This window comes from Zingiber officinale, chromosome 10B, assembly GCF_018446385.1.
Source record: "Zingiber officinale cultivar Zhangliang chromosome 10B, Zo_v1.1, whole genome shotgun sequence".
NCBI classification, from domain to species: Eukaryota; Viridiplantae; Streptophyta; class Magnoliopsida; order Zingiberales; family Zingiberaceae; genus Zingiber; species Zingiber officinale.
This window is the reverse complement of record NC_056005.1, coordinates 28,351,513-28,495,691: the sequence shown is the minus strand read 5'-3', so window position 1 is coordinate 28,495,691 and position 144,179 is coordinate 28,351,513. Positions and strand designations below refer to the sequence as shown.

General features: G+C 38.2%; 1 protein-coding gene across 5 annotated transcripts; it reads left to right on the top strand.

Annotated features, from left to right (window-relative positions):
• The first annotated feature begins 50,166 nt into the window (after window positions 1-50,166).
• LOC122029745 (mediator of RNA polymerase II transcription subunit 27-like) lies at window positions 50,167-118,832 on the top strand. 5 transcript variants are annotated; one of them, XR_006125172.1, is made up of 8 exons: window positions 50,167-50,707; window positions 80,869-81,033; window positions 86,832-87,288; window positions 87,800-87,859; window positions 88,043-88,111; window positions 114,878-114,921; window positions 115,001-115,270; window positions 117,857-118,828. XR_006125172.1 is itself a non-coding variant. In XM_042588862.1 (7 exons), exons 2-7 carry the CDS (start codon window positions 80,939-80,941, stop codon window positions 115,047-115,049), a joined length of 774 nt encoding a protein of 257 aa, XP_042444796.1. In that variant the 5' UTR covers window positions 50,167-50,707; window positions 80,873-80,938; the 3' UTR covers window positions 115,050-118,832. The 5 variants fall into 5 exon arrangements, 3 of the variants coding, with proteins under 3 accessions (XP_042444796.1, XP_042444797.1, XP_042444794.1); XR_006125173.1 differs by having other exon boundaries at window positions 118,213-118,827; XM_042588862.1 differs by having other exon boundaries at window positions 80,873-81,033; window positions 115,001-118,832.
• The last annotated feature ends 25,347 nt before the right edge of the window (window positions 118,833-144,179 follow it).

Sequence of the window (144,179 nt, the reverse complement as noted above, 5' to 3'; positions counted from 1 at the left end):
TGAAGTTAAGCAGTTGAAAAGTTTTGGTGAGTGAAGTTGGACAGATGGAAATTCCTAGTGAGTGAAGTCAGACAGTTGGGAATCCCTAGTGAGTGAAGCTAGGCATTGAGGAAATCTTGGTGAGTGAAGATAGGTGGGAAAATTCTTGTGAATGAAGCTAGGTGGTGGAAATCTTGGTGAGTGAAGTTAAGCAGCTAGGAAGCCCTAGTTAGTGAAGTTAGGTTTGAGAAAATTTGGTGAGTGAAATCAGACAGTTGGGAAGTGAAGCTACACATTGAGGAAATCGTTGTGAGTGAAGCTATATGGTGGAAATCCTGATAAGTGAAGCTAGGTGAGAAAGTTTTGGTGAGTGAAGTTGGACAGATGGAAATTCCTAGTGAGTGAAGCTAGGCAACTGGAAAGCCCTAGTGAGTGAACCTAGGCATTGAGAAAATCCTGGTGAGTGAAGTCAGACAATTGGGAATCCCTAGTGAGTGAAGCTAGGCATTGAGGAAATCTTGGTGAGTGAAGATAGGTGGAAAAATTCTTGTGAGTGAAGCTAGGTGGTGGAAATCCTGGTGAGTGAAGTCAAGCAGATAAGAATCCCTAGTGAGTGAAGTTAGGTGTTGAGAAAATCTGGTGAGTGAAATCAGACAGCTGGGAAGTGAAGCTAGGCATTGAGGAAATCCTAGTGAGTGAAGCCAAGTGGGAAAATCCTTGTGAGTGAAGCTATATGGTGGAAATCTTGATAAGTGAAGCTAGTTGGTGAAAAGTCTTTGTGAGTAAAGCCAGACATTGAAAAATTTAGGTGGATCAAAAGTTGACCGGATATCTGGTGTTTGAAAGTCCAAGTGGGTTATAAAGGACCGCATATTGGCAAGGTAAAGTCCTAACTGTGATTAGATAAGAGGAAAATCCAAGTGGGTCAAGAAGGACCACATTTGATGATCGTAAGTCAAACGGGAAGTTGGTAAAGTTCAAGTGGGTCAAAAGGTTGATCGGACACTTGGTGGATAAATTCAAATAGATCATAATTGGCTGGAGGTTGGACAAGGGAACCCTAGACTTGAGTTAAGTAAGTTAGGATTGTGCAATCGATCGACATAGAGAAGTTCCCAATCGATCAAGTGATCGATTAGGCTGTGCCAATCAATCAACTAATCAATTGGGCACATTTTCTTCGCGACACATAGAGGCATTCCCAGTTGATCGGGAGAAAATCATGATGCACAGTGTGTTAGTATTAGCCCTAGTACCAATTATGATATGATTGTAAAGGACTCCTTTTGTATCATATTTCATTATTAATAAAGGTAAAGTTGGTTATTATATTTACTTCATTTCAGTGCCGAATGAATAAATATAATAATACCCTAGAGTAGGAGGTTCTAATCTACAACATATCAATTGGTTGAATTGATAGTGAGATATTGTAGATATACATAGAATACTACTCTTAACTATTCCTAGTCAAGCATTAATATGCAAGGATAATATTAATGTGTTGAGACTAGCATGTAGGTAAACGGATGACTTAATCTCACAAGTTATGAATATGAGATATCAGGTTGACACATGAGTATATATTAGATAATATATACTGAATGACCCGCCATGAGAATGTTTCATGGATCGTTATGTGAGTGTCATAAACATTCTCATGTGACTATTAGTATGAATAGTCCTTAGACCTGAAGTCACTACGATTCCCTACATAAGGAGTTGTATACTTTGGTATCGACAAACGTCACCTGTAACAGGGTGGACCATAAAGTTGATCACTGGGTATGCAATAAGTTATGCGGAGAGATGTGAGTGATGTAGATGGGATCTATCCCTTCCATATGACGGAAGTGGTATCTATGGGCCCCTTGATTAGTAGGACACAAGAATGCATTGTCATGCTTAAATGAGTCAATATGTGATATTGAGCTTATTTAATTGAGTGTGTCTACTTAGAGATCAAGAAACATAAAGATTAATAAGAGGATGACACACATTATGCCTCATTAATCAATCTAGATATCGAGGACAGAAGGATTGAGTCATACAAGATAATAGCCACGGAAAGATTAAGTCGGATCTCGACATTCTCGTCACTTGGATAGTAATGATGTCTTGCTAGATGCCACTCATTGCTTATGTATTTAAATGTTGATTTAGATACATTGCCAACGTTTCAAGAACCTATTAGGTTATACACAAAGAACAAGTCAATGGAGATAGATTTATATGATGGATCATTGGATTTGGATTAAATCTAATTCAAATTAGACTCATTGAGTTAGACTCAATTGAATCCAACTATTAGATTGAGTTCAATTTGAATTAGACTCATTAAGTCAATTAGATTGATGATTAATGAGTTGGACTCATTAAGTGATTTTATGAAGAAAGAGGAGTGAGCAATTTGAATTGCTCATGCATTGCATGCATTGGATGCAGTGGATTCATTGGATGAAGAGTGAATCATTTGAATTGCTCATGCATTGCATACATTGGATGCATTAGATTCATTGGATGAAGAGTGAACCATTTGAATTGCTCATGCATAGGATGCATTGGATTCATTAGATGAAGACAAATATTAATGTCAATTAAGGCAATTGACATTAAGGCATGAAGTAATTTCATGGTGGCAAAAGACGAATACGCTCGCCCCCAGCGCCTCCGCCAACCTGTCCCAGGGCTAACACAGAGGAGGTAAATCACGGGCGGCTACTATCCTTTGGAATAGTGACTAGCACATAAAGGAGGCATTTACCTCAGCTTTGCCGAGATTCAAACCCCAGACCTCATGGTGGCAACACCTCATGCGCTAGCCACTAGACCCATCCGAGGGGATCTATAAAAAGGGGGTTTTGGATTCATTTTCATGATGTGTTTTCTTGCTCTTCTTCCTCCTCCTCTCTTCACTTGGCCGAAACTTCCAAGAAGGGTTGCTAGCACAACCTTTGGTTGTTTTCATTCTCCACTTTGTGAGTTTGTGAGACAAATGAGGCTTGTTCGTGTGGATACTATAGATGCGCGACCACTTGATCGCGCTAAGATTTGCATAGAAAGAAATGTTGCTGTCGGGATTGCAAAGAGCACGTAACAAAGGTATAACTCCTTTTTCATTTAGAAACTTAATACTTAGTATATGGTTTCCTTTCGTATGGATCTTCTGGAAAGGAACTAGATGTTTTTCGCTGCGCTTTCACGTGTTTAGCGCCCTAGTTCCTTACACAGTGTGAGCACAGAGGCAATCTGGATAGATTGGGTGATTGATCCAAAAGCACTTAATCGATCAGGTGATCGATTAGGAGAAAGGAAAAAGAACTGTCGCAAGGTTTAGATGGCTGGATGTGCTTGGATCTGATGTGACAATTGATTGGGGGTAAGGACAATCGATTAGGAGCCCTAATCCACTAGATATAAAGGTGACAATGAGGATTCAAATGTAAGCTCTTCTCTCCTATTTTCATCACTAGTTCTTGGAAGATTTAAGGCAAAGTGTTGTCGCATTTCTAAGTCTACAAGAGGTATTTACAAGGTACAAGAGATCAAGTAAGGTATTTATTGTATTGTTCATTCATTTCCTTGTTGTATTTTTTTGTTGAAAGCTTGTACGAGCTTTCTCCACCTCCGGAGTATTTTCAAGAAGAAGTATTTTCATAGTGAAGAGTGTACTTTGTGTGGATCCTTAGATTAGTCATCTATCGAGGTAGATACCAAGTAAATCCTCATGTTAGCATTAGAGAGTTGTTTGCTTCAAGTATTCCGTTGCAAGATCGTCTTCGTTGAAGCGAGCAGCTATTCCCCCCCCCCCCCCCCCCTCTAGCTCCCCTTGGTCCTAACAAGTGGTATCAAAGTGAGACCGCTCTTCATCGAACTCATACTCGGAAAGGGCAACGAACTAGAGGAAGAAGAAGTAGTTGAAGCCCTAAAGTCAACAAGTCAAAGATTTCATCTAGGGAGCTCAACTTCAAGATGGATTTTTGAAATATACTCAGATATGATACTTGGGCGCCTCCACCATCCATATCAGTAAGCTTCAATCTTTGGAAATCAAAGATTGAAATTTCTTGATAATGAAGATAGAGCAATAGTTTTCTCTAATGGAAAGGTTTCAAGCTCCAATGGATGTCAAAGGGAAAAATCCTTAAGAATAGTAATTGGAACGAGGAACACATTCAAATATACGGGACTAATGACAAAGTGACCAAATTATTGGTCAATCTATTACCAAGCAATATTTTGAGCCAAATTAGAGATTATAAAGATGTCAAGGAGCTATAGAGTAAATTGGTGAAACTCCATGAAGAACCATCCTCAATGGAGTGCAACGACAAACACAAAGAGGAGAACTCTTTGTTTCATGTGCATGAGGATTTGGAGAATGAGATATGCTCAACATCCAAGGATGAAGATGAAGAGATACCCACCTCAAGGATGAAGGGGGAGCGCAATTTATTGATGTCGGATCAAGAAGAAGCCTCAACTTTCGGAAATGATAAGGAGGAAGATTGTGTCATGCCTCCACAAGTTAAGAAGGATCAAATGGAGAATCGTGTGCCACTCCTATAAGTAAAGGTATAACAATTTCAATTGTCAAAAATAAAAATCATATCATATGCTTTGGGTATAGGAAAAATGGGCACTATAAAAGAAAGTATCCAAAGTTAGTCAAGAAGACAAATCAAGTGACACTCAAGGAAAAGGAGAAGTCAAAGAAGACACAAGGCTTAGTACGTAAAGGCAAGGAGTATATTAGATGCTTCTATTACAATCAAAAGGGTTATTACTGGAATCAATGTCCAAGGGGGAGGATTCCAATCAAAAACCAAGAAGGAAGCTCAATTCAAGAGGGAGCTCTTAAGAGCAAACCCAATGTATCATTTATAGATGTAATTCCTTTAAGAAATGATAAAAATCATGCTAGAAATAATGTATATCATTTTAATTCTATTTCCCATGAAAATAGGAAGTATGATAGGATTAAAAAAAATATGTAGTGTATCATGCTAGAACAACTCTTCCTAAGGATAGAAAGTTAGAAAATGACTTAAGCAATAACTCTAAGGATTTTAGGTATATGCCTAAAAATAAAAATTCCCAAGAAAATCAAGAAAAATCCAAATCTAAGGATTTAAGGAGAGAAAATCAAGTCTTGAGGTCAAGACTTGATAAATTGGAAATATCCTTCAAAGAATGGAAAACATTTTTAAGGGGTCAATTGAACAAGATTGAAGGGTCGATAGGGAAGACTCATTCAATAGCAAGAGAGGTTTGGGATATAAACCAAAAGCCAAGGAGAATATGTCCTCATACCATAGAGTTTTATATAGCTGTGAAACTAACCTTAGGTCTATGAGTCAAGTTAAAGTAATAAAGAAAGTTATCCCTAGAAGTAACCTTGAAAATAATAGTGTGACTAAGACTTCTAAGAAGCCTAAAAAAGTCCCTAAGAAGGTTATACGGGAAGTTACCTCTAGAGTTGATCGTGAGGAGTCTAGTGTGACCAAGGCTTCAAAGAAGCTTAGAAAGGTCATTAGAAAGATATTAAGGGAAGTTATCCCTAGTGAATACCTAGAACACCCAAAGAGCACCAATAAGTTTTGAGTTCCTAAAAGTATATTTTCTACACCTTAGATGAGTTTAGAGGATGTCAATCCTAATTGGAAGAGTAGTTAACCTAACCATAAAAAAGTTGTCGTCTTAGAGCATTTTTAAGGTATTGTGACACTTTAAAAATGAAACTTTGATTTTACTCTTGAAAAGTAAATATGTCAATTAAAATATTTGAGGAATTGAGCTTAATTAAATTGACACGACTAGGATAGAAGACAAAATGTGCTAAGTTAGGATTTTGGCACATTTAATGAAAAAGGGAGCTTTTAGGTCAAATTAGGTTCAACTTAGTAAAATAGATTTAGGACAAAACTTAGATCAAAATCTAGATATTCTTATTTATACTAAATCGTCATGCTTTATTTGCCCTATCATATGCCATGCTATAATGACATCATATTTGATATTCATATTTCATTATGAAAAAGATCATGATATTTTTTATACATACCATACATGCATCATCTCATTTATGATATATTTAATTTACATTTTGGAAAGTATGCATGTGATGTATGTCATGATCATTTTCATGCATCATTTTAATTCTTTGAAATTAAGGAAAATGACATAAATTATTAAATGATATCCTAGGTGAATGATCAAAATTTAAAATGCCTAGATAGATATGCATGATCTCTTAGTTTTAGGAAAAATCTATTGTAAATCTCACAATTATTGATGTAGTTTATACTAACGGTCTAACTAAAATTTTGATGAATGACAAAGTAAGTTAAGTTAGGTGTTGTTGTAATCTAACTACTTTACCAAGTGTGCAGGAGTTAACCAGATAGGTGAACGAGCCGATCGAATATCTGGTGCGAAGTCCAGATTGGTCAACGGGCTGACCAAATATTTGACAAGAAGTCTAGATTGGTCAACAGGCTGACTAGATATCTGGCAAGAAGTCCAGATAGGTCGACGAGCAAACCGAATATCTAGCAAGAAATCCAAATAAGTCGACGGGTCGACCGGATATATGACATGAAGTCCAGTTGGGTATGTAGACCAGACAACTACAAACTGGTAAGTAAAGGTAAGTCACTGGAGAAGAGTGACTAAGTGAGGATGTGTCTCGATTGAGGGGATAGTAGGCGTCGATCCAGGTTAGGTCCATTTCAGATCCCTAATTTGAGACCTTGACTAGTTCCGGATCCTGGGAGGACAGGATCTAACTCATAAATCTTTATAAAATATTCATGAATATATTTTCTAACTCTATTGTAAAAAAATGTAGACCTTCGAATTTTACACACGTAGTAACTTACAGAGTTTGATTCTGAGTTCAGAGTCAAAAGTTATGGCCTTCAAAAGATTGTTATGTTAAACCAATAGTTGGGGGTGCCTTCAATCAGCGGAAGGCACCTTGAGCTTGCTGGAAGGCGCCTTGAAGTTCTTCGAAGGCGCCTTCCAAAGGATAAAACCCAAAGTTCATAGATTTTATCATCATCGAAGATAAGGGGATAAGATTTGCCTGTGGAGGTGCCTTGGAGGAGGTTGAAGGCGCCTTCCATAGCCTATATAAGCCCTGTTTGTGCATGATTCAAGACACAACTCATATACAAGCTTCTGCATCCGATTGAGATTCCGATTGCTCCGGCCTACTGCCGTGACTTTGCTACGATGTTGTTGCACCCGACTACTGCCGAGGAACCAACCAACCGGCAGCGAGCCTAATCTGACAATCTTCGAAGTGTTGGGTAACGAACTGTAATTTGCATACTTAATTACTTGCAATAGGACAAGTGCAGGGTGTTGCACTTGTTCTTTCTTTCTGTGTACTCGATTTCCTTTTCTGGTGGTACTAAAAAAGGTATTTTAGTGGATTACCCATCAATAGGTCCGCAGGACCTGGTTCTTGGAGTAGGAGTCACCAAAGACTTCGAACCAAGTAAAATCGAACGCGTGTTCTTTTACTTGCTTTTCTATTTGGGTCTTTTTTTCATAGTTTTCTGTTGTGTATTGAATTCTTAAAAATGAAAAAGATAAGTTTTTTAAAACCACGTGATTCATCCCTCCTCCCACATGTGACTCGATCCAATAAGTGGTATCAAAGCGGGTACCGCTCTGAATTGGTACAACCACCAATCAAGCAAAGGGGGGTCCTTTTTTTTAAAAAAAAAAATTGTATATCGTTTCTATTTAAAAATTATTCTTACACCTTTCATTTTTTCTTCTAATTTTTTTTGAAAAAAATCACTTTTATTTTGCACTATTAGTCAGAATTAGTGAAATAAATCTTTTGACAAAATTTGTCGTAATATTTTTTTATTTGAAATTGGTGAAATACCTTCATTTCTTTATCTCCCACACTACTTACCCAAAAATAAAGTCTTGGAAATTACTTTTTGACTATATTTTTTTACAAGTATACCAATGTCACATCAAGAAGGACGGAGCATTCACGAACCACCACTATATAAGAGGTACGAGAGGCACAAATTCAATTTGTAGAGGATGCAAATGGAAAATTTCGTCCTTATGAATGCCTTCGATGGCGGCATGACACTAAGGCAATCAACCCAAAACACAGAAGCCAAGAAAGATAATAAAATTAATTTCAGACTTATTACCTAACAAAGTTACATGCAGGATAGGAAAGGTTAAATATGCTTACGAGTTTTGGACCCGTCTGACCAAGCTTCATGAGGAGCAGTTGAAGCTAGAGGAGCAAATGAAAAGTGAATCCAGACTTGAGTCCAATCCAACAGAGAAGTCTACTTAATTAGGGGATGCGCTTAAGGTTAGTATCATTTACCAAAATACCTCTGTCAGTAATAGTTTAAATAATCTGCATGATAATTTAGATAAATATGAACTTATCTCAAGTATAGTGCATAATAATTTAGATTCTGATCAACTCAATCAATACTTTGATCAAACTGGCATCAACCATGACTTGGTCAAATAGAACATTGACCAAATCAATTTAGAAATAATTAATTCAAACATTAAAATAAATTTGAATTTAAAAAATGAAAAAATAGATAAACTGAATAAATATCTTAATAAATCATTTAATAATCTAGACAATATCAATCTAGAAAATTCTATCAAAAATAAAAATAATTTAATTAACAAAAAATTTAAATTTAAAGATAACATCTTGAACAAAGATAATACAAAAAAATTCAAAATTAACAATTAATAAAGAGTTAACATTAAAGATAAAGCTTTAAAGAAATGTAATTCAAATAATTAAAAATTAAAAATTAAAAATTTAAAATTTAAAATTTAAAATTAAATATGAAATATAATATTTTAAACAATGATAATAATTTAATAAATTCAAAATTAAAAGAAAACGTAAATCTTAATTACACATCTTAAAAAAAGACAATTTAACCAACTTAATTAATTTAAAATTAAAAACTTGAACTTACATTACAATTAATTAAAACCTTAACTAAAAATTTGATTAACCTTAATTAAACAAAACAAAAGTTCAATAATTTAGGGGGAGATACCAAATTAGTTGACACCTCCAAAATAATAACTTACCCGGCAAGGTAATTACGACTAGTTTAAAAAGGGACAAAATTTTAACTTGACCAATGACACTGGTGAAATTTTGGATGATAGTAAATTAGAGAAACTCTGTCTATACATGTCTAGGAAGATATGGTTTCGACCTGGTGCATTTGGCTTAGTGTAACTAACTAAAACTACCCCTTACGAATCCTAACTAGTTAGACTAAAGTTTTGTACTAAGTTCAGGGGATAGGAATAGTTGGAAAACCTCGAAAGGATGGTTACTCAAATGATGTTCAGGTAACTAACCATAGCCCAAAAGTTTATTCAAAAAATGCCTATTTGTTAAGCCTAAAGTTAAACTTGAATTTAACACAGAGTTAAGCCCGACCCTAAATTTCATTTAACTCATCTAACAAAATTATAGGATTCCCTAATTCAAAATATATATCTGGTGAGATAACTAAGGTGTTAACTTTAAAATTAAATTAAATAACATTAAATAAAATTAAATTTGGTTATGTCAAAATAAATATTAAATTAATTAAATACTAAAATAAAAAATTAAATTAAACGAAGGTTAATTCTCTTAAAAATCTTTTCAAAATTATTTAAAAAAAACTTTTAAAAAATTCCTTTCAAATATTGTTTTAAAAAATTATTAAAAAAAAATCCTTTTAACAATCCTTTCAAAAATTATTTGTAAAAAATCCTTTTAAAAATTAGTTTAAAATACTTTTAAAAATTATTTAAAAAAAATCCTTTTAAAAACAATTTTTAAAATCCTTCAAAAAATTATTTAAAAAAATCCTTTAAAAAATTATTTTTAGATATTTTTTAAATTATTTTAAAAGTTCTTTTAAAATATTTTAAAAATTATTTTAAAACCTTTTACAAATTATTTTAAAACATTTTAAAAATTATTTTAAAAGCCTTTAAAAATTATTTTAAAAATTATTTTAATTTTTTTAAAAAAAATATTTAAAAATTCTTTTAAAACACTTTTAAAAATTATTTTAAAAATATTTTTTAAAAAGTATTTAAAAATTTATTTCAAATATTCTTTTATAAATTCTTTTTAAAAATTCTTTTAGAAAAATTTTTTAAAACCCTTTAAAAAATTCTTTTAAAAATGTTTTAAAAAATCTTTTGAAAATTATTTTATAAATTATTTTTTAAAAAAAATATTTTAAAAATTATTTTAAAACTCTTTTAAAATTCTTTTAAAAATATTTTTTAAAAAATATTTTAAAAATTATTTTAAAAATCTTTTTAAAAAATTATTTTAAAAATTATTTATAAATTCTTTTAAAAATTCTTTAAAAAAATTATTTTAAAAAATTGTTTTAAAATTTTCTTTATAAAAATTATTTTAAAATTCTTTAAAACTTTTTTTACTTAATTTAAACTTAAATTTTAATTTAAATGCAAACATAAATTGTATTTGAAATTCAATAATTGTCCATCGTAATTAATTCAAAATCTCTTAACTTATCTGAATTAAATTAACTAATAATCAATCAACTCAAATTTTAATTAGTTAGTCCTAATTTAATAATTCATTCAAGAATATGAATTTTAATCATTCTCATCAATAAATCAAAACTTAAAATTAAAATTAAAACTAAAACTTTCATTCGTTAGTAAATTAAATCAATCAGTTAATATGACTGTTTTAACTTATTAAATTATTGAATTGAGACAAGTAAAAGTTAATCAAATTATTAATAATGATTAACTATTATTGAATTAATAACAAATTATTTCATTTAACATAAAACTTAATTTTAACTTAATGCACCAAAATCAGGTTATCTTTTTTAATGATTAATTAAACATAAGTGAACAATGATAATAAGCTGTAAATAATATATTTGATGAACATTTGTGTTACGAATAGTAAATTCCCTAGACACTAAGATAGAAATCCTTATTACTAACAGAGATAACTAGAAGGTGTTGGTGCGAGAAGCATCAAACGATTGAACCTGGATTTTAATAATGGAAAAGGGTTCAAAGTTAAGGTTACTTATGGTCTAACAAGTTTGAATGAGTTTGCAGGAAAGTCCTAAGTATTCTTAGGCAAAAGTCCTAGCTGCGGTTAGGCAGGTAAAAAATCCTAGTGGTGGTAACCCTAGGTCCTGGAGGGTGGTAACCCTAGGCAAAAAGTCTTGGAGGGTCGAGCATTTTGGGCAAAACCCTAGAGTCGGAGACTCTAGGTGAAAGTCCTGGTGGTCGCGGACCAGGTGGAAGACTGAACGGGTCATGGAGCGGCCGTTCAGCAGAAAGTCCTGAAGCATCAGACGTTGAGCAAAAGTCTAATCGGTCTAGAGAGTCGGTCTGACAACAGATAACTTCTTCTGAGAGGAGTAGGTGAGAACGCGTTCCCCATTGAGGGAACAGTAGACATTGGTTTGACCTAGGGTTTCCGGAAAAAATCCGAAGTCAGAACTGGACAGTCCGAAGGCTGTCAGATTATTTATTTACATATAAATTGTTATTTGTCTAACTCTGTTTGCAAGAAACTAACAAGCTTTGTAGGGTCGGACTTAGCCTTAATCGATCAACCGAACCCTAGTACAGCAGGATTAGATTTGCATATAGCAGACCAAGTTCGATTGAGGGATCGACTGGCCTAATTTTCCTCATTAGGAGTTCTAAAAGTTCTTAAAAATATTTAGAAATATTTTATAAATATTCTAGAGTTTTTTTAGAAATTTTTAGAGTATTTTTATGTAATTTTTGGAGGTCGTTTGGTATTTTTACTAAACGAAGGAAGTTTCGACAAAAAAAATATCCAAGCCGAGAATTGAACCAACGACGTTTGACTCGGTCAAAACCCGGCTGACCAGGTGGACAAACGGATTTTTCTGTTTAGAAAAGGTAGCGAATTTATTTAAGATAGTTAACAGAATATTGGATTATAAAAGAGATAAGTTGATGTTGGATTTGTCTGTTTAGAAAAGGTAGTGAATTTATTTAAGATAGTTAGCAGAATATTGGATTATAAAAGGGATAAGTTGATATTGGATTTGTCTGTTTAGAAAAGGTAGCGAATTTATTTAAGGAGTTAACAGAAATATTAAGTTATAAAAAGGGATAAGTTGATGCTCTGTTTTCCCGTGACTTAAACCATTCTCTCCTTCTCCTCTGCGTATGATGGCGGAGCTCGGGCAGAAAATGAAAGGGAGTTAGGGCATCATCTTCGGGGTCGACCAAGGTCCTAGAAGCCCTTTTTGTTCGGTTGTGAGTCCAAGAATCAAGGTAAGTGCTTCTCACCTGTAGTAGGAGTAGTTTCGGACCTTTGTTCTTCTTGAATTTGAAGCATAAGAAGCGCTTATAGTGCAGATTTTTAATTAAGCCTATAGTGCAGATTTTAATTAAGCTTATAATGCAGATTTTTATGTAGAGCTTATATTACAGATTTTAATTAAGCGCTTATAGTGCAGATTTTTAATTAAGCCTATAGTAAAGATTTTAATTAAGCTTATAATGCAGATTTTTATGTAGAGCTTATATTGCAGATTTTAATTAAGCTTATAGTGTAGATTTTTAATTAAGCCTATAGTGCAGATTTTAATTAAACTTATAATGCAGATTTTTATGTAAGCTTATAGTGCATATTTTAATTAAGCCTATAGTGCAGATTTTAATTAAGCTTATAGTGTAGATTTTTAATTAAGCTTATAGTGCAGATTTTAATTAAGTTTATAGGTGCAGATTTTAATTAAGCCTATAGTGCAGATTTCAATCAAGCATATAGTGCAGATTTTTATGTAAGCTTATAGTGCAGATTTTAATTAAGCTTGTAGTGCAGATTTCTTAGAGCTTAAAATGCAGATTTCTTTAGAGCGGATTTCTTTAGAGCTTGTAGTGCAGATTTCTTAAGAGTTTATGGTGCAGATTTCTTTAAAGTTTATAGTGCAGATTTTTGGTGGAACTTATAATGCAGTTTTTAAAGAAAAAGATTATAGTGCAGTTTGGTTAAGTATTATAGTGCAGAATTTATGTTTGCATAGTATGCAGAAATAGTGTAGCATAGAATGCAGAATCTTGATTAGAATAGTATGCAGAATTTTGATTAGCATAGTATGCAGATTTTTGTTTATGCATTTCAAAGTTAGAATTTGTTTAAACATTTCAGTTTTTAAAGAAGCATTCTTTTATTAGAAGTATTAACAAGTATAAGAAAGATAAAGAAAAGAAAGAAAAAGGCCAAAGCCTTAAGTAGATCCCAAAGTCAAGACTTCAGGGATTTTGGCACACAAGGTGCTCGTTAAAATGTCGAGACATTATATATTAGAAGTATTAAAAGATATCAAGTATTTTACTTTTATCAGTGACACTGTGCTGGACTCTCAGTTGTCCTTGGGTTGGGCTCCCATAGTCGTCCCTAGGTTTAGATAACCTAGTAGTAACGGCACGACCGATGGTCGACGGTCGACGACCAGAGGGTCGCCAAATGGGCTGCCAAATGGGCCGCCAAATGGGTCGGGTCGTTACAATAGTAAACTCTACTAGATTCGGGACCAGCTATCTCAGGTCTAGTTAGGGATGCGCGCATAGCAAGTACAGTTGTCGGGCCCAAGAAAAAAGTTGATTATTATTTTGAAGTATTAAAGTATAAGTTTTCAAACAAAAGAAATTAGCTTCACATAAGTTTAAAATTCAGCAAGTTTAGCTTTCTTATATACTGACATGTTGTTTAGATTTGCTTACATGTTTAGTATTTCAGTATGCTATGTTTCGTTTGCTATTAGATGAGCATTCAGTTTCTAGATTTCTTCGACTACATGCATACTCGAGTTTTGTGAGTTAGATAGCGCTTACTAAGCAATTTTGCTTATAGATGCATTTCCTCTTACTGCAGATAAAGGAAAGGAAAAGCTATAGTAAAGGAAGGCGACAAGGAGGTGCGGATGGATGCGTGATGTCTGGACTATAGAAGCCTTGGGATTTAGCATAAGAATTTATTAACAAAGAGTTGAGTAAAATGTATTAGATGAGTCATTTAGTCTTCCGCTGCTAGTTAATTATATGTTTTGAGTTCTCCGAGAGTTTTAGGAATTTCTATCAACATGTGAACAAGGATAGTTAAGTAAAGTTAGTAGTCCAGTAGCGCTCCACTCCCTCACGGACTAGTAGTGAGGAGGGTGGGGTGTTACAAGTTGGTATCAGAGCAGTTTCTATTCTCCAACATCACACATCAGCACCAACCTTGCCGTCTTCAAGTAAGAAAGTATTTAATTTTTAGTATGCTTTTCTTTATTCTTTATAGTAAAGAGAAATCCTTAGAAGTATTAGATTATATGTACAGAATAGGGAGATGTTTAGAAGTGCTTATAAAGTTAAGAATTCTGCTTAGTTTCTTTTACATAACAAGATGTGTTCTGGGATGGTGGTATGATCCGGGGACCTAAGCCCGGTGAGCGCGCCAGAATCAAACAAGATGTGTTCTGGGATGGTGGTATGATCCGGGGACCTAAGCCCGGTGAGCGCGCCAGAATCAAACAAGATATGTTCTGAGATGGTGGTATGATCTGGGGACCTAAGCCAGTGAGCGCGCCAGAATCAAACAAGATATGTTCTGGGATGGTGGTATGATCCGGGGACCTAAGCCCGGTGAGCGCGCCAGAATAAAGGGGAACTCCGGTCTTAAGTTCGGACCCCTACCAACCTAGCGCTAGGGTAGTTGTCTGATCAACAACTTATGTTACGGTACTACTAAGTGCAACTAGGCCACAACAATAGTATGTTTATAAGTATGCATGCAAGTATGTTCAAGTCATGTTATATTTATATTTACGTTTATGTTTAGGTCCACGTTATGTTCATGTTATGTTCTTGCCTATGCATATGGACATGCTTGTGATCGAGTCTATCATTATGTTTAGTTCATCTACCATGCTTACGTTTATGTTGTCATGCTTATGTCACTACTTATGCTTATGTTCATTGGAAGTATGTTAGGAGGTCCTAAGATACCTTTGATGTGGTTTTCCTTAGTACATTAGATTATGGACGCTAACTAATGCATGTACAAGGCAGAGAACATGCTATAGAATTATTCTAAGTTCGAGGACGAACTTTTTATAAGGTATGGGGGATTGTAACGACCCAATTTTCCTCATTAGGAGTTCTAAAAGTTCTTAAAAATATTTAGAAATATTTTAGAAATATTCTAGAGATTTTTAGAAATTTTTAGAGTATTTTTATGTAATTTTTGGAGGTCGTTTGGTATTTTTACTAAACGAAGGAAGTTTTGACAAAAAAATGTCCAAGTCGAGAATTGAACCCACGACCTTTGACTCGGTCAAAACCCGGCTGACCAAGTGGGCAAACGGATTTTTCTGTTTAAAAAAGGTAGCGAATTTATTTAAGATAGTTAACAGAATATTGGATTATAAAAGGGATAAGTTGATCTTGGATTTGTCTGTTTAGAAAATGTAGTGAATTTATTTAAGATAGTTAACAGAATATTATAAAAGGGATAAGTTGATGTTGGATTTGTCTGTTTAGAAAAGGTAGCGAATTTATTTAAGATAGTTAGCAGAATATTGGATTATAAAAGGGATAAGTTGATGTTGGATTTGTCTGTTTAGAAAAGGTAGCGAATTTATTTAAGGAGTTAACAGAAATATTAAGTTATAAAAAGGGATAAGTTGATGCTCTGTTTTCCCGTGACTTAAACCATTCTCTCCTTCTCCTCTGTGTACGATGGCGGAGCTCGGGCAAAAAATGAAAGGGAGTTAGGGCATCATCTCCGGCGGTCGACCAAGGTCCTAGAAGCCCTTTTTGTTCGGTTGTGAGTCCAAGAATCAAGGTAAGTGCTTCTCACCTGTAGTAGGAGTAGTTTCGGACCTTTGTTCTTCTTGAATTTGAAGCATAAGAAGCGCTTATAGTGCAGATTTTTAATTAAGCCTATAGTGCAGATTTTAATTAAGCTTATAATGTAGATTTTTATGTAGAGCTTATATTACAGATTTTAATTAAGCGCTTATAGTGCAGATTTTTAATTAAGTCTATAGTAAAGATTTTAATTAAGCTTATAATGCAGATTTTTATGTAGAGCTTATATTGCAGATTTTAATTAAGCTTATAGTGCAGATTTTTAATTAAACCTATAGTGCAGATTTTAATTAAACTTATAATGTAGATTTTTATGTAAGCTTATAGTGCATATTTTAATTAAGCCTATAGTGCAGATTTTAATTAAGCCTATAGTGCAGATTTTAATTAAGCTTATAGTGTAGATTTTTAATTAAGCTTATAGTGCAGATTTTAATTAAGTTTATAGGTGCAGATTTTAATTAAGCTTATAGTGCAGATTTTTATGTAAGCTTATAGTGCAGATTTTAATTAAGCTTGTAGTGCAGATTTCTTAGAGCTTAAAATGCAGATTTCTTTAGAGCAGATTTCTTTAGAGCTTGTAGTGCAGATTTCTTAAGAGCTTATGGTGCAGATTTCTTTAAAGTTTATAGTGCAGTTTTTTGGTGGAACTTATAATGTAGTTTTTAAAGAAAAAGATTATAATGCAGTTTGGTTAAGTATTATAGTGCAGAATTTATGTTTGCATAGTATGTAAAAATAGTGTAGCATAGAATGCAGAATCTTGATTAGAATAGTATGCAAAATTTTGATTAGCATAGTATGCATATTTTTGTTTATGCATTTCAAAGTTAGAATTTATTTAAACATTTCAGTTTTTAAAGAAGCATTCTTTTATTAGAAGTATTAACAAGTATAAGAAAGATAAAGAAAAGAAAGAAAAAGGCCAAGGCCTTAAGTAGATCCCAAAGTCAAGACTTTAGAAATTTTGGCACACAAGTTGCTCGTTAAAATGTCGAGGCATTATATATTAGAATTATTAAAAGATAAGTATTTTACTTTTATCAGTGGCACTGTGCTGGACTCTCAGTTGTCCTTGGGTTGGGCTCCCATAGTCGTCCCTACGTTTAGATAACCTAGTAGTAACGGCACGACCGACGGTCGACGGTCGACGACCAGAGGGTCGCCAAATGGGCCGCCAAATGGGTCGGGTCGTTACAATAGTAAACCCTACTAGATTCAGGACCAGCTATCTCAGGTCTAGTTAGGGATGCGCGCATAGCAAGTACAGTTGCCGGGCCCAAGAAGAAAGTTGATTATTATTTTAAAGTATTAAAGTATAAGTTTTCAAACAAAAGAAATAAGCTTCACATAAGTTTAAAATTCAGCAAGTTTAGCTTTCTTATATACTGACATATTGTTTAGATTTGCTTACATGTTTAGTATTTCAGTATGCTATGTTTCGTTTGCTATTAGATGAGCATTCAGTTTCTAGATTTCTTTCAGCTTACATGCATACTCAAGTTTTGTGAGTTAGATAGCGCTTACTAAGCAATTTTGCTTATAGATGCATTTCCTCTTACTGCAGATAAAGGAAAGGAAAAGCTATAGTAAAGGAAGGCGACAAGGAGGTGCGGATGGATGTGTGATGCCTGGACTATAGAAGCCTTGGGATTTAGCATAAGAATTTATTAACAAAGAGTTGAGTAGAATGTATTAGATGAGTCATTTAGTCTTCCGCTGCTAGTTAATTATATGTTTTGAGTTCTCCGAGAGTTTTAGGAATTTCTATCAACATGTGAACAAGGATAGTTAAGTAAAGTTAAGTAGTCCAGTAGCGCTCCACTCCCTCACGGACTAGTAGTGAGGAGGGTGGGGTGTTACAGGACAACTATGGATGATGCCATAATAGTTGGAAAATTAGTTTTCATATTTATTGCCTTTTATGCTATTTATATGTGTTGTGTGTGTGTGTGCATGTTAAAATTTCTCGCTTTAAATAACTAAGTGGGAGAAGAATTATTTAAATTCTGCAGTCTTCATTACTAGTTTGTAAGTGATGTATTCAAACTTGCGCGTTGCCTTTGAGTGTCTTCCTCCACATCGGATGAGTTTGTTTGCGGATCACTAGATCAAACTTCCTTTATGGATGATTATAGGAAATTATTTAGGTTTGTGTGATCTTCTCTATTTGAAGGGGCACAATCCTATTTAATGGATTAAGTATCAAGTAATGGTATACACTTAGGCACATTTAATAGTATCCTCCCCATCAGAATCACTGCTATTATTTGTGTGACCGAAGAAAAACCAACTATTAATTTTATTTGTCATAAAGTTAGGTTGACAAGATAATAAAATTAACGGGTAAACCCCCCTCTTACAAATGTTTGAATTTGTATACGTCCACACTATCGTGGCATACAAAATTCACGGTATTTTGAGGTGTTGGTGAATTTAAATGATATTGTTTGAGGAATCAATATTATTTTAAATTCTAAAATTTTGACTAAATATTTTGTAATTCCTAGGATTTCAAATGGCTTTCAATCCTCTTGCTGATATATTGAAAGAGAACAAATTTACTGGTCCTAATTACATTGATTGGAAACAAAACTTGGACTGTCCTCGCAAAAGGGAGAACAATAAAGGTGTATCTTATTCATTAGTTGTTGAAACATGTTTAGTGGTGTTATCTACCGGTACTTGGTGTGTAGATACAGGAGCCACTAATTATGTCTGCAATTCATTGCAGGGGTTCCAGGAAACCCGACAACTATATGAAGGGGAAATCACCGTCTACATGGGAAATGCTACAAAAGTGGCAGCTGTTGCAGTGGGAGATGTTTATTTATCCTTTGATAGGAATAAAACATTGATTTTGAGAAATTGTCTTTATTCTCCAAGTTTTAGAAAGAACTTGATTTCAGTTTCCAAACTATTTATGGATGGATATTCTATTTCTTTTGATGACAAAGTAGTTTTCAAGAAAAATAGGGTAGCTATATGTTCTGGTACATTGGTTGACAATTTGTATACTCTAAATCCAATAACTCCCATGATGCAACAAATGGAAATTAATAACACATCTTCTAATTCAAATAAGAGAAAACAGCCTTCGGAAATGAACCAAACATATCTTTGACATCTAAGGCTAGGTCATATTAACTTGAGTATGATTCAAAGGTTAATAGTCGATGGACTTTTGGGTTCATTGGTGGTGGAAAACTTTCCAACTTACGAGTGTTGCTTGGAAGGAAAAATGACCAAGAGACATTTTAAGGCTAAGGGGTATAGAGCCAAAGCTGTGTTGGAATTGGTTCATTCTGATTTGTGTGGACCTATGACTATCTAGGTAAGAGGTAGTTTCGAATATTTTGTCTCTTTTATATACGACTATTCGAGATACGAGTACATTTACTTGATACGCCGCAAGTCTGAGTGCTTTGATAAGTTCAAAGAATACAAATCGTAGTGGCGAGTACCTCTTAGGAGAGTTTAGGAGTTACTTATCAGAGGTCGGGATTCAATCCCAACTGTCTACAACTGGTACACCCCAATAGAATGGTGTGACAGAATGAAGGAATAGATCTCTTATAGAAATGGTTACATCAATGATGAGTTATTTAGAATTACCAAATTCATTTTGGGAATATGCTCTGGAAACGACAGTGTACATTCTGAACTTGGTACCTTCTAAATCAGTACCCTCTACTCCTACAGAATTGTGGAATGGGCGTAAGCCTAGTCTGAAGCATATTTGGATTTGGGGTAGTCCAGCACATGTGCTGAAGGGAGACACTAATAAGTCAAAATCACGTACAGAAGTTTGCTTGTTTGTGGGTTACCCTAAAGGAACAAAAGGTGGTTTATTTTATAGTCCTAAAGATCATAAGGTCATTGTTAGTACCAATGCCCGATTTTTAGAAGAGGACTATGTAATGAACCACAAGCCCATGAGTAAAATTGTTCTTGAAGAAATAAGAGAAGACACGTCTACTTTAGTACCAACGATACAAGATGAGATACCACAAGAAAATGCAACATGTGTCACAAATGATGCACAATTACAAGTAATGTCTCGCCATAGTGGGAGGGTTGTTAAGTAACCTGATAGATTCATGTTTTTGGGAGAATCTTTAGACTTGATCCCTGGTGAATATGAACCTGATCCCTGGACATATAATGAAGCACTCCAAGATAAAGATGCGGCATCAGTCTATCTATGGACTGAAGCAATCTTCGAGATCTTGGATCATCTGGTTTAATGAAGTGATCCAGTTTTATGGATTTATTCAGTGTCCGGATGAGTCTTGTGTATACAAGAAGAGTGACGAAAATGTGGTGGTATTTCTTGTACTATACGTAGATAACATTTTGCTCATTGATAACAATGTCAAAGTGTTGTCAGGCGTAAGGGTACGGTTGTCCAAGAAGTTTGATATGAAGGATTTGGGAGAATGTGGGCATATTCTTGGGATCAAAGCAATAAGCGATCACAAGAAAAGAATGTTGTGCTTATCCCAAGCTTCATACATCTATACTATTCTAGCTCGTTTTAGCATGCAAAACTCCAAGAAAGGTTTTTTACCTTTTCGGCATGGAGTACCTTTATCTAAAGAGATGTGCCCTAAGACATCAAAGGAGATAGAGGACATGAAGGCAGTTCCTTATGTTTCGGCTGTAGGAAGCCTAATGTATGCAATGCTATGTATAAGACCAAATATCTGTTTTACCGTGAGCATGGTTAGCAGATATCAAAGTAACCCAGGATAAAGACATTGGACGGCCGTAAAGCATATATTGAAGTACCTAAAAAGGACTATAGATTATATGCTGGTTTACCAGACAAATGATTTGCTCCCTGTGGGTTACACGGATTCTGATTTTCAATCAGATAGGGATAATAGTAAGTCGACCTCGGGGTATGTGTTTACTTTATGAGGTGGATTCATAGCATGGAGGAGTATTAAGTAGAAATACGTTTCAGACTCTACCATGGAAGCTGAGTATATAGCAGCCTCTGAGGCAGCCAAAGAAGCTGTATGGCTCAGAAACTTCTTGATGGACTTAGATGTGATTCCTGGTTTGCCCAAAATTATCATAATTTATTGTGATAATAGTGGTGTAGCAGCAAACTCTAAGGAACCACGAGCTCATAAGGCAAGTAAACTCATTGAGCGTAAGTACCACCTAATACGAGACATCGTAAAACGAGGAGAAGCTGTTGTCGCTAAGATTGCATCAACAGATAACCTGGATCCTTTCACTTAGGCCCTTCAGGTGAGAGCTTTTGATGGGCATGTTGAGGGGATGAGAATCAAATGTATGACAGCATATATGGTAGCATAGTCTTTTAGTATAAGTGGGAGATTGTTAGGATGTATACTAAAAGCCTATCTTTTTGTATGAACATTTATTTTGAAATGAGAATCACATTGGTCAAACATCTGCATTTAGTTAAATGCAGTTGTCCATTTAATTTATATTGTAGATAACATGATGTGTGGTGTCACACAGAAGATCATGTTATCAATTCCTTATAAATTATAAATAGTAGCTCACAACCAAGATGGATTAGGACAAACCATTGGAATGGTTGTAGTGTAATTTGGTATTAGTTTATCTTGACTATAAAATTACACTAGTACACTATATGTGTATTGAGCAGGACCATTTGAGGTTGTTTCTTTTTATATTGACTGCATAAAAGAACATAACCTCTGTTATTATGGGTGTGCGTATTCTTAATCTCGATATAATAACAAGTATACATACTTAGTATTTATTTCTTTAATTTATCAATGGGTGAGGTTTATTCGTTAAATCAATAGGTCCAATAAGTTGGGAAATAATATTATTTATATGGTGTGTTGTTGATTATAGAAGGAAACTGTGTCCTAGTTATCTAGGTTGATGGTGTCCCCTTGAGGAGCTCATAAGGATTGTCATGTAAACCCTGCAAGTGAATTTAGTCCGACATGACAATGAAGTTGAGTGATACTACTCTTAGAGCTAGATATTAATTAAGTGAGTTATCAGTAACTCATTTAATTAATGGACATTCGATATCTTAAACACAGGGAGATTAATGCACTCATGATAAGAATGAGCTCATAATGTAATCTGGGATTGGTGTGGTAGTTCAATAATAACTCTTTTGTGGTATTAGTTATTATTGATGAACTTGAGTTGGGTGTTCGGGGCGAACATAGGAAGCTCAAGCTCATCAGGAGGCCAAAACCAATTCCTCCTCTCGGGGTCTGCTGTAGCCTCTATAAAGCCTCGTGTTCACCCGTTTTGATTTTGCTTCTTACCCAAATGAGGGGCCGACCACATCCTTGCTAGGTGCCTAAGCAAGGGGCCAACCAAGCCCTCTTGGTGCCCAAGATGTGGGCCGGCCAAGCCATGCTTGGTGCCCAAGCATGGGGCCGGCCATACAAGAAGAGAAAAGGAAGTTTTGTTGAAAATAAATTTTGTTAAAATCTTTCCTTTTATAGCTTTCTCCAATGGATTAAAAGAGAGATTTTAATTTTATTAAAATCTTTCCTTTTTTGTAGTTATCTACAATGGTTAAAAGAGAGATTTTAATTTTGTTAAAATCTTTCCTTTTTTGTAGTTATCTACAATGGTTAAAAGAGAGATTTTAATTTTGTTAAAATCTTTCTTTTTTTTAACCAACCATTATAGGAATAAAAGGAAGATTTTGTTTAAAATAAAATTTTGTTATAATCTTTCCTTTTATAACTATTTATAATGGTTTAAAAGAAATATTTTAATTTTATTAAAGTCTTTCCTTTTTTGTAACCATCTACAATAGCAAATAAAATAGCAAAGATTATAAAAGAGGAGGGGATGCTCTCTAATAACACAACCTAAGGCTCCTCTTTTATTCTCTTGTATGGCCGGCCCTTCATCTATCTTCTTCTATTGTCTTCTTTCCCTAAAGGTCGGCGGCATCCATCCTTTCTTCTTCATTAGGGCCGTCACCCCTTTGGAGAAGACTCTACCTTGGTGGTCGGTTGCTTGGAGGAGAAGAAGAAGGAGGAGGCCTCTTCACTTTGTATTCTTTGGTGGTTGAAAGCTTGGAAAAGAAGAAGAAGGTCAGGTGTCTTTGTCTTGATAGATCATCGTCCACACGTCGTCCAAGAGGAGGAGAGGAATACAGCAGAAGATCAAGAGGTCTTTTGGTTACAAAGAAAGGTATAACTAGTTATTTATTCCGCTGTATACTAGTTTAGTTTTTCTTTGTATAGATCATGAAATACCAACACAAGAGGCTAGCGATTTTGTGTTTCGATTTTGTGCTTTGATCTTGTGCTTCGATTGAGATCTCTTTAGTTAAACCTAGGGTTTACTTTGAGGAGTTTAAATATTCAATTTCTTTGAAAGGCTTTGTCTAGGAAGAGATTAATTCCCGAAAATCCCCTCCCTTCCACTTAAGTCCTCTCTTTTATACCTAGGGTACTTTGTTCTCTGCTATCCCTTAAATTTATTTCGCTATCTATTTGATCAGCACGGCCCTGCAACTTACGACTTTGCTTAGCTAGAGGTCTCGGGTTCGAACCTCGACCCGACCTCTTTTTTGCCTCAACTTCGTTTCTTTCGGTAAAAATGCCAAACGAACTCCGAAAATTGCCTAAAAGTACTCTAAAATTTTCTAAAAATCTCTAGAATATTTCTAAAGTATTTCTAAATATTTATAAGCACTTTTAGAATTCGTAGTAAGGAAATTTTACGTTGTTACAATTCCCCATACCTTATAAAAATTCGTCCTCGAACTTAGAATAATTTTGGATATCTCTGTCTCATACTGTCCTCACACTCCCAAGTAGCTTCCTCATGCTTCTAATTTTGCCAAATGACCTTCACTAGTGGCACTTCTTTGTTTCTGAGTCTCTTAACTCCTCTGTTCACTATCTGTGTAGGTCTGCTCTCATAGCTAAGATCCTCCTGGATTTGCACTGACTGAGGTTGAATCACTTGGCTGGGGTCGTGGACGCACTTCTTTAGCGTGGAGACATGAAATACATTGTGTATTGCTAACATGTCTTGTGGTAAGTCCAGCTTGTAAGCTACTTTCCCAATCCTTCCTGTAATCGAGTAGGGTCCTATGTAGCAAGGACTTAACTTGTCCTTTTTGCCAAATCTCATTACTCCCTTCATAGGCACAACCTTGAGGAATACTGAATCCCCTACTTGGAATTCAAGTGCCTACGGCATGCGTCAGCATAACTTTTCTGCCTACTTTGGGCAGCCTTAATTCTCTGTCTGATCTTCTGGATGACCTGAGTGGTTTCATCTATCATCTTAGTCTGCCTGCCTAGTTCTGATTCCATCTCTTTTCTTTCTCCAGCCTTCATCCAGCATATGGGTGATCTGCACTTTCGGCCATACAGTGCCTCGTAAGGTGCCATCTTGATAGTGGTCTGGTAGCTATTGTTGTAGGCGAATTCAGCTAAGTACAGATACTTGCACCAACTGCCCTTAAAATCTAATGCATAAGCCTTGAGCATGTCTTCTAAAATCTAATTTACTCGTTCTGTCTGTCCATCAGTCTGGAGATGGAAGGCTGTGCTGAACTTGAGTTTGGTGCCTAATGCATTCTGAACACACTCCCAAAAATGAGAGGTGAAGCGCCCATCTCTGTAAGAAATGATAGACTTGGGACTCCATGAAGTCTGATCACTTCCTTAACGTATAGTTGTGCTAACTGCTCTATAGGGTAGGACACCTTGATGGCTAGAAAATGGACAGACTTGGTCAATCTGTCCACTATCACCCCTATCGCATCATATCCATTAGTAGTTCTTGGAAGACCTGTTATAAAGTCCATGGATATTTCTTCCCACTTCCACTTTAGTATTGGGAGAGGTTGTAGGACTCCTCCTGGTCTCTGGTGTTCTGCTTTGACTCTCTGGCATGTCAGGCAGGTGCTGACATATTTTGCAACATCTCTCTTGAGTCCAGACCACCAGAATCTCTGTTTTAAATCTTGATACATCTTAGTGGAACCAGGATTCATGGAATACAGTGTACTATGAGCTTCTTCTAGAATCTTCTTTCTCAATTCCTCATCATTGGGGACACAAAGGCGGCTCCCCTGATAGAGGATTCCACTGTCTGATACTCGAAACTCTGAATTTTCTCCTTTTTGTATCCCTTGCTTGATCTTTTGGATATCTGGATCTTCAATTTGTTTTCTTTGTATATCCTCAAGCAGGGTTGACTCTAAGGTCAATGCAGAGAGTTGTCCGTAAATAATTTCAACTCCAAAGTCTGACAATTTCTTCTGTAGTGGCAGTGCTAATGATGACAAGGGCATCAGGGTTGCACTGGATTTTCAACTTAGTGCATCCGCCACTTTGTTAGCTTTACCTATGTGGCAGAGGATTTCACAGTCATAATCTTTAACCAACTCTAGCCACCTGCGTTGTCTCATGTTTAAGTCTTTCTGAGTAAAGAAATACTTTAAGCTCTGATGGTCTGTGAAAATCCTGCACTGAACTCCATACAAATAATGTTGTCAGAGTTTTAGTACAAAGATCACAGCTGTCAGCTCAAGATCATGAGTGGGGTAGTTCTTCTCATAGTCTTTGAGTTGTCTAGAAGCATAAGCTATAACCTTCCCCTCTTGCATGAGTACATCCCACGGGCCCATCTTGGAAGCATCACTGTATATATCAAAACTCTTGTCACTCTCTGGAACAGTCAGAATGGGGGCATTGGTCAGTCTTTTCTTCAGCTCTAGAAAACTGTGCTCACACTTATCTGACCACTCAAACTTCTTGTTCTTTTTGGTTAGGGCTGTAAGTGGAGAGGCTATCCGAGAAAAATCCTCCACGAACTTTTTGTAATACCCTAACAGACCTAAGAAACTTCTGATTTCTCTGGCGTTTTTGGGTCTACACCAGTTGTTGATTGCCTCTATCTTGGCAGGATCTACCTTGATGCCCTCTTTTGAGATGACATGGCCTAAGAATGCTACTTGGTCTAACCAGAACTCACACTTTGAGAATTTTGCATAGAGCTATTTCTGCTGAAGGATCTGCAGCACTATTCTCAAGTGGGTAGCATGGTCCTCTGGAGTTCGTGAATATATAAGAATATCATCGATGAACACAATCATGAATTTATCTAGATATTCCCTGAAGACATGATTCATTAGTTCCATAAAGACTGCTGGAGCATTGGCCACTCTAAATGGCATCACTACAAATTCATAGTGACCATATCTCATTCTGAATGCTGTTCTGGGTATGTCATTTTCTTTAACCCTCAACTGGTGATATCCCGAGCGCAAATCTATCTTCGAGAAAACTGTGGGCCCTCTTAGCTGATCAAAGAGATCATCTATTCTGGGAAGAGGGTACTTGTTCTTAACTGTTACTTTATTCAGTGCTCTATAATCTATGCACATCCGCATAGAACCATCTTTCTTCTTAACGAACAACACTGGAGCTCCCCATTGTGAATGACTAGGGCGGATGAAACCCTTGTCAAGTAGCTCCTGAAGTTGTCCTTGTAACTCTCTTAGCTCTGCTGGAGACATTCGGTACGGAGCTTTTGAAATTGGACCGGTACCAGGAACCAATTCAATTTCAAACTCCACTTCTCTGTTGGGAGGTAGTCCGGGTAGCTCTTCTGGAAATACTTCTAAATACTCACAGACTACCCGAACATCTTCCTGCTTGAGTCCTTTTTGTTCTCCTGTATCCACTATGTATGCAAGAAAACCAGCACACCCTTTAGCTAACATTTGGTGAGCTGTCAAAGAAGATAGGAACTTCTTAGTCCTCCTCTTTGGGACTCCCGTGAAGTCAAAGGGTGGTTTGCCTTCTGGGCTGAAGATCACTTTCCTTCTGCGGCAGTCCACCGAAGCATTGTACTTGCTGAGGAAATCCATGCCCAGAATGACATCGAAATCTTACATCGCAAGGACTACTAGATCAACATATAGCTCTCGATCTGAAATTCTGACTGGTACAGCCCGGAGCCACTAGTTGGACTCTATGACTTCCCCAGAAGGTAAGGTCATCAAAAACTTAGAGTTGATGCTCTCTGTAGGCACCTGAAATTCTTTGGCAAAGGGCACTGATATAAAAGAATGGGTCGCCCCAGTATCAAATAGTGTAGTAGCTAAATGCTAAAAAATAACTACTTGACCTGTTACGACCGTGGAGGCACTAGCAGCTTCCTCTTTAGTGAGGGAGAATACTCTGGCACTGGCTGGAATTGGTGGGGCTTCCAACCTTCCTTGACTGAGCTGGGGTCCGTCTAGAGTGGCAGGCATGTAGTGTAATTGAGGCTCGTTCCCGTATTGCGCTGCCTGTTGCTGAGGTGCTTTGAGCTTGTTAGGACATGCCTTAGCTAGGTGTCCTTCTTGACCACACGAATAACATCCAGTCATACCAGGCTCCTGGATGTAGTCTCCCATATTTAGGACATGGAGGGAACTTGGCCTGCTTGTTTACTGGACCTCCCTTTTGGCTGCCTCCTGTATTCCATCATTTCCTTTTGTTATCTTTGTCCTTCCAGTTTTGCTTACTTGATTGGGGTTTCTGACTCTCTGCTGTCTTGTCCTCTATCTTAACTAGCTTGAGTTATGTTTGTTGTGCCTTGATGCTGTTCAGATAGTGCTCAGTGACTAATGCCCTGCTGACCAGCTCTTCACCAGTCTATGGTCGGTGAGTTCCACTACTCACGTTAAGTGCTATTTCTGGCCTTAGCATTCGGAGCATCAGTCTGACTCGTTCTTTCTCTGTACTTACTAGCTCTGAGCAGAGACGAGCTAGCCTATTGAACCTTTTGACTGCTTCTTCCACTGGCAGGTAACCTTGTCTGAATTCTATAAACTCCTCATAATGTTTATTGGTAATCCATTGGCGGAAGAATTCTTCGTAAAACTCTGTCTCAAAGTCAGCCCAGCTCATCTGGTTGGCTGCTCTCTTGCTCTTAATTCTCTCTCACCACATGCGAGCATCTCCAGACAGGCAGAAAGAGGCACACTTGACTTTTTCGACTTCTGGCCAATCAAGAAGCTCCATTGTGCTCTCTAGCGTTTTGAACCAAGCCTGGGCATCCCAGGGCTCAGTCGTGCCTGAGAAGCTTTCTGGCTTCAGCTTCAGCCACTGTATCAGATATGCTTCTTGTCTTTTTAGTGCTGTGGTGACTTCCAGGGCAGCTGGTGGAACCTCAGTCACTACTGGGGCCTCTACATTGATAGTTGGGGGAGGGGGAAGAACTGGCTGTTGATTGGCCATCAGGTTGGCAATCACTTGTTGCTGCTCTGCTACTTGTCTCTGAAGTTAAGCAACAACTTCAGAGAGATTAGGCTCAGTTGTTCTGGGCTCTTCGTTCTCCTGAGCTCGGTCCTCAGTACGAGTAGTACGAGGACGTCCTCTTCTTGCCATCTAGTTATGCAGAAAGAAAAAACTAAGCATAATTCTTGACTTTAACATATATGAGCAAGTACTTCTAAACATTTCTCTAGACTGCACATAAGTAATAAAGGAAAACATTTATAGAAAGTATAAATACATTCTTACTTGAAGATGGCAAGGCTGATGCTGATGTGTGTGTGATGCTAGAGAATGGGAACCGCTCTGATACCACCTGTAACAGCCTCCCTCCTCCTTGCTACTCTTTAAGGAGTGATCGTTACTTAACTATAAACTTTATTTAACTAGTGTTGCTCACGCTATTAATATTGATACTTAGAACTTTCAGAAAACTCGAAACATGCGATTAAGTAGCAGCTGAAAACATAAATGGGTCATCTCAACATTCTACTCAAACATTTGTTCGCAACTAAAATATATCAATCTGCACATGCATGCGACGGTGATACAACTCAAATAATGGGACTAATGTGCATAGCAATTGAAACAAAAAAAAACATTCTATGAACAAAACCAGCAAAACGAAAGAACAATTCCAGCAATGCAAGAAGGAAATCAATCCACCTAAGTTTTACTAACAGTCTAAAGACAAAATCTTAATAAACTTTTGGCGAAGTGTCCCCAAGGCTTCCATTTATCAGTCACCACACACCCATCACACATCTCCTTGTCGACTTCCTTTGCTATAGCTTTCATTTTCCTTTATCTGCAGTAAGGGGAAATGCAACTATAAGTGGATGTTTAGTAAGCGTTGTCTAACTCACAAAACTCATAGATGCATATGGATAAGAAAATCCGGAAATATGATAAGAAGCTATTCATGTGACAATTGATTCTAATCAACAAGGAATCTAAACTGCATGCTTGGAATAAGAAGGCAGTTCGAGTTTAGTATAGTAGTAAAAAGGGGACTTGAATCTGAATCTGCATTTGCTAAAACTGCATGCTCAAAGTAAAACCCTTTCTATACATTGAAGCGGTAAAGAAAACTAAAGATTGCCTGATTGAACTAAAGCCATTCCTACACATTGAAGTAGTGAGAGGACTAATTCTGCATTCCTATCTTAAAGGTCGTTCCTATCCATTGTCTAGCAAGAGGGTTCTAGCTGCAATGCTTAAGGGAAGAGGGATGTTCTGTTCATGCTTGAAAAAAAAACAAGGGAGCATCAAACCTGCAATGCTAAAAGGGCCAGCTATTCGTGCCCATTTCATAGCACAAAAACAAACTAAGACTTTGCTGGAATTTAAATTTCTCTAACACTTGCTTTACTGATCCAGATACATATAGTTTATTACTTCAAAATAATAATAAATTCTCTCTTGGGCCCAGGAGTAGTACCAAAGCGCGCTCCCTAATAGAGGCCGGGGTAGCGAGCCACCGGTCCTACGAGGGTAAAGACCTTGGTCTTACCAGGGTCAAGACCTCGAACTTGGTCACCTGGATTTATTTTTATGACAACCTTGGAAGTCGGGTACTAGCCTCTTAAAATAAAATACTTATTATCTGTTTAGTACTCCTAACACAAAATGCCTCGGCATTTCTTCAAGCACTTGGCGTGCTGCTGATCCCAATTCTGAAATTTGGGGGATCCCATCAAGACCTTGGCCTCTCTTTATTTCAGCTACTCATAAACCTCTAAAGAATTTAATAGAACACCTATTTCCCCACATACAAGCAGATCCTAGGGTTTTTTTTTCATAGAGCAACAGAATCCTTTAAGCATGCTACATCAGAAATGGAAAGGAGAAGGCAAATCTCGGGACTACTCTTAAACCCCTAACAACCTCAATTATGTACAGCATATTCTGAAAGTAAAGAAAAGGAAATCGAAGCTCGAAACTACCCTTACTGCAAGTGAGTAATACTTACCTTTGTTCTTGGACTTACAACCGAAAAAGAGGCTTCTAGGTTTTCGGAGACTTGCAAATTTCGGCAACTTCTTCACGTCTATGCGTTCTCCTTGACGAGGTGATCGCGATGGTGTGGAAGGCTCCCAAAAATCACCCTCGGCCGATCGCCGGAGAGGAGCCCTAGGTCCTTCTTCGTTTTCGCCCAAGAGGAGCCGACGCCGTGCGCGAGAGGAGGAGAAGAGATTAATTCCCGAAAATCCCCTCCCTTCCACTTAAGTCCTCTCTTTTATACCTAGGGTACTTTGTTCTCTGCTATCCCTTAAACTTATTTCGCTATCTATTTGATCAGCACGGCCCTGCTGGGTTCTTGGTCATCCGAAAAACAACTTACGGCTTTGCTTAGCTAGATGTCTCGGGTTCCAACCTCGGCCCGACCTCTTTTTTGCCTCAACTTCATTTCTTTCGGTAAAAATGTCAAACGAACTCCGAAAATTACCTAAAAGTACTCTAAAAATCTCTAGAATATTTCTAAAGTATTTCTAAATATTTATAAGTACTTTTAGAATTCGTAGTAAGGAAATTTTGGGTTGTTATATTGCCCAACATAAGAGATCAACGATCGCGGGCCTTGGAGTAGGAGTCGTCACAGGCTCCAAACCAAGTAAAAGAAACTTGTTAGCGATTGTGTTTGTTTCTTTTCTTTATTCAGCTGCGTATTCTGTTTGTTTTACGAAATGAGTGAAAAAGTCATGAGTATTATTCACCCCCCTCCTCCAAGCACGTCTTCGATCCTACAGAAGGTACTAAGTTAAGGGGGAGCGAGGGCCTTGAATGTTCAAATCCTAGTACAATTTAAGGGGAAGTGTTAACTTAAGGGGGAGAAAGAGTTTAATTATTTTGAAAATATGTTGAAACATTGTTGTAAAAAAATTATTTACTTTAAGAAAATGTTTGAAAAATCAAATCATTTTTTAGAAAATTTTTCTTCAAAATCATTTTAAAAAATATTTTTACTTTATTCTAAAATACATTTTGACAATATTTTTAAAATTAATTTGCTGAATTTTTTTAAAACATCGATTTGAAAAAACTCTTCTAAAATTTGTCTAAAAATATATAACATTTTCTAGATGATTAGATTACTTTTAAATATCAGGTTCAGGGGGAGAAAATGATTCTAAGTTAGAAACTTTTTGAAAATAGACTATTTTTGAAATTTTAAAAGTATGTTTTCTTAAAGTTTAATGTTAAAGTTGTTTCATAAAATATTTCATTAAATATTCATTTTGAGAATCAATTTAAATACAGTTTCAAATTATATGTGTTGAAAAATTAATTTGAAAAATATTTTAATTTTTGAAAACTACTTTAAACCAACTTTGAAAGATGTTTTTGACCACCTTGGAAAAGTTTCATTCTTGCAAAACTTATTTTCAATTTTCCTTAAACCTTCTCAAGTTTAAAGCATCTTACAAACATTTTCAAAGTTCAAATTCCTATCTAAAATATTTTGAACAATTAATACTAGAATATTCTTTAAACTCCCTTGATAATTCTGAAATTTCTTTGTTGCCAAATATTGATACTTAAACCGCGAAACTTTAGTTTTTGGGTTTCCTAAAGATTTAGGGATTCCAAATCATTGTTGGTGCAATGACAGAAATTTAGAGCATGATTTTAGGGGGAGTTACTCTTTAATGACATGAAAATTAATTTTTCATATACCTTGGAAGGTGGTTAACCTTCGTTTAGAGTAAATGTTCAAGGTTGAGCATTGAAAAATAATGGAGAGTGGATATCTTCATTGTTGAGTTGTGAATGATCCATGATGAGCATTGTGAAGAGGTTTAATGCTCAAGGGTAAGCATTAGATACAATGAAGGGTATGAGACCATCATTGTGGTATTGTGCATGATGAGTGAGGTTGCGAACAACGTTGAGTAACTCTTTAGGGGGAGAGTTTTTGATGTGTGCCACTAGGGGGAGAATGTAGGGTTTAAGTTAGGTCTTCATTGCTTCTCTAGGAATATTTAGAGGAGAATGTAGGGTCTAAATTATTCCTTCATTACCTAAAGAGGGAGTTTGCCCTCTAGAAAGAGAGAGAATGAAGGAAATCCTCATTCATGCATTGGCATGAAGAAAAAGTTGAGGCTATGAGATTAGCCTAACTTAAAGGTATTGTCAAACATCAAAAAAGGAAAGATTGTTGGTGCAATATTCCATAGGTCAGGTTGACCAGTTTAACTAAGCTTGAGTTGGCTCAAGCTTGAGTCTTGATGTTTGAGTTTTGATGTTTGACAATACATGGAGATTGCAGGTGCAATTGTCCGACTGACGAGATTGTTGGATTGATTCCCCTCTGGTCAAGATTTGACCAGTTTGATGTAAAGAAGAGTTAAATAGGTCAAAGGGATTGACCAGATACTTGATTGGGAAAGTCCTAACTAGAAGTTAGGCAAGGGAAAATTCTAGTGAGTAAAGCCAGGTGAAAGACCTAGTGAGTGAAGCTAGGCAGTTGGGAAATCCTGTGAGTGAAGCCAGGTGAAAGACCCAGTGAGTGAAGCTAGGCAGGTGAAAGTCCCAGTGAGTAAAGCCTGACAGTGGGAAGTCCTGGTGAGTGAAGCCAGGTGAAAGACCTAGTGAGTGAAGCTAGGTGAAAGTCTTGGTGAGTGAAGCCAGGCAGATGGAAAGTTCTGGTGAGTGAAGTCAGGTATATGGAAAGCTCTAGTGAGTGAAGCTAGGCAGAAAAAAAGACCTGGTGAGTGAAGCCAGGCATGTGAAAATTCAGGTGGTTCAAGATTGACTGGACATCTGGTGTTAGGAAGCCCAAGTAGGTCAAAGGATAGACCGGACACTTGGCATGAGGAGAAAAGTCCAAGTGAGTCAAAGGATTGACCAGACAGTTGGTAAAAAAGTCTCAGCAGGTCAAGGTTGATCAGATGCTAGGTAGAAGGAGTCCCAACAGGTCATGGTTGACCATATATTGGGTTTGTGAACCTTGGACTTGAGTTTAGGTAAGTCAAGGTTGGGGCAATCAATTAGCAGATCAATTGACCTAAGCCCAATCAATCAACCGATCAATTGGGAGAGTGCTGCAACAAGCAGCGACCCAATCGATCGGCCGATCAATTGGGAGCAAATATCGCGAGCACAGAGAGCTACCCAATCGATTGGGCACTGCCAATCGATTGGGCAATCAATTGGGCACCATCAATCGATCGACCGATCGATTGGGGGGCTGAAAACATGCGAAGTCACGATAAATGCTGAATCGATCGATCAATGGATTCAGGTTTCTCCAGTAGAGCACAGAGGTGCTCTTAATCGATCAACCGATCGATTCAAGCCTCCCCAATCGATTGGTCAATCGATTGGGATGTGACTGTTGTGAAGGAAGCGTCGGGATTAAAACATTCTTCCTCACAGCGACTCGTAGATGACTCTCCACTGTTTTTCTCTCACGATTCTTACAGGTTCACACCAATTTTTTGAAGCTTCTTGGAGTAAAGTGTTGCTGCACTTCCAAGGTCAAGATGCGTTCCACACAAGGAGAAGCAAGTTAGGGTTTTGTAAATCTTGTAAGATTTGTATTGTATAAGTTTATTTTTCTTTCTTCTTGTATTGAGAGTTTGTATAAGGCTTCTCCGCCTTCGGTAGTTACTTTAAAGGAGTGTTTTCATAGTGGATGAGTGAGTGAGGGTCGGATCCTTAGATTAGTCACCTCTTCTTGAGGTGGATACCAAGTAAATCCTTCGTGTTAGCGTTGTAAGAGTATCTTTTGTTTCATTCCACTGCATATCATCATCATGAAGTAAGACAACGAACGTGACGAGCTATTTACCCCCCCCCCCCCCAGTTACAAATGGACCATAACAAGTGGTATCAGAGCAAGACCGCTCTTCACCAAAATCATCGTCGGAAAGGCCAACAAGCTAGAGGGAGAAGAAGTTAAAGCAAGTTCATCAAAGTAAAAGACTTCAAAAGGCTCAACTTCAAGATAGAATTCCGAGATGGATTTGGATTTGACACAAGAGGTGTCTCCACCATTCATATCAATGAGCTTCGATTCTTGGAAATCAAGGGTCGAAAATTTTCTTATAATGGACATAGAATAATAGTTTACTCTAATGGAAGGTTTTCAAGCTCCAACAAATAACAAAGGAAAATTTCTCAATAAGAGTAAGTGGAGCCAAGAGCAAATCCAAAGATGTGAGGCCAACGGTAAAGTAACCAAGCTATTGGTTAATTTATTACCGAGCAATATTTTAAAATAAATTGGAGAATTTGAAGACGCCAAAGAGCTATGGAGCAAATTGGCTAAAGTTCATGAGGAATCCTCCACTGTACCAATTCAAGAAAAATACAAAGAGGGCAACTCATTAGATCAAGAAGGAGAGGAGCCCGAGGTTGAGAGATACTCAACATCGGAAGAAGAAGAACAAGAAATTTCATCCTCAACAGAATGCAATGAAAAGGGCAAAGAGGGAGCATACTCTTTGTTTCATGTACAAGATGAAGATGAAGAAGTCTCCACCTCTAATATTGAGGGGGAGCGACATTTGGTGACTCCGAACCAAGAAGAAGGAGAAGTTTCTACTTCCGGGTCAAGTGAAGAAGAAGAAGAAGATGAGACATCCTCCAAAAATCAAGAGACGTCAAATTGAGGATCAAGTGACATCCATACACGTGAAGGTATAAGTAGTTCAATTAATAATAAAAATCATATTATTTGCTTTGAGTGTAGGGAAAGAGGGCACTATAAGAGCAAGTGTCCAAAATTGGCCAAGAAGAATGGCCAAGTGGCGCCTAAGGGCAAGGAGAAGCTCAAAGAGACCACCCCCATGAAAAAGAAGAGCAAAGAGCACATAGTGTGTTTCTTGTGCAATCAAAGAGGACATTACCAGAGTCAATGTCATAAGGGGAAGAAATCAGTCAAAATCAAAGGAGGAAGCTCAAGTCAAGGGGGAGCTTCCAAGGTAAAACCCAAAGTATCATTTATTAAATAAATTCCTTTGGCACATGATAAAATTCATGCTAGAAATAATTTATATCATTTTAATGCTATTTATTATGAAAATAGAAGGCATGATAGAATTAAAGAAAAACATGTGACTTATCATACTAAAACAACTCAACCTAGGGCTAGGAAGGTAGAAAACAAATTAGGCAATTACTCTAAATATTTTAGTTATAGGCCTAAAAATAGAATTGCTCATAGAAATCAAGAAAAATCAAAATCTAAGGATTTAAGGTTGGAAAACCAAGCCTTGATATCAAGGCTTGATAAATTAGAAAAGACCCTAAAGAAAATAAAAAATATTATTAAGGGTCAAAATGAGCATAACCTAGGTTTGGATAAACAAGAGTCATTCTATGACCATAGAGGCTTGAGATACAAACTTAAGGCCAAGAAGAATGTGACTTTTTATCATAGGGTTCTATATAGTTATGGAACCAACCCTAGGTCTAGCGATCAAGTCAAAAATCAGGGAAAGTTATCTTTAGGAGTATTTTTGTCAAGACCAACGTGACTAAGACTTCTAAGAAGTCAAAGAAAGTCACCAAGAATGTCACAAGGGAACTTATCCCCAGAGTTGACATAGAGAAAGTGACCAGGACTTCTAAGAAGCCTAAAAAGGTCATTAAGAAGGTATTTAGGGAAGTTATCCCTAGTAAATACCTAGAGCATCCAAGGAGCACCAATAGGTTTTGAGTTCTAAGGAGCATATTCTCTACACCCTAGATGAGTTTAGAGAGTGTCAACTCAAAATGGAAAGGGTGATTAACCCAACCTTGATAAAGTTGACACTTGGAGGCATTTCCAAGGTTATTGTTAACTTTTGAAAATGAAATAGATTATTGTTTACTCTTTGGAAGAGTAAAATGTGTCAAAATTTGAGAAATTAAACTTAATTTAAATTGACACACTTGAGAAAAGTAAAAAAAATGTCAAGTTAGAGTTTGATATTTTCTTGAGAAAATGAGGGCAAATCTAGGATCAATTTTAGGTTTAGCTAAGGATTAAAGATACTTAGATAGAATATCTAGGTATATTTTATTTATGCTAAATTGTCATTCTTTGTTTGCCTATCATATGCTATGACATCATTTTTTGCATTCATGTTTATTATGAAAAATATAACAAAAATACCATGTCATGTCATACATACATCATGTAGCTATAATTTATTTTCTTTTGAAAATTATTCTTTTTGATGTATGCCATAAATCATCATACATTATTTTAATTTCCTTGTAATTAAGGATAATGACATTTACTAACAAGTGACATCCTAGGTGGATGTTCAAAATTCCTAAAATGTCTAGATAGATATGCATGATCCTTAGTTTAGGGCAAAACCAAAATCTACATCTTACAAAGACCATAAGGTGACTTGTATGTGTTTTAGTATACATTAAATACAAGTAAGATGCTAGGATAATGATCAAGACTTAAGATGTTGATTTAATGCATCTATTTGAGTTTTGATTTCATCCAAACACATAGTTATGTGTACTCCAATCATTAAGAAAGCTAATGTACAAGTCATATGCATTGAGTCCTAAGAACATGGTTGGAAATTAGTTTTGAAAAACGTTTTAAATATACTATGAAAAACCTTGGGAAAGACTATCTTGTAATACTAATCATCATTGAAAAGTTAGATACAAACTTGGAAGAAACATTGAAGTTTTTATAAAATTTCAAGTTTGTGTCAATTTTTGAAAATAAGGTGTATTTTCTTAGAAAACTATTTTTCCATGATAGTATATATCCTAAATAATGTTTATAAGAGTTTTCATGATTTTTAGAATTTTGTAGAATTTTTGGAGTATTTCTGAATTTCGCTGAATTTTACTTTCAAGAAATCAGAGCTTCAATCGATCACCTGATTGATTAGTGGATCGATTAAGCCAGCGGTAATCAATTAAGTCCCAACCTAATCGATTGAAAAGGCTGATTTTGGCGGGGAAAGTCTAATTTTAGCATGTTAAGTCATTTTTAGCCTCTTTAACCACTCCTAAACTCTTGGAATATATTTGTATACATTTAAGGGTAGTTTTTATGATGAAAACAAGGATAAATGGTTAAGGAACACTAGGTTGAAGTTAGATTGAGGTTTGCATTCAAATATTGATACTTAAACCTCAAAACTTCAGTTTTTGGGTTTCCTAAAGATTTAGGGATTCCAAGTTATTACTGGTGTAATGACAAAAGTTTGGAGCATGTCTTAAGGGGGAGTTGCTCTTTAAGGACATGAAAATTAATTTTTCATATACCTTGGAAAGTGGTTAACCTTCGTTTAGAGTAAATGCTCAAGGTTGAGCATTGAAAAATAATGGAGAGTGGATATCTTTATTGTTGAGTTGTAAATGATCTAGGATGAGCATTGTGAAGAGGTTTAATGCTCAAGGGTGAACATTAGATACAATAAAGGGTATGAAACCTTCATTGTGGTGTCGTACACGATGAGTGAGGTTGTGAACAACGTTGGGTACCTCTTTAGGGGGGAGTTTTTGATGTATGCCAATAGGGAGAGAATATAGGGTTTAAGTTAGGCCTTCATTGCTTCTCTAGGAAACTTTGGGGGGGAATGTAGGGCCTAAATTATTCCTTCATTACCTAAAGAGGGAGTTTGCCCTCTAAGAAGGGAGAGAATGAAGGAAACTCTCATTCATGCATTGGTATGAAGAAAAAGTTGAGACTATGAGATTAGTCTAAGTTAAAGGCATTGCCAAACATCAAAAAAAGGGAGATTATTGATGCAATATTCCCTAGGTCAGATTGACCAAGTTGACTAAGCTTGAGTTGACTCAAGCTTGAGTCTTGATGCTTGGATTTTAATATTTGACAATATATGGAGATTGCATGTGCAATCGTCCGATTGAGGAGATTATTAGATCAATTCCTCTCTGGTCAAGGTTTGACTAGTTTGATGTGAAGAAGAGTCAAGTAGGTCAAGGGAGTTGACTGAATACTTGATTGAGAAAGTCCTAACTGAATGTTAGGTAAGGGAAAATCCTAGTGAGTGAAGTCAGGTGAAAGATATAGTAAGTGAAGCTAGGCAGTTGGGAAATCCTGGTGAATGAAACCAGGTGAAAGACCTAGTGAGTGAAGCTAGGAAGGTGAAAGTCCCAGTGAGTAAAGCTGGGCAGTGGGAAAGTCCTGGTGAGTGAAACCAGGTGAAAGACCTAGTGAGTAAAGCTAGGTGAAAGTCCTAGTGAGTGAATCTAAGCAGATGGAAAGTCCTGGTGAGTGAAGTCAGGCAGATGGAAAGTCCTAGTGAGTGAAGCTAGGCAGAAGAAAAGACCTGGTGAGTGAAGCCAGGCATGTGGAAATCTAGGTGGGTCAAGGTTGACCGAACACCTGGTGTTGGGAAGCCCAAGTAGGTCAAAGGATTGACTGGACACTTGGTACGAGGAGAAAAGTTCAAGCAGGTCAAATAATTGACCGGACACTTGGTAAAGAAGTCCCAGCAGGTCAAGATTGACCGAATGCTAGGCAGAAGGAGTCCCAACAGGTCACGGTTGACCAGATGTTGGATTTGTGAACCTTGGACTTGAGTTTAGGCAAGTCAAGGTTAGGGCAATCGATCAGCGGATTGATTGACCTAAGCCCAATCGATCGATTGGGAGAGTATTGCGAAAAGCAGTGGCCTAATCAATCGGCCGATTAATTAGGACCAAATGTCACGAGCATAGAGAGCTGCCTAATCGATCAACCGATTGATTGGGCACCGTCAATCGATCGGTCGATCGATTGGGGGGTTGGAAATCATGCGAAGTTGTGATAAACATTGAATCGATCGGTCGATTGATTCAAGTTTCTCTAGCAGAGCACAGAGGTGCTTTGAATTGATCTGCCAATCGATTCAAGCCTCCCCAATAGATTGGTCAATCGATTGGGATGTGACCGTTGCGAAGGAAGTGTCGGGATTAAAGCCTTCTTCCTTACAACGACTCCTAGATGACTCTCCACTGTTTTTCTCTCACGATTCCCACAGGCTCACGTCAGTTTCGAGTAGCTTCTTAGAACAAAGTGTTGCTACACTTCCAAGGTCAAGAGGCATTCCGCACAAGGAGAAGGAAGCTAGGGTTTTGTAAATCTTGTAAAATTTATATTATATAAGTTTGTTTTTCTTTCTTCTTATATTGAGAGTTTTTATAAGACTTCTCCGCCTTTGGTAATTACCGTAAAGGAGTGTTTTCATAGTGAATGTGTGAGTGATGGTCGGATCCTTGGATTAGTCATCTCTTCTTGATATGGATACCAAGTAAATCCTTCGTGTTAGCGTTGTAAGAGTGTTTCGTGTTTCGTTCCACTACATATCATCATCACAAAGCAAGACAACGAACGCGACGAGCTATTCACCCCCCTCTAGTTACAAATCGATCCTAACAGAGGAGAGTGACTAAGTGATGACACGTCTCGATTGAGGAGACAATAGGCGTCGGTCCAGGTTAGATCCATTTCGGATCGCTAATTTGAGACCTTGACTAGTTCCGGGTCCTGGGAGGACAAGATCTAACTCATAAATCTTTATAAAATATTCATGAATATATTTTTCTAACTCTATGTTGTAGAGAAAATGGTAGACTTTCGAATTTTGCATGCGGAGTAACTGACAGAGCTTGATTCCAAGTTCGGAGTCAAAAGTTATGACTTTCGAAAGATTGCTATGTCAAACTAGTAGTTGGAGGTGCCTTCAATCAGTGAAAGGCACCTTGAGCTTGTTGGAAGGCACCTTGAAGTGCTTTGGAGCCGCTTTCCAAAGAATAAAACCCAAAGTTGGCAGATTTTATCATCATTAAAGATAGGGGATAAGATTTTCTGATGGAGGTGCCTTGGAGGAGGTTGGAGGCGCCTTCTATAGCCTATATAAGCCCTGTTTGTGCATGATTTAAGTCACAACTCATATACAAGCTTCTGTGCGTCCGATTGAGGTTTCGAGTGCTCCGGCCTATTGCTGTTACTTTGCTACGATGCTGTTGCACCCGACTGCTGCCAAGGAACCAACCAGCAGCGAGCCTAATCTAACAATCTTCAAAGGTGTAAGGACCACCCTTCTTACTACTACTACTACTCTCTAAGAGTGACCGTTACTTATCTACTAACTCTACTTAACCGGTTTATTAAAAATTTCTAGGAAAACCCTACCGAAAAATTTCGGCAGAATCTCCCCTGTACCGGTGACCAAATCAACAATACAAATAGTGTATACTCAGCCACAGGCGGCTGGAACATATAATCACACAACCACGCAGTATAATAACTCAATAAGAAAAAGAAAACTATTCTAGCAATAGTATACAGATAGAACTCCAACGATAAGACATAACAAGCTACAAGTGCGGAATAGACTCAATTACAATCTCAACTTCATCATAGCATTAAGGAGAAAAGAAAAGGAAACTCTAAACAGGTAAGTTTTGACAACTCCTTAGCAAACTCTTGATCTCTCCATAGTCCAGCCATCACACACCTTCATCACCACCACCTTGTCGCCTTCCTTGCTAAATCTTTTCCTTTCCTTTATCTGCAGTAGGAGGAAGTGCAGTCTATAAGCATAAAGCTTAGTGAGCGCTATCTACTCACAAAAACTCGATATGCATGTATATAAATAAAAACATGCTAAAACTGAATGCCAACATATAAAATTACTCATGCTCGTAAATAGCAAAGGAAATCATGCTAACTGAAATGCTAATCATTGTATAGCTAATTATGCTCATAAACCAATAAGGGAAGCATACTAAACATGTAAAGCTACTAAACATGTAAAGCTACTAAACATGTAAAACTACTAAACATGTAAAGCTAAACATGCTCATAAGAATAAAACTATAACAGCATGCTGAAAAGCAAATAAAGCTAATCATGCTAAATAATCTAATAGCAAGAAATCAACTAAATGATAAGACATATAGTCATGCTAAAATAAACTCATAAGGAAGCAAATGAAAACTGATACTGCATGCTTCAAATAACAAGAAGCTAAACTTTCTAATTCTAAACATATTTGATGTTTGTTTCATTTGTTTCCAAAAACTTTTACTTTTATACTTCAAAATAATAATCAACTTCTCTTGGGCCCGGCATTGTACCACTTTGCGCGCATTCTTAATAAGAATCGAGGTAGCTAATCCCGAAACTACTAAGATACTTCTAGGCCTTGTGCCTAGGGGCAACTTGGAGCCCATCCCTTGGACCTCGTGCCCGGTACATGCCCTTTAAAAGTAAAATACTTTTTATCTTTAAATACTTCTTATAATAAAATGCCTTGACATTTATTTAAGCACCTTGTGTGCCAAAATCCCTAAAATCTCGACTTTAGGATCTACTTAAGGCCTTGACCTTTTCTTTCTTTTCTTTAGCTTTCTTATACTTGTTAATACTTCTAAAAGAATACTTCTTTTAAAAGAAACTGAAATGTTTAAGCAAATTTTATCTTTGAAATGCTTAAACAAAAAAAAACTGCCTACTATGCTAATAAAATTCTGCATATTAAGCTTAATAAAAATCTGTCCTAAAATTGAAGTTCTGCATGCAATACTTATCAAAATCTACAAGCAATGCTTATGAAAATCTGCTTGTTAAAAATCTGCATACTATACTTATAAAAATCTGCATGCTATACTTATAAAAATCTGCTTATTAAAAGTCTGCATACTATACTCAACAAATCTGCTCATGCACATCTATTAGCAAAGGAAAAGAAATCTGCTCATGCTCGAATATTAGCAAAATGGTAAACTGATCATGCTTAGTTATTAGCAAATGGATAATTGCTCATGCTTTACTATCAGCAAGTGAAAACTAACTACATGCTCAAAAATTTAATCAAGCTATCTTATGTTCATGGCTTATAAAAGTAGCAAATGAACCTAAGGATAAATCTACTCATGCTTCAACCAAAACCTGTTCAAAAACCCAACAGCAGTAACGTTAGCAAGAAAGAAGGAAATCCAATTGAAATTATTCTTAAGCCTGATCAATTGTATAACAACAGTAACCTACAAAATGGCAAACATGCTCAAAGTCCAGCCACCTCATGCTCACTGTAAGCAACAGTGAGCAACAACCCGAACTGAAACCAAGCAAAGACAATGAACCAAACTACATGCTTAAAAGAAATTTATCTAACCCATTCTATGTTCATTGCTTAGCACAAAAATCCGAACTTGCAGGGCACTGTATAAACCGAACATGCCAAACAAGGTGACAAACAGGAATTTTAGTCAAGAAAAATTGAATTACTACTTTCTTCCCTTGTTATTCATGGTAGCTAATTCAAAACACAAAATCCTTGCTCCGTTTGAAACTAAAGAGATCTAAACCACATACTTAACCCATTCTATATTTTTTTCTTCCCTTCTTTGAAGTACACGGCAGCAAGTAAAATCCCTAAACATGCTTCACAGTAAAACCCGAACAAACAAGGGAACACCAAACAAATCGCAAATCAAAACTCGCGGAACAACTCCTACTGCAGGTGAGAAGCAACTCACCGACGATTCTTGGACTTACAACCGGAGAAGGAGGGATCTAGGGTTCGGGTAACTCAAATTCTAGCGGCTCCTTGCATCCTCCGTGCTCCCTTCGACGAGGGTTCGTGAAGACGGGAAGAACCTCTTGGATCAAACCCTTGACCGGCCACCGAGACGAATCCCTAGCTTCGTTCTTCAATTTCGCCCGAGAGGAGTCGGCGCCGCGCAGCGTGAGGAAGAGAAAGGATTTTGAGAGAAATTGTTGATTTTCTGAAAATCCAAAACCTAATCCCCTTTCTTATATTCGGGTTTAATCAAAACTATACCTTAAATATAATCCGTTCTTTCCTTAATTAACAAAACTCACCGGCACAGTTGGTTAACCGATTTTTAACCGAAATAAGAGGTCTCGGCTTCAATCCCTCAGCCGCGCATTTTTTTCCAATTTATTTTAAACGTTCCAACTATAGCTTAAATATATTCTGCTACATACTTGGTTAATAAATCACGCGCAACCCAGTTGGTCAGCCGGCTTTTAACCGAAGCCACAGATCGCAGCTTCGATCCCTCAGCCGCGCACTTTTATTTCCAATTTATTTTACTGTTCCTAACTACTACTTAAATATATATCGCTCCATATATAATTAACAAATCGAGCGCAGCTTGGTTGGTTGGGCTGGTTTTGCTTGGGTCCGGGGTGCTGGGTTCGAAACCCAGCTTCTACAACCTTTTTTTTTTTTTTAAACTTATTCTCCTTGGTAAAAATACCAAACGAACTCCAAAAATTACATAAAAATACTCTAAAAATTTCTAAAAATCTCTAGAATATTTTAAAAGTATTTCCAAATATTTTTATGGACTTTTAGAACTTGAAATAGGGAAAATTGGGTCGTTACAAAAGGTACTGGGTAACGAACTGTAATTTGCATACTTAATTACTTGTAATAGGACAAGTGCAGGGTATTACACTTGATCCTTCTTTCTATGTACTTAATTTCCTTTTCCGGAGGTATCAAAAAAGGTATTTTAGTGGACCACCCATTGATAGGTCTGCGAGACCTAGGTCTTAGAGTATGAGTCGCCAAAGGCTCTGAACAAAGTAAAACCGAATGCATGTTCTTTTACTCGCTTTTCTATTTCAGTTATTTTTCATAGTTTTCCGTTGCGTACTGAGTTCTTAAAACCGAAAAGACAATTTTTTAAAATCATGTGATTCATCCCCCTCTTACATGCGACTTAATCCAACAATAATAACCATAGGCTTGACTTGTATGCGTTTGTGAGACATGTTAGATACAAGTGAGATATTAAGAGGATGAACAAAACTCAAGGTGTTGATTTAGCGCATCTTTTTGAGTTTAAGTTTTATCTTAATAATAGATTATGAGAACTCCAATCATTGAGAAAACTAGTGTACAAGTTATGCGCATTTAGCCCAAGGAACATGATTGAAAATTATGTTTTAAAATCATTTCAAAATTACTTTGGAAAACCTTGGTGAAGTCTATCTTTTGATAGGAGTCACTATTGATTAGTTATACACAAAGTAGAGTGAAACACTGAAGTTTTTAATGATTTTTAATTTTATGTCAATCTTTGAAAATAAGGGTTATTTTCATAAAAAAACTTTCCATGATAGTATATGACGTAAATAATGTCTATGTAAAATTTTATGATTTTTCGATAATCATAGAATTATTTAGGGATTTCTGAATTTTGATCTAAAAATGAAATTAGAAAATTCAGAAATTCTAATCGATTAAGTAATCGATACATAGGCGTGAATTGATTCATAGGCGTGAATCGATTAAAGGGTCATTTTCATGAGCAGAGACTCGTGGAATAAATCAATTGATAGATTAGGGCATGACTTAATCGATCAGTTGATCTATTAAGGTTATTTCTGCGAGCACAAAAGCTCATGGAATCAATCAGCCGATCAATTAAAATGATTTTAATTGATTGACACCCTACTTTAATTGATTAAGAGACGGTTGAATTGATTGGTAGATAAAATCAATCGATTAGGAAGTTTGATTTTGGTGTAATTAGTCTAATTTTAATCCATTAAGCCATATTTAGTTAGTTAACCATCCCTAATTCTAAAAAATACATTCGTAAGCATTTAAGGGTAGTTTTTTTTTTTTATGAAAACAGGAACAGAATGGTTAAAGAAGACTAGCTTGAAGTTTAAGAGGAGATTTAGTTTCAAAGTTGAATTTTGAACCTCAAACTTTAAATTTTGGATTTTCTAAAGACTTAGGAACTCTAAGTTATTGTTGATGCAATGATAAAAGTTTGGTACATGTTTTGATGGGGGTTTCTCCTTAAAAGCATGATTTAAAATTTTATTTTTGGGATAAGGAAATAATGGAAGGTTGAAAACCTTTATTGTTACGAGTGCTCAAGGATGAGTATTGAAGGACAATGAAAGGTATAAGACCTTTATTGTGATATTGTGAACAACAAATGAGGTTGTGAACTTGAGAAAAGATTTTTGATATATGTCAAAGAGGGAGTATGTAAGGTTTAACTTAGGAAATTCTTCATATTAAAAGAGAAAGAATATGAAATCCTCATGTTAAGGGGGAAATGTAGAAAACTTTCATTCATGCTTTGGCATGAAGAAGTTGGGGCTATTGGATGAGCTTAACTTAAATGTATTGTCAAACATCAAAAGGGAGAGACTATGGGTGCAATTGTCCCTGGGTGACTCAAGTTTGAGTTTTGATGTTTGACAATATATGAAAATTGTGAGTGCAATTGTTTATTAGGGAGAATGTTAGTGCAAGTCTCCTTGGTCGAAGGTTGATTAGTTTGAAGTGAGTAGTCAAGTATGTCATAGTTGACCTAATACTTGACTGGGAAATTGCTAACTAGAAGTTAGGCAAAGACAAGATCAACGGAATGGTTGGCAGAAGAAGAAAAACTAAGTGGATCAATGTTGATCAGATACTTAGTGTGAAAAATCTCGGTGAGTGAAGCTGGCAGGAGAGAAAGTTCTGGTGAGTGAAGCCAGGTAGTTGAAAAGTCCCAATGAGTTAAGCTAGGTAAATGGAAAGTCCAAGTGAGTGAATCCAAGGAGTTGGAAAGTCCCGGTGAGTGAAGTCGAGCAGATAAAAAGTCTTAGTGAGTAAAGCTAGGCAATTGGAAAGACTCGGTGAGTAAAGTCCTGATAAGTGAAGTTAGGCAGTTGGAAATTTCTAGTGAGTGAAGATGGGTAGATGGAAAATCTTGGTGAGTGAAGCCAGGCAGCTAGGAAGCCCTAGTGAGTGAAGCTAGAAGTTGAGGAAATCTTGGTGAGTGAAATTAGGTGGGAAAATTCTAGTGAGTGAAGCTAGGAGATGGAAATCATGGTAAGTGAAATTAGGTGGGAAAATTCTAGTGAGTAAAGCTAGGCGGTGAAAAGTCTTAGTGAGTGAAGCCAGACATTGGAAAATTTAGATGGGTCAAAGGTTGATTAGACACTTAGTGTTTGAAAATCCAAGTGGGTTATGAAGGATCGCACGTTGGCAAGGTAAAATCTTAACTACAGTTAGGCAAGAGGAAAATCCAAGTGGGTCAAGGAGGACCACATTTAGTAATTAAAAGTTCAATGGAAAGTTGGCAAAGTCTAAGTGGGTCAAAAGTTTGATCGGACATTTGGTGGAGAAGTTCAAATAGGTCATGGTTGATCGAAGGTTAGACAAGGGAACCCTAGACTTGGGTTAAACAAGTTAGGGTTGGGCAATCGATCAAGTGATGTGTCAATCAATCAGATGATCGATTGACCGCATTTCTCCATGACGCAGAGAGGTTCCCAATCGATGGGCGCATTTTCTTCACGACGTGTAGAGTTGTTTCTAATCGATCAATTTATCAATTGGGTTGCGCCAACTGATCGATTGGGAGGAGAAAATTGTGATGCACAATAAGAGCACAGAGGTGATCCGGATCGATTGGGTGATCAATCTAAAAGTGCTTAATCAATCAAGTGATCGATTGGGAGAAAGCAAAAAAGAACCGTTGTGAGGTTTGGATGGTTGGATGCGCTCGGATCTAAAGTGGCAATCGATTGGATGTAAGGCCAATCTATTGGGAGACCTAATCAATAGGATATAAAGGTGACAATGAGGATTCAAACGTAAGTTCTCTCCGATTATCACCTCCGATTCTTGGAAGATTCAAGGCAAAGCACTATTGCATTTCTAAGTCTATAAGAGACATCTATAAACTACAAAAGATCAAGCAAGGTGTTTATTATATTGTTTATTCATTTCCTTATTGCATTTTCTTGTTGAGAACTTGTACGAGGTTTCTACGCCTCTAGAGTATTTTCGAGAATAAGTATTTTCATAGTGGAGAGTGTACTCTATGTGGATCCTTAGATTAGTCACTTCGTTGAGGTGGATACCGAATAAATCCTCGTGTTAGAATTAGAGAGTTGTTCGCTTTGAGTATTCTGCTGCAAGATTATCTTCGTCGAAGTGAGCTAGCTATTCACCTCCCTCTAGCTCGCCTTGGTCCTAACATGCCGAAATTAACTCCAAACACAATTGTTTTCTACTTTAAATCCATCAGCATTGTGTCTCTCATTAGCTAAAGCATTCCTCGAATCAGATCCTATTAATCTTGTGTTTTCTTTATCCAATTGAGAAGTAACATTTTTTACCATCAAATCAACATTATCATCAAAGTTAGCAGTTGACCTAAGGCTCCCACATTCAACTCAAACAACCCAGTAAGTGTATTCTCACCACTGACTTCAACATCAATATTCTTATTCTCTTTAAAAATAAAATTATCTTTCTCATCATCTAAATCTTTACTAACTTTTTCCCCCTCCTCATCATTACTTTTATCTATACCACTTGGTTTAGTCATCATCTTCATATTAGCAAATCCACATCATTTCACACAACATGCCACCTGAAAAATAAGAGTAATGTAGTAAAAAATATCTTATCATTATTATTTAACATAATAATTTCATTATTTCTATATTTACTGAAGAACTTCCTTGCTTGCCACTTAATAGTATTTTCTTATCCGAAAATGGTATTATATCCAATACCTTTTCGCAATTATAAATAAAACATCACTTCTATAATCACATTTACAAAACACATACTAAAAATATAGTAAATTACCCTACTGAAATCAATGTCTATAAATAATCTCTTAGCAACATCACATTTGATCAAAATCTTACTCCATTCCCAATGAAACAACTGGGGAAAGCAACATACAGAACATGCATGTTCAAATGAATGGATTCTTTCATATAACCATGCTTGAATACATAAAGGGATTAATATAATAATATGAAACATATCAAATCACACTTCAAAAATTAAAAACTCACCATTAAGTCGGCAATACAACCATCTATATACATTTTACTTCCAACCTTTCCTTTGCCATTACCTATATGTAAGATAATTTGGTGACAAAAAAATCTGTATGTTGCATGTCCCCATGAGTAATTAAAGAACTTCGTTAGGTTATCAATGCAAGACAGAATAAATTAAGGAGTGGAATAGTTACTAATAGGAAAAACAACACAGTTAACTAGAAGACATAAATAGCCTAACAAATGATCCATTTTAGAATCCTTCTATGATCTAGCTAATAAACACATATTATCATGAATCATGGTCTTATTTACGTTGACAACTTTTCCTCCAAATAGTCGAGCAATAAATTTAAACTCCATGCTCACATCCAGATCAACCAGTTGCCCCCACATGGGCCAAACTAAGGACGATGCTAAACTCAGTTGATGTGAATGAAACTATAATGTTGTTACTAAACAAGAAAGAATGAGAATGCAACTGTTGGAATCTCTTTAAAACTAAATTAATTCTAGTACTACTAATGAGTATCTCAGGCATCTCAAGTCATGGATCAAGTGGAGTGATTTTAATCCTTTCTTTTTGCTTATTACTCAAATTTGATAACACTTCATCCAATACATCTCTAAAATACGTTGGTGAACAATGCGAATAAGATTGCTTACTGCTCTTGCTCTTTCTCTCATCTTCCTTTACTTTCTTACCCTCGTCCTTCTCTATGGATTTCCCCTTAACTTTCTCCATGGTGCTCCTCATAACTTTCTTTAATTTTGTAGCATTCTTTCCCATTTATGTATAAAAGCAAATTAACAATTTAGCGAAAATAAATTAATTTATTAGTTATCTAATCAAGTACAAAATCATACAAAATTGGGCATTAAACCACTTAAATTGAGTACATTATTTAATAATCACTATATAACAACCACATATCTCATTCAAACATTCAATTAAAGAAGATAAAATACAAACACATTTATAAAATTGTGATTAGAAATTCATAACTTAATTTTATTCAAACTAATAATATCGATAATATTAAAAAACATGAATAATGTATCCAAAACTAATTTATTTATAATTCATATAATAAAGTATAAAACATAAAATACTTAAATTGAGTATATTATTCAATTTATTGATAATCAATACATAAAAGTAATATATTTCTTTTAATTCTTCAATTGAATTAGATAAAACACAAACACAATCATAAAATTATAATTCGAACACTAAAATTAATTTATTCGAACTAGCATAATTGACACCACCAACAAATAAAACAATTTATCCATTTATACCCTAAAGTACAAACCTTAAAAATTTTGAGCATCAAAGTACTTAAATTAGGTACATTACTCAGTTTATTGATAATCACTATAAAATACCATATATCTCATTTATTCCTTAAATGGAAGAAAATGTAATACAAATTCATTTATAAAATTTTAATTCAAATTTTGAAACCTAATTTTATTCAACCTAACACAATCGATGACATTCATGAACTAAAGCTTCAATTTTCACACCATTTTACAGGATTATACACAAACAATAATCTATATTTTATTTTATAAACAAGAATAACAAATCAGTCAAAATTTATGGCACACAAACATCACTTACCTTGTACTCTAATTATTCTGCTTCTGCCTTCGAAATACAATGCAAACCACTTCTTCAAGTTAGCTGTCCTCTAGTTGTTCTGATTACCACCTTCTTATTTTTTTAGATCTGATGTTCTTCAATAATTCTTGGGTTGTAGGTAAAAGGCTGGTTTTCAAAAGTTCTACACTTCAGATCAATTGAGTTATTTAAGTTCTATATTTGAAGATGGAAGTAAGGTTCTACCGTCTCTCCAATTTTTACCTTCAACATGATAAAATTAGTTTGAACATTCATTGATAGTTTAGGATCGAAGTCGAGGAGTACATTGGAAGTCAGGGAGTATCTTCGGAATGGAGGGGGTATTAGTGAGTTTTAATAAAAAAATGATAACAATTGAGTAAATTGGTATATATTAGGGAGTTAAAGTCCAGAAATATGTTTCGTTAGGAAATAAGAAAGAAAATATAAGAGGGGAGAAAGGAAAGTTGAGTTTGCCATAATGTATTTTTGGACAATTTCTTTAAAAGAAATTAAGCATGAAAAAACTGAATTATTATTATTATTAATTCGGTTTTATTCTGAGAATCGCGTTTGAAAAAACTAGACTATCTCCTCGCCGAGAGTGTCGTCGGCTTGTCGCCGTTGCAGTGAGCATTCCTCCGGGGAGGAGATCGAGGTTTTTTTTTTTTTTTTTTTTTATCGTCGATCTCCCTCTCCCTGTCCATTCCCAACTGCACCCCAAGTTGCCCTTGCGGTTATGGAAGTATCAAGCAGGTTCATCGCCGACCTAACAACGTAAGGTCCCCAACTATCTCCGAAAGGCGCAGAGCGGGATGATACCGTAACCCCAAGAGCAGATCACTGCGGGGGCCGCGACGGAGCAGTCTCAGGATCCGATGGAATCGGGCGGTGAAGCTTCCACGGAGGCTCCTCCGAAGCAGGTGGCTCTGGCCATGGAGCGGCTGGCGTCCGCCGCTCGTAAAATCGCTGATATCCGACTGGGGGCGGACCGCCTCCTCGAAGCGATTTTCTTGGCGACAGAAGGTCCTCAGCAGTCGATCAACAAGACCGTACAGCTCATCCTCAGTGAGGAAACCTCCATGCGCCAGCACTTCCAGGATCTGAGCAGACTGGGTGAGCTCTTCCTTCTTCCCCATACTCTTTTATTTCTCTTCTTCTGGTTATTCGCTTCCAGAGCTTGTTGTGTCTGTTTACAGCTTCCATGGTTCGTCAGTCATTGATTTGCTATTTCCAGTAGGATCAAACAATTCTGTCTAAATTAGCACTCTAATTGTTTGATTTAGCTTCCCTTGTTTTGGGGACTTGTTGTCCAATACCATCTAGGCATGGCAGAAGTGTTTGGCTTTGTTTCTTGGTTGTGATGTTTAACTTGGTCTTTAGAGAGTCAACATAGACATTCCTAGTAGTTTTAACTAGATTTAACATCTCAAGCATGCTTTCTAGTTCTGTCTGTAATAATGCTAGAATTATTATGTAAAGGTCAAAAAAACTGAATGGAAATGAGTAATTAACTCAAATTGTTCTTAATGTAATTCTTAAATCCCTAGGTTCCTTGTAGTTTTTGTTTTTGGATCCCAGGTCCTATATAAGGGAGAATACTAGAAAATGAGAGGGGATGGTCACTTCAATGGGATGGACCTCCATTTGCCAAAAACTATATTGTTTTATTAATTTATCTGACACAAAAAGATGCATATTATCTATAGGAATCCAAGAGGTTGCCTTGTTGATCAATTCTAGTGAAAATAATGCTAGGATCATAATTTTCTATTATCCTGGAACTTTATCTTCAAGATTGGCCAGAATGAACTCTTTTATTTATTTATTTATTTTTGACAATGGCTCAGGTTTGATTTCTTCTTTTTGCGGTTTCTCATGAGAATTCCTTTGTCCATGTCAGTCCAAGAATTCCTTTGTGCCAAATCTTTAGTGAGCGTAGATTTGCACATCATAACTTTCTTTGATTGGATTGGGCCCATTGGATTGGCCCACCCCGCTAAACAATTTAAGCGGGTTGAGTAGAAATTTTATCCACCCATTTTAAGACGGGTTCGGGCGGGCTGACCCACCTAGGCCTGTCGGCCAGTGGTAGGCTTGGGTTGGTTCGCGAGTTAAGGGAAAATTTTTTTGCTAAAATTTAAAACTAAAGTAGAAAACTCAATGGGCTAGCGCCTAATCCACAACCCAAACTTAAAATTTTTCAACCTTTTATATATATATATATATTATTTTTCCGGACTCATGAGCTGACTCGCCTAACCCACAATCCGCCTTGGGTTGGGTTAGGGATTTCCCAACCCTCTAGAATGGCGGGCCGACCCATTCTGTCCCGCCATATGATGGGTTTTTGACTGATTGACCCGCCCCGCCGTGCCAATATGGCACTATTGGAGAGTGCCTCGCTTTGTTTCTTCATGAATCAAATATGGTCATACTAAGAATTCTTATGGGTCGAGTTATGATAAAAAATCAACTTTTGCCAACTTTTCATTAAGCAGAGGTGAGCATCTCAAGAATTCCTTCATATGGAGTGATGGCATAAGGTTGCCTTATATCAAGTCTTCTTTGAGTAGATGTGGGCATATTGAAACTTTCTTTGGATCAAATGAGGACAGGAGAATGTTTTGTATCGAGTTTTCATAGAGTTGTGGCCAAGGCATCGAGACTTTTATTGGTAGAGTTTAGCAACATGAACACCTTGCACTAAATCTTTATTGTAGAAGAGGTGGATGCATGAAGACTTCTTTGGGATCAAGAGAGGAGTTGGGGTATTCCTTGTGTCTTCCTTGAGGACAAGTGATCTTGGACATGTTGAAACAAGGGAGATACTGAAAGTCATTGACAAGGACCAGGTCTCCATTCTGAAAAAAGTCTAGCCTGTTGTGCAATCAAATAGCTCGTTAACATTGAGGAAGATGTACTCTCATTGGAGAATGACATGCCTCAATACAAGTGATTTTAGAAAGAGATTTTTTTGCTTGATGCTTACATATGCTGGAACATGGAAACGATGAATGTGTGGTATTGCATATGATTGTAGTGATTGGGTGGATGATGGAGACTTGTAGTAAGGCTTAATACAAAAATTTTGTGTGGTATGCCAATTGTCAAGATGACTATAATAAGTGAATCTTTCTAACAAATATTATCATATTTAGATCCGCATGAGGGTAACCTCTATAATCCTGTTCTAATTGTCAATTATTTTGCTCTATCTCTTCTTGTAATGTTCTTACCCATCTGTTGTTCACTCACAACATTTTTATTTCCTCATCCTTCTTTATTGATCTTCTCTTCTTGTTGCTAAACATAGGATGATCATGGTTTACATCTTAACCTTCTGTGGGATGTTAGGATAGTTCTTCAAATGTGTCAAATAATTGTAGTTCCCCCAATCATGATCTTAGTTACAGAGTCTTTGGTACTTCAGTAGTATCATGCTTCATACACGTTTGACCAACCTTTATATATGTTCTAATGCTCTAAAGTCTAAACAATTGAAATGGATAGAAAAACCAACCACAAACTCTTTCTATGATGAATGCCCTCGAGATGACTCAAACTAATTGTTATGACACCACCTTCATAGTTCAAAAGGTATATCTGCACTTTAGTACCATCTCGTATTTGGTGAAAGTGAAAATAAGAACTTTTTAGTTTTTGAAGTTTACTTAGTAGGGTCTTCACTTTTACAATGAGTGAATTCTTACTCCACTCAAGAAGGATAGATTGTCTCAATCTTCCTTAGGGTCGCTTCTATGATTTTGTTGGAATTGTCTAGGTTGATGGGCCATCATCCTAGTCATTATCTTGTTGATTCTTTATTGCTTCTAATATCATAATCTGAAGACTTCTATCCCTATACTCATGGCAATATTCATCACTGCATCATAACCATAGGTAATACTGTAAGGGTGCACAAGGCTGTAAAAAACATGAATACTTAATAATTTATGTAATCATATAGACAAATGTTAACACAATAATGATATAAAGAAATGTTAACACAATGCACAACTCAAAATAGTGGCCTTATTAGACAAATGATGACTTACAAAACTAGACTCATGTTGACAAATAAAAAGAATGCACCAAAGTACTAAAATACCAAAATGCATAAAAGTAACAACCATGCACTAGAAAAAATAACTAAAATAAATGAACGTTAATACAAATTGACTCTAACATTATCATTGAACATCTTTGAGTAAGATCATCCCGTAATACTGTCCAAAACTCAAAGATCGCTCAAGTCTGGGAATTTAGAGGTTAAAGGAAAACAAGGAGCGAGCACATAAGTGGAAAGTGGGGTAAGAAGAGAAGTGCATGAAATGAATCACAAAAGACAATGACATAAGCTATAATTTCTGTTTTCATATCCTTTAACATCATTGCATCATTACTCCTTTCTCATTATTCTTCTTTCATTCCCTTGTTAGTTAGTTTCATCAAATTCTCTTTTATTTCTCCTTTGACAATGTTACATATTTTTTTAATCTTACTTTACACATGAATTAATAATTTGTTAAGAGGTGAACGATCCACAATTCACCCATTAAAGGATGCACTGTATATGTAAAGGTGACTTGCCATTCACTTGATACTTGAACAAATCATACATAAGTATAAATAGGGGTGAATGACCCATAATTCACTCGATAAGAGGATGCATCGTATATAGGAATAAATAGCCTGCAAGCTCTCGCAACAAAATGCATCATGTGTATGTGAATATATATACATATATAGGCTGAATGACCTACAATCCATCCAAAATGTACCTAAGATCGGAATATGATGCGCGACTCGCAATCCACCAAGTGAGTAAAGCATCTCATGTAATAGGGCTGAAATCTATAAATGCGCGAAAAGACTCAAGAGTTTTTTTTTGAGAATGAAGCTAATGATCTATAATATAAGTAATTAATTTGTTTAATTAATTCACTACATGTAGTCACATAACTCTTTCAGAGCACAAACATCAATGTTCTATAATTATAGGAGTTTACTAGATTTTTATTAAGCATAACTAATTTTGCAGCTCTTATAAATTACAAAGCTATGGTACAAGGTTGCATTCATTTCCTTATTAATTTAATTGAGAAATCACATAACTTCTTAACAGGGCAGAGTAGAAACTCTCTCATATTATTCATTTATATGTGATTGGTTTACCATAATTAATTATTTTATTTGATCAATTATGAATCTCATGATGGTTCATTTTTCTTTGGAGAGGCTACTCGAGGTTTTCTTATATTTCTTTTAAATTTCAAGGTGTCTCTTAGTAACTTAATCAATAAATTTCAATAGTGTAACAACAAATAGATAATCGATTAAAACGTAAAAAGGGCAAGCACAAAATAGGGAACATTATCAAGCAATAAAAGTAGATATGAGTTTGTAACTAATTTCCTCCTAATAAAGACATAATTAAATCTTAAGGAATTTATTTTTATCAAATCATGCACTAGGTAAAATTTAGAAACAAGCAGGAAAGCACACTTGAGCACACGGTCCAAGTCACTCCGATTTGCTATAAGACAACCTTAGATTTGGTGGGTCTAAAACTCAAAAAGCTATGATTTTTAGAGAGGACAACGATAACGACAATTAGAGGCAACATCGATAGTTGAGGGGCCCTTGAGGGTCGTTTTGCTGGGAGCTCTAACAGGAAATGACACAGGATGATGGTGTTCCTGAGGTGCTGCATTGTGAGACTAATATGACGACATTAGCGTGCAGTGATGAAACAATGATGATGTGCAACAATGGCGATGTTGATGTCAGCATGTGGTAGTGACAACACATGTAGTGGTCACAATAGTGTTGACGCATAGTAGTGCAATGGGGTCAGTGTGTGTAGCAGTGGCTTTGATGGTGCATGCAACAACAATGGTAGAGATGCAGTGTGGATGTCAACAGCTTGGAGGGAGAGGGCCATGATCGTTGTGGAGCTTTAAAGTTGCTTAAATTTGGTTGTAAACTTAGCTTCTAGTTTTGCAACCTCCTTTGCTTCTAGTTGGAATATGGAGTTTTGAAGTTGCTCAAATTTTATTATAAAATTATTTTCTAGTTTTGTTGTTTACTTTGCTTCTAGTTGGACACCTCCTACCATTATGTTGGGATAATTTTTTTTTTAAGTTAAGACTAAGCACAATTTGTTTGAATAATAGTGTTTACTTTTTTTTTATAATAAAAATAAACAATAAAATGAAGAGTAAGTTTTAGAGAAGAGAATTCATGAGAGAGATTTTAGCTCGAGGCACTGATGCCCTTTGATACTGATGATGGGCTTAGTCAGGCTGCAATAGAATTCAAGCTATGCATCCTAATGTGAAGACAATGCTGAAGGATCATAGAAGCTAGAACAAATTGCATAGTAGTGGGTGCTGCGTAAAAATAGGAGGTAGTGGTGGAACCGTGAGGTGATGATGGTGTTGGAACTTTTAAAGGGATTGTGTCAACAATGGTGTAGATGGATAGTGGTGGAGGAGAGGACAGTATCTGTCTTAGTTGATAAGAATCCGAATCCTATTTGAGGGAGGACACCAAAGAATGGAAGGGGAGAGAGATGATTACTTTGAGGGGATGTGATTGACCTCTATATGTCAAATGTGTTTATTTTTTCTTATTAAAAAAAGATGCATAAGTTGATTAAAGCATTCAAGAGGTCCCTTGTTTGCAATAAAATAATTAATTTTAGAGAAAAATTATGGAAATGACTAATTCTAAGACATAAAGGAATTAACTTAATCTAGAATAAAAGGAGATACTTGTAAATTGAGTTTTTAATTGAAATAGTTTTTTTTATGATCATATCAATTTTACTATCTTCTAAATTAAATTTTTAATTGAAATAATTGTCTTTTTTTTATGAACAAATCAATTTTACTATCTTGGAGCAATTGAGGGTAATGCCAATAGTTGATAAAATGAGAAAAAAGTTTAGATGGTATGGATATATTCAAAGGCGACCAATGAGTATCATAGTTAAATAAATTGAATCGATTAAAATTAAAGTTGTAAGGGCTAGAAGAATAAAGAAAATTCTAGTTAATATAATGAAAATTAATTTAGTTGATTTGAATATTACTAGTGATATAACTTTGCAAAACCAGTTTTCTAAATGGCGACCGAGACGGTCACCTAGGCAGGAGGCAGGTATCCACCGCACTGCCTTTGCTTAAGGCGGTGCTTTAGGCGGTAACTCATCTCCTTCTGCCAAAGCCACATCTAGGACCGTTGTCATCGCTATCGCCGTTTCACCATCACAACATATCTGGACGCTTAGCCTAGCCCCGCAATGAGTTCGAACACGTTATCTGAGCTTGGTGACGAAGACTCGTTAGGACTACGCGATAGTCCTAGATTGATTGCTTGGGCCCAACGACATGTCTGTACTTGTCGCATGATCCTAGCGACACGTTGGATTCGCCACCTGGCCGCCAAAATAGGGTACAAGTTGTAATTTAGGATTTATTTAAATAACTTTAGGTTAATAATTTTAATTATCTCCTAGCTATGATTAAGATAATTTAAATAGATTTAATTAAAGCCTAATAAAATTATCCCTATATATATATACAACAACAACAACCACCAAGCGTTATTAAAGTAGGTGAGGTCGGTTATATGGATCCTTCTATGCCATTGAGTTATATCCCCTACTATATCATTATCTATACTTAAATAAATTTTATCTTGTTTTATTATTACTAACCAAGTTTTTTTTTGATCTTTCTCATTTAATGTGTATATTTGTTCACATCGCCTAACCGGAACATTTATTGATATCTAAGTACATGTCTGTACCATCTTAAACATATTTCTTAGAGTTTTCCCTCAATAGATGTAACTCCAACTTTTTCTCTAATACTTTAATTTCTTATTCTGTCTATTCTTGTATGTTTACACATCTACCTTAACATTCTCATCTCTACAACTTCCATTATCTACTCATGTGCTTGAGTCATAATCCAACATTCAATGCCATATAACATAGCAGGTCTAACCACCATTTGTAGAATTTCCCTTTAAGTTTTATAGGTACTTTATGATCACATAAAAAATCCGACGTCCTCCATTTCAACCATTCTTCTTGTATTTTATGTAAGACCTCTCTTAATTCCGTCATCGTTTTGCAAAAATAATCCTAGATACTTAAAGATTTCATCTCCTTTCTTAACAATTGTCTGATTACATCTAATATTGCTAAACTTAGATTTTATATATCTGGTCTTTACTCTACTAAGCTTAAAATCTTTTACTTCTAGTCTTTCCCGCCAAGATTTTATTTTTGTATTTACTCTTTCACGTATCTAATCTACCAAAATAATATCATCTGCAAATGACATGTATCATAGTACTGTGTTTTGAATGTGTCTAGTGAGTTCGTCTATGATTAGGATAAAAAAATAGGAACTTAGAGTTAGAGTTAATGCTTGATGTAATATATCTTTATTGGAAATGCTTCAGTTAATATGTCTGAAGTCTTTACTTTGTTCATTACATCCTTGTATATATATTTCCTTAATTAGTCTAATATATGCTACTCTAACACTTCTTTTTTTCTAGAATTCTCCATATAATTTCTTTTCGGACTCTATCATAATTTTTTCTAAGTATATGAATACTATGTGTAGATCTTGCTTTTGCTCCCAATACTTTTCAATTAGTTGCCTAAGAATATGTATAGTTTCTGTCGTTGACCTTCCAAGCATGAACTCAAATTGATTTTCTGTCATTGTAGTCTCCTTTCTTAATCTTTTTTTCTATTACTCTTTCCCAAAGTTTCATAGTATGATTCATTAGTTTAATACCTCTAGTTTGCACAATTTTGTATATCTCTTCTTATATAAGAGAAATAGAATACTTACCCTCCCTTGATTAGACATTGTTTTCGTTTTTAATTTTATGTTAAATAATTTTATAAGCCATTCAATACCCTTCCGTACATCTATCGGAATATCATATGGTCCAACGGTTCTTCCATTTTACATCTCATTTAAAGCTTGTTCTACTTTTGAAGTTTGAATTCTTTGATAAAAATTTAAATTTCTATACTCATTTGACCTATTTAAGTTACCTAAGTTAAGTTGGTCACCTAAATATTCATTAAAAAATTGATGAAAATGCCTCTTCCACCGCTCTTTTATTTCTCTATCATTTACTAATATCTTATTGCATTCATCTTTAATACATTGTGTTTAGCTAAGATCTCTTGTCTTCCTCTCGTTCACTTTAGCTATTCTATAAATATCTCTTTCCCCTTCTTTTGTATCCAATTTTCGATATAACCATTCAAAAGTTTTATTCTTTGCTTCATTCACTGCTTTCTTAGCCTTTTTCTTAGTTATTGTATATTTTTTAAATTTTCCTCGGTCTTACAAATATATAATTTTTTATAGGTTGTTTGTTTTTCCTGCACTTTCTCCTATACTTTCTCATTCCACCACCAAGATTCCTTACTTGGTGGTGCATGCCCCTTTGACTCACCGAGACACTCTTGGTTACTATTTTCACTTTGATACCATCTGATGTCATGTCGTATTAGAGTCACCATATATATCACCTAATATTTATACTCCTACCTTTTCTTTAAATATATTTTGTTTCCTATCCTTTAACTTCCACCACTTAATTTTAGGAGTTGTGTATATTTTTCTTCTATTGATACTATGATTGAGGCGTATATCCAACACTACTAACCTATGTCGGGTAGTTAAGCTTTGTTTGGAGATAACCTTGCAATCTTTACAAATCTTTCTATCCCTCTTCCTAATCATAAGAAAGTCAATTTGTGATTTATTATTTTCACTTTTAAACGTGATCGAATATTCCATTTTCTTAAAAAAATGTATTAGTTAGTATAAGGCCATATGTTATCTCAAAATCCAATATAATTTCTTCTTCTTCATTTCTTGTTCCAAACCATACTCCCCACGCTACCTCTTATATTCTTTATTTTTCATTCCGACATGCCTATTTAGATCGCCTCCTATTAAATCATTTCATTTGACAGAATGTTTTGTAATACTTCATCTAAGTCGTTCCAAAACCTTAATTTGATATCTTGATCTAATCCTACTTGAGGTACATTTATGTTAATTACGTTCATAATTTGTTTCGCCACTACTATTTTGAGAGCTATAATTCTAACCCCCTTTCTAACTACTCTTACAACTTTATCCTTTAACGAACTATTTACAAAAAAATATCCACTCTATTTCTTATTTTACTCTTTCTTTATCATAACTTAAAACTTGAGTTCTCTATCATCTTTGCCATTTTATCTTTTGTACACACAAAATACTAATTCTTCTTCTAATCATCGTATCTACTATTTTCATTGCTTTTCCAATGAGGGTTCTTATGTTTTATGTTCCAAATTTTAGACTATTAGTTTTTTTATAATTTTGTTTTTATCTTTATAAGTACTCTTGCATATTTAACACTACACTCAAGTTCTTACGTAGATGTAGTGGTCTTTGCCGATATGTTATAGTCGGACCCTACAATGCGAACTTTTTGCATATTTAACACTAAACCCGAGTTCGGGAGATATAGAGGTCCTTGCCTAGACGTTACTGTTGGTGCGGTTAGCACTAACGATTTAACCTAGGTTTTGATGAATGACAAATCAGGTTAAGTTAGTTTGTTGTTGTCTGACACTTTGATCAAGTGTGCAAGAGAAGCCCAGACAGGTCAACGGGCTGACCGGATGTCTGGCACGAAGCCCAGCTAGGTCGACGGGCTGACTGGATAGCTGACACGAAGTCCAGCTGGTCGATGGACCGACCGGACGTTGGCGCGAAGTCCCGCTAGGTCGACGGGCCGACCGGATAGCCGGCACGAAGTCAGACGGGTCGACGGGCCGACCGGACGTCAGCGTGTAAGTGAGGTAAGTCACCGAGGGGAGCGATCACAGGACGCGCTCCCGGAAGGAACATTAGGCGCCGATCCGCTTAGATCCATTTCGGATATCTAAGTCGAGATCGTGACTAGATTCCGGCCCGAAAGACGAATCTAAGTCATACTCTTCGCTATTACTTTCGAACTTTAATCGTAACAATAACTGCTTTTACAGGATATATATTTGCCTCGGACTAACTCTATTTCGCAGGAGAAGGAGTTCCCGGAGGTCCAGGCGCCCGGTGGTAAGTTTTATCCAAACTCGCGCGTCATCACGTGGAGCTTGCTGGTTGGACCTGCCACGTCCCACCAGGGCGCCCGGAAGGGATCCGGGGTGCCCCGAGCCTCATATAAAAGGAGGGTCAGAGGGGAGCTTCAGAACAACAACGAAAAGAAAGTCTTCCACTGCTTGCTCTACTGCTCTGTGCTCCTGCGACGCTAACAAAGATTCGACAATATGCTCCTTTCCTTTTCTTTAATTCTTGTCGATATTTGCTTTATTTTCATTAGCATTCCTGTACTTTAAATTGAAATAATTTTCGAACTGCTAGTGATTGCCCAACGAAAGTACTCACGGAGTACGGGCTTTCGAGTAGGAGTCGTCACAGGCTCCGAACGAAGTAAAAAACACCGTGTTCATTTGTCTAAGTTTTTTTTATTCCGCTGCGCTTAACACTCGTCTTTTCGAATCGATATTCACCCCCTCTATCAACGCTTTCACGATCCAATAGTGGTATCGAGCACGCATCGCCGATTCGTGCAACCATCAATTGTACGGGTGAAAATATTTTATTTTTATTTTTACGCTTAATTCTAATCTGATATTATTATTATTATTAATTGGGAATTTTTTCGTTGCAATTAAATCTATATTGTGCAACACTAATTTATATACTCCTATTATTTTTTCCTCGCTAATACAAGACCAAGTCTTGGGATATTCTTTTCGTTGTTTACTCGCTGCAGGATGTCTCAACTAGAAGGCTTTAGACAAGACGTCCTCCCTATTCAACGGGGATGACTTCGTACTGGAAGAAAAGAATGGAGGTGTACCTAAAAGCATCACGATCAACGGTTCAACATAAAGGCGCATCAACTCCGTCGACAACTCCGAAATCCACTAGACTCTAACAATGGACTCTGACACGAGGAAAAAGGCATCAACGTAAAACAGGCAATCAACGCGCTTAATCGCTGCCTAACACGAAGAGCCGAATAGGTCGACCGCATCGTAACGCTAAAGAATCGGGACAAACCGATCGAGCTATACGAAGGAACGAGCGATGCAAAGGTAACAAAGAGACCTACTTTTAAATAAAATATTTAATATAAAACGCAGGAAGGGAAACGCAAGTCAATCAGACGCGAATCAAGGACGCCTCAACGACTCCACGCGATAGCCACCGATGGAAAGCGATTTAATAAGGTACGCACTAAACGCCTTTCCTCGTAATAGCTTGTGGGCATCGATCGTAGATGCACAAAATTTCGAAAAATCTATCTAAGTTAAAATTAAGAGCTTTTCGAGTTTGAATTATACGAACAAACTAATGCCGGAGCCGAGAAAGGTATTGCTTTATTTGTAGGCTCATCCAAAGAAAAGAAGAGCAAGTCCGAATCAAGAGGATTCCGGTCAAGATCAGAAGACGAAGAATACCGGTGAAATTGGTAAGAAAAATGTTCACCAGAGAAAAGGAGCTTCAAAAAAGGACCTTCAAAAGATCATCCCGGAACAAGAGAATGTGACTCGCTTGATGCAACAAAAGGGATACTACAAGAATGAATGCCCAAGACTGAAATTCAACAAATCGAGCCGACCAAAGAAGGCCTCAAAGCAACGTGACGACTCCTCCTAACGAATCGGAGGTAAAGAGCGTAGCACCAGAGCCACTCTACCACGGCCCGCAAAACCGAAACGAAGACGAGTCGAGAGACGAAGACGGTCCGAACTCAATCAAGCCACGAGTCAGCACCGCTTCGAATGCCTTGACGAGGTATATTTTAATTTAAACAAAATTTTTTAGAATTATTTCCAATTAGTAAAGTTAATTAAAATAGAAATGAAAACAACTCCTTGAGGAAAATCAAGACCTCAAGGAACAAATAAAAAATTCAAATCCAACTCAAGATCTAATACTTGAAGAGAATTCATTATTAAAATCAGAAATTAATAACTTAAAAGAAATACTAGAAAAATTCACTACAAGATCAAAAAATCTAGACTTAATCCTGAACAATCAAAAAGCATGTTATAATAAAACCGGACTTGGATACAAGTCGAACTCAAATAAAACCTTTAAATAATTAATAACCCAATACAAATCAACTAATCAAGCTTGGGTTCCGAAAGCGTGTTTGACCACGCAAGTAGGAATTAATCAATATTACATACCTAAAGAAAAAATATATTATATAAACTCGAATAAACCAAATCAAAAACCAAAATACAAATCAAAGAAATCAAAATTTAAACATATTAAAACTCAACAAAATATAAATTATCACTAAGTTAATTATAACTATAAAAGAAATCGACACAAACCTAAAACGAAAATTTAAATTAAAGGCCAATAATTCAGGGGGAGGCTCCAGAATAGCTGACACCTCCAAAACTAACTTACCCGACAGGGTAACCTAAACAAACTAATCCGGCAGGGTAATTAGGATTAGTTAAAAAGAGACCAAGTTTAACTTGAATCATGGTACTAGTGAAGTTTTTGGATGATAATACGTTAGGGAAGCTTGGGCATCGCATGTCTAGAAAGATATGGTTTCGATCTGGTGCATTTGGCCAAGTGGAACTGACCAAAGCTACCCTTAAATGGATCCTAACTAGTTAGACCAAGATTTAGTACTAAGCTCCGTGGATAGGACTATTCGGAAAACCTCGAAAGGTTGGTTACTTCTAATGACGTCCAAGTGATTCACCAAGCTTAGAAGTTTATCCGAAGAATGCCTATTTGTAGAGACCAAAGCTAAACCTGAATCTAACACAAGTTAAACCAAACTCTATAATTAAAATTCAACTCATCTCACAAAATTATAGGTGATCCGGCGATAAGAACGGGGGACCCTCGTAAGGGGTCAACGTCATGTGGAAGTCAAAGAGCCGGGCGGTGCATCGAAGAAGGTCGGACTAGCTAGGCCGACCGGGAGAATGGGTCTAACCGACTGGGCGGTCACCCGGTGTTTAGCCGATGGCAAAAGGCGCCCCTATGGAAGTCGGGGTTCCGGCGCTCATTGAGCAAGATCGTAGGGCCGAGCGGACGGCACGCTCGGCCGAAGCCATAAAGTAGCATGCTGTTAATAGTCCTCACAAAGCACGTGATTGAGAATCTCCCCAAGTAAACCACCATATATGTCCGGCCGGATGTCACAGAAGCTGGCCGGTCGGACGCTAGATCGGGAGCAAAGGAGAAAAGGACAAGGTACATCTCTTCCTGACAGCGGGTATGCTCCCCATGTAGGCCATACTTCAAATCTTATGACAGGGGGTTCCGCTGTCCCATCGAGGACATGTCTGGACTGTAGCAGTATGGCGTCAGGTAAGCTTTCTGACAGACACATACCGAGGTATGTGTTGCGGACACGTATGCGCCTCGAAGAACGTGCAGGAGCTCTTTCACCGCTCTATATAAAGAGCCTCATACTTCGCTGGAGGTACGCGATATACAACCTTGGAGTCACTTTTTTCACCACTTGCTTGCCTGACTTGAGCATCGGAGGGTCGCCGTCGGGAACCCCTTCCCGGCCCGACTTCTGTGCAGGTTCGCCGGAGTTTCGTACGACTAGCCGGAGGGCCACGTCATCGACTAGGAGAGCGTCACGTGCCCAGCGTCCGTTGATTCAGCATTCGGACAGGATCAATTTGGCGCCGTCTGTGGGAACGCTCCTGCATCCGAACGGAAACAATGGACGAGGCTGGACGACAACACACGGTGAAGCTTTCTACGGAGGAACTCGACGCTCTGATCGAGTTGAGGGCCGCCAAGCTCATGGAACAAAAACAGAAAGCAACTGCCGAGCGGCTGGAGCAGCAAGCAACGTCAGCATCGGGTGGCCGAGCGGAAGCACCACCAGCGACAGTGCCATTCCATCGGGCTCTCTTCCGCACTCCTCCTGAAGCCGTAGCAACTAATCGAGATCGGGGATCATCTTCGGATGAAATGCCAAGACGAGATAACAGAAAAGGGAAAGCCCCCCGAGCGGACGCATCTCCCGAGCCGATCAATCGCCAATTTTCGGAGGCTATTCTACGAGACCCTCTGCCCAAGCACTACGTGCCTCCGACGATCGGCGAGTACAATGGGACAACCGACCCGGATGATCATCTGGGTAAGTTCGATAACACAGCCACTCTCCATCAATACACAGATGGAGTAAAGTGCCGAGTTTTTCTTACCACTCTCTCGGGATCGGCTCAATGGTGGTTCCGGAGGCTGCCGGACGGATCCATCACAAGCGTCAAGGACTTCCGAACGGCCTTCCTCCATCATTTTGCAAGCAGTCGGCGCTATCAAAAAACCAGCGTTAGCCTATTCGCCATCAAGCAAGAAGCTCGCGAACCGCTCCGAGCTTACATCCAGCGGTTCAACAGAGTGGCCATGGATATTCCAACGGCCACCTCGGAGACCATGATGAATGCCTTCACGCAAGGCCTCGTGGATGGGGACTTCTTCCGGTCACTCATTCGGAAGCCGGCCCGAAACTACGACCACATGCTGCATCGGGCCAACGAATACATCAACGTGGAGGAAGCGCAAGCAGCCCGGAAAAAAGAAACTCCAGCCGAACGGGCTCCTCCTACCGAACGGGCTCCTCCTACCGAACGGAAGCCTCACGCTGCTCACCAGCCACCCAGAGGACCACGGGCCGAAGCGATTCGTGCTCATCCAAGAACCCATGTCCAAGAAGTAGCAGCCGAGCGGCCCAGGACAAAGAAGAGGTGGACCCCGATGTTCTGCTCCTTCCACCGGACGGATACGCACAACACAAGGGATTGTCGAAGTCTCCCCTTCGTGGCTCATCCCGTGCCCCGGAATGGCGGCCGACGGTCTCCCTCAGCCGACAGGCGACAGAGAACTAATGAAGTCGATCGGACGCGAGCTGATAGGCGACAGCAACATACTCCCGATCGACATCGTTCTCCAAGGCAGGAGAATCGCCGAGCGTCAAGAGAACGGTCCCGACCATCCGCTCGGGAAGAAGAAAATCGAAGCAATACTTCCCGAGGCAGATCAACATCATACCGTGGGCCGACCGAGGAGACTCCAACCGAGCGAGAAAGGCGAGCGTCCGGCAGCTCCACGGTTGCAGCAGAGAGCGGCGAGTGGACCCGAAATCAGTTTCCGGGGACTTGGAAGGAGTGGAAGTGCTCCACGACGACGCTCTGCTCATCAAAGCTGTAATAGCCAATTACACTATTCACCGCCTTTTTATTGAAGCTCGGTCAACATCATGTTCAAAAGGCGTTTGATCAACTACAAATCGACCGAGCCGAGCCGCTTCCACGACAACCCCCTACGGGTTTACGGCAACGAAGTCCTGCCGGCTTGACAATCCGGATGGCTATCTCATCGAGAAGAGCCGTATGACGCAGACAAAGAAACTTCGTGGTGGTCGACTCTCCTCATCATACAACGTCATATTGGGACGACCGACGCCAACAGTTCCGGCCGCCTCAACGTTCCACCGAAGATCGTTCCCCGCCAAAGACAGAGTAGGAGGTACGGGAGACCAATGGCGCTCGGCGATGCTACATTGAACGGTCCGAGTAAGCAAGTTCACGGGAAATCGCCACCTGATCGAGGTGAATGCCATAATCGAAAAGCCTTCCTCTTTAGTTTACGAAGAAAAGGAGGAAGTGCAAATACACCCGACCGATCGGAGGCCACGACATTCATCGCGTCCGATCTAGAGGCAAATCGAAAAAGGAGGTGATCCAATGCCTCGGAAGAAACCATGATGTCTTCGTCTGGTCGACACATGAACCGCCGAATTTCACCAAGTATTGCGCAACATGAGCTCCACGTCCAACCGGATGTTCGGCCGGTCAAGCAAAGAAAAGAGATTTCACGAGCGTAACGCCATCATCTAGTGAGGCGGAGAAGCTCAAGCCGCCATATACGCGAGGTGCGCTCCCGAGCCGGTCGAACGTAGTATTAGTCTCCAGCCGCAACAAGTGGAGAGATGACAGATTTTCGGATCTCAACAAAGCCCGCCGGAAGACTTTATCCTCCGCCTTGATAGATCGCTAGTGAACTCTACGACCGGCGGTAATTAATACGTATGCCGACGCTACTAAGGCTATCATCTGCCGTCACCTGAAGATCAAGAAAAGTCACCATGACGGCCGGACTTACCGCTATAATGTGATGCCGTTCGGATCAAGAACACGGAGCCACTTATCAACGCTTGATGAACAAAGTGTTCAGAGAGCGGATCGGACGGGAAGTTTATGTGGACGACATTCTCATCAAGTCCGTCCGAGCGGCCGATCTCTTCAAAGACATGGAAGAAACCTTCCGAACGCGCAAATACGGAGTCAAGCTAAATCCCGTAAGTACCTGTCGAGCAAAAGGAGGGCGTCTGGGTACATATGACCGAAGGGAATCAAACAAATCCGAAGGTGAAAGCTCTACAAGACATGCCGCCCAAGAAATACAAGGAGGTGCTTGTTTGACTTGATAATCGCCTGGCCTGTCATTCATCTCCAAACCGCCACCGAGCTCCTTTTTCAAAATTCATAAGGCCACAAAGTTTCACTGGATGAAGAATGCGATCGGGCATTCAAAGACTCAAGTGCCTGTATTCGCCAAGCCATTATGGGTGAGCCACTTTAGATTTACTTGTCTTCAACCGAGCAAGCAATCGGCTCGGCATTAGTGAGGGCGAGCGGAGAAGAGCCTGTATTTCCTTAGTCACATTTTAAACGATGTCAATCTCGTTACACCGGGCTCGGAAGTCGGCTTTTCGGTCCTCGCCGCCGCCTCCGCCCATACTTCCGGCGCATACTATCATCGCTAAACCAATAGCCCTGCCGTGTATTATCAATCCAAGGCCCAGCTCATCAAACGGACGATGAGTTAAGGGAATTCGACATCCAATACTGCATCTGAATCAAAGCGCAGCCCCGCGATTTTGTGATCAAGTGCGAACTTGAGCCAAGCCATGTGGAAAATATTTGTGGACGGATCGTCCACTCGGCTCGGAAGCGAATTGACTGCTCTCTCCTCAAGAAGAAAGATGCACTTATCCGTCCGGTTGATTATAAAGCCACAAACAACGGCAGTAGTACGAAGCCTCATACCGCTCAGGCACGATGTGGTACGGTAACGCTCATTCGGATTCGCATGGTCAGCAATGCCTCCTCGTACCTTCGAATCAATGGCTCCAAGCTCTACGTCAAGCCTTTGAGAAACTTAAAGCCAATTTTAGAGAAGTCATTGTCCAGAAGATACCCAGAGCCGAGAATCAAGTTAACCAAACTCGCGAGCTCAATAACGCCGATCGCCATTCAGCAGCTAATTGAGTATTATTGGTGGTGCACGTCGACCGTATGGAAGGCCTTACGCTTCCGAGCGACTGGAGGACACCTATCACGGAGTTTCTCTCGGGCGCCACACCGTCCGATCGAAATGAAGCCCAGCTAAGGAGGAGAGCCGGTCGGTTCACACTCATCGGCGATCGCCTTTACAAGAAGGCTTTCTCACGCCCATGTTGAAATGCGTGAGCTCGGAGGACTCGGCTTACATCCTCCAAGAAGTACATCAAGGATCACGGAGGACATCCGGTGACGATCGCCGCTAAGAAGATCCTATCGACCGGGTACTTCCGCCAACCTTACAAGCAGACCGCCGACGTGTCGACGCGTTTTCGCTGGTACCATAACTTCTACCACCGACCGGAGGAAATGAAGGCATCAGCCTTATGTCCGCTCGATCGTGGGAATGGATATCGTTGTCCATTTCTACGGCGACCGTGGAAATTTCGCTAGTGGTCACGATTATTTTTCTGGGGTGGAGGCCAGCCGCCAGCCGGATCACCGAGCGGATGGTCAAAAGTTCATACGGCAAAGACATCATCTGCCGGTTCGGCCCTCGCCGATCGATATCCGACAACGGCAATTCATGGGGAAGTTGCTCGAAGATCGTGCAAAAGCTATGGCATTGAGCAACACTTCACGTCCGTAGCTTATCCCCAAAGTAACGGCCAGGCGAAGTAACCAATCCTGCGCGCTCGGCTCGATCACTTGGGAGGAAGCTGGGTAGATGAAGTGCGTATGGGCCATCCGAACGACTCCAAAGGAAGGAACGGTGTTACGCCTTTCCATCCGTATACGACGGCGGGCAATGATCCCCGTCAAGTCGGGCGCGAGTCCGTCCCGGATCGAGTTACGACGAGGGCAACGCCGAGCGGAGGAACATGGAGTTGGATTTGATTGATGAGGAGCGAGCTAGGCGTCTATTGGCGTATCGCCAATGGATGAAGCAAAACTACAACAGCGTAGAATCCCTGTGTCATTCCGTGGAGACCTCGTCTGAAGAAAGTCGAGCGGTCGGCGATGTTTGAGGGAAGCTCCAGGGGGCCCTTCAAGGTTATCGAAAGCTCCGCCGCGCTACTACTGGAGGACGACGGACGACAGTTGGACCGACCTTGGAGCGCAAATCATCTCCAGCCTTATCGAGCTGGGTGAAAGGTGCATTGATGTAACTCACTTTTGTGTATATTCTAGTCGCCCATGTCCTTGTAATGCAGGAAGCAAAATTAATTCAAAGGATGACCAATGGGTTTGCCGAGCAGCGGTACTAAAGTTAGCCTTAGAAAGGCCGTCGAGCTCTGACGTTAAATATCGAGAGACGAGCCGGCGTCTATAAACGTCCGAGCGGAAGACCGTCGAGCTCCGACGTTAAAATCGAGAGACGAGCCGGCGTCTATAAACGTCCGAGCGGAAGACCGTCGAGCTCCGACGTTAAATATCGAGAGACGAGCCGGCGTCTATAAACGTCCGGGGAAGACCGCCGAAGCCCGACGTTAAATATCGAGATATAAACGTCCGAGCGGAAGACCGTCGAGCTCCGACGTTAAATATCGAGAGATATAAATGTCCGAGCGGAAGACCGTCGAGCTCCGACGTTAAATATCGAGAGATATAAACGTCCGAGCGGAAGACCGTCGAGCTCCGACGTTAAATATCGAGAGATGAGCCGGCGTCTATAAACGTCCGAGCGGAAGACCGTCGAGCTCCGACGTTAAATATCGAGAGACGAGCCGGCGTCTATAAACGTCCGAGCGGAAGACCGTCGAGCTCCGGCATTAAATATCGAGAGACGAGCCGGCGTCTATAAATATTCCGAGCGGAAGAAGGCAATAAAAAAGGACTGCAAGTGTGAAACTCGCTGCCAATATCGTTTGACCGACTCTACGTTCCGCTCGGCTTAGAGCCCAAAAGGTACTTGTTGGTTTCTAGCGAGCGATCTTTGCTATCAAAGCGGGATGCTATACGTTCGAAATATTTAGCCGAGCGGAAGGGCGCTCCATGTACTTCGCAAAAATCCCTTTCGAATGCCAGGGGTATGTAATAGGCGAGCGGACCACACACCTATTAACTAGCAAAAGGACAAAGTGCAAAAGGACAAAGTACGTGAAAGGGAAACATTGCATTAAAAATAAAACTTCAGGCCGGGCGGCCTAAGTACAAAAGGGATCATATCTAGCCGAGTGGCCGAATTACAAAAGTTACTCGATATAATCGTAGAGGGTCTTGGGGATGTTATCCAGAAGCGCCACCTGATCGCCGGCCGGAATATTAGTGGACTCTGGAAGAAGGCCCTTGGACTTCAGATATGTCATGGTAGCGTTCATAGCCAAGTCAAAGGCTGTGTACATCCGCTCGTAAATTTTCTCCGAGAATTCGGGCGAGCGGATGTAGCCCTGTCTCAAGGCAGCGACTCGACTCGGCTCGGCATCTTGATATTCTTTGAAAGCCGCCTAGGAGCCAGTGAGGGCCTCGTTCAGATTTCGAAGCTTTTCCGCGTCGGCCGAGCGGCCCGCCTTCTCTCTGTCGAGCTGCTCCATCAGCTCTTTTACCTTTAGCTCCGAGCCCCGAGCCTCCACGTTCTTTTTCTCCAGATCGGAGATGACCGTATTTTTTCGAGTGGTGGCCAAGGTTATCTTTGCGTCGAGCGACTTGACTTGCCGCTCGGACTCGGCCAGGGCGTGGGCCTGATCGGCTGTCTTCTTCTGCTCGGCCGCCAGCAGATTCTGAGTTTTCTCCAGCTCTTTTTGCAGCTCGGAATATGAAGGGCCATGAGGGCCGGACGGACCAACTGCTGCCTTCAGTTGTCGCAGCTCTTCATCCACCCAGGTTAGGCGGTTGGAGACTGCAATCTCCTCCACCCATCTCTGGCAAAAGAAAATTAGAGTTGTTATCGGCCGATCGGAAAGAATGCATACAAAACTAGATAAGAGAGCGAACTTACCCCCGTGGCCTCCCGCATGTGGCTATCGCTGTTTCGAGAGGGATCAGCATGCGCGTGCGAGCATCGCCCACATCTCGATTAGGCCCTTTCAAGGTAATGGTGTGCTCGGGCGCGGATGGTCGGTCGGCCTCGGCAGCTCTTGACCGGAGATGAAGAGGGACTCAATCGTGGCCACGATCGGGGTCGTCCGATCGAAAGGGATCAAGCCGGTAAAACTGGAATGGTTGGGATCGAGTGACGAGCGGCGAAGGTGCTGATCGGGTAGCCTCAATTGAGCAATGGTTCTCCCATTCGGAAGGCGTCCGTCGGACGAAATGGTTTTGCCTCGGCGCCTTGCCTGCAGACCCGCTCGGATGGTTGGGAGGAGGTAGCCGACCGTAGGGGTCTCCACTCGGTCTTTTGTTGCCTCCTCCCGAGCCTCCTCGGGGCGGTTGGTTCTCCGGGGGGTGGCTCCACGCTTTGTTGAGAAGCTGAGCACCGACTCACCAGTCCCGCCTCTCCTTCGTGGATCCGACTGGATACCCAACGCCCATTTCTCTAGCCGCATGGCTTAATACCGCCGCTCTCTTCAAAACGCCGCCATCACCGAATCCACGACGATATCCGCAAGGAAAGAAAAGAAATCGCTAGCAATTAAAGCAATGCCCAAGCAAAGTTCTTACCGCCGGTTGGAAGAGGAGTCCGATGGGACTCGGGCGAAGATGTACATCACTCCTTCGAAGAAGCTTGTTGATGTCAAGTCGCATCGGATAGTATATTTGCAGCTGGAGATAATTCGGTCGGGTCTCAATTTCTTCACCGGAAGTGGGGTAGACCGCCATCTGGTGAAGTTGTCCCGATCGGGCATACGGATGTAGAAATAATCCTTCCAATGTTTATTGAAGTAGGTAGTGAAGAAGACTAGCCGGCCGAGCTTGAATACGGTGCCCACCGGCTTGCTTGGTAGTAAAATAAAAGAAGACCTCCTACGGAGGGATGTTTCGAACAAAACAACAACACCGCAGAGGAGGCGAAGGTGTTGGGTACTAGATCGCCGAGCGGCACACCGAAATAATTACAAACATCTAGGATGAAGGATGTATGGAACCGCAGACCGTGTAAATTGTCGCGAAGACATGTATTCACAATGGCGGTCGCAAGGCCAAGGACCGGCCAAAAGAAGTTCAAAATCTTCGGGGATTTCGAAATTGTCTGTCAGGATATCAAAATCACGCTGGTCGAATCAGGACTGCATGGTGGTGTACCATGGGCCGAGGGACTGGTCTTCAGGGTGCGAAGAACTAGCCATTGGCCGAGCGAAGGAGGCCAGGAAAGAGGACAGACAGAAACAAGAAGAGATCGCCGGAACAGTATCCGGGAGCAAAAACGGGAGAAAGAAATGTAAAGAAAGCACCGGAAACAAGAAAGGCAGGAGGAGAACCTTACGAAAAAGAAGGAAGATCGAAGGGAGACACCGGAGATCGCTGGAAGCAGGAGAACGCAACCGTCGGAGCTCTAAAACGCTGGGGGGCAAGGGTCGAAATCGCAAAGGCAGATAAGAGAGAGAAGAAACGAAGAATTTATAGGGTGGAGGCCGGGCGACCTCCACCGTCGGATCCAGGTCACGGGAATCAAAGCGTGCATCGGGCCGTCCATTTCGAATCGCTTCGATCACATCAAAGCACCATGCCACCGCCGCCGTACGATGATGGCATTGCGCCACGTGGCATTCGACCATTCGAAGCATTTAATGACGCATCCTTAATGTCGAAGATTGGCGCAGATTACGAGGAGATCCGATGAAGGCCACTGTTGATTCACTCGAGGCCATTTCTGCGATAGGCCGATCGGAGGATACTAACACGGAGACGCCGCTCGGCGACTCACGATCCATCGGTCGGACTAATCGCCTCCTTCGACTAGACTTAAAGGGGAGGCAAGTGATCCGGCGATAAGGACAGGGGACCCTCGTAAGAGGAATTAACGCCACGTGGAAGTCAAAAGTCGGGCAGTATGAAGCTCAGCCGACCGGAGAAGGGTCAGGCCAACCGACCGAACGTGGCAAAAGGCACCCCTATGGAAGTCGGGGTTCCGGCGCTCATTGAGCAAGATCGTAGGGCCGAGCGGACGGCACGCTCGGCCGAAGCCATAAAGTAGCATGCTGCTAATAGTCCTCACAAAGCACGTGATTGAGAATCTCCCCAAGTAAACCACCATATATGTCGGGCCGGATGTCGCGGAGGCTGGCCGGCCGGACGCTAGATCGGGAGCAAAGGAGAAAAGGACAAGGTACATCTCTTCCTGACAACGGGTATGCTCCCCATGTAGGCCATACTTCAAATCTTATGACAGGGGGTTCCGCTGTCCCATCGAGGACATGTCTGGACTGTAGCAGTATGGCGTCAGGTAAGCTTTCTGACAGACACATACCGAGGTATGGGTTGCGGACACATATGCGCCTCGAAGAACGTGTAGGAGCTCTTTCACCGCTCTATATAAAGAGCCTCATACTTCGCCGGAGGTACGCGATATACAACCTTGGAGCCACTTTTTTCACCACTTGCTTGCCTGACTTGAGCGTCCGAGGGTCGCCGCCGGGAACCCCTTCCCGGCCCGACTTCTGTGCAGGTTCGCCGGAGTTTCGTACGACTAGCCGGAGGGCCACGTCATCGACTAGGAGAGCGTCACGTGCCCAGCGTCCGTTGATTCAGCATTCGGACAGGATCAATAGGATTCTCTGATTGAAAACTTAGATCGGGTGAGATGACTAAGGATCAAAATTAAATTTCGAATTTAATTAATTAAATTAAATTTCGAATTAAAATTAATTAAATTAAATTTCGAATTAAATTAATTAAATTAAATTTTGAATTAAATTAATTAAATTAAATTTTGAATTAAATTAATTAAATTAAACTTCAAATTAAATAACTAAAATGAACTACGATTAATTAAAATTTAAATTAAATTAACCTTAAAAATTAACTTTAAAGACTATTTTAAAATTAACTTTAAAAATTATCTTAACTTTAAAAATTACTTTAAAATTGAATTAACGTTAAAAATTATTTTAAATTAACTTTAAATTAACTTAAAAATAAAAGACTAACCTTAATTCCTACTCATTGTAGGAAACCAAGTGGATTTTGGACAGTGGTTGCTCCAAACACATGACTGGAGATCACACCAAGTTCACTCAACTCAATTACAAAAGCTTAGGAACAGTTGCCTTTGGAAACAACGACAAACTCAAGGTAATCGGAATAGGTAATATTGAATTAAAAATAGATTTCATAATTACAAATGTTCTACTTGTCGAGAATTTTAAATATAATCTCCTGAGTATAAGTCAATTGTGTGATACTAGGTATAAGGTTAAATTTCTATCCACAGAGTGTTTAATCAAACATCTAGATAATCCTACTATAAGCCTAAAAGGTTTTAGAAAAGACAACATCTATGCTATCAACTTAACCACCTCTTCAATTAAGTGTTATTTAACACAAAAAGAAAAAACTTGGTTATGGCATAGGAGAATGTCTCACACCAACTTTAGAAATATAAGCAAATTAAATGGATTAGTGAGAGACTTACCGAAATTCCCTAACCTAGATTCAACCATATGTAATGTTTGTCAACAAGGTAAACAAACAAAATCCACTCACAAACCAACCAATCAGCCACAAACCAACTCGATATTAAAACTTCTACATTTAGACCTTTTTGACTCCCATGGAATCAAATCCATAAATGGAAACTTATACTGGTTAGTAATAATAGATGACTATTATAGGTTTACTTGGGTTAAATTCTTAAAACATAAAGACGAAACTTTTGAAATCTTTACAAACTTTTGCAAACAAATTGAAAACGAAAAAGATATTAAAATTAAAAGAATTAGGAGTGACAACGAGGGAGAATTTAAAAATCATAATTTTAACAAGTTTTGTCTTGAGAATGACTACCATCACGAATTTTCGTGTCCTAAAACCCCCCAACAAAATGGAATTGTAGAAAGAAAAAATAGAACTTTACTAGAAGCCTCTAGAACTATGTTAAATGAATATAACTTACCTAAATATTTTTGGGCAGAAGCTGTTAGTACAGCCTGCTATGTGCAAAATAGAACAACATTAAATAAAAGACATAATAAAACTTTCTTTGAAATATTTTATAACAAACAACCCAACATAAAATATTTTAAAGTATTTGGGTGTCCAGCCTACATCTTAAATACTAGAGAATACTTAGGAAAATTTACCTCTAAAGTAGAAAATGGAATTTTTGTAGGATATTCTCTAAACAGTAGGGGTTACAGAATATATAATAAAATTACGTTAAAAATCGAGGAAACCACAAATGTAAAATTTGAAGAAACCCAAGGACAAACTCAACTTCAACCTATTGAAAATAATAATTCTGAAGAAACCAATCAATCCCTAGATCATGAAGAAGATGAACACACTCAAGCAAATCAACCCCCTAGAACTATAAGAATCAACCCTAACCATCCAACTGATCAAATAATTGGTGACCCAGACCTAAGGGTTCAAACCAGATCATCCTTTAGGAACCTAAGTCAAATTTCCGATTTCAAAAATCCCTACTTGATCCAGATTGGATCATTGCTATGCAAGAGGAACTAGCTCAATTTGAGCGTAATGAAGTTTGGGATCTAGTACCACCACCTAAAAATAAGAAAATAATAGAAACAAAATGGGTATTTAGAAACAAATTAAGTGAAACTGGGGAAATTACTAGGAATAAGGCTAGGCTAGTTGCCAAAGGGTTCAGTCAAGTTGAAGGACTTGACTACGATGAAACCTATGCCCCATTAGCCAGATTAGAATCCATTAGAATGTTACTAAGTTATGCAGCCCATAAGGGATTCAAACTATATCAAATGGATGTTAAGTCAGCTTTTCTTAATGGACTGATAAAAGAAGAAGTTTATGTAGGTCAGCCTCCTGGATTTGAAAATTTAGAACATCCTGATTATGTCTTTAAGTTAAAAAAAGCATTATATGGACTTAAACAAGCACCCAGGGCATGGTATGAAAGGCTAACATCTTACTTAACATCCAAAGGATTCAACCAAGGTCAAATTGACCCAACCTTGTTTGTTAAATTACTAAATAACGACATATTTATAGCACAAATATATGTAGATGATATAATATTTGGTTCAACTAACTCAGACTTTTTAGAAGAACTTATCAACCTAATGGAACAAGAATTTGAAATGAGTTTAGTAGGAAAATTGACATATTTTCTAGGATTACAAATTAAACAAACAAATGAAGGAAATTACATTTATCAACATAAATACACTAAAGAATTACTTAAAAAATTCGGAATGGAAAATACAAAAGAAATAAAAATACCCATGGCAGTAAACACAATCTTAGACAATGATCCAAATGGAAAACCAAAGTGATCTAAAGTATTATGTAACAGTAGTGATCATTTTACTTAACCGCAGTCACGATATCTTATTTGGGTTAGTATGTGTAAGATACTAAACACGTGTTAAAGAATCCCATTTGACTCAAGTCGAAAGGATTTTAGATATCTTAAGGGCAACAAACGTAGAATTTGGTATCCGGGACTAGTGACTTTAATTAATAGGATATTACGATTCGATTATCTTGGATCTGAATTAATGGCAGCAAGTAGTGGATGCGATTACTAGGCCCATCACTTATTTGGTTTAAGAAAGCAACATTGTGTTGCACTATATCTGTTGAGTCGAATCATAGCCATAGGAGAATGTGTAGCCCAATTATTATGGATGATGCACACCTTAAAATTTCAACTTAAAATCACAAATGTAAAAGTTTTAATTGATGATATTAGCTCGATAAATTTAACAAAAATCCGATCATTCAAGAACGAACACATTGAAATCGGGCACCATCAGATTGTGGATCGTATTCTTAAGGGTGACGTTGAGCTCGAAATACGTTGAGTCCAAGTCAAACTTAGCCGCATATTCACTAAACCACTCCCTGAAAGTGAATTTAGCAATTTGCGTAGAAAACTAGGAATGTGCCTAATAGATTAGGAGTTTCAAATTTCAAAAATATTTTCAAAAATGATTATTCTCAAATTATAGGTTAAAACATATTTCATTTTCAAAACTTTCCTATTTTTAGATTTTTAAATATATTTTTAGCCTTAGACTAGTTCAAAATCCTTAGAAAGCATGTACCCATAGGACTAGTTTTGAGCATCTCACCAAAACCCTAGGCTTACCTTGCTTGTTTTTGACGAACATAGAAAGGGGTGAGATGTATAGGCCACTTGCCTAAGACTTAAGATGCTTATTTCAGTGCATCGATATAAGTCTGGGTGTTAAATACAAAATATACATTAATCAAGTTAAGGTTGAACTTAACTTGACTAACCAAGTGAAAGCAACTATCTTCTGATAAGTCAGTCAGTAACAAACTGGTTAGACATTTGATTTAATGTCAGGTTCAGGGGGAGAAATAAAACTACTTCAGTTTTTCAAATTGAATTTTAAACTTATTTTTGAAAATCAAAGTTTAAACTCACCTTGGTTAAAAATGTGCAAATTTTTTGAATTTTGAAAATTTGATTCTGAAAAAGAATTTTACAAAATTATTTTGAAAACTCTTTTGGTTTAAAAATTATTCTACTTTGAATATTTTTAGCAAATACTTTCAACATTTTATGTTAGTGTTTGAAAAATGTTTTCTTAAAAATTTCTTAAACCTATTTTTGAAAACTAACTCTTATAAAACTAAGTTGTTTTGGGTTTTACTTTTTGTTGAAAATTGATTTTGAAAATTATATCTAACTTAGTTTTGAAAATTGAATTTTTTTTAAAATTTGATTTCACTTAATTTTGACAATTTGATTTTTTTACAAAAATTAGTTTTAAAAAAAAAGTAGTTTTGTTACTGAAAAATTATGGAAATTAGATTTTTTTTCTTAAGTTTACAAACTAAGCCGCTTCTAAAAATCATTTTCCTTAATTTTAAAAATTTTACAAACTTAGTGTTGAAAAATAAATTTCAATCAGTTTTGAAAAATCGATTTTTTTTGGAATTTTGATCTTGAAAATTTATGTTTGAAAACTTGAATTTTTAACTTTGACCTTAAAACCTATACTTGAAAAATTAGCTATTTTTCAAAGTTACTAAGTTATAAATCAGTTATTTTTCAAGACTTAGTTTTTTAAGAAGTAAAGGTAAAACTATCTTGTAAACTCCCCTAGATTAACTTGACATTTTTTTTACCTTGTCTGTATCTATGATTACTTAACATTAGTTCTTTTGATGAATGACAAAGGGGGAGGGTTAGGTGGTTAAGTTAGCTAAACCAAACTGAAAATACAAACTAACTTAAAAACCACATAAATGCATGTTGTTTCTTGTATAGGTTTTCACTAACTTAACCAGGTTGTCATTCCATCAAAAAGGGGGAGATTGTTGGTGCAGTTAGCACTAACGATTTAACCTAGGTTTTGATGAATGACGGCGTCGCCCGGGCGGAGGTAGTTCTGGACGGCCCACTTGACGGCGTAAGCACTCTCATCGCTCAGGTCGACGGCGATGGCGATCCGGCGGTGTGACCCGGGGCTGGCGGCGGCGGCGGCCGAGAGGAAGAAGCGAGGGGAGCTGGGCCTATGACAGGCGGGAGTGACTGCGAGGATGCGTTCCCGGGAAGGGAACATTAGGCGTCGATCCGGCTTAGATCCATTTCGGATATCTAAGTCGAGATCGTGACTAGATTCCGGTCTCAGAAAGACGGAATCTAAGTCATACTCTTTGCTATTACTTTGTTGAACTTTAATTGTGCTAACAATCTATTTTACAGGATATATATTTGCCTCGGACTAACTCTATTTTGCAGGAGAAGGAGTTCCTGGAAATAGGAGGTCCGGGCGCCTGGAGGTCCAGGCGCTCGGAAGGGATCCGGGCGCCACGTGGAGCTTGCTGGTTGGACCTGCCACGTCCCACCAGGGCGCCCGGAAGGGATCCGGGGCGTCCCGAACCTCATATAAAAGGAGGGTTAGAGGGGAGCTTCAGAACAACAACGAAAAGAAAGTTTTCCATGCTTGCTTTACTGCTCTGCGCTCCTGCGACGCTAACAAAGATCCGAGAATACGCTCCTTTCCTTTTCTTTAATTCTTGTCGGTATTTGCTTTATTTTCATTAGCATTCCTGTACTTTAAATTGTAATAATTTTCGAACTGCTAGTGATTGCCCAACGAAAGTACTCACGGAGTACGGACCTTCGAGTAGGAGTCGTCACAGGCTCCGAACGAAGTAAAAAACACCGTGTTCATTTGTCTAAGTTTTTTTTATTCCGCTGCGCTTAACTCTTTTTAACGCTGTCTTTTCGAATCGATATTCACCCCCCTTCTATCGACGTTTCACGATCCAACAGTTACAGTCATATCCTACAATGCGTTCCTTCCAGGCAACAACTTAGCATTAACTCAATAATTTAATGGATCAATTCATTGGACATTTGCCATAGTTTAACGCTGGCTGACAATCTAACGCAACTCTCCTCCTTTATCTGAGCTTGTGACTGATTCGTCATAGGCGGATTTAATATATATATTAAAAATATATATATATATTTTATGACCAAAAGGGGAGCCTTGGCGCAACGGTAAAATTGTTGTTTTGTGAACAAAAGGTCACGGGTTCGAATCCTAGAAACAGCCTCTTGCAAAAAGTAAGTTAAGACTATGTACGATGGATCCTTCTCCGGGACCCCGCATGGTCGGAGCTTCGTTCACCGGACTATCCTTTTTATATATTAAAAATATATATTTTATTTTTTATTTTTAAATATTTAGATTAATTTTTTAATTTGTAATTTATATATTTTATTAAAAATAAATATTATTTATAATATTATGTATAAAAAATATTCAATCGCCTAGGCACCGCCTATGCGGGCGAGGCTGTAGGCGGTCCCTGACGGTCTCGCTACGCCTACTGCCATTTATAGCACTGCAAAATATTTTATAGAGGTGTAATTTACTTGATTTTCTAGATCACAGATGGTCTAGGTTTATTGGATTATAAGATGTTTACATCAACACTCTATAGTAGTAGTATAACAGTATTGCTGGGTGAATGGCAAAAGAAGAAAACAATAATGTCTCCAAGTGTGTGTTTTCTTGAGAGAGAGAACAAGAGAGATAGAAAAACGTAGAAATAGAAAATGAAGGGAAGTATAAAAAAAGTTAAATTACTCTAGCCATGTTTCCTCAAAGGGATGAAAACAAGGGAAAAACAAAAATCTTATTATAACCTCATCTTCTTCTCAAGGCAGAGAAGTGGTGACATTAGACAGTTTTGTAGTGTAGAAGCAGTGTCAAAGGCAAGCGTACGTAGATGAGGTGATGATAATTTTCTCCGGATTTAAACGAATCAAATTTGAGGAAAAGGAAGACAAGCATTCCTTCCATTTTTTTCCTTCTCTCCACCTTTTCTTTTTTCTCAAAGTAACATAGCCTCAATCCAGATTTTGGCTTATGATTGAAACATTTGTGCAGTTTTATTTTGATTTTGGTAATACTTTCTTTCAAAGGTATAGGATTCTTGTGAAAAAAAGATTTAAAATAGATATTGACAAGTACTTATATACTTAAATTTGATTTCCATTTAGCTCTGTGGAGTGAGTTATTTAGTGACCATAAAAGCTAGAGAAATTCTCATACACAAAACTTCTACCATATGAAAGTATTTAATCAACTGAACTTGCATAATATTTTTCTATCAATCTTACTCTGTTTTTTCTGTTTTATTTGCCTATTACAATGACATTGTCAAAGAAGTATTTCATTTAGCTGCATACTTCAAGAAAATAGCCCATAGCCTATGACTGTTATTATTTTCTCTCTTCTCTTAGGAAGCCAACTGGAAACATCTGGAGTTTGAGTGGTGCTACCAAGCTACGAAGTAATTCTTGGGGGTTGCACATGCCCCTTATTTGTCCAGATGGTGCTGTTGTTGCATATGCTTGGAAACGACAACTTGCAGGTCAAGCTGGCGCATCAGCTGTTGACAGGACTAGGTTGGATTTAATTAATTTTTATAATACATGATCATGATACGGTCTTTCCTTCATAATCATGAGTTTGTAGACAGTAATTTTAACTTTTATTTTGGCTCTTCATCTAGGTTGCCTTTCAAACTCTTAGTCTGATTTTATGCAAGTTAATATTTACTCTTTCAAATGCAAAGACCACTGCCATTTTCCCTTTAAAATGTAGGATCTGTCATTTTAACTACTCATCTTACTTTTGTGGTTTCTTAGCTACTAATATAATAGCCAACAAAATAGCATGTCATTAAAATTGTTGGTCATCTTCTCTGTCATTGTCAATATACACCGGTGACACGGTTTCTATATGTATTTGTCTCTAGGCAATGTTACCTTTCCGATATTTCAACCGTTGGTGTCATAGTTAGTGACACAGTGTGAGCTGATGGCTATATTGATTCCATTGGCTTGAATACGAACGCCGAAAACAATCTTCTAAAACCTATTGATTCGGAAGAATATTAGGAAATAGGAAAAGGGAAATAAACGGTACGACCGAAATAATTATTTAAATAGATTCAAAACCCTAAGACGAAAATAACCCTAATAGAAAAATAGAAATTTTAACAAAAAAGGAAAAAAAATCTTCGGATCCTCTTGCATCAGTTATACAATATAGAACACATTATAGATTTGAACATGTGCTTGCTGGTTTGAAATTCTAGCAGCTTATTATGAATTCATGGTGAAGATGTCAAATAGTTTATTATAATTTATTGTTCTACCTTGTATTCACCCACAATTACTTCTTCATACTTCCAGTATTTTAGTAGTGCAGTGTTGGAAATGGTATTTGCTAATTTTTTTTGTGATTTCATTTTCCATCCCCAAATCATTTCTTCCAAATTTCTGATCTGCATATAGCTAAAACTTAAATCAGTGTTCACCTTTTTTATTTAGTATAACACTATATCATTTGAAAATAAAATCATAAATTTGAACAGAATGCATCCATTTGCTGTTTATCTCAACTTCATTAAATTTCTCTACTGTGGTTCTTTGGCTATGTTTTGAATGGTGATGAGCTTTGGAGATTGATATTGTGAATGGTAATAAGGATATGCTTTATTGTTCTAAGGCTGTTACTTGTCGGCAGTTGGAATGGTACAGAATTGTGAACAAAGGAGAGGAAGAGGAGAGAGTGATGAGAGGGATAGAGGGCAGAGGTAAACAGGAGGGGAGTAAATAAATAAGCCAGTGAAAAAGAGAAGCAAACAGGAAAAGAAAAAAAAATGAAGGGAAAGTAAAGATGAGACTGGCATGCAGCAGCTTTTCTAGTAGAATAAGGTTGAATGGTTGGGACTGGCAAGTAGCAGCTTTATGCAATTTCTAAAACGATTATTTTTATATGCGTGAACTTTTTCATATCAAACTCTTAAGATGGAGTAAGTATAACGAAACATTTCTTCTGACTAATATGCTACTGGTTTCAAAATTAGCCATCAATTTACAATCCTTATTCTACTAGAAAAGTAGGGGCATTGTACAGGGAATCCTCCTTCCCTCGAAGTCACTTTGATCTTTGGACTAGGCAAAACCATAAAAGAAAGATAGAGGTATGGATGAGCAAATTTATCTCTAGACATTCCTGCAGACTTGTTGATCTTAGTTATCGATCCACATAAACCCTGCTGAAAGGAATACAAGTTGGATGAAAGTCACTTTAGTTTCTGAAGATTCCATCTTGTTTCTGTTAATGGAATAACTGTTTCATCCAGACTGCAAGGCCATGTTGGTGTAATTTGTTGTGGATGTTGCAAGGGTTCTAGAAGGTTTGTAGTAGGAGTAAAATGCCTTTTTTTGATTGTCAATTATCTTTGTTAGAATAAAATATTTATAAGGGTATTTTTGACTTTTTGTTATATATCTTCTTTCCTATATAAAGGCCTAACTCGTGGCTCCCAAGATACGAGATTTTAGGTTTTGCTTTGAACATGGTATCAGAGCGAGGTTAAAACCCTAATTTCTTTCCTCTTCCCCCGCGCCGTCTTTCTGCCGCGCCGTCTTTCTCTGCCGCGCCCCCATCTTGCCTCGCGAGTGTCTCCCGCAACTCCTGGCAGCTTCTCGATCGTCGGCGTCATTACGCAGCCAGAGCTCTTCGGCGGCCGCTTCCTATCCCGGGACACGGACGCTCCCGCTCGGTGCCGTCACGTCCCTCGTCGAGCTCGCGCCTCGTCGGCCTTTCTCTTCCGCAAGTTCTCCAGCGGTGACGGGCTGTCGGCTTCTCCAGCGTGAGGGGGGGGGGGGGGTTTCTTCCTCTGCTCTAATCCTTGGTCACGTCGCCGCCAATCATGAGCAAGCCTGCTTGCCGTAGCTTCTATCGTTGTTTTCATTCGCCTACACCACCTTCTCGCTTTGTCACCAAGCAGGCTGACAACAAGCGACCTGGAAAGCAATCTCTTCCATGAAGCAAGCTCGATTATCTATGCGATCCGGTTCACGAGTTACATGCGGCCTTGGCGCTGGAGACATACCTCATTTCCACCGTATATTCGCACCTCTCTCGAATTGGATGGTAAAATTATATCTCTAGGCATCTCACATTGAGCTTTGGCTTGTTGGGCGGTATGAGACATCTCACTCAAAGAAGATGTTCAGTCACTTATCATCCTCCGTGGAAGAAGGTTGGCCTTTCGAGTTGTTGTATTATCCGAGCCACCAGTCCATCCATCTTTACAAACATCTCTACGACTCTATCGAGTTTGAAGATCTCGACCATCCTCACTCGCAGATTAAGGTTGATGTCAACTTATGGGTTCGTCTATAGTCTTTTTGTGACTTGATGAGCTGCTCCACTGCGTGATTTGAAGAGCTTGAAAATCGGAAGAAATTTTTATGTCTCGGCTTTATATGGTGCATGTATTCTCATATCCGTGATCGGATCTGGGTTGCCCGGAAGCTACCATGGAGACAATACGGCGACTCCGTGTCGGAGTCTTGGATACCTTCTTTCGTTCACGTCGACAAGTCGACTTTAGTCTCACACGAAGGACCTCCACCTCAAGGTGGCAAGGGCGTCCTTGGTGTAATCATTGTCATCGGCCAGGAACTGCACGATTGATAAGTCTTTGGAGTCTACGGTCCTCCTTCTCTCGGATCGTTTAGAGTTACATCGCTTCTTGGCTCCACTTCAGCTAACACCGATTCGCACCGATTCGACTCACCTTCCTATCTTGACTTTCTGAAATGGTTTGAGGATCGTCGGGAACCATTCAGTTCAACTTCTTGCCACCATCGTGTTGAGCTTCTCTCTGGCATATCTCGTTCTTGGTCCTTGGATTCTTATGCAGGGCCACCGATCATATCCTGTAATAAATCCTTTTTCTTCTCTCACTACTTTACCAATGGTCACCATGACCAATGGTTCCCAAACTCAATCCCAGGGTATTGACATTATTCATCCTTCTTCATCTCTTTCCATTCATAATGTTCTTTATGTTCCCGGAGCTCCCTTTAATTTATTATCGATAAGTCAACTTACTCGATCTCTTGATTGTGTCATTTCCTTGAGACCACTCGGACTCTACTTCTCCATTCTCATGTCCCTCATCAGTTTTGGGGTGATGTCGTACTTATTGCGTGTTATCTCATCAATCGCATGCCTTCATCCACTCTCCAGGGTAAAATACCTCATCAGGTACTTTATCCACATCAGTCTCTTCATCCTTTCCCACCTCGGGTCTTTGGTTCTATATGTTTTACTCATGCTCTTGATCCGTAAACTCTCTCGCCTCAGTGTGTCTTCCTTGGATATCCACGTCTAGGAAGTGTACAAGTGTTATTCCCTACTCTTAGTTTGCTCTTCTATCTCTCACGATGTCGACTTCTTTGACTGGTTTCTTTTTGGGCCTTCCGCCCGGGCCGGGTTTCTCCCTCTCACTGCATCAACTATCTTTTGTCCTCGGACCTCTATCACCTCGGCTTTCATCTCCTCCTTTGCGGGTTTATCGGCGCTTGCGGCAATATCGACTTCGGTGGGCGTATCTTTGGAGCCAAGTCCTTCGCCATTTCTTCGGTCCCATCTCGACTACGATGTTGTGCACTTGACAAGGGTATGCGCTCGCCCACTCGTAATCCTTCTCCTCACTATGTTTCTTTGAGCTATCATCGTCTTTCTCCATCTATTATTATTGATCTTCCTTGTCGTCTTCTCTTCCAACTCTTCATTCAGGATGAGCTATACTGTGATGAAAAGAGATTTTGATGAACCTCTACCTCCTGGGAAGTCGGTGGTTGGTTGTCGATGGGTGTTTACGGTGAAAGTTGGTGTAGACGGCACTGTTGATCGGCTTAAGGCTCGTTTTATTGCTAAAGGTTATACTCGGGTATTTGGATTATTAGAGACACTTTTCTCCTGTTGCCAGATGTCTACGTCCTTTTCTCTTGTCATTGCTTAACGCCATCGACCCATTCATCAATGGACATCAAAATACATTCTTCGTGGTGACGTGCGGGGAATCTTCCGGGGTAACCTCCGTGTTTTGTTGCTAGAAGTCTTACGGACTTGTATGTCGCCATGGAAATCTTTATATAGTCTCAGCGGTCACCCGGGCATGGTTTAGTAGATTTAGTACCGTAATTCATTCAGCGATTTGACTGACTGAGGCAGGGTGATCATTCTGCCTTTATCGCCACTCGTTCGTCTATGTAGTGGTTTATGTTGATGATATTGTCATTTAATGATCATCTTGGGATTTCACAAATAAAACATCTTTTGAATATTTCCGATGAAAGGATCTCGTGAACTCAAATATTTCCTAGGGATAGAGTGAATACTAAGATGGGATCATTATATCCCGAAGGAGTATGAAATGGATATTTTGGAAGAAACAGGAATGTTAAACTCAAAGACAATCGATAATCCCATGGATCCTAATGTCAACTCCTGCCCAATCGTGGGGCTCTTTCGGATCTGAGCAGTGCAGGCGATTAGTAGGAAACTAAACTACCTTCATCATTAAATGGATATCTCATTTGGAGTAAGTGTAGTAAGTCGGTTTCTCGACTCTTCGTGCGAAAAGAACATTGGGATCTCGTGACTCGCATTATTTGATATATCGAGGGGTGCACGGAAGGGTCTTATATGAAGACAAAGGACATACTCAAATCAGGGTATTCGATGCAGTTGGCGGGATCTCCTTTGATAGAAGATCTACCGGATTTTGTATATTTGTCGAGGTAATCTTGTTTCTTGTAAAAAGCGAATGTTGTGGCAGATCTAGAAGCGGAATATTGAGCTATGACTATAGCCAGTCAAGAACTTATATGGTTAAAACAGTTGCTTCAGGAACTAAGGTTTAGAGAGGTTACACAAATGTCACTCATATGTGACAACCAGGTCGCTATGCATATTGCCTCAAATCCAGTCTTCTATGAGAGGACAAAGTATATTGAAGTTGACTGTCACTTCGTCAGAGAGAAAGTCATATATGGAGAAATATCTACTAGTTTTGTCAACTCACATGATCAGCTAGCAGATATATTCACTAAGTCACTTAGAGGTCCCCGAATTGACTACATATGTAACAAGCTTGGTGCATATGATCTATATTCTCCAGCTTGAGGGGGAGTGTTAGAATAAAATATTATAAGGGTATTTTTGACTTTTTGTTATATATCTTCTTTCCTATATAAAGGCCTAACTCGTGGCTCCAAAGATACGAGTTTTTAGGTTTTGCTTTGAATAATCTTTATGATATAAAAATAGGAAAATATCAACATTATGAGCAAAAAGTCAGTAAAACCTTATGGGTTGTTAATATTCCCAGATTAGCTCTCAAGGCGTTCACTGACCAGAAAAGACGATTTTTCCCTCACCTAGAAGATGAACTATCCGGAGATGGAGATCTTGGAATTGCCAACAAACGGTGGAACTCCCTAGGATCTGTCAGGAATCAAAGAGAAGAATTCAGGGAGAACAAGTCTTTATCTGATGTTCTCAGAAGTTTGGAGCATGAGTTTCCAAATGTAAGAATCTTTACCTATCAGCGTCTAGATTGGTCAAAGAGAGCTTCCTCATTGTCAAGTGAAAATACAATGGATCCATTCAAGGATCAGATTGTGAATCACCCAAGCAATTTAAGCTCTGGTGCAGTGAATGTTGCTGCAGCAGATCAAGCAGCTGTTATTGAGTTGCTGGTTCCTTTTATCTTCAGAGCTGTGGTATCGTTGCATCCAGCAGGATCCATAAACCCTGATGCTGTGGCATTTTTCGCTGCTGCTGAGGTATCAATTCATAGGCTGTTTAATGTTTTTCAATCAGAATTCTTTTCACTTCTCTCTTCTCTCTGAATTTCCTCAATTCCCCTTTTCTGTTCCTTTTTTCTTGCCTCATTGACTTAACTGCCCTTTAAATTGTGGCTTCCTCAAGTGAAACAGATTTTGTTATTTGCGGTAATATACTTAAATTCCAGTTCAAGTTGATATCTCACTGTACATATTCACCAATCTGATGAACAATAAACACTCTGCTAGCCTTAGCTTCTGCTGGTGCAGTTTGTTATTCTGGTAAAAACCAAATCTTCCCCTGGTGTTTCCATTATATACAAAGTAACTCTTTTGGTCCAAAAAAATGCTCCTACTTCCCTTGCTTGTGCATGAATAATTATCAGAAGACTTGGTGCTCCTATTCAATTCAAGTATTCAACTATTGAACATTCATGTGGCTTATGTGCCTAGTAATCATCTTCTATCACTCTTTTTTTAACTGTTAATACTGACTGGGACATGTTGCTAGGGAGGGAACTACATACATGCAAGGGGTATGTCAGTTCATCATGTATTTAGACACATCACTGTAAGTTTTCTTTAGGGTCATATTTTCTACTATGTAATTAACTTTAGTAGACATTGTAGTCAGTTGCTGATATGCTTTCATTTATTTAAATCAAGTTAAAATAAGTTATTGGAGTGAAGCTACTTGCTTCCTAATTTCTGTTAACAGTTGCATCTTGAGCTCAATTTCTTGATTCCTCTGCAGGAGCATGCTGATAGAGCACTGCAACACTTCCTTAGTGTAGGAAATGATCTTTCCCTTGCTCTTCTTCTGGTATGTTTAATTCTCTGGTAGTTCAAAGTGCTATTTTAACAATATGAGTATAACATCAGATTTAATAAGACTCGGGATCTGTGACTATGTCAAGTATTTGTTTTCTTCTTCAAACTAGGCCGAGTTGATTGCCTAGTCGACGTAACCAACATTAGTTGATTGGACTCATCCTTAGTGTCGAACAGAGCCTTTCTATTCCTCGGCCGAATCATTTGAGTCTATCCACTAGTTGACTGGTATGCCGACTATGACTAATCTAATGTTTCAGTACACTTAAGTTGAGAACTATCCTTTCCCTTTCCCTTTCCCTTTCCCGAGTATATGTGATCTCAATTCTCAACTCACCATACAACTATTTCTGCAACAAATCCATCTCTCACTGAGTTAATCGTCCCCTACATGCACCTAAGCCCATGGCTGTGTCCTTATGCAATCTTTTATGCTTTGCTTCCATAGTCAACCTCTCAGCCACAGCTGCATCCTGATGTTTCTCGTCCTGCAATCACTAGGATGTCTTGTGTCACCCTTCTTTAATCTTTACAAACCTCAAGCCATCGAACTATTAAATACCTTAGTCATGCCAAGTTATCATGTGTATAAACTAAGTCATACATGACTTCGTATAAATATTAAATACAACAATGTGTCTAACTTAAAGTTTTTGTCTAAAACATCAAAACCATGATGGATCCTCTCCAAGGGTTAAATGCACCAATAAAAGCTATGAATTTTACTTAGCTGTTTCCACACCTTTGCAAAAAGCTTGAAAATTAAATTTATAATTTTGTGACTGATCATCAATGTGATATAAATTTTTTAACCTTGATTTGATTAAAACATGGGTAAATTTATTGCTGTGTGACCTAGAGGTCATGAGTTCAAGTCTTGGAAACAACCTCTTGTAAAGTCTGCATACAATACAATAGACTCTTTTCCGGGTTCCGCATTGATGGAAGCTCTGTCTTTAACCTTGATTTGATTAAAACATGGATACATTAGTTGATATTTTTCTTTTATGTTTTATGTATAGGCCATTCTTGTAAATGTTTATTTTTTGACTCAATCATTGAAGAAAACTAACTCACATAGGTTAGTGGTGCTAGATACGCCCCTAAAAAATAGTACTAGGAGAAGGAAAGTGTGCATGACTCTTAGGATCGAGTGATGGAAGTTAAAATATGAGAAGCAAAAGTATCTGGAAGGAGAGCGTAGAAATACAAGTAAAAAACAAAAAGGGCGTATGGTGTACGAAGCTCCTGTCAATGTGGAATTCCGGGGATTGTACGTAGCCTTATCTTGTTTTGCAAGAGGCTATTTCCGAGACTTGAATCCATAACCTCTAGGTCACGTGATAATAATTTTACCGTTGTGCTAATCTCCCTTTCTAGAGCATAGAAATATAAAGTATTAGGAGAAATACATGCCGACTCTAATACGATATGGGATAAAGATGACATTAAATTTGAAAATAATAACCCAGAGCATACTTGGTGAGTCAAGAGGACTGACAAACACCACCAATGAAAGCTTTCAAACATATGTATCAACAACTTGATACAAAAGAAAGGGAAAATGACATATATAAAATAACTAAAATGAGAGAGGAAAACAAGAGATCTAACCTAGATAAGATGCATTAAAGATAAATCTAATAGGGTATTAGTGAAGATGTGGAAATAAAGGAGCAATGAAAGAAACATTTTTATGAACTTATTAATGGAGATTTAGGTGACCAATTTACCTTAATAAATTTAATTAGCTTAGAGGAGCATATACATTTAAATTTTTATTGAAAAATTCAAATTTTAGAAGTAGAATAAACATTAAATGGTATGCAAAATAAAAATGTTTGGACTAAATGATATTCCAATAGAGATATGAAAGTGTCTATGCAAGTAGGGTATTAAATGACTTACAAAGTTTTTGAACTTGATATTGAAAACGAGGGTAAGTATTCTAATCCCTGTCTAAAATTGTATGAATTATAGTGACATTAAGCTAATAAGTCATATCTTAAAACCAAGGTCGTCTTAATGATGTGAGGTGATAGGCAAAAATTTTTTTTAGACCTTTTAATATATATATTTTTAAAAAAAATTAAATATTCACCCTCATCCTTTTTCATTCGGACTTGGGGTCAACATTGGTGGATTTATAATTTTTGTTTAAAAATTAATATATATATATTTTAAAAAAATATATTTTTAAATAAAATTTAATTTTCTAGTTTTTAAAGATGCAAAGTTACTAATTAAATTTTTATATTTAAGTTTTGATAATAATTTTTTATCAATTGACGATAACAACCCAGCTTTATCCCATTAGGTGAGATCGACTATATGAATTCTTCTACACCAGTGCACTCTATCCCCTATTATATCATCATTTATATTTAAATAAATTTTATCTTGTTTATTGTTACTAACCAAGTCTTTTTTTTGTCTTCTTCTTCCTTGTTTAAAGTGTGTATTTGTCATAGTTTTATATCACCTAATTGGTACATTTATTGACCGTCTAAATACATGTCTGTACCTCTTAAATGTGTTTCTTGGAGTTTTTTCCTCAATAAATGTAACTTCGGTTTTTTCTCTAATGCTCTTATTTCTTATTTTTTGTTTATCCTCGTATGTCTACACATTTATATTAACATTGTCATCTATGTAACTTTTATCTTTTGCTCATGTGCTCGAGTCATAGCCCAACAGTCAGTGTCATATAACATAGCATGTCTAACCGCAATTTTGTAAAGCTCTCCTTTTAAGTTTTAGAGGTGCTTTATGATCACATAAAATACCCGATGCTAATCTTCATTTCAACCATTTTACTTGTATTATATATAAGACATCTCCCAATCCCTCCATTTTGTAAAAATGATCCTAAATATTTAAAGCTCTCATTTCCAGACAACTCGCCATCTTCTATCTTAACAATTATCTAATTATATCTAATATTACTAAACTTAAATATATATATTTTATCTTGACTCTACTAAGTTTAAAACCTTTCACTTTTAGTATTTCTCACTAAAATTTTAGTTTAGCATTTACTCCTTCACGTGTTTCATCTACCAAAACAAAACAACATGCACGGTACTGGGTCTTGAATGTGTCCTGAGTTCGTCATTATTAGTGTAAAAAGATAGAGACTTAGAGCTAATCCTTGATGTAACCCTATCTCTATTGGAAATGCTTCTGTTAATCCGTCTAAAATCTTCACTTTGATCATTACATACTCATACATATTCTTAATTAGTTCAATATATATTACGCTAACACCTCTCTTTTATAAAATTCTCCATATAATTTATCTTGAGACTATTATAAGCTTTATCTAAGTAATAAATACTATGTGTAGATTTCGCTTTTGCTCCAGATACGTTTTCAATTAGTTGCTTGGGAAGATATATAACTTTTATTGTCGATCTTCCAGACATGAACCTAAATTGATTTTCGATCACCGTGGTTTTCTTCCTTAATTTTTTTCTATTACTCTTTCCTAAAGTTTATAGCATGACTTATTAGTTTAATGCCCTTATAGATTGTACACTTTTGTGCATCTCCCTCGTTCTTATATAAGAGAACTAGAAGACTTATCCTCCATTGATCTAACATTTTTTTTCGTTTTTAATATCATGTTAAATAATTTTGTAAGCAATTAAATACCTTATTTCTCTAAGCACTTCCATACCTTTATCGGAATATCATTTGATCTAATGATTTTTTTTATTTTGTATCTCATTTAAAGTTTGTTTTACTTTTGAAGTTTGAATTTTACGATAAAAATTTAAATTTCTATACTCATTTGACTTACTTAAATTACTTAAGTTAAATTGGTCATCTAAACCTTTATTGAAAAGTTGATAAAAATATATCTTCCACTACTATTTTATTTCTCTATCATATACTAGTATCTTATTGCATTCATCTTTAATATATCTTATTTGGATCAGATCTTCTGTCTTCCTCTCTTTATTGTGTAAATGTCTCTTTTCCCTTCTTTTGTATTCAATTTTTGATATAATTATTTCAATATTTTATTTTTTGCTTCATTCACTGCTTTCTTAGTCTCTTTCTTGGCTATTGTTTATTTTTTAAAAAACTTTTCTCATTCTTATAAATATATAATTTCTTATAGGCTGTTTGTTTTTTCTTCACTTTCTCTCGTACTTGCTTATTCTGCCATTAAGATTCTTTATTTGGTGGTGCATGCCTATTTACCGAGTACACTCTTGCTACTATTTTCAACTTTGATACCATCTTATCTCATGTCATATTAGAGGCACCGTATGTTTCATCTAATGCTTGTACTTTTACCTTCTTAAATATATTTTGCTTTCCATCCTTTAACTTCCACTACTTAATTTTAGGAGTTGTATATATTTTCCTTCTATTTATACTATAATTGAGGCGTATATCTAATACTACTAATCTATACTGGGTAGTTATGCTTTGTTGATGACCTTGCAATTTTTACAAAATTTTCTATTCCTCTTTCTAACTATAAGAAAGTCAATTTGTGATTTATTATTCCTATTTTTGAACGTGACTGAAAGATTTGTAAAGATTACAAGGTCATCCCGGAGAAAGCTTAATTACTCAATATAGGTTAGTAGCGTTGGATATACGCGTCAAACATAGTATCAATAGAAAGAAAATATATACTACTTCTAGAATTAAGTAGTGGAAGTTAAAGGATAGAAAATAAAATATATTTAAAGAGAAGGTAGGAGTACAAGCATTAGGTGAAATATACGGTGATTCTAATATGAGATTGGATAAGATGGTATCAAAGTTGAAAATAGTTGCTATGAGTGTACTCGGTGAGTTAAAGGGACATGGACCACTAAGTAAGGAATCTTGGTGGTGGAATGAGAAAGTATAAGAGAAAGTGAAGGAAAATGAATAGCTTATAAGGAATTATATATTTGTAAGAACGAGAAAATCTTAAAAAAATGTACAATAGCCACGAAAAAAGCTAAGAGAGTAGTGAATGAAGCAAAGAATAAAACTTTTAAACGATTATATCAAAAATTGGATACAAAAGAAGGGGAAAGAGACATTTATAGAATAGCTAAAGTGAGAGAAAGGAAGACAAGAGATCTTATTCAAATAAAATGTATTAAATATGAATATAATATGATATTAGTAAACAATGGAGAAATAAAAGAGCGATGAAAGAGATATTTTTATTAACTTTTTAATAAAGGTTGATGTGACTAACTTAGGTAATTTAAGTAGGTCAAATGAGCATAGAAATTTAAATTTTTATCGTAGAATTTAAATTTCAAAAGTTGAACAAGTTTTAAATGGGATGCACAATAGAAAAGTCGTTGGACTAGATGATATTCCGATTGAGGTATAGAAGTATCTAGGGAAACAATGTATTGAATGACTAACAAAATTATTTAACATGATATTAAAAATGAAAAAAAGGTTTGATCAATGGAGGGTAAATACTCTAGTTCCCTTATCTAAGAACAAGGGAGACATATAAAATTGTGCAAACTATAAGGGTATTTAACAAGTGAGTCATATCATGAAACTTTGGGAAAAAATAATAAAAATAGATTAAAGAAGGAGATAACGGTGGCTGAAAATCAATTTGGGTTCATAGCCGGAAGGTTGACAATAGAAGATATATATCTTAGACAATTAATTGAAAAATATCGGGAGCAAATACAAAATCTACACATGGTATTCATTGATTTAGAAAAAACTTATAATAGAGTTCGAAGAGAAATTATATGAAGAATTCTAGAAAAGAGAGATGTTAGTGTAATATATATTGAACTAATTAAGGATATATACGAGAATGTAACGATGAGAGTAAAGATTTTAGGTAGAGTAACTGAAGCTTTTCCAATAAAGATAGAGTTACATCAAGGATTAGCTATAAGTCCCTATATTTTTACCCTAATTATGAACGAACTCACTGCACACATTTAAGACACAGTACCGTGGTGTATGTTGTTTATAGATGATACTGGTTTTAGTAGATGAAATACGTGAAGGAGTAAATGATAAACTAGAATCTTGGCGAGACACACTAGAAGGGAAAGGTTAGGCTTTGTAGAATAAAGACATAATATATGAAATTTAAGTTTAGCAATATTAGACATAATGAGACAATTGTTAAGATCGGAGATAATGAGTTACTCAGAATCTAGAGTTTTAGATATTTAGGATTATTATTATAAAATGGAAGGATTGAGAGAGATGTCTTATATAGAATATAAGCTGGATGGCTGAAATAGAGGAGAGCGTTAGATGTTTTATGTGATTTTAAAGTATCTCTAAAACTTAAAGGGAATTTCTACAAAACCACAGTTAGACCTGCTATGTTATATGAGTTGAATGTTGGGTTATGATTCGAGCACATGAGCAAAAGATGAGAGTTACAGAGATGAGGATGCTAAGATAGATATGTGAACATACGAGAATGAACATAATAAGAAATGAGAGTATTAGAGAGAAAGTCGGAGATGCATCTTTTGAGAGAAAACTTCGAGAGACACGTCTAACATGGTACAAACATGTACTTAGATGACCAATAAATATTTCAGTTAGGCGATGTGAAACTATGACAAATATACATATTAAACGAGGAAGAGGGAGATCAAAAAAGACTTGGTTAGCAACAATAAAATAAGATAAAATTTATTTAAGTATATATGATGATATAGTAGGAGATAGAGTTCAATGGCGTAAAATGATCCATATAGCCGACCCCACTTAGTGGGATAAAGTTTGGTTGTTGTTATTGTATTTTTGAACGTGGCTCAGTGTTCTTTTTTCTTTAAAAAACGTATTAGTTAGTATAAGGTCATTTAATTTTGCAAAATCTAATATAGTTTTTCCTTCCTCATTTCTTATTCTAAACCTATGACTCCCATACACCTTATCATATTTTTCATTTTTCACACTGACATACCCATTTAGATCGTCTCTTATTAAAATCATTTCATTTGACTGAATATTTTATAATACTTCATGTAGGTTATCCTAAAATCTTAATTTGATATCTTCATCTAAATTCTACTTGACGTGTATATATGTTAATTATGTTCATACTTTCGTTTGTTACTACTATCTTGAGAGCTATAATTCTATTCTCCTTTCTAACTACTACAACAATGCTCACTTCATTTCTTATTTAATGAACCATAACTTAAAACCTGTGTTCTTTATCATCTTTGCCTTCTTGCCTACCCATTTTGTCTCTTGTATACACAAAATACTAATTCTTCTCCTAATCATCGTATTTACTATCTCCATTTACCAATTAGGGTTTCTATATTCCATGTTCCAAATCTTAGACTATTAATTTCCTTATGATGTTTGTTTTTATCCAACCTATAGCGTGAGGGAGATATAGCGGTCCTTGTCGATACGTCACAGTTGGACCTATAATGCGAACTCTTTCATTTTTATTACTCACCTGAGTTTTGGAGATGTAGTGGTCCTTACTGAGACGTTATGGTCGGACCCCAAAATGCTTTGAATAACTTAACATTAACATAATAGTTTAATTGATCCATTCATTGAACATTTGTCATAGTTTAATGTTGTTGACAACCTAATGCAATCCTTCTTTATCCAGGCTTCGCACTTTTTCAATCATTAAATTGCTAAGTTATTTAATCTTTTATTGATATATTGTTGAACGTAAATAGGATTTTATTAATTTTGATTTTGAAAAACTTATTTCTACTAAAGCTATACTAATAAGTATTCTATATGCTATCCATGCATTGGAAAAATAATTTTTTTTATAAAGTTTAATATCACAAGTGCTATTTTTAATTTTGGAATTATTATTTATTTTAAAACTTGTAATTCTAAAAATAAATTTAAACTATTAATATCAGATAACATATGTCATGTGTTAAAAAAATTTCAAGATTCAAACAATTTTCTTTTAAAAAATGTTTAGCAAGCAATTTTAACTTTGTAATGTCATACAAAAAATTAAAAATATTTTCATATATTTTAAATTATTTAAACCTACTTTGAAGTGAAGAATGATCAATAATATACAATAACAATCATGGTTTAAAGTGTCATGCCGAGACGTTCAAAATGGACAAAACATCTCGTTCCGCTCGATGACTGACACCGGCACGACCCCGGCACTAGCCCCGCGACAGGTGCGATGTGTTACGCGATCCCGTGGTCATAGCAGAGGGTCGATCGACCCTGCAACAACAGCGAAGGGGTCGCACGGCCAACGCGGTTGTGCCGAAGGAGTCACGCAATCCCCGCGGCCATGGCTGGTCGCGCAACCCCGCCACAACGCCAAAGTCTTGCGGGCTTGCGAGTGGTGTCGGATTTTATATATTTTTTTAATTAAACTTAGGTTAATTATTTTAATCAGCTCCTAACTATGATGGAGATAATCTAAAGAGACTTTATTAAACCTAATAAAATTATCTAATTAATTTTATATTTCATTTATTTTAATTTAAACATTATAATAAAATTTTTATTTATTTATTTGTCATTTTTCATATCTTTTCCTTTTTTTTAAAGATTATTTTTTATATTATTTATTTTTTAAATATTTATGTTAAATATTTTAGTTTTAATTAATATATTTTATATTTAAAAAATACCGAAGCTATATCAGCACGGCACGATACGGTACCGAAACTGTATCATTCCGATCCAGGACCGAAACCTCGTCATGGGTCGAAATTTTAAACCTTGACAACAACAATAACTAAGCCTTATCTCACTAAGTGGGGTCGGTTATATGAATCTTTCTACGTCATTGCGTTCTATTCCCTATTATATCATCATCTATATTTAAATAAATTTTATCTTCTTTTATCTTCTCTATCCCACTACGTCATTGGCCTTTTCCTCGTTTGATGTTTGTATTTGTCATAGTTTCACATCGCCTAACTGGACATTTATTAGCCGTCTAAGTAAATATCTATATTGATCCTGTCCGGAAGCTGAGTCGGACGAAGGCTGGTCGCGATGGCCTGGTTGTTGATGGAAAGTCGCGGGTGATCCGGCCCCCACGGGCGGCTGACGATGCTGCAGGTCCCTGCACACTCTTAGACAATCTCCCCCCCTCACGTTAGAGACCAGAACCCAGGGAAAAAGTCCTCGGGTCAGGCCCTCCGACGCTCAAGTCAGGTTCTTTTTCTCCAGAAAAACGCAAAGCGAAGGAAAAAAACTGACTCGAGCGTCGACTTTTCCCCGGTGTCTGCGTGGTGGGGAGATCGTCTGAGTGTGCGGGGACTGCGGCATCATCACCGCCGGTGGCGGATCACCCGCGACGTCGCGACCCATCCGACGCCCTACGGATCAGATTTGGCGCCGTCTGTGGAAACACAACGGCTGATCCGGGCGAAGATGGAGGACTCGGTGAAGTTCGGCAGGGGAGGATTAACGTTACCGTGGGGGGGTCGAGCTCTTGAGGAGGTCAGCGAGCGGCACGCAAAAACAAAGGGACGGTTCACGACCTGCTTTGGCGCGGCGTCGAAGAACCGGCTCAGTCTCCGGCGAGGGCTCGAAGAAAGCAACCGAAGAACTCCCGTGCCGTTCAGAGCCTCGCCGCGACTATCGTCACTGGATCTCGGCGTAGTCGAATAAAGAAGAGCGCAGCGTCGGTGGCGAAAGCTCTCACATCCACCGGGATTCGGGAAGGAAAAGCTATAATCTCGCCAAGATGCGCAAGATCCGGATGGGTACCCTTCTCGGCTCGGATCTTGAGGAAAACCTACGAGGGTTATCGAGCCCGACGTTGGAAATACGATGGAAGCAGGATCCGAAGGCGTCTGCGAAAGTTGAACGGTATGTTGTATCAATACGATGTTGTCGAAACGCCGAGTATTCCTACATACCTGTCCGGTTCGGTGCAGAAGTGGTTCGATGGATTGCCCCGAGTCCGTGATCAATTCTTGGATTTAAACGGCCTTCTACGCGTTTCGCGTGATCGTAAGTATCAAAACCGACCATTGCCTTTTTCGCTCTTAAGCGGGGCGACCGAGTCTGCGGCTTCGTGATCATCGGTGTGATAGCGTCCCCTCCGCCACCTCGGAAATCTTGACGCCTTTTCCCATGGATTGCTAGAAGAATTCTTGAGGACCTCGTGAAAACCCGCTCGAAGTTTTGATGATATGGTGGAAAACCTCTTGCTACGTGAAGTGGAGGAAGCTCAGGCAGGGAGGAAGGCGAAAAGGCGGTGGCTCTGGCAACCGACCGAGAGGAGAGCACCGCTCGGCCTCTTGGTAGCGTTGACCACTGCCCGCCGAGTCGAGACCGGCTCATGATTCTTTGCCACACTGCCTTGACACTGGACGAGGGAGTACCATGCATATCATCGGGTCCAGGGCCGATCTCGAATGCCCAGTCGCCGTGACTCAGGCGGCTGCAGGCGAGGCTTGCCTCCCAAGGTCGCGCCCAATCTGAGGATGGAGGAAGAGCGGGCGACGGGACGTGCTCGTCGAGACCCGGCCCGACCTAGCCGGTCCTTAACAGTGGTCCATGGAAGACCAAGAGATGTCGGGCCGGAGGCTACGAGAGATCGACATGATTTTAGGAGGCCTTGGGGACTGGTAGCCCGTAAGTCACGTGGTCGGCGTTATATGTGGGAGCTGTGGGGTGCGACCACGGCGTCGACCTGTCCATTGCTTTGGGCCAGAGACTTGAAGGGTCAGGCTAGCGATGCTCTCATGTCAGGCGATTATTGCTAACGGTAGAGTGGCTCGGGTCTTTGTGGATCTGGGAGCTCGGTCGATATTTTGTTTAGAGCTGCGTTCGAGGAGATGCAGATTGATCTTGTTGAGCTCCAACCCGTAACCACTTTTCTATACGGGTTCACGGCAACGAAGTCGAGCCCATGGGTCGGATCAGTGGCCGTATCCACGGCTGAACCACTGGTGCGCACGGAGGAGCACCTTTATAGTGGTAGACTCTCCTTCCTCCTGATGTCGTCACAGGAAGGCCTCTGCGTGAGTTCGGTAGTGTCTCTCTCATCGAAGATTAAGTTCGGTCCTGAGCGGTCGGAGAATCGAGGAGGCGGAAGGTGTCTCGTGGTTGCTACGTTGATATGGTCAGAGTGGAGGCACGAAAGCGGGAGGACTTAGGACGGTGGTGTGCTTTATCGAGGAGCCTCTGCTATTCTTGAGGAGCTATCCCTTGGGAAGAGATTCAGTTGCATCCTGTGAGTAGAGAACATCACTCGCATTGCTAGTGACTTACCACCGGAGCTTAAGTCGGAGCTGATGTCGATCCGATAGGGACGTTTTGCTTGGTCTAAGAACGCGAATCAAACCAGATGGCGAGCCTGGTGCGTTTAATACACGAAGCGAGCGGTCAGCGAAGAAGAGAAATTTCTCACGGCGAGAATAAAATTATCCATGAAGTGGAGTAGCTCGAGAGGTGGGACGTGTTCGAGAAGTGCAATTCCGTCTGGCTCTCTAACATTGTATTAGTAAAGCTAACAACAGTGGAGGTGTCGTTGACTTCCGACCTCATAAAGCCACCCCAGGATCGTTATCCTCTCCGCGGATAGATCGGATGGTGGACTCATTCCGGTGAGAGGATACGTGATGGGCGCTTATCAGGATATCGTGGATACCCTTAGCTAGGAGGATCGGAGAATCTTAGCCATACCGATGGTACTTTCTGTATCTGATCGTACCGTTTGGGCTTAGGAATCTTGGGGCCACTACGAAGGATGATGGGCAAAATCTTTCGGGAGCAGGCCGGGCGTTGAAGTCTATGTTGATGACATCTTGATCAGTCCCCAGGCGTCGATCCCAATAAAGATGTAGAAGAAACTGCGGGACTACGAGACATATGGTGTAAAGTGAATCCTCACAAATGTCCGTTCGGGGCGAAGGAGGAAGTTTACGATATCGGTGGTGAGCAGGGGATAGAAGCGATCTTGAGAAGGTTGAGCACTCAAACACGGATCCTCGGAATGAAGGAAGCGAAGGTTAGTAGGCGGGCCAGTTCATCTCAGTTGCGGATCGAGCCGCCCTTTTTAAAGTGCTCGAAGCGGCTAAGTTTCGATGGACGGAAGAGTGCAGGCCTTGAGGTGAGCGATACAGGAATCTTTACCATTTGTTGAACTTGTTGTTGGAGAACCCCTTTGGGTCTATTTATCAGCCACCCCCGAGGCCGTGTGTTAAAGAACAGGATAATGTACAATGACCAATGTATTTTTCAGCCATTTATTGAAAGGGGCCGAGTCTCGATATACGACCCTAGAGAAGTTGGTTTATGGACTTGTTCTTATGGCTCGGCGGTTAAGACCATACTTCCAGGCGCACCCTATCACAGTCTTGACTAATAGCACCATAGGAAGAACGCTGACTAATGTAGAAGTAGCAGGCCAGCTTATCAAGTGGGTAACTGAGATAGGAGAATACGACATACAGTACCAGCCACGCACAGCCATTAAAGCGCAGGCCTTGGCAGATTTTTTAACAGAGATTCATCAGACTAACTCTAAGGAAACTTGGAAAATCTATGTAGATGGGTTAGCAACTCACAAAGGAAGTGGGGTCGGGATTCTCTTGATATCTCCTCAAGGGGATATATTGCAGTTGGCTGTCAGGCTTAACTTCAGAGTCACTAATAACGAGGCAGAATATGAAGCTTTATTGGCAGGGTTGCAGGCATCTCGGCACGTAGGGGCCGCCCGGGTCATTATTTACTCAGATTCTCAGTTAGTAACTCAGCAAGTGGCTGGAAATTTTGAGGTAAACAGCGATAAGATGCAAGTTTATCGAGGAAGCTTATGAGAAGATGAGGAAAGATTTTAAAGAGGAAGATTGCAATGAAAATGAGCGGATGAATTGGCGAGATGGCGGCTCACGACCACTTGGGTACTTAGCGGATCTATAGCAAGACACCGCCTTATAGCGAGATAGATCTAAATAACACGGGAGGAGTAATTGATTGGAAGCGCCCGTAATAAATTTCCTCCGAAGAGTGCAGCCAACTTAGAAGAGCGTATGCTCGAGAGCAGGCCCGTTATTATTAGCCATGACGCCCGTTCTTATGTCGTGATTGGAGATGTTGTCTGAGTCTTTCTCGGACCTCCGCTCAAGTGCTTGAGTATGGAAGAAGCGGATCAGCCTTGCGAGATACACTTGGGGTCTTGTGGCATCACGCCGTGAGAACGCAGCTCGGAAAGTCTTCTTGGCCGAGTATTTCGGCTACCTAGAAAGGATGCCTGTGGTGAATACTTGTTTGTCCGTGCAGTATCGAACTTGTTGACCACCCAGGCTACGAGAACTTACATAGTGTCTTGTCCGTTTGACGATGGGGTATGGATATTGTGGGACCTTTCCGGTGGCTCTGGCGAGCGCTTTTTGTTGGTAGCAGTAGACTACTTCTCCAAGTGGGTGGAGGCGGAAGCTCTGGCCAGAATCACTGAAGATGCGGTGATCCAATTCTTGTGGAAGAATATCTTTTGCAGATTCGGTTTGCCTCATAAGTTAGTGTCGGACAATGGCAGACAATTTCAGGGACGCAAGATACAAAACTGGTGCAAGGGGTTCGGCATAACTCAGGCCTTTACTTTGGTGGCTCATCCTCAGAGCAATGGTCAGACAGAGGTGGTCAATCGAGAAATAGTGCGAGGGCTCAAAGTCAAGCTGGATCACACGGGAGGCAATTGGGTGGACGAGCCGGCATTTTGTGGCTTACATGACACCCGGAAAGTCAGTCGACACCTTTCCATTTGGTATATGCGATGAAGCGATGGTACCTCCGAGTCGGGATACCATCCGTCGGAAGAATAATGTATTAAGGGAACACGAGAGGCGGTTGGCGAACTAGATTTCATCAAATTCGGGAGCGAGCAGCGGCGGTATGGGCTTAAGGCGGAGGATGAGAACTATAATAGAAGGGTGATCCCCCGATTCTTCGGAGAAGGAGACCTAGTCTGGAAGCAGGTGAAGCCGTTAGGGAAGTGACAAAGTTGGCGCCGCAATGGGACGGACCATACAAAGTTATCAAGAAATTGGCATCGGGGGCCTATTATTTGCAGGATGCTCAAGGAAGGAAGCTAGACCGACCTTGGAGTGTTAACTACCTACGGCCCTATCGAGTTTGAGGGGTGCCGACTCTATGGGTGTAAGCCAGGTCGACCGAGGGTTCCAGAGACGGTAGGATAGTCAAGTAAAAATTCAAAGATACTCATGTACATGTAAAAATCTCATCAGTTTAAGCAGTTGGAACAAATCATTTGAAAGGAGCAAAGATCTCATCCGGAAAACCTTGGATGATCTTGTCCTGATCCAAGAAGTCTGCGGGAGGGATGGAGTTCAAGAAGTTCTATGCGTAAAGTTGTCGGATAACTCCAGCCGCCGTGTAGGGTACGGTTGCAGAAAAACGTGCCCCGTCCTGGGATAAAAACTCAGGAGAGCTCAGATATGACATTCGACTTTGAAGGCAACGATCACTCTCTCCTTCCCGATAGACTGCCAAGGCAGTAGATACTCCCGTCAGAGCCGCTCGAGACTGGGATAGTTCTGCTTTCAAAGCCCTCAGTTCAGCTGCTTGAGTTTCCGGTTGAGCTGCCTGAACCTCCAATTTCTTGTTCCTCTCCTGCAGAAGGGTATCCTTGGACTGTATTTCCTGAGCCTGGTGGGCTAGTTGTTCTTGATACCACACCTCGGATCGGCTCTCTCCTCCTTCAAAGCTTGGAGCTTATCTTTGACTGCGGGGACCTTTTACGGCGAGTGCGGTTGGTTAAGGCTTGGTTACTTTCATGATCATAACTAGCTTGGGGTGGGTCGTTCGATTCGGCTCTAATTCGGAGACTCTCTCGGGTTCTTTGCTTTCGATGGAGGTTGTGGAAAGATTGGTTCAGAACTAAAGATTCTGCATGAGTCTGGATGGAAGATATAATCTTCAGTTAAGCCAAATTAATAACAAGTGTAAGGTAAGGGGTACTTACTTTAGCCCAGGACTTTAAGAATCTATCCATATGGACTAATGGCAGTGCGCTATCCATTTGACTCATGCTCTCTGCCCACAAGCTGCCAAGATAGCCTTTCATCATTAGAAGGCTCGTGGGGACGTCATGCCGCCGAACTAAAGCAGTTTCAGAAGGGATAGTGGTTTTGTAGCGATAGCGGGTGGAGGAGGAAGGTTGAGAAGGGTCGACGGCAGAACCAGGAGGAGCCGGAGGTGGCCCGGGAATGTGCTCAGTTGGCGCTGTGTCATGACGCTCGCCTGAGCTGGTTTCCTCAGCAGGGGTAGGGGCAGAGCGGAATGCCACGGGTCTTCCCCTGTAGGGGTTGGGAGAGGCTGCCAGATAAATAAAACAAGAATGAAGAGGGGAGTGGTGTTAGGGCCAGTCACGGTGGCAGCGGGGAGCAATATGGTAGTAAAAGGAACAGGATCAAGCGTTTGTGAAGTCAGATCTGGTCTTCGACGCCGTCTGTGAAGCAGGGGCTAGTTGTTAGAGTCAGAATTATCAGAGCAAGGCTGACCCGTGAAAAGGTTGGAGCACCTCCCGGATGAGCCTCGACCCTGACGGGAGCGCGTCTGCAGGCCGGAGGCTCCTCGGAAGGCAGCGTTTGGCGGTGGTGGATCACGACCAGACCTCGGCTCGGGCGGCGGTGATGGAGAAGTGTTGTGTGAGGCGGTGTTGGTAGTATGCTGAGGCGCTTCTCCAAATGATGTGGATCCAAGTGAGGGAGTAGCCTCCTCTCGACCGCGCCGCAGTATTTCCAGATCACTGAGGGGCAAAGGCAGAGCCTCTGATGCGCGATACAAAACCTCAGCTGTGAGCACCAACACGAAAGGTCATTCTAACAGAGAAAATGATCGAAAGGGGGAGCTCAGCACGAACTTACCTAAGGAGTGTGGTGTTTCAGGAGAAGGGGGGCTCAGCCTGAAATAAGACAGTAGGTCGCCGGACAACAGTCTTGTTAGATTCAGGCGCCAATCCTCCATCTGAGTTGCAGCCATAATGAAGGGGAGGTCCATATGGAATTCTTCCAGTGCCGGAGGTAGAGGCAGCTCAGATTGACAATGCATAGGCTAGCTTGTTTCCTCTGGAAATCGGAGAAAAAAGAACTTTTTCCTCCAGTTAGCGCTAGGAGGAGGAAGAGGAGAGAAGAAAGCAGTGTAACTGCGAGCTTGGAAATAAAAAGGACCATCAGCGTGCCGAGCAAGAGCGAAGAAGCAGTGAAAAAGAGGAGCTGACCAAGAAACCTCACAAACTTCGCAGAGTATTACAAAGCCACACAAAATCTTTATGGAATTGGGAGTCAGTTTTTTTCATTCGCTTTGCGTTTTTCTGGGGAAAAAGGACCTGACTTGAGCGTCGGAGGACCTGACCCGGGGACTTTTTCCCTGGGTTCTGGTCTCTAACGTGAGGGGGGGAGATCGTTTGAGTGTGTGCAGGGACCTGCAGCATCGTCAGCCGCCCGTGAGGGCCGGATCACCCGCGACTTTCCGTCAACAACCAGGCCATCGCGACCAGCCTTCGTCCGACTCAGCTTCCGGATAGGATCATATATCATCTTAAACGTGTCTTGAAGTTTTTCCTCAATAGATGTAACTTCGGCTTTCTCTATAATGCTCTCATTTCTTATTCCGTACTTCCTTGTATGCCAACACATTCATCTTGATATCCTCATCTTGCAACTTCCATCTTCTGCTCATGTGCCCGAGTAATAGCCCAACATTTAGAGCCATATAATATAGCAGGTCTAATTGCCATTTTATAAAACTTTTTTTTGAGTTTTAAAGGTATTTTACGATCATATAAAACATCCGACGCTAACCTCCATTTTAATCATCTTGATTTATTCTATGTAAGACATCTCTCTCAATTCGTCCATCGTTTTACAAAAATGATCCTAAATACTTAAAACTCTCAGTTTCAGATAATTCATCATTTCTTATCTTAACAATTATTTCATTACGTACAATATTTTTAAATTTAAATTTCATATATTCTGTTTTTACTCTACTAAGCTTAAAACCTTTCACTTCTAATATTTCCAGCCAAGATTCTAGTTTAACATTTGTTCCTTCACGTATCTTATTTATTAAAACAATATCATCTGTAAACAACTTGCACCTGTATCTTGAATGTGTCTAGTGAGTTTGTCTGTAAAAAGATAGAGATTTAGAGCTTTGATGTAACCCTATTCTTATTGGAAATGCTTTGACGTTTTCACTCTGGTCGTTACATTTTCATACATATCCTTAATTAGCTTAATATATTTGTTACGTTAGTACCTCTCTTTTCTAGAATTCTCCATATAATTTTTCTTGGTACCGTATTATAAGTTTTTTTTGAGTTAATGAATATCATATGTAGATCTTGGTTTTGCTCTTGATACTTTTCAATTTGTTGTCTGAGAAAATATATAACTTTTATTGTTGACCTTTCAGATATGAATCTAAATTGATTTTCAGTCACCGTGATCTCCTTCCTTAATTTTTTTTCTATTACTCTTTCTTAAAGTTTCATGGTATGACTCATTAGTTTAATATCTCTATAGTTTGTACAATTTTATACGTTTCCTTTGTTCTTATATAAGGGAACTAGAGTACTTACCCTTCATTGATTAGACATTTTTTCATTTTCAATATCATATGAAATAATTTTGTAAGCTATTCAATATCATGTTTCTCTAAATACTTCCATACGTGGGATATCATTTGTTCCCACAGTTTTTCCATTTTGCATTCCTTTTAAAGTTTGTTCAACTTTTGAAGTTTGAATTTTACGATAAAAATTTAAATTTCTATACTTATTTGACCTACTTAAATTGCTTAGATTAAGTTGGTTACCTAGATCTTCATTAAAAGTTGATGAAAATATATCTTCCACCGCTCTTTTATTTCTCTATCATTTACTAGTACCCTATTGCATTCATCTTTAATACATCTTATTTGACTAAAATCTCTTGTTTTCCTCTATCTTATTTTAGCTATTTTATAAATGCCTCTTTCCTTTTCTTTTATATTCATGTTTCGTTATAATCGTTCAAAAGTTTCATTTTTTACTTCATTCATTGCTTTCCTCTTTCTTAGCTATTGGGTATTTTTTTAATTTTCCTCATTCTTATAAATATATAATTCCTTATAACTATTTATTTTTTCTTCACTTTCTCTTATACTTTCTCATTCTGCCACCAAGATTACTTACTTGGTAGTATATGCCCCTTTGACTCACTGAGCATACTCTTGATAACTATTTTTAATTTTAATACCATCTTATCCCATGTTATATTAGAGTTACTGTATATTTCATCTAATGTTTGAACTCTTATCTTCTCCTTAAACATGTTTCGCTACCCATCCTTTAACTTCCACCACTTAATTCTAGGAGTCATGTATATTTTCTTTCTATTGATACTATGATTAAGGCGTATATTCAATACTACTAACTTATATTGGGTAGTTAAGTTTTCTTCAGGGATAACCTTACAATCTTTACAAATCTTTTTATCCCTCTTCTTAACCATAAAAAAATAATTTGCGATTTATTATTACCATTTTTGAATGTTGTCAAGCATTTTGTTTTAAAAAAATGTATTAGCTATCACAAAATCCAATATAATTTTCCCTTCTTCATTTCTTGTTCCAAACTCATAACTCGCATGCACCCTATCATATTTCTCATTTTTCACTTTGACATGTTCATTTAGATCGTCTCTTATTAACATCATTTTATTTGACGGAATTGTAATACCTTAACTAAGTCGTCCCAAAATCTTGATTTGATTTAGTTTCTTCATCTAATCTTACTTGAGGTTCATATATTAATTACGTTCACAGCTTTTTTCGCCACTACTATCTTGACAGCTATAACTCTATCCCCTTTCTAACTAGTTGAACAACTTCATCTTTTAATGAACTATTTACAAAAATACCCACTTCATTTTTTGTTTTACTTAAAACCCGAGTTCTCTATTATTTTTGTCTTCTTGTCTATTCTCCTAATTATCATATCTATTACCTCCAATACTTTACTAGTGAGGGTTCTTATGTTCCATGTTCTAAATTTTAGACTATTAGTCTTCCTATAATGTTTGTTCTTATCCCACCTATGGTGTGAGAACTCTTGCTTATTTAACACTATACCCAAGCTCTCATGGAGATATAGCGGTCCTTGCCGATACGTTACAGTCAGACCTTGCAATGCGAACTCTTGCATATTTAGCACTATACCTAAGTTTTGGAGATGTAGCGGTACTTACTGAGACGTTACAGTCGAACCCTGCAACGTGTTTCTTCCGGGAAATAACTTAGCATTAGTATAATAGTTTAATGGATCAATTCATTGAGCATTTTCCATAATTTAATGCTATCTAGTAACTTAACGCAATCCTCCTCTATCTGGATTTAAGACTGGGTCATCGTGGGTAGAATTGATCAATAATATAATTAAAATAATTAATTTTAAAAAATTCGTGAAGTGAAAGTTTCACATCATTAGTTTCATTCTTATTAAATTGTTTTTTCTTCTAATTCTACATTTTTATGAAAATTTGGTTCTATATTCATTTTATTTGTAATTTTTTTTAGAAATCATAGCAGATATGAATTCATTTTCTGTATAAAAAAATAAAATAAGAAAAAATCTCTCACCTTCTAACTACTTAGAGGTCGACTATAAACTGACTCTCCCTTAATATAATCTGAGGACGGACTGTAAGGGGCGCATGGAGTGAATTTAATCACCTTTTGTTATAATTAAAAAAATGAAATAAGACCTTTTAACTAAACTAATACAATAGTAATATTCATATCTTTATATTGTAAAAATTTAGTGACAGTGAATACAAGAAAAAATCTAAACAATAAATTTTTTCCAATCTATGTACTAAAGAAATTGCTTCACCTTTTATTTTAGGATGTTTCTACAAATTTATATAAAGCATCTCTTAATTGTATAGTTTGATATTTTATTGCTTTAGCATTTTTAAGATGGGTTTCCCAATACATTTGTGACAATGGTTTAAGAGTTAAATTAGAAATATGATCTTATAAAATTTTTTATCTTTTTGTATAAGAAGAAATTAATGAGTAAATACGTTATATAACACCAAAAATATTATAGCATTAAGATAAGAATTAGTCATATCACAAATACTAAATTAAGATTATGACAACACATGATGTATAAAAAGCTCTAGAATTTATTTCTAACCATCTCTTTTGTACGCTTTGTTTTTTACCTTTCATATTAGACCCATTATGATATCCTTATCCTCTTATGTCATTTACATCAAGTTCAAAATTTTTTATTATAATAATAAGCGTATCAAAAAGACATTTTTCTAATGTATCATTTACGTTTTAAAATTCTTCTATTCAATTGGACTTGTTGAAATATCTAGACATCTTAATATAAGAGACATTTGTTATTGATGACTTATATCTGGAGTAAAATTAAGTATAATTGAAAAGTATTTTGCTTCTTTATTTTTTTAATTATAATACTTTTTATTTTTAATTCTAACATATTTATTAACTTATTGTATATATTATGATTTAGATAATAATTATGAATTTCAAATAGGTTTAAAATGTTCTTAGATCAAATTTTGTGATCATTTTAATTAAATCTAAAATAAATTCATTGTTATCTTCGTAAATCTTCTCATTTGCATCATGAAATACCAAATTAGTATTTTACAAGATTTTTAACTATAGTAATAATTTTTATTAATAGATTCCTCCCATGCTCTTTTTCCTTATTTATTAAGAAAAAAATTAAAATACTCTTTTCTTTTTTTTAAGATTCCTCCAATGCTTTTTTTCCTTATTTATTTGTTCTTGTAAATTTTGATTGGTTTGATTTTTAAGTAATTTCATTTCAACATCAAACTAAATATTCATGTTTATAATACGTTCATTGCTTGTTTCATGACTTTTAAACTTGATACTAAGATTTTTCCAATCTCGACATCCTTCGTTTCTTAACTGAATTGTAATTGATTTTTATTAAATAATTTATAATAAAATAAAATACTTTATCTAATTTTTTTTTTAGTATATTAGCCATCTCTTATTGAGTTTTTTTCTATTTGGTAATTTTCGAATATAATGAACAGTAAAAAATGTCTTCAATTTTTATTATCTGGAAAACATAATTGGTTTCTCTAATTGAAACTTTTTTCAACTAATAAATCTATTAAATTTATATTTATTATTTTCCATTGTATTGGATCATATATATTTTAAATAATAGTTTTATCAATATTATTAAAAAATTTATTTTCAAACCTATTAATTCATTTGTTTTTGAATTACTTATCTTCTTCATTAATATTAATATTTGATAAATTATATTTGTGATCTTTAGAAAATTTTTGACATAGAGTATTATGTTATAGTGAAAATTCAATTGGTTTTCTATTTAAATTTTCAATTGTATTTTCTGAGTTTTGATTTTTAGTATTAGTAACAGATTTCTGAAGTGTATAAAATTTTCTATTCTTTTTTTTTTCATACGTTTTGTATATCATAAATTATTTTTTTAGTAGATATATTTATATTCAATATAAAAAAAAGTAAGTATAGATTCCTATTATTTTATCAAAATAATTGCTTAAAATAAAGGAACAATGAAACCTAATTTATGCCGTATACTTTCAATTTAATGATATTTTAAAATTCGGTTATAACTTGCACAAATTTAACAAAAGAATAAATATCACGCCTCATAGGAGTCCCTGTCAGGGGTAAATCCGACAACATCTTCCCTGTACCAGTGACAATCTAAATCATATATACATCAATAAACAAAATACATCAGCCCACACAGTTGGAATATATACACAACCACGCAGTTATATATATTAAATAGCCCGCACGGCTGTACTAAAAACACAACCACGCAGTTATATATATTAAACAACCCACACGGCTACACTAAAAAAATAGCAGAAAAACAAACGGGAAGCCATACAACCAAAACAACACAATGCGTGCCGGCACGGCTTAAACACAAATACAATACCAAAAACAATAAAATAGCCATATGGCTAAACATCAATATAAAGCTAAATTAATAAAGAATATATAAAAGAAATCAAGAGCGAGGTAAACCGTCTTCTGATGTGACGTGGGACCGGCAGACAAGATACTCCAAGCGACACGACATATCTATGTGCTAACCTAAAAACAACAGGAAAAATAAGGGGCAGTGAGTTCAACAACTCAGCGGGTATCGAACTAACATGCATAGTAAGATATAGCTATCAGTAATAATCATGGACTATAGTCTCCTGAACAATAACAGGTAATGCAAAACTGAACAACAGAAGAAGAACTGTACTCACCAGGACCTCCTATCCTGACATAAGGGTGGGAACCATACCAATAAATGCAGAGTCATCAAACCAAATATATCATGTCTCCTGTATGCATGCCAATCATATGCAATCACCAAAATGTAACATCCAAAATGCAGTATCCAAAATGCAGCAAGCACAAACAATAAATGCAATCCATGCATATTATGCAAATGACATGGTCACCCCTGACGTCTATCAGCCACCTCACACGCGATGGTGAGGCTGAGTGGGTAGAGCTATGACAACTGTGCACTCTGCCATCACTACTCCTGAGTGACCGAGTGGACAGGTGCTGTCGGAGTACACCTATCCTCCTATCTCAAACAGAGAAGGGGAGCCAAATCTCTCATCTCCCTATGCTATAGTCAAGAAGAGGGATCCCTGCCCACTACCATGCTGCAGTCAATACTACTCATGAGCGGACCAGCGGAGCCTGATATAGCAAAACTGCCACACACCTGCCTGATAAACACTAACCCATGAGTGGTTGTGTGTGCAGATCATGTAACTGGCGATTTGCTCAATAACAATGGAGCCGACAATCGCTCAGCATGCAATCATGCAAAATGATGCATGACACTAAAGCATATAAACCCTGAAAAATACCAGCTTCCTCATAATGTGTACTAGAAAGGAAACTAAGTCCATAACAATGATCTAGGTACACATGCCAGAAAATAAACCTAGATACACATGCCAAGTGGTAAACTAGTAGATAGACCTATATCCGGTATTGCATTGTATGTCACTACTTCTATGAACAAAAGTACACGTGGTAAGAATCAAGAAGACATAAGCAGAAATTCACAACAGATAACACTATAGGCATACTACAGTATCAAGTAGTGACATACCAAAGCAGATAATAACATAACCATTACTACTAGTTATAACCTACTAAGCATATCAGAATGACAGTATCAAAAGAGATAAGTCAAAGGTACCCGCCTTAAAAGAAGGTCGTATCTGATAGATCCCACGTCGAGACGCTTGTCTCGAATCAACGTCCTACAATTCATATAATATATAGTTTAGCTAATCATATAAGCAATAACTAGCTAAACCCAGACCCAAACTAATTAGGGAAACCCTAATCGAATCATCCATGAATCCTTTTATCCTTTCAATCATAATCTACAATCCATTAATCCATTTAATACAACCTAATCAATTTTTTACTGTCCATTATACCATCTACTAAACATCATGAATCAACTCAACATAATTCATCCACTTTAATTAATTCAATCCACAATCACTCACCACTAGTCCAATTTAGAGTATAAATGAACTAAACTTCAAAACTTACCCAAACCTGGATGCTTCGCTGTTGACTCACAGCCGGAAAGTGTGTGCTGCTGGACATTGAAACCGCGCAAGGTGAAGTTGTTGATTTCCCAAATCAATACCCTAGATCAAAATCAATACATCCTCAATTGAGCACAATACCAAATTCTTAATCCACAACGTTTATATTGCCTGCTTACCTAATCAACAGTACCTACCTCTTCCAGCGATGGCTCATGGTGATCGACGAGTCCACTGAGATCTTGATCTGGCTGTCGTAAAGCCACCTATGGTCAATATCTAGCTACGTCCAGTCGTATCTGGCTATAGGGGAGATCAGAGCCAGGGTTCGGGGAGGTGGAACATGCGGCTATCGGCCTCTGGTCAGGGTTGTCGTCGACAGATCGAGGATAGCGGCGTCTACCAATTGGAACTAGGGCTTGGATCCTTGCTCTTGGCTGAAGACCAACCTGTGCAGAGGTGGCGACTCAGATCGGGAAGACGAGAACTCGACCAGTAGTGGATCGGGAGCTAGGGCATAGTCAAAAGGACGTGGATGCTTGGCTTCCGATGAGGGGAGGTTGGGTGGCGCGCAGGTGGCTAGCGACCGGTGTCGGGTCGTGGCGGTGGGCTGCAGCGCGAGAGAAAAGGGAGGATTGGTGAATCCAACTAGGGCAGAGGGGAGACGCTCGGTGGTGAAGATGGGAGAGAGAGCGACGACTGAGCGTCGGCCGTATGCGACGTTATCGAGAAAAAGGCAAGGGCGAAGGAAGAAATCGGGGAAGGAGAATATAAGGAAGAGGGAGGAGTCGGCGTGTCGGTTGGGGAAGATGAAGAGGAGAAGAATCGGGGAGGGGTTCGACGAGATTGAGGGAAGAAGAAAGGATCGGGAGAAAATAAGGAAATAAAAGAAATAAAACCTAGGTTTTCTAATTAAACCTTATGTTAATGGAATTAATCAACTCCTACTTAAATGGTATTCCAAACAACTTTTTCCCAAGCCTATAATTTCATTCCCTTAATCCTGTCATACGAGCTCCGAAAAATTTTCAGAAAATTCTTAAAAATTCCGTTACGGTTATTCGTCCATTAAACCCTATTATTTGGTTACAGTATTTTACAAAATAAATATTAATTTTTATTTTGATTGATTAGGATGAACACCTATGGCGGGAGCTTCCTTAAGAGGCTGCGTATAATGGATTCTTCTCCGGGATCCCGTATCGCGAGAGATTCGTCCACCGGACTGCTATTTTTTTTAGAATGAACACCTAGACGAATAATCAGTCCAAATTTTTTTAAAAAATATATATGAGGGATTATTCTCAAACATTAAAAATAATCTCTAAGTTTCAAATTTTTTAGAATGATAAGTTAAATACTATGATTAATAAAAATCTATGAAAACTGACCTTAAACCCTAAATTTTCCATTAAAAAAATATGAAGAATCTGAAAGTGGTTATTTTTTTATTTATGTAAAAAAAGAGAGGAAAATATCAATTTGATGTTTAAAAAGACTAGCATTCTACTTTGCATCGAATGCATAAGGAATGTCTATTTCTTGTTCTTATTGAGGAAGAAGAAGCAAGAGCGAGAAAAAGAGATTAATGATGAAGGAGGAAAGGATGTCCTTTGAGAGTATCACCGGCGATGGAGTGGAAATGTACAAAATCATTGATGAGAGAGGAGAAGAGTGTGGAGCACCAGCAAGAGAGGGGAAGGGTATGAGATCACCAACGGCTATGAGGGAGCACGTTTTTGAGAGATCAATGCGGAAAAGAAAAAAGTTGATTAGGTTTTAAAAAATAAGGTATATAATTAAAAAAACTACAACAAATAAAATTAATATAATTTAAAAATAAAAATAGATATTTTCTTTAAAAATGAATAAAAATAATATTAAAAAATTAAACATGATGGGCCCCAAAAGATTATGATAGAGGAAAATTATGTGGAGAATTTTATAAATGAAAGGTGTTAGTGTAGCGTATTTTGAAACGATTAAGCATATGTATGAGAATGTAATGATAAAAGTGAAGACTTTAAGCGGATTAACTAAAACATTTTCTATAAAGTTAGGGGTATATCAAGGATCAATTCTAAGTCCATTTTCTTTTTATACTAGTTGTGAATAAATTCATTGGACACATCTAAGACAAGTTACCATGCTATATGTTGATTGCAGATGATATTATTTTAGTCGACACATGAAGGAATAGGTACTAAACTTGAATCTTGGCTGATAATATTAAAAGTAAAAAAATTTAAGCTTAGTAGAGTAAAAATAGAATATATAGAGACCTTTAAGTATCTAGAATTATTTTTTGCAAAAGGATGAAAGTGTTAATAGAGATGCTTTACATGAGATACAAATGAGATGGTTGAAATAAAGGAGAATATCAAGTGTTCTTTGTGATTGTAAACTACCTTTAAAGCATAAAGGGACAGTTAAACATGTATATGAAGTATATGAAATTGAATGTTGAGTTATGAATTGAGCACACGAGCATAAAATGAAAGTTACTGAGATGAGGATGCAAAGATGAATGTGCTGATCTATGAGGAATGACAAAAGATATACGAATATTAGATAGAAAATCTCGGTTGCGCCTATAAGAAAACTGAAAGACCTATTTAAGATGATATGAATATGTTTTTAGGTGATCAATAAATATTTTAGTTAGGCGATGTGAGACCAAAGAAGTCTTGATTTACAATGATAAAATAGGATAAAATTTATTTAAATATTGTTGAGAATATAGTAGGGATCTAGCCAAATGACGTAGGATGATTCATATAGCTAACCCCACGTACTGGGATAAAAGCTTTTGTTATTGTTGGTGACTAAATCCATTAAATTGATTAGTTTTATGAGTTAATTGTCGGCTAAAATGATATCGGCCTAAAATATGCTATATGGTCTACATATCTTTAACATGATTGCATATGGACTCGAATTGCATATTTTTTATACCTCATGGCATCACATTATGCTGAAGTCTATATGCAGTCAACTTAAATATATGCTTATGCATCTCTTTATCTCATGGTACACTTTCTAAAATAATGATTGCATCATACAAATTATGATATTAAGCTCTGCTAGGTTGTTTTTCTGGTGGTATGATATGACAGGTTAACATTTGCTTCATGTTAACATTATATTCTTTGCAGCATTGGATCTGCTGCCATCATACTTTATTTTCAAAAGCATGCAGGTAAAACGATGGCTATTTTGTAATATCAGCTTTAATGCTAGTAGTAGAAATACACTGATAATCCTTTGATTTACTACAGTAAATGTGGCCGTCTCTTAATGATAGACAAATCATTAGCTTTGCTTTAACCTCCTGTTCACCATGCCTATTGGGAAACCACTGTAACCAATTCTAGCTGGACAGAATTGGCTCAAATTATGGCTAACCAACCAGTTTCTGCTTATCATATTGGGTGCTCAGCTGGTAATGCCCGAGAAAATTAACACTGTGCAACAATGTTCATCTTGTTGTGTTCCCATTGTTGATCCACTTTGTCACTTCTGAGATCTGTCCTAATATAATGCTACTGGTAAGCATTCTCAGAGACTTTTCTTTTTACCCTTGGAATGACATTTTTAGGTCTGATTTTTTTTTCAGTTGTGGAAACTTAGTTATGATAATAGATCTGCGTACATTTTCTTTTATTTTCTTCTGTGCCATTGTGTTTCCAGTTATTATATGATCAAGTCACTTGAATGAAATTAGATGCAGGGAACTTGCTATGCTCATCTTTTCATCTTAGCTACTATTTTCCTATTGAAATTTGTACAATTTCTCATTTGTCATGGACCATATCTCTTGGCTGTTTTTGTGATCAAGTGTTTTCTTTTGAAATGTATATTTATTTATTTTATTTATTTTTACATATTCTAATGAATAATATGCTTTGTTTGTTCGGGACCGAAGGACCTGAGAGTAATTTTGTAAATATTCTAGGATTTGATCATCACATGTCCAAAATTTGATGACTATATAGGTATTGGAGACTTAATTAGATGTAAGATTCTCTGTTCATTTAATATGATATCAGAGTCATAAGCTGACACAACACTTGTACATGTTGTGCTAGAGTTCGCAGCTATCTTGGTCTAGGTGGAAGCATTCTAATATAACCCTACATTTAGTGGCGGATCCAGGAATTCAAGTATGGAGTGACAATCATGATAAACAAGGAGCGGTATCCTCCATCTCCACCAGTAAAACCCCATAATACTAGGGGTTCCACCGCCAGCAAGGGGGGGCGACCGCCGATGCCGCCCCCCCGGATCCCCCCTGCCTACATTTGTCTCATCTACTAGTTCTGGGGTTGAGAAAATTGACAAGACACACTTGCACGACACAACTCATCTTGCAATTTGCCAGTTTAGATATGAAGTATAATTAAAAATACAATATAATATTTTATTTAAAAATTCGGTATAAATATAAAGTATATAGCATATATGTTATAACATATAATTAATTACATGGATTATATTTTAAAATTTTCTACATAATTCAAAATATATATCATATTGCTTGAATATAAAATTTACTTTAAGTTTATTAAATGGATCATGCCATTTAATCTATTTATCCTTGATGATAAGGTGGTGGAGAAGTGCCCATGCTAGAACTGCTGTGCTTCTAGATTTACCCGGTGGGTGAACAGGGAGAAGACCGATCACTTCCAGGATTAGCTGGACCCAATACTTGGATTAAAAAAATGTATGTAAGATATAATTTGCTAATTATAGCCATGCCTGGCTCACAAGTAGGGTCTGAGGTGGTAAACTTGTTTGAGGCTTGACCTCACATTTAGGTGTAATAGTCCTATCAAAAGTTCAATTTCTCCGTTGACCGCCTTTTGCCATTGTCCAAGCATGACCTACTCTCAATAGATCCAATCGTCTCAAGCTTGACAATCATAATATATGGTCAGGCCATATGATTTTAAAAGATTTCTCATTATTGAGTCTACATGGGAAAAGTCATTTATCTTATATAGTTACTGGGCGATATTTGTGTTCTGCAGTAAGCTAGCTTATGCAAATGCCTCAGAAGTGTCATTAGGAAGCAATGTTAAGAAGCTTGCAATATATTAAAAAGATCTCAAAGAAAATGTCTACTCTATTGGAAATATGGATATAAAATATTAGAATTTTTTCTTATCCTATTGATTTAAGTCTATATGTATACTGGAGTCAATCTATAAGAAACAAAGCATTGTAGCACAGTCCAATGCTGAAGCAAAATACAGGGTAATAACACAATTTATGACATGCAATGGATCAAGTCTTTATTGATGACCTTAGTCTTACTATTATTGAATTAATAAATATGCACTGCAACAATTAAACCACCTTTCATATTGCAAATAATCCTGTGTTCATTCCATGAACACATTAATTAAATTGAGATTGGCTGCCATTTCGTCTGAGATGTCTTATGTCTTAGAAGTTCATCACGCCATATACTTTTACCTGCTACTTGATTTATGTGTATGTAACAAGTTTAGATATACATGCTTTAGTTTGAGGGAAGTGTTAGATTAATCAAGGAGCTTACTTTTAAGACATAATCTAATATAATGCCTAAATTTTAGATAAAATTAGTTATCCCTCATCATCATCATCAAGCTGTATTTCCCAAAACTATAAAATTAGTCACCGATAAAGGATACAAAGACAAATTGTGACATTATCTTTCAACATAATAATTTTGCACCGGGTTTTGAACTTCTATCATACAGCTTCTGTAGAGCAAGGATTTCAATACCAGAGGTAACTTTGAACACTAGACCAAGCATCAATGTGAGCTATATGCTAGTGTGAATTAATTCATGTGTTGCCTGCAACAGAGGTTTGATTCCATTTCATTGCTTGAATGAACTAACTTGAAATGGAATGCTTGTTTTCTGAGAATGATAATGTCTACCAGTCTTTCTAGAATTGAACATATGGAATGCACATTTAACTTTCGGCACATAGTTGAATTATCTACCTCTAACGTTATGCATAAAATGAAAGGGTATTTTCTAAAGAAACCAAATATCAGAATATAAGTAATTATTTGACTTATCATTCCATTCTATTTCATTTCTGATTCTATTTATGTGCATTGTATTATAACTAAGGTCCTCATGGCATTTTCGCAACTTGGATTGTCATTTGAAGATCATCTAGCAAGGTCTCTGTTTTTGAAATGAGTTGGCAACTTGCAGATTTTAGTGTTTTTCCTCGTCAAGCTAACAAAATGTGGTCCAACAACTATCAACAGAAGTAACATTAAAGCTTGATGGACCTGCTCCTCTTGTTAGTAATTGAATTTCATTATTCTAATTAATGAACAATTTCAGTCATAGAATAATTTCATTATAACAAAGGACCCTTCCATTGACTGTATAATCCCTGTCACTGTTTCTGTTTTGAGCATAAACTTATCAAATGTAGCCAAATCCTTGTGAAGCATAATGCAGGAGTCATCTTTTAGGTTTATTGAAGGTACTTGAAATGGAACCACTCAAGAGGAGGAAGGGGACAATATTGATTGCTGAATTGACTTATGATTCTTGTTTTCGCTAAACTACTTTTTGATTAATTGTTTATTGAGATGACATCACCAAAGTCACTTTCTTCTTTCTTTGGCAATAATTAACAGTTGTTGCAATTTGAAATTTAGTTTGTAACGAAAGAAATGCACACTTAATTGAATAGTTTAGAACCATAATGACAGAAAACAAACATGAACCATGTGGACCCTTGACATGACTACTTTCTTTATGCCTCTACAAAGGAAGTTGATTAGTCCCTCTTGGCTCTTGCTATCGAGAAAGGTAATCTTCTAAAGTTGACTGAATAACCTACATTTTGTTGTATCTGTTGTGTTATCTGTTTTTTTAGGTGGTTAAAAGTTTTACACTTTTTTTCATTACCATTTCAACTTTTATGCTTGTATTGTCTTCCTCCGAGTCCTTGAAAGTATTAAGTTATATGCTTATGGGCTTCTAGATAAGATATATTTGGATATTTTATATATGGTTTACCGAGTTTTGTTCATGGATCTTAATGAGAGGGGAGATTATTATCTTAGATCATAACTTTCAGGAACTAAATATGATTAAAAATTTTAGGTCAATCATCCATTTGTAGAAGAATCATTTAGGAAGAGTATATACAAACTTCTCTTGAGGAATCCTATTTTTCTTAGTACATATATATTATTACATGCTATGTCTGATCCTTTCACAGTCCTGTTATCGTACTAGATTTGTTGCATTATTAAAAATTCTCATGAAATTTTAGTTTGAAGTTCCTCTCAAACTCCCATACAACATAGTATTATTAGTTATTTTGTTCAATCAAGAATTTATTTGATAGTGAGAAGTGAGAAATGATAAGTTCCATAGCTTGAGTGTAGACCCCACACAAATGTCATCAAAATGTCTATCCATAATCCATGTCAATCATTAGCGCCTATCCATCTGTTTAGCATTTAGGAGTCTGAATTATTGAAATGTGCACATAACATACATCAAGTTGACCTATTTCCAATTTGTTTTATCCAAGCGATAGGTTGATATACTTGGAGCACGCTGGGCATTGCTCTGAAAAACCAGTCATTGCTATTGTTTCTTGGTATTTATCACTTTTCCACACAATGAAAAATCAAATATATATTTTTTTCATTTTTCAAGACTATCATATATTATGAGCCCCACTGCCGGGAGGTTTATCTGTCTCTATCTGTGCTACAATCCCTTAAATAGTCTCCTGTGTAGTTTTGTAGCACTGTCAAGTTTCCACTTGCAATGCCTCGTTGAAGTGGGGACAAATAAGTGAACGTCACGCCATTTATTAGACACTGACTAGTAATGAACCTATTTGACATAAGAGTAAATATTAGCACTGCCTTTTCTTCTTATCACTTAAAAGACATGGTTTTGTGATTATAGAATTTGTGCGTTCTGTTTAAATTATATGTTTGCTTACGTATATTTTTGGGTAAACATATACAATATGGTTGCCTAGTATATACGTTTTTTTGAGTAAATGATATGTTTGCATATGTATATTTTTGGGTAAACGATATGTTTGCCTACGTATATGTTTTTTTTCCTCGTCTGGGTAAATTTCGCCAATTTTTGTTTACGAGCATGAACAAACTGTTGTTCTAGTTGTGCACACTTCTGTTGTGTTATGCAAACTTCCATAAAATTTCGATTCAAAGTTGTGCTAAAAGCCCCCCATGCCAAGGTTGGTCTGACATTATATTCGATGACAAAGCTGGTTGACACAGCACCTTGTGATTGGCTTTACGTTGTGACTGACTCTAAAGATAATGTGAAGTTGATAGTAAAAATGATGTGACATTTAAAGTCAGAGTAAGATAATAGTTAAAGTTAAGATAAGGTGGCAGTAGTAATTAAAGTGAGGATATACGCAGCCAAACAAATCACTCTTAGCGGGGTTCAATTCCCTGTTTTTCATGAGCATGACGCTCAACTTAAACTCTGTCAGTTCCAAAGCTGGTCAAACTTATGAGGTTCAGTTTTCTATTTCTCATGGGCATGACCCCCAATTTAAATTTGATCGGCCTCAGAGCCGGTCGGACATTCAAGATTTAGCTCTCCATCTCTCATAGGCATACTCCCCTAGCTTAAATTCAGTCAGCTTTAGAGTCAGTCGGACATTCGGAACTCAGTTCTCCACTTCTCATAAGTAAGGCTCTTAGCATAAACCTGAGCAGCCTTAGAGTTGATCGGACCTATGAGGTTTAGTTCCTTGCTTCTCATAGGCATGATTCTAACTTAAATCTGGTTAGACATTTGAGGCTCAACTCTTCACTTTTCATGGGCAAAACTCTCAGCATAAACCCCGAGCGGCCCCAGAGCCATCCGGTCGGACATTCGGAACTCAGCTCTCCATTTCTCATAAGGCTCCTAGCATAAACCTGAGTAGCTTCAGAGTTGATCAGACCTATGAGGTTCAGTTCTTTGCTTCTCACAGGCATGATCCTAGCTTAAATCCGGTTAGACATCCTGGGCTCAACTCCTCACTTCTCATGGGCAAAGTTCTCTGCATAAACCCGAGCGGCCCCAGAGCCAATCGGAGTTATGGGGTTTAATTCCCCTCTTCTCATAGGCATGCCCCTAGCTTAAATTCGGTCATCCCTAGAGCCGGTCAAACATTTGGGGTTTATTTCCTCAGTTCTTATAAGCATGACTCCCAGTTTAAATATGGTCAGTCCCAAAGTCGGTCAGACATCCGGAGCTTAGTTCCTCGCTTCTCATGGACATGATCCCCAGCTTAAATCCGATTGGCTTAAGAGTTGGTCGGACATTCGGGCTCAGCTCCCCGTTCCTCATGGACATAACTTCCAACATAAACCTAATAGACTCATATCGATTAGACCTAAACGAGGCTTAACTCCCCATCCTACACGGGCATGACTTCTAACATAAAGTCAATTGGCTCCAAGCTGATCGGAGTCAATCGGCTCCAAGCTGATCGGACTTCCTCTAGGAGACATCATTGTCGGATAATCATAACAATTTGTCAGAGAATAACGACTACTCACCAAAGAATATTCCACTACTCTGACATATACTCGTAATGGAACCTTCCTCTGCCTTAAGAGAAAGTTGTTGTACATCCTCTAACCCTCGACATATGTTGACATCAAACATTTTTTGACATTTCATTATTGGGGAGGTTATGAGAAGCGGTATAGAAAGGGGTCTTCTCCATCGGTTAGGTACACACATGCATGCATACACCCACATTACTATTCTACTGTTCATTTTCTTCTCTATTCTCTTTCGGTTACCATTTTGACTTGAGCGTCGGAGTGCCTGTGCTAAGGATTTCCTCCTTGGCTCGGTGACAACGTTTTCTTCTCCTAGTTCCTATTTTTACCATGCAAGTTTGTTTGCGTCATCAAGGTTTTCGTCTTCTTAGGGTCAACATTAGAGTTGCTTAGCTAGCGCATCATCTTCCTCGCTTTTAGATAGAATTAAATTTGATGCCATCTGTGGGAATTTCAACTGAATTTGAAATAAGAAGATGGACGACAATAGTCACTTTATCTCAAGAGGACTTGGAGTTGTTCATAGTTGCCCGATCAAAGAGATTGGTACAATTGCAAGCAGCAACAAAACATCCTTTGTCAAACGACCTGGCTTTATTAGTGATAAGCCTACATATTGGACAGGTTTGTCTGCGTCATCAAAGTCTTCGTCTTCTCGAGGTCAACATCGGAGCTACCTAGCTAGTGCACCATCTTCCTTGCTTTCAAACAGGATTAAATTTAATGTCATCTGTGGGAACTTCACCTGAATCTGAAACAAGAAGATGGACAAGGCTGGATATATAACAACAGTCACTTTTTCTCAAGAGGATTTAGAGTTGTTCATAGCCACTCGAGGACAAAGATTGGTACAACAAGCAGCAGCAGAACATCTTTTACCGAACGACTTGGCCTTATCGGTGATAAGCCCACATACCGGTCGAAGGACAAGGGTGGAAGGGTCAACGGGGTTGCCATCGACTCCTCTAGCCAGCTTCGTGCAAGCGCCTGTCCAGCCGATCAGCCTGTCGCTCATGTCCCGTCTCCACTTGCATATCACCGAGCCCTATTTCGTATGCCCTTTGAGGGTGTGGGTAGGGCGGAGAGGTCCCAATGATCATCCTTTGGAGATGCACTCGCTCGGGATGGGCGAAAGGGAAATCTCCAATGGCTAGTAGCTCTCCCGGGTAGATAAGTATGTCATTCTCCTAGGAAATATCGGAAGACAAGCTGTTAAGCCATTTCTGACCTTTAGCGATAAGAGAATATGGAGGAGCGATCAACTTAGAGGATCATCTTCTTAAATTTGAGAATGCGGCTATCCTCCCTCTGTACATGGATGGAGTCCAGTGTCGTGTGTTCTTTACTACTCTCTCTGGCTCACCATAAAGATGGTTCAATCGACTCTCAGTCGAATCCATTTGCTGCTTCAAGGACTTTCGTAAGACATTTCTTTACCACTTCGCTAGTAGCCGTCGATAACACAAGATCACGCTGAGCCTATTTTTTCCCGAGGACCTAAAGAGGTGCTAAGGGTGTACATTAAAAGTTCAATCAAGTGGTCATAGATGTCCCTTCGGCCACTCCAGAAATATTAGTGAATGTCTTCTCTCAAGAGCTCACTAATAAAGGTTTCTTCTGATCCCTGATCAGGAAGCCCCTAGAGACTTTGATCATTTTCTCTAAAGGGCGACCAAGTATATTAATGTAGAAGATGTACAGTCCGCTCAGAAGGAGGTGACCACGTTTGTTCTTGTCTTTGACCTCGAGTGCTGAGCCCCTCCCTCGCCTCCTCTGCCAGACAAAAGGACCCAAATTGGGTCAATCCACCACATCTCCATGAGTAGAGACTGAACGCAGTCCAACACGTGGAAGCCGAGTGGACGCGATTCCCCGAACTCCACAGACGGACTCCGCCTTTTTGTACTTACCATCGATTGGGGATTCACAATATTAAAGATTGTTATCAGTATTAACTTGAAGATGCATTGAGGCTTGCTATGGGTCCCGCCAACGATCACCTTCTCCACACAATAGGCATTATCGATGATTGAACGGGCTCGCCGGGCCGGGCCAGGAGAATATCGATCGGAACCAGCAATAACTCCAACAACGCAATGATCGAGCCTCGGCTCAAGCTCCTGTCGAGCTGCCTCGGCTCAATCGACCCAAGAAGAAGAAAACTGTGGCAACGCCGCTCGGGGAGATATAGGCATGATAACGGGTGGATCGACTGATGGAGACTCTAACTGGGCCAAAAAGTCATACATTCGTCGATTGAAAATCCACGTGGTTTGATGTAAGGCAAGAGCAAGCGTAAAGAGTCAAAAATCAACTTCGGGCTCAAGAACTTAGAAGACATGGAAGTACCACACGACGATGCCCTGATCATCAAGGTTGTTATAGCTAATTATAACATACATGACACTTTTGTTGACACAAGAAGTTATGCTAATATTATTTTTAAGAAGGTGTTCGAGCGGTTATAGATCGAGAAAAGTGAACTTCAATCCTTGACGACGCTACTATATGAATTCATTGGTAATGAAGTGCAACCCATCAGATAGATTTGATTGGCTATCTTCTTGCGGGAGGAGTCTCTAATAAGGACCCGTCAATCGACCGTTATTGTGGTGGACGTGCCTTCAACCTACAACGTGATCCTGGGTCGACCAACATTAAACGAGTTTCGAGTTGTCGTCTCCATCTATTGCCAGAAGATCAAGTTCCCGGTCGACAACTCGGTGGGCGAGGTGAAGAGGAACCAATTGGTAGCACGTAAGTGCTACGTAGATATAATCAAGATGGAAGCTCGCACAACTTGGAAGACTCGGCGAGTGGAGGTTAACGCATCCATGAAGCGCCCCCAACACTAGTTTATGAAGAGGAGGAGGTGCATATCCAATCGGGCTGACTGGAAGCCACCACTCAGATAGCAGCTGACCTGTCCCTAGAACTCAAAGCAGACCTAGTCATGTGTCTAACGCACAACAATGATGTCTTCCCTTGGGCGTTCTAGGAAATTACATGTATATCGCCAGTAGTTATGGAACACGTGCTCTATATCAACTCAGATGCTCGGCTAGTCAAGCAAAGGAAGTGAGATTTTGGAATCGAGTAGAATAAAATCATCTAAGTGAAGATGGACAAATTACTCGAGGCAGGACATATTTGGGAGGTATAATTCCTGACTTGGTTGGTTAATGTGATCCTGGTATCCAAACCCTAGAACAAATAGTGCATTTGCATGGACTTCAGAGATCTGAACAAGGTATGCCTAAAGAACTATTATCTCTTATCTCACATCGACCAAGTTGTGGACTCAACCTCGAGCTGCGAGTTGGTTTGCATGTTGGACGCATATCAAGATTACTATCAAGTCTCGTTGGCCAAATAAGACCAAGAAAATGTTAGCTTCATCACTATTGAAGGAACTTATTGCTATAATGTTACGTCATTCGAACTAAAGAATGTAGGGGCTACTTACCAACGACTTATAAACAAAATATTCCAGAAGTAGATCGGATGAAACATAGAGGTATATGTGGATGACATTTTGATTAAGTCTTCCGAGTGGTTGATCTATGCATCGATATAGATGAGACTTGCCAAACATTGAAGGAATACAGACTTAAGCTTAATCATGGTAAATGCTTGTTCGAGGCTAAAATGAGTGTTTCTTGGGTTAAATAGTAATAGAGCGGGAGATCAAGACTAATCTGAGTAAGGTTTAGGCTCTTCGAGACATCCCCCCTCTCACGTAATCTGAAGGATGCACAACGGCTGATCGAGCGGATCACAGTACTATTTTGCTTCATCTCGAAGTCATCTAATCGGAGCCTATTATTTTTCAAAATCCTCCGCCGAGCTATCAAGTTTCAATGGAATGCTAAGTGTGATAAGACGTTGGAGGAGCTGAAAGAATATTTGATCGCCCTTCCTGTACTTGCTAAATAGTAGTAGGTGAGCCATTATGGGTGCACTTGTCAGCCACTGAAAATGTCGTTGGGTTGGTGTTACTACGACAGTAGGACAAGGAGTATTAAACTGTATATTTTTTAAGTCATTTATTGAAAGATGCTAAGTTTCACTACACTATTCTTAAGAAATTAGCATATGCGCTAGTCCTAGCCGCTCGGAGGTTACGATCCTATTTTCCCTCTCATCCAATCATAACCTTAATTAATAGCACTCTGGGCCGAGTGCTTATCAACCCGGAGGCTTTAGGAAGGTTGATCAAGTGGATCACGGAGTTGAGTGAGTATAACATACAGTATCAACCCTAAACATCCATTAAAGCTCAAGGTCGACTTTGTGACTGAGATAGAAGGTCCAGAGCCCGAAGAAACTTGAAAGATCTACATGGATGGATCATCCACTCAGCAAGGTAGCGGGGCTGAGATTCTTATGATATTGCTCCGCAAAGACAAACTACAATTGTCTATTTAGTTGGATTATCGAGCCACTAACAATGAAGTAGAGTATAAAACATTGATAGCCGACTTAGGCTGCGAGGCATGTGGAAGCTGTCCGAGTCCTAATCTATTCGAATTTCCAACTGGCGGCTTAGTAACTGTCCGACAACTTTGAAATCAACAATGAATGACTAAGGTTATACACGAAGGCCTTTGAAAGATTGAAAGAAAGATTCTATAAAGTGACCCTACAAATGATTCCCTTAGTGGAGAACTAGAAAGTAGATGAGTTAGTCAGGTCAGTCGGGGCCTTAATCCCTTGGAATTTGGACAAGTCTGTGGAGCAGACATTGTTGATAGCACACATCGAACGACAAACCACGTTAGAACTACAGATCGACTAGAGAGTGCCATTAATTTAGTTCCTCCAGCAAGGGATTTTACTAGCTAACCTAGAACAAGCGTAAATGATCAAGAAAAGGGTCAGTTGGTTCACACTTATGGGAAATCACTTATACAGAAGGGCATTCTCTCGTCCTTTGCTCAAATACCTTGGGTGAGATGATGTGAAGTATGTTTTGTAAGAGGTGCATCAGGACTCTTGTGGAAGTCACTTGGGGGGTCGATCGCTCACTTGGAAGATTATATTAGCTGGGTATTTTTGGCCTACTCTACAAGCTAACTCGGCTCGACTGGTGGACACTTGCTTGTCATGTCAAAAGCATCATAACATCTTGCACCACCCCACATAATTGTTGAAGACCTCAATTGTTTCCTGCCTATTCAACCAATAGGGAATGAATATAGTGGACCCCTTCCCAATGGCACCGACTCAGGAACAATTCCTATTGGTGGTAGTCGATTATTTTTCCAAGTAGGTAGAAGTCGAGGCTCTTGCAAAGAAAACCGAGCGAATAGTCATCAAGTTTTTGTGGCAAAATATTATATGCTGGTACAGAATTCCTCATAAGCTCATCTCAGATTAGGGATGACAATTTTCCCCGCGGGTTTGGGGCCCCGCGGGGAAAACCCGAAATGGGGATGGAGATCCCTGATTTTTCGGGGATGGGGCAGGTTTGGGGTGGGTATGGGAATACTATTTCCATCCCCGAACCCGCCCCGAATATTATTATTATTATTATTATTAATAAATAATAATATGATTTTTTTAAAAAAATTAATAATAGTATTAATATTAATATTAATATTAAAATTTTTGAAAATATTATTAATAATAATATTATTGATATTGATATTAATATTAATATTATCATTAATAATTATTATTAAATAATAATAATAATAATATAAATTAAATTTAGAAATGGGGCGGGGATGGGGAATCCCTGAACCCGAAAAAATGAGAATGGGGCGGGGATGGGAATGACAAACCCGTCCCCGCCCCGCCCCGTTGCCATCCCTATCTCAGATAATGGAAGATAATTCCAAAGTCGAAAAATTAAGAAGTGGTGTTCAAGTTATGATATCTTGCAAGCTTTTACCTCAATGGTCAAGCGGAGGTCATTAACAGATAAATCATTAGAGGACCTGAAATCAAATTAGACCATGTCAAGGGAAGTTGGGTGGATGAGCTACCCAGCGTGCTATGGACTTATCGCACTACGCCTCGAGAACCTACAGGTATAACCACTTTTCACTTTGTTTATGGTGGAGAAGCAGTCGTCCTGGTGGAAGTGGGGTTGGAGTTTGATCGGAGGTAATTGCACGACGAAGACAATTTCGGTCAGTGCCTCATGGAGCTTAATCTGGTGGAAAGGTCAGAGATAAAGCAACAGCTCGGCTGGCTCGTATCGTTAATAAATGAAGTAAAATTACAATCAGAGGGTCATTCCAAGGTTCTTTTAGGTCGACGACTTAGTGTAGAAACAGATCAAATCAGTTGGGGATGTCAGCATGTTAGAGCCGTAATGTGGGGACCATACAGAGTCATGCGAAAGCTCGCCTTGGGTTTCTATTATCTTCAAGACGTTGAAGAGAGAAAATTAGATCGGCCATGGAGTGTGAACTAACTACAACCCTATCGTACTTGAGGGTATGCTTATATTGCATAAATATATATCTTGTTGAATGTTTGTGCTCAATAAAAATACAAGCAAATTCAGTTTGGAAAGTCTGATTATCCAGACTCTCATGCCACTCGAGCGAGTTATAAGCGAGTATGCTCTCGCGCCTATATCCCAAACTCTCGTGTCGCTCGACCGAGTTATAAGTAAGTTTGCTCTCGTGCATATGGTCTAGACTCTCATGACACTCGACTAAGTTATAAGTGAGTATGCTCTTGTGCCTATGCCCCAGACTCTCATGCCGCTTTGCCGAGTTATAAGCGAGCTTCCTCGCGTGCCTATACCCTAAATTCTCGTGCTACTCAGTCAAGTTATAAGCGAGTTTGCTCTTGCGTATGCGTCTCAGACTCTCGTGTCGCTCGGCTGAGTTATAAGCGAGCTTGCTCTTGTGCCTATGCCCCAGACTCTTGTGTTATTTGACTGAATTATATGGGAGACTACTCTCGTACCTATGTCCTAGACTCTCGTGTTACTCGGTTGAGTTATAAGCAAGCTTGCTGTCGTGTCTATGTTCCAAACTCTCGTGCTGCTCGACTGAGTTATAAGCGAGCATGCTTTCGCACCTATCTCCTAGACTCTTATGTCGCTCAATCGAGTTATAAGCAATCTTGCTCTCGTGCTTATGTCCTAGATTTTTGTGTCGCTCAGTCGAGTTATAAGCAATCTTGCTCTTATGCTTATGCCCTAGACTCTTGTGTCGCTCAGTTGAGTTATAAACAAGCTTGCTCTCGCACCTATGTTCCAGGCTCTCATGCCGCTCAACCGAGCTATAAACGAGTTTGCACTCATGCCAATGTCCCAAACTCTCATAGCGCTTAACTGAGTTATAAGTGAGCTTGTTCTCGCGTATATGTCCCAGACTCTCGTTCTATTTGTTCGAGTTATAAGCGAGTTTGCTCTTGCGTTTATGCTCTAGACTCTCGTGTCGCTCGATCAAATTATAAGTCAGCAAGCTCTTGCCCTATGTCCTAGACTTTTATGCCACTCGATCGAGTTATAAGCGAGCTTACTCTTGTGCTTATGTCTCAGACTCTTGTACCGTTTAGTCAAGTTATAAGTGAGCATACTCTTATGTTTACGTCCCAGAATCTCGTGCGGCTCGGTCGAGTTATAAGTGAGTCTGTTCTTGCAAGTATGCTCTCATGCCTATGTTCCAGACTCTCTGTTGGTGCAATCAACTTCTAAATTTTTAATGTCCGACAAATATATTTAATGGAGCTTAATTAAGGGAAGTCCTAGTCGCGGTTAAGCAAGAGTGAGAAGTCAACTGAATGAGTAGTCCTAACTACGGTTAGGCAAGGGAAGTCTTAGTTGTTGTAGGCAAGGAAAATCTCGTTAGATCATGGGAGCTAAGTAGAAGGATTCGATAGGTTTGGAAGACTCGATATCGAATCCCTAGTGGGTCGATCCAATGTTGAGTCTTAGTGAGTGAAGTTTGGTGGAGAAAACCCTAGGGTGTGGTAACCTTGGGTCCTTGTGAGTGAAGTTAGGTGTAGAAAATCCTAGAAGGAGGTAACTCTAGGTAACGAGAAGTCTAGGAGGAGTGAACTCCAAGCAAGATTGATCAGATGGTTTCCGATCGACTGTGCACGATCGACTGGACCAACGGATTTGGTAAATCTAAGTTTAGTTTTATCATAATATTCTGTATTGTTATTATTGTTGTTGGCTAATGTAGTATTGCAGGAAAAGTCTTAGGGGGCATTTGGTTCTTTCTTAGGAATCGGAATCAGAATCAGAATCATAGTATTGTGGAATAGAAATGAGTATGAGCATGAGTATCACTCTTAAAAATAATATTTTATTAGTTAAATATTTTCTATCGGAATGAACTTAAATTTTTTTACCCTTAGAGAAAAATAAGAGAAAAAAATTAGATGTGAGAGAAAAATATGATGAAAGAGAAAGTGTGATGAGAATAAATAAAGAGAGAGAAAGTGTGATAAACAAAAATGAGAAAAGAAAGTATGATGGAAGAGAAAGAGCATGATGAAAGAGGATGAGTAGAGAAAAAATACGATGAGAGAGAAAATATGATGGGAGATAATGAAAAGATAGAAAGTGTGATGAGAGAAAATGAGGAGAGAGAGTGTGTGATGGGAGAAATTAAGGAGAGAGAAAGTATGATAAGAGAGAAAATATAATGAGTAAAAAAGATGAAAGAGAGTGTGATGAGAGAGAAAATATGATGAGAGAGAATAAGGAGAGAGAAAGAATGATGAAAGATGATGAAGAGAGAAAATGTGATGAGAGAAAATGAGAAGAGAGGGTTTGATGGGAGTGATTGAGGAGAGAGAACGTATGATAAAAGAGAAAATATAATGAGAGAGAAAATGTGATAAGAAAAAAATGATGAAAAAGAGTGTGATGGAAAAGAAAGAGCATGACAAAAGAGGATGAGGAGAGATAAAATATGATAAGAGAGAAAGTGCAATGAGAGAAAATGAAGAGGGAGAGTGTATGATGAAAGAGATTGAGGAGAGAGAAAGTGTGATGATAGGATGAGGAGGGAGAAAATATAATGAGAGAGAATAAGGAGAGAAAAAGTGATATAAAATAAAAATTGAATAAATATATTAAGGGTATTTTCGTCTAAAACTTAATTCTCATTTCCATTTCTATCAAAACCCAAAGGAGGAGGTGAGTTTCATCAAAACCTAAATTTTTGAGTTTCATTTTAAAATTTTAATTCCATTCCCATCAACCAAACATAAGATTTAGGAATGAATCTATTTTCTCATTCCCGAACCCTTAAACCAAATGTCACCTTAGTGGATCAGGCGATCAGATACTGAGCAGAAAAAGTCCAAACAGGTCTAGAGGACCAAATGTTTGGCAGGTAAGTTGAGGTAAACAATTAGAGAGGGGCAACAGTGAGGTTGTATTCTAGAAGGAACTAAACCCTAGGTCGCTAATTTAATTTGAAGAAATCAGGAAAGTTTCTAAGTTGAGATCAAGACAGTATTATTGTCAAATACTACTCACGTATCATATAACTGTGCTAACTTTTGTTTTACATGGATATATATTGTTTAACTCTATTTTACAAGAATCGACCTAATCGGTCGACCAAACCAAGGGATCGGTCGTCCGAACCAGATTGACTTAGATCAGATATCAGACCAGAGCAGAACAAAGTAGAGTCTGATCAAAACCTGATCAGTCGACCGAACCAGCAAATTGGTCCACCAAACCTTGATGATATGACACTGAGCGTAGATCAGGGCAAGCCAAAGCAAAGAAAGAAGCCAGGCTAATCGGTCGACTAAATCCGGGGATTGGTCGATCGAACGATCACCTCATTAATGATGAATTAAGTGTGAATCTCGATGAAAAAGGAAAGTTCACTATTCGATCGACCGAACAAGGTGATCAGTCGATCGAACCATTAAAGCTCATAAATGTGCAAGGATCAGATCTTAGCAAAAAAAGGAAAGCACAGGGTTCAGTCGACCGATAGGAGGTTCGGTCGACCGAATGGATCAGTCGATCGATAGGTTTATCAGTCGACTGAACCATGTGTATAAAAGGGGAGCTTGAGGTTCGAGGCAGTAACGAAGTTTTTCGGTTCATCTTTGTGTATAGTCTTTGTTCGTGCTATTGCTCTGCTACTCATCATCAAGCAAGCTACTGTTCCGACCAAGTGTCGACGATCTTCACCGCTATTCTTTTCGGTATATTTATATTTAGCTTGCATTGTACTTAATGTCATATAACATAGTAGGTTGTTACTATCTTATACTTCATTTGTACGAATTGCTTCTTTCTGAAGGTTTGGGAAAGAAGAGTTATAGTGAATTGCCCAACGATACAATCAAGGATCGCGAATCTTGAAGTAGGGGTCGACATAGGCTCTGAACCAAGTAACCACCTAAGTATTTTGTATTATTTTTCTATTGCTACTTTGATAATCGTTTTACGAATCGATACAAAAAGAAAGAGTTTTAAAGGATCAATATTCACGTCCCCTCCCCCTTGTCTTTCCCTTTCGATCCTTCACTTTCGTGCTGCTCAGTCAAGTTATAAGCGAGTTTGCTCTTATACCTATGTCCAAGACTCTTGTGTCGTTCGACCGAGTTATAAGTGAGTTTGCTCTTGCACCTGTCCTAGACTCTCATGTCGCTTGACAGAATTATAAGTGAGCATGCTCTTCCGCTTATGTTTCAAACTCTCATGCCACTCGATCGAGTTATAAGTGAGTATGTTCTCATGCCTATATCCTAGACTCTCGTACCATTCGGCTGAGTTATAAGCAAATTTTTCTCGCGCCTATGTTCTAGACTCTCATGTCGCTCGGCCGAGCTACAAGCAAGCTTGCTTTCGTGTCTATGCCCTAGACTCTCATGCCGTTCAACTCTCCTAAGAGGTAATCTCCACCACGATCAGATCGTAGTGCCTTGATACTTTTACCATGATGTTTCTCCACATCAGCCTTGTACTCTTTGAACTTATCAAAGCACTCAGACTTGCGGCGCATCAAGTAAATGTACCTATATTGTTAGGGTCGAAATATGTTAGAGGGGAGGGGGGTGAATAGCTCGTCGCGGTTGTCGTTGCTTGTTTCTTGGTGATGATATGCAGCAAAAAATACAAAAAACACAAATACAATGCTAACACAAGGATTTACTTGGTATCCACCTCAAAAAGAGGTGACTAATCCAAGGATCCACACACGACACGCACTCTCCACTATGAAAATACTCCTTTACGGTAACTATCAAAGGCGGGAAAGCCCTATAACACTCTCAGTACAAGAAGAAAGAAAGGGAAGCAAATACAATTGAAATCTTACAAGATTTACACTTAAAACCCTAACCCTAGCCTCTTCTTGTTGTAGATCGCCTCTTGACTTGGACGTGTACAAGCACTTGCCTCCAAGAACCTTCAAGATCTGGCGGTGAGAGCTTAGAGAAGTTGTTGTGAAGATCTGAGATGAATCGGGTGAAGAAGTCTTGAAGAAAACACTCGCAACGGCTTTATCCAGCGCCAACGGTCGGATCCCAATCGATTGGATTGCTCCCAATCGATTGGGGAGGCTTTAGATCGATTGGTCGATCGATCCAGAGCGCCTCTGTGGTCTTTAAAAATCACTTGAATCGATTGCCCGATCGATTCAATGTTTACTTACGATTTCCAGCCTCTCAATTGATCGCCCGATCGATTGGAGGCTCCCAATCGATCGGGTGATCGATTGGGAGGCTTTCTGTGCTCGCATCGATTCTCCCTAATCTATCCATTGATCGATTGGGAGTAGGTTTTGTCGCGGCACTTCACCCAATCGATCAACCGATCGATTGGGCATGAGTTAATCGATCGGTTGATCGATTGATCCAACTTGATTTGCCCTAATCAAGTCCCAAGCCCCTAAAACTCAACATCTAGTTAACCATGACCTGTTGGGACATCATGCCTAACATCCGGTCACCCTTGACCTGCTAGGAGTTCCTCATCAAGTGTCCGGTCAATCGCTTTGACCCACTTGGACTTTTCTCCTCGTACCAAGTATCCGATCAACCCTTTGACCTACTTGGACTTCTCAATACAGATACCCGGTCAATCTTGACCCACCTGGATTTCCACGTGCCTGGCTTCACTCACTAGGATTTCTCATCTGCCTGACTTCACTCATTAGGACTTTCACCTAGCTTCACTCACTAGGGTTTCTCATCTGTCTAGCTTCACTCATTAGGACTTTCACCTTGATTCACTCACTAGGGTTTCCCATCTGCCTGGCTTCACTCACCAGGACTTTCACCTAGCTTCACTCACTAGGGTTTCCCATCTAGCTTCAGTCACCAGGATTTCTCAGTCAAGTATCTAGTCAGTTTTGACCTACTTGACTCTTTTTTACATCTAACTGACCAACCTTAACCCAAGGAGAATTGTACCAAATATCTCCTCAAATAAACGACTGTGCTTGCAATCTCCATGTATTATCAGTTTCCATGTATTATCAAACATCGAAATTCAAGTATCAAGACTCAAGCTTGAACCATCTCAAGCTTAGTCAACCAGGTCAACCTTGACTTAGGGAATATTACACCAACAATCTCTCCCTTTTTGATGTTTGATAATACCTTTAAGTTAGGCTAATCTCATAGCGTCAACCTTTGTTTTATGTCAAGGCATGAATGAGGGTTTCCTTCATTCTCCCTTTTTCCTAGAGGGCAAACTCCCTCTTTAGGTAATGAAGGCCTAACTTAAACCCTACATTCTCCCCCTATTGACACACATAAAAAAGAACTCTCCCCCTGAAGAGTTACTCACTGTTGTTCACAACTTCACTTGTTGGACACAACACTACAATGAAGGTCTCATATCCTTTATTATCTTCAGCGCTCACCCTTGAGCGTTAACTGATCCAACAATGAAGGTCTCATACCCTTCACTGTATTAAATGCTCACCCTGGAGCATTATTCCACATTATGATGCTCATCCTAGAGCATCCATAATCCCACAATGAAGATATCCATTCTTCATTGCTTTTCAATGCTCAACCTTGAGCATTGTTTTTCAAAATGAAGGTTTAACCACCTTCAAAGGTTTTGGAAAATAATTCCATGTCCTTAAAGAGTAAATTCTCTTAAAGACATGCACGTAACTTCTGTCATTGTACCAACAATGACTTGGAATCCCTAAATCTTTAAGAAATCCAAAATTTAGAAGTTTTGAGGTTCAAAAATTCAATAATGAAATCAAACCTCAACCTAAACTTCTACTTAGTATTCCTTAACCAATCCAATCTTGTTTTCATCATGAAAACTCCCCCTAAATGTAAACAAATGTGTTTTGATGGGTTAGGAATGGTTACATGGACGGAAGAGGGTTTAAACAGCTGAAAGCAGGCTTTCCCAGCCAAAATCAGCAGTTCAATTGATTGAAAATGAGGTTTAAATCGATTGAATCTGGCCCAATCGATCCACTGATCGATTCAATAGGTGTGGATCGATCGGTGGATCAATCCATTAAGCTTCTGTTCGCGATAAAATCCCTCTCAATCGATCACCCGATCGATTGAGGCACTTCAATCAATCGGGTGATCGATTGAATGCTTGATTTTTTGAAATTTGATTTCAATGAACTTCAGAAGCTCTCCAAAAATTCTATAAAATTCTAAAAATCATGAAAATTCGTGTAAACATTACTTAGGGTATACACTACCAAAGAAAAATAATTTTCTATGAAAATAATTTCTATTTTCAAAGATTGACACAAACTTGAAAACTTATAAAAACTTTAGTGTTTTCTTTAAGTTTGTGCCTAACTTTTCAATGATGATTACTATCAAAAGATAGTCTTCACCAAAGTTTTTCAAAAATATTTTAAAATGATTTTCAAAACCAATATCCAACCATATTCTTTGGGCTCAATGCACATGACTTGTACATCAGCTTTCCCAATGATTGGAAAACACATAGCTATGTGTTTTGATGAATCTAAAACTCAAAAGAATGCACTAAATCAACATCTTGAGTTTTGTTCATTGTCCTAACATTTCACTTGTATCTAATGTGCACTAAAATACATACAAGTCACCTTATAAGTATTTGTGAGATGTAAAGTTTAGTTTTGCCCTAAACTAAGGATCATACATTTCTATCTAGATATTTTAAGAATTTGGAACATCCACCAAGGATGTTACTTGTTAATAAATGTCATTAGTCTTTAATTGCAAGGAATTAAAAGTGATGCATGATGAGTTATGACATACATAAAAAATAACTGATTTTACAAAAGAAAATTTACTATAACTACATTATGTATGTATGACATGATATGGTATTTTTGTGTTTTTCATAATAAAGTGTGAATACTATAATGATGTCATGGCATATGATGAGCAATCAAGGCATAGAAGTTTAGCTTAAATAAAGTACCTACATTATCTATCTAAGTGTCCTTCAATCCTTAGCTAAACCTAAAATTAACCTAGATTGTCTCTTATCTATTCATGAAAATGCCAAAATCTAAATTGACATTTCTTTATCCCATGATTAAATTGTGCCAATTACAATTACGTATATTCCTCAAATCTTTGCCACATTTTACTCGTCCAAAGAGTAAACACTTTAAATTAAGACTTAGATTTGTCTTTAAATCCCTAAGAAGATACCAAAACCCCAACTTGGTATTTCTTATGTTTTCCCAATTTTTGCCAATTTAAAATAAAATCAAAAATTTCAAATTATGACACATTTTACTCTTTTAAAGAGTAAATGAAAATCCACTTCATTTTCAAAGGTTAATAATAACCTTGAAAATGTTCTCTGAGTGTCAACTTTATCAAAGTTGGGTTAACTACCCTTCTAATTAAAGTTGACACTCTCTAACCCATCTAAGAGGTAGAGAAAATGCTCCTAGGAACTCAAAACCTATTAGTGCTCCTTGGATGCTCTAGGTACTTACTAGCGATAACTTCCCTAGATACCTTCCTAATGACCTTGTTAGGCTTCTTAGAAGCTTTGGTTACCTTTTCTAGGTCAACTCTAGAGATTGCCTCCCTCGTGACCTTCTTAGTGACTTTCTTAGACCTCTTAGAAAGATACTCCTAGGGATAACTTTCCTTATATCCTTGACTTGACCGCTATACGTAGGGTTGGTTCCATAGCTATATGGAACCCTATGATAAGAAGACACATCCTTCTTGGTTTTAGGTTTGTATCCCAAACCTCTATGGCCATTGGATGTCTTATGTGCTCCTAGACCTATTTTATGCTCTTTTTGCTCTTTTAGGATATTTTCCATCCTTTTTAGGGTCTTTTCCATTTTATCAAGCCTTGACCTCAAGACTTGATTTTCTTTCCATAAATCCTTAGATTTTGATTTTTCATTAAATCCTTGAGCATTTTTTATTTCTAGGCTTATACCTACGATCCTTAGAGTTTTTGCCTAAATTGTTATCTACCTTCCTCACCCTAGGTGTGGTAGTTTTAACATGAAGAGCTATAATGCTATCATGCTTTTTATTTTTATGGTAAATAGCATTAAAGTGAAATAAATTAGAGCTAGCATGCTTTTTACCATTATTTAAAGGGGTAGACTCAGTAAATGATACCTTCGATTTTACCTTGGACTTTGACTTGTGCTTCCTCCTTTGACTTTGACCGTCTTCTTCCCCTTAGGACATTGACTTCGATAATGCCCTTTTTGATTGCACAAAAAGCACACAATGTGCTCCTTGCTCTTCCTTGTTATGGGGACGATCTCTTTGGACTTGTCCTTGCCCTTAGGGGCCACTTGACCCTTCTTCTTGACCAATATAGGGCACTTACTTTTGTAGTGTCCATGTTCCATACACTCAAAACATATAATATGATTTTTATTTTTAATTGAAATATTTATACCTTCATGGGTAGGGATGACACTTGATCCTCCATTTGATGTATCATGATTTTTGGAGGATGCATCATCTTCTTCTCCACTTGACCCGGATGTAGAAGCTTCTCCTTCTTCTTGATCTGATATCAACAAAGGTCTCTCCCCCTCAATCCTAGAGGTGGAGACTTCTTCATCTTTAGCTTATACATGGAACAAAGAGTATGCTCCCTCTTACCCTTTTCGTTGCATTCCATTGAAGATGAGGCTTCTTGGACTTCTTCTTCGGAAGTTGAACATCTCTCAACTTTGGAGTCCTCTTCCTCTTAGTCTCGCTCCAATGAGTCTCCCTCTTTGGATTCTTCTTGATTTGGTACAGTGGAGAGGATCTCATGAATCTTCACCAATTTGCTCTAAAGCTCTTTGGCGTCTTTATACTCTCCAATTTGTCTCAAGATGTTGCTAGGCAATAAATTGACCAATAACTTGATCACTTTATTATTGGCCTCACATCTTTAGATTTGCTCTTGGCTCCACTTGCTGCTCTTGAGAATTTTGCCCTTTGAATTTGTTGGAGCTTCAAAGCATTCCATTAGAGCAAACTATTGCTCTATTTCCATCATCAAGAAATTTTTGATTCTTGATTTTCAAGAATTGAAGCTCGTCATTGTGAATGGTGGAGGCGCCCTCGTGTCAAAACTGAGTCCATCTCGAAATTCCATTTTGAAGTTGAGCCTTTTGATGAAGTCTTCAACTTTATGAATTTTGCTCCAACTTTTTCACCCTCTAGCCTTGTTGCTCCTTCCGACGATGATTCCGGTGAAGAGTGACCTCGCTCTGATACCACTTGTTAGGGTCGAAATATGCTAGAGGGGGCGGGGGCGGGGGCGGGGGCGGGGTGAATATCTCATCGCGGTTGTTGTTGCTTGTTTCTTGGTGATGATATGCAGTGGAAAATATAAGAAATACAAATACAACACTAACACAAGGATTTACTTGATATCCACCTCAAGAAGAGGTGACTAATCCAAGGATCCACACACTACACACACTCTCCACTATGAAAACACTCCTTTACGGTAACTACCGAATGCGGAGAAGCCCTACACCACTCTTAGTATAAGAAGAAAGAAAGGGAAGTAAATACAATTGAAATCCTACAAGATTTACACTTGAAACTCTAACCCTAGCTTCTTCTTCTTGTTGTAGATCGCCTCTTGACTTGGACGTGCACAAGCACTTGCCTCTAAGAACCTTTAAGATCTGGCGGTGAGAGCTTAGAGAAGTTGTTGTGAAGATCTGAGATGAATCGGGCGAAGAAGCCCTGAAGAAAACACTCGCAACGGCTTTATCCAGCGCCAACGGTCGGATCCCAATCGATTGGATTGCTCCCAATCGATTGGGGAGGCTTTGGATCAATCGGTCGATCAGTCCAGAGCGCCTCTGTGCTATCTAGAAATTGCTTAAATCGATTGCCCGATCGATTCAATATTTACTTGCGATTTCCAACCTCTTAATCGATCGCCCGATCGATTGGAGGCTCCCAATCGATCGGAGGCTCCCAATCGATTGGGTGATCGATTAGGAGGATTTCTATGCTTGCACCGATTCTCCCCAATCGATCCATTGATCGATTGGGAGTAGGTTTTGTCGCGACACTTCACCCAATCAATCAACCGATTGATTAGGCATGAGTCAATCGATCGGTTGATCGATTGATCCAACTTGATTTGCCTTAATCAAGTCCCAAGCCCCTAAAACCCAACATCTGGTCAACCATGATCTGTTGGGACATCATGGCTAGGATCCGGTCACCCTTGACCTACTAGGAGTTCCTTACCAAGTGTCTGATCAATCCCTTTGACCAACTTGGATTTTTCTTTTCATGCCAAGTATCCGGTCAACCCTTTGACCTACTTGGACTTCTCAATACAGATGTTCGGTCAACCTTGACCCACCTGGATTTCCACGTGTCTGGCTTCACTCATTAGGACTTTCACCTAGATTCACTCACTAGGGTTTCACATCTGCCTGACTTCACTCGCCAGGACTTTCACCTAGCTTCACTCACTAGAGTTTCCCATCTGACTTTATTCACTAGGATTTCTCAGTTAAGTATCCAGTCAGTCTTGACCTACTTGACTCTTCTTCACATCTAACTGGCTAACCTTGACCCAAGGAGAATTGTACCAACAATCTCTCCAAATGAACGATTGCGCCTACAATCTCCATGTATTGTCAAACATCGAAACCCAAGCATCAAGACTCAAGTTTGAACCATCTCAAGCTTAGTCAACCAAGTCAACATTGACCTAGGGAATATTGCACCAACATATATCTCGAATAGTCGTCTATAAAAGGGACAAAATATTTGAAACCACCTCTTGCTTGGATAGTCATACGCCCACACAAATCAGAATGAACCAATTCTGACACTTCTTTGGTTTTATACCTCTTTGCCTTAAAAGGCATCTTGGTCATTTTTCCTTCCAAGCAAGACTCGTAGGTCGGAAAATTTTCCACTACCAATGAACCCAAAGGTCAATCGGCTATTAACCTTTGAATCCTACTCAAGTTAATATGACCCAACCTTAGATGCCAAAGATATATTTAATTCATTTCCGAAGGTTGTTTTCTCTTATTAGAATTAGAAGATGTGTTATTAATTTCCATTTGTTGCATCGTGGGAGTTATTGGATTAAGAGTATACAAATTGCCAACCAACGCACCAAAACAGATAACCACCTTATTTTTCTTGACAACCACTTTGTCATCAAAAGAAATAGAATATCCATCTATAAATAATTTAGAACTGAAATCAAGTTCTTTCTAAAACATGGTACGTAAAGATAATTTTTCAAAAATCAAAGTTTTATTTCTATCAAAAGATAAATAAACATCTTTCACTACAACAGCCGCCACTCTCGTAGCATTTTCCATGTAGACGGTGATCTCCCCTTCATGTAGTCGTCTGGTTTCCTGGAACCCCTGCAATGAATTACAGACATGATCAATGACTCCCGTATCTACACACCAGGTACCGGTAGATAATACCGCTAAACATATTTCAACAACTAATGAATAAGATATACCTTTATTGTTTTCCTTTCTGCGAGGACAGTCCACCTTCCAATGCCCAAACTGTTTGCATGTGAAGCACTTGCCCTTCGGCTTCTTCACACCTATCTGTGACCCAGTCCCGTGAGGTTGAATCACTTTCTTTGTCGAATCAACTTGTTTCTTCTTCTTCTTTTCGCCTTTCGGCTTAGAGGAAGAAACGTTTTCAGCAATGTGAACTTGAGAACTTTGACGAAATAGCCCTTCTGCCGCTTGGAGTTCTGTCAGAAGTTCCGCCAATAAATAAACCCTTTTGTTCATGTTGTAGTTCAGCCGGAACTGCTCAAAACTCTTGGGCAACGTTTGGAGAATGATATTGACCTGGGTTTTCCCATCGATTTCTGCTCCAAGGACTTCTATCTCATTCAAATGAGGCATCATTTTGAGGATATGATCCCTCACGGGTGTCCCCTCAGTCATGGTGGTCGTCATTAAGTTTCTCATGACCTCCTGCCTAGCAGTCCGATTCTGGTGTCCGAAGAATTTTTTGAGATTAAGCATCATGTCATAGGCAGTGAGTATGACTTGATGCTGATGTTGTGACACATTTAACATAGAAGCCAAAATGTAACACCGCGTCATCTTATCTGCCTTGACTCATTTCCTATGTCTCTCTATCTCCTCTTCACTAAAATCCTTATCAAGCATGCTAGGACAGACCTCAAAAAGTACGAACTTGTATTCTTCAGCAGTTAAGACAATGTCCAAGTTCAGTTTCCAATCAATATAATTTAGACCAGTAAGTTTATTTTCTTTTAAAATAACAGCAAGAGGATTGAAAGCCATTTTGAAATTCTGAGAATCACAAAATAAAATATTTGGTCAAAACTTTAGAATTTAAAATAATATTGATTCCTCAAACAATATAATTTAAATTCACCAATATCTCAAAACACCGTGAATTTTGTATGTCATGATAGTGTGGGCATATACTAATTCAAACATTTGTAAGACGAGGTTTTACCTATTAATTTTATTATCTTGTCAACCTAACTTTTTGACACATAAAATTAATAGTTGGTTCATCTTCAGTCACACAAATAATAGCAGTGACTCCGATGGGGAGGATACTATTAAATGCGCCTAAGTGTATACCATTACTTGATACTTAGTCCATTAATTAAGATTGTGGCCCTTCAGATGGAGAAGATCACACATACCAAAATAATTTCCTATAATCATCCATAGAGAAAGTTTGATCTAGTGATCCGCAAACAAACTCATCCGATATGGAGGAAGGCACTTAAAGCCAACGTGCAAGTTTTAATGCATCACTTACAAACCAGTAATGGAGACTGTGGAATTTATTTAAATAATCCCTCTCCTACTTAGTTATTTAAATTGAGGAATTTTAACATGCACACACATCACAGCACATAAAAACATCATATAAAGGCAATAAATATGAAAATAAAATTTCCAATTATTATGGCCTCATCATCGCTGTCCTCCAATATGCTGCCAATGGATCAAGTTGTCGCGTCTATCTTGCTCCTTCTTCGCCGTGCCTCCGATCCTCAAAATAGCACAACGCATAGCAAGGATATAAGCCACAACAAAAAGAAATAAAAATTTGCATTTATCGATCCTATATTCCATAAAAGAATTTACATGTAATTTAAATCGAAAAGAATGTAAAAAATAATACAACAACCGGTTGTATTTAATTATTACAATCATGCATAACACAAAACAACCTCGACATGCCCGAGGGTTCAAATTATACATAAACACAAAACAAAAAGTCATAATAGTTGGACTTAGGATGCCTGCAACCATAGAGTTAATCTTTCTTGCACATTCTACTATTATCCTGCCTAAACTTATATATGAGCAATGCATAATTTAATTGAAAACCAATCATACAGAGTAGGGGTGTCAAAAATGAACCCGACCCGACGACCCAACCCGAGTCGACCCGAAAAAAATCAAGTTCGGGTTGGGCATTTTCGGGTTCGGGTTCGGGTTCGGGTCGGGTTCGGGTTGGAGAGTAAAAAAGTTTCGGGTTGGGTCGGGTTCGGGTTGACCCGGGTTGACTTAAATATAGGGTCTTGTGGGTTTTTTTGGGGTTAAATCAAATTTTATTTTAAAAATTTAGATGTTTTTATGTATATTAATATCATGTTTGTATGATAATGATGGAGTATTGAGATAAAAGTAAAGAATTATAGGGGAAATAGCCCAAAAAACTCGTTTTGAATAGGATTTTCGGATTATATGGGTCGGGTTCGGGTTGTTCGGGTTGATCGGGTTGGTCGGGTTCGGGTTCAGGTTGAGGTGTTTTGGGTTGAACTCGGGTTCGAGTCGGGTTCGGGTTGGGTTAAAAAAAGAAAAAAAAAACTCAACCCGACCCAACCCGACCCGACCCACCCGAATTGACACCCCTAACACAGAGCTAGAAAATCGAGCTCTGATATCACTTAAAGGCGCTGGAATTTCATTCTGTTTCAATTTCCCCTATACAAAAATTGTATAAGTACAGAATTTTTTCTAGCAACCCACATGTTCGATCAGACATGTGTTTGATCAATCAAGCAAGTTCTTGACGGATCAAAGCACACCTTGATCGAAATACAAGATCGTTGGCCTCTTGTGTTGGCATTTAGGATTGATACAAAGAAAACTAAACTAATTACACAGCAGAATTAAAGAACTAGTTGTACCTTTCTTTTGTAGCCAAAGACCTCTTGATCTTCCGTTGTATTCCTCTCCTCTTATTGGACGTCGTGTGGGCAACAATCTACCAAGACAACAAACACAATTCCCCTATTTTGTTTCCAAACTGTCGGCTATGAAGAGAGGCTCTAGGATGGGGTGCCTTCTCCTCTTCTTCTTCTTTTCCAATCCGTCGTCCACAAAGGATGCTAAGCTAGGGGTGCCGACCCTAGCAAGGAAGAGGCGCCGGCCCTAGCAAGGGGGAGGCGCCGAACCTAGGAAGGAGGAGGCGCCGACCCTAGCAAGGAGGAGAAGAGAATTGTGGGAAAATTAGGTTTTAGGGGGCGCCACCTACTCCCTTTTATAACACTTGTTGCCGACCCTAGGAAGGTGAGGTTAACCAAAAACCAAACGTGGATGGGTGGATGCGAGACTTTATATAGAGGTTACAATAGGGACCTAGAGGAAGAATTGGTTTAGGCCTCCTGATGGGCTTGAGCTTCCTGTGTTCGGCCTAAACACTCAACTCAAGTCCATCAATAATAACTCATGCCACTAAAGGGTTATTATTGAACTACCGCACCAATCCCATATTACAATGTAGACTCCTTCTTATCATGCATGTATTAATCTCTCTGTGTTTAAGATATCATATGTCTGTTAATTAAATGAGTTACTAACAACTCAATTAATTAATATCTGATTCCAAGAGTAGTATCACTCAACTTTATTATCATGCCGGACTAAGTTCACATGCAGGGTTTACATAATAATCCTTATGAGCTCCTCAAGGGGACATCATCAGCCTAAATAATTAGGACACAGATTCCTTCTATAATCAACAACACACCATATAAATAGTACTATCTCCCAACTCATCGGGCCTATTGATTTAACGAATAAATCTCATCCATTGATAAGTTAAAGAAATAAATACTAAGTATATGTGCTTGTTATTATATAGAGATTAAGATGATGCACATCCATAATAACAGAGATTTTGTTCTTTTATGTAGTCAGTACAAATCAAACAACATTAAACGGTCCTGCTCAATACATACATAGTGTACTAGTGTAATTTTATAGTCAAGACAGACTAATACCAAATTACACTACAACTATTCCAATGGCTTGTCCCAATCCATCTTGGTTGTGAGCTACTATTTATAATTTATAAGGAACCGATAATATAATCTTCTATGTGACACCACACACCATGTTATCTACAATATAAATTAAAGGGATAACTGTATTGACATATATATAAATATAAAATGTAAACATTTGACCAAAGTGATTTTCATT

What these genes read in the sequence shown, in the direction of transcription:
- LOC122029745 (XM_042588862.1), top strand. Translation starts at nt 80,939, where the DNA reads ATGCCCCTTATTTGTCCAGATGGTGCTGTTGTTGCATATGCTTGGAAA. An exon ending in TTTCCCTTGCTCTTCTTCTG is followed by an intron (nt 88,112 to 114,877) that starts GTATGTTTAATT and finishes TATTCTTTGCAG; the next exon opens with CATTGGATCTGCTGCCATCA. An exon ending in TTATTTTCAAAAGCATGCAG is followed by an intron (nt 114,922 to 115,000) that starts GTAAAACGATGG and finishes GATTTACTACAG; the next exon opens with TAAATGTGGCCGTCTCTTAA.